This window comes from Cupressus sempervirens, chromosome 5 (assembly GCF_028749045.1).
Source record: "Cupressus sempervirens isolate cs-2001-9-10 chromosome 5, ASM2874904v1, whole genome shotgun sequence".
In the NCBI taxonomy this organism is placed as follows: domain Eukaryota; kingdom Viridiplantae; phylum Streptophyta; class Pinopsida; order Cupressales; family Cupressaceae; genus Cupressus; species Cupressus sempervirens.
The window spans coordinates 400,091,118-400,214,325 of NC_143122.1; the positions used below are offsets into that span (position 1 = coordinate 400,091,118).

A 123,208-nucleotide genomic window follows, 5' to 3' on the forward strand; every position below is an offset into this window, starting at 1 on the left:
TTATTTGAATATTTATCTCAATCTAATTTAATATTTTTGAATAGGAAATATCTGGTATATTATGTAAAAAATAATAATATAATAAGTATATAATTCATAAGATGGTGACTAGGTATCTTTAAAAAATAAAAATGTCTACTATTGTTTGTGACATCTTATTGTATATGTCATAGGCAATATACTATTGCAATCACTTGTTCTTAATTGGTAATTAATATTTTCTATTTCAATCAGTATTTTTATTTTTGTCATTACTTTTAAATTTTTTTATTGTTTATATGCCAAATTTTTAAGTTTAAAATTATTTTATTGGCAGATATTGTGTCTTATAGGAGTGGATTTCTAGGAACCACTATTGTGTCTTATTGTGTCTTATATTAAACATATTAAATCATTTCTAATAATTAATACACTCAAATAAAACTACATTATAACTTGAAATAGTAACTTTATAAATTAGAAATTATTTTGAAGTATAAATATTTTTATATTAAACACACATATATGTGTGTGTACTTATAAAATATTGACAATTTTAAAATCTTTAAAAAAATCATGTAGAAGATTTATTGTAAAAATATGAATGAAATATTAATTAAATAACATTAAATTTTATTATTACAATTAATTAATTTTTTCTCTTATAACTATTAATTTTTTTGGTTTATAATAATTAAAGTTTTATTTTAATTGTACTTTACTTAATTAAACTATATGAGCACTTGTTAAAATTTGTAGCCATTTTTAATCCTCTAGAGAAAATGCACATTGAAATATAATCATGGGAATGTGTTAACATACAATTAGTTTATGGTGTATCCCAAGTGAGCGAAATGATGGCAAGCAGAAGCGAAGGAGGAAGTGCGGCATTTCAAAATTTGAAACTTGTTTTGGGTGGGATTCCTATAGTTGGATGGGATTGGAATCATGGTCCGAGTCACAGATCACAGGGAGGGGATGGAGAATGTTAGGGAAATTTAGAGGTCAAAGAATCGAGAGAGAATGGAGACGGGGACCCACATGCCCTTAGAAAGGCTCTAGACAAGTCACCTCTAGTCCCCAAGGTAGGCCTTCCTGGGCCATAGATCGCAAAATGGTCTTCACTATTTGGAGTTAAACTAACTGGTAAGTCTTCTTTTCCAATTGTTAAAGTGCTCCCTAGGGTAGAAAAAGGCATTTGTGCAATTACTATTCCAAATGAGCTTGTTGACCACATCATTACTTCTATGGCTTCTACCTTGGTGGGTAAGTTCATTGGGCAAAGGCCAAATAGAGACATTGTTAGATATTTCACATAGAAGAAATGGAATCTTAAAGCTCAAGTCACAATCACTGCAATGGCCAAAGGTTTTTTGTCCTTCAAATTTTCTTGCAATGAGGACCTTTCAAACATATTGTGTGAAGGGCCTTGGGTAATAGGATGCTTGGCTTTCGTCTTCTAGAAGTGGACATCGAAGTTGGACTTGAATGATTCTTTTTTTGTGCAAGCTCTGGTTTGGGTTAGACTTCCAAAGCTTCCGTTGGAGTTCGAGGATGAGGATGTGTTCATGGGAGTGGCTAGTTCTTTTGGTGAGCTTCTTTCCATAGATCCAATAATAGCTTCTAGAAGAAGATTAACCTATGCTCGTATCTATAGTGGAGTTGGGGAGAGGGTGGATATGTCAGAGGTAGTGAGCTTCCATTCGAAACTAGGAATACATGTTCAGAAGATGAACTATGAGAGTGTGCCTTTTGCCTGCTTTCATTATTTGAATACAAGCCATAAGGCCAATCAATGCCCTAAGGATAAAGAGGAAAAAAACAGGAAAAAATCTTCTTTCAAATCCAAAAAGGAAAGGAAAAAGGTTTGGAAGTAGAAGAACATCAAGGGTCCTAAGATTAGTTGCCTTGAGAATCAAGGGGTGATTGTGGAAATCCCTGTAAAAGAAGTGAAGGTCTCTAATCAGGATGGTTCCTAGATCAAAGAGGTGGATAAAGATGCAAAGGCTTCAGATCTGACTAAGTCTTAGACAAAAGTGGTGGAGATTCCTATAAAAGATGCAAAGGTCTTAGATCCAGATGATCCCTAGATCAAAGCGATGGAGGGAGGACCAACTAGTGGAAAAAAGGGCTTAATAAGGAGAAAATCAAACCAACCTCTGAAGGGGAGAGGGATCATTGTGATTCTTCCCTTCAAGTAATTTGTCAAACTTCTTCCCCAGGGGGGATGGGGGAGGAGCAATTATTGAGAGATGAAGATGAGATAGTGCCGTAAACTCAAGTGCCTCAGGGTACCAAGGGGGTTCCCTCATCACCTCTGGGGGATCATTCAACATCCATTAATTTGGGAACTAGGATTTTGGATTTGGTCAAAAAAATTTCCCCTAGATAGATTTCAAGAATGGAGGAATGGCTTGAGATGTGCTCAGATGAAAACAAGGGGATTTGGACCAAGGTTAAGAAGAAGAAAAGTAAAGACTCTTCCTTGGTATCACTAGCAATGACTAGAAGCTAAGTTAAAGCTGATGTGGGGGTTAAACCAAAGACACTAGGCATAAATAATTTAAGCCAAACCATTCAAGAGGATGTAGAAGGAATTTGGCTGATGGGAGCCAAAGAACCATCAAGGAGTGCTCTATTAAAAGGAAATGAAGATAATATCCTCAAATATAAGGGGGCTAAATGGAGCCCATAAATAGGAGGTAGTAAGGAACATGATTAGAGATCATAGACCCGATTTTATGTTGATCTAAGAAACTAAAATGAAGAAAGATCTAGTGGATAAGATTTCCTTTAGTAACAACATGGATGGAGAAGCCACGAATTCTGAGGGAGCATCTGGAGGACTGATCACACTCTACAATAATAAGCATTTCCTAGTCATATTAATAGCAAAGATTCTTGGTTTCTTTTAAATGTGTATGCCCCTAATTCAAAGTGGGAGAGGAAGGATTATTGGACCAAGCTTTTCTCTATAATTTAGAATTACAACCTTAACAAAGGAATAATAATGGGAGATTTCAATACTCCCCTTTCTGATGAGGAAAAATCTAGGGGTTTGGCCTTGGACTTAGATAACAAGTTGGATCTCTCAAATTTCATGAATAGTTGATCTTTCTGGTGGGGTTTTCACTTGGTCTAACAAGTGAATGGGGAGTGATTGTATCCAAGTCCACCTTGATAGAGCTCTCATATCACCTGATTGGTTGAACTCTTTCTCTTGCAAGCTCTCCCTTCTTCCTAGAGTTGGGTCTTATCATTCCCCTATTTTCCTTTCGATAGCCCCTCTTATAGTCAAGTAGAATTTTACTTTTCATTTTGAAAATATGTGGATATCCCACCTAAACTTGTTATCTAGGATATCCTCTTGGTGGAACATTGAGGTGGAAGGGACTGCAATGTTTAGGGTTGCCAAGAAACTAAGAAACGTAAAACATAATATCAAAGTTTGGAACAAGAAGGACTTTGGTCATATTTTCCAAGCCAAGGAGGAGAAATCTAATTAGCTTCATACTATTTAGGATATAATATGCTAGGAAGGATATAATGATCATAATGGGAACATATAAATTTATATTCTCTCTGATCTTCATAACATTATTAGTAGAGAAGAGAACTTTTAGAAACAAAGATCTAGAGTTAATTGGCTTAAAGAGGGTGATCAAAATACCAGGTTTTTCCACCTTTCCCCTCTTAAGCATAGAGAAAACAATAGGATTATGGGTACCAAGAAGGGCTAGTCTCTTTTAACTAATGATAGTGAAATTTTTGTTGAGGTTGTTAATTTTTTCTCTTTGCTTCTTTCCTAGGATCCAATGTTATCTATGGAGGACCAGAAGGAAATTGTTTCATCTCTTCCACTTTTCATACAACCTCACCATAATTCTATACTGAAGGTGATACCATATTATCAAGAAGTAAAAAAAGCTCTATTTTCTCTCCCAGTTGATAAAGCCCTAGGGCCAGATGATTTTCCTACTTTCTTCTTCTAGTTTTATTGGGAGGTGTTTAAGGTGGATGTTGTTAAGGTAGTGCAAGATTTTTTTAGAGCCAGGAATCTTTTGAAAGAGCTCAACTCCACCTTTCTGGTTCTTATTCCTAAAATCCTTGGGTTGGATACTATGGACCAATTCAGGCCCATTAGTCTTTGCAATTCATTCTACAAGATCATCTTGAAAGTTTTGATGACCAAAATCCTCAAAGTTCTTCCTATGAACATTTCCCCATAGTAGATGGGTTTTGTCCCTAGTAGACAGATCCTAGATTCTATTATGATGGTTCATGAAGTCATTCATTTGCTGTAGGCTAAGAAAAGGAAGGGCCTTCTTCTCAAATTGGATCTCTCCAAAGCTTACAAATGGGTAGATTGGACATTCCTTGGTTCAGTTCTCCAAGATTTTGGCTTTGATCATCAGGTATGTAAACTCATCTCCCAACTTGTTTCTACCTCTTCGCTAGCTATCATGATTAAGGGGGCTCCATCTTATTTCTTCAAACCATCAAGAGGCTTAAGGCAGGGAGATCCCCTATCTCCCATCCTTTTCATTATAATGGCTAAGAGTATAGGGAGATTGATTCAGAGAAAAAGATAGGAAGGGATCTTGAGAGGAATAAAGCCCTCTTCAGGGCATGTTTCTTTCACTCACCAATAGTTTGTGGATGATATTATTATGGGAGGAGAAGCTTCAATTTAGGAGGCTAAATTGATGAAGAGATTACTAGATTTGTATACCAGGGGAACATCCTAGCTAATTAATTGGGCAAAAAGCTTTGTTTTCTTTATCAACACTCCTGTTGATAGACAAATGAAGATTACTAGTGTTCTTGGGTGTGGGGCGGGAAACTTGCCTTTGAGCTATCTTGGAATTTCATTGGGGACTAAGCCACTAGAATCTTTCTGGAATGAGATTATTGATAGATTTAGTAAGAAGTTGGTAGGTTTAGTAAGAAGTTGGTAGGTTGGAAAGGTGCCACCCTCAACCAAGCTAGAAAATGTCTTCTAGTGAACTCCACTCTTCAGAATCTTCCAACATATGCCTTGTGTCTCTTTGGGATTCTTGTAAAACATGCTAACAAAATGGAAAAGATCCAGAGATATTTTCTATGGTTCAGCCTAGAGGAACATAAAAGATACCCTTTAGTGGCCTAGGATAATGTATGTCTCTTCAAGTGCTATGGAGGGCTAGGAATTAGAAAACTTAGGCATCTCAATAATGCACTTCTAGCTAAGAAAGTATGGCATATATTTAACAGTACTGGGGAATGGAGGGACATTTTGGTGGATAAGTATATTAGGAGGCCATCTCTAAGGTATTTTCTCAATGACTCTGACATCCCGAATGGTTTAGTTATTTGGAATGGGATCTTAAAGGCAAGAACCCTAGCTAACTCTAAGGCCAAATAGAAAGTGGGAAATAGAGAGAGCATCCTCTTTTGGCATGATAATTGGCTAATTCAAGGTCCTCTCATTAAAAACCCTACATATGATAATTGGGCCAATACTTGTATAAGGTTGTTCAAAATGAAAGTAAGAGACTATAGAATGGACCAAGGATGGAGAGGCCTATCTTTGATTTTGAATGATCTTAAGCCGATAATGATGATGTTGAATTCTTTAATTTTGAGTAATAATAGTAAGGATGAACTGATATGGGAGGGTAATCCTAGTGGATCATGCTCAATGGCCTCGGGGTACAACTCCCTTTGGAGCTTGAAGGAGAAACCTCTTTGGGCTATGGTTCGGTTGCTTGACCTTGCCCCTAAAATCAACATTTTCTTCTAGCTGATGCTTCAAGATAAAATTCTCATTCTAGATAATTTGGCAAAAAAAGGTCAATATATCCCCAATAGATGTATTCTTTGCAAGCATCACTTGGAGACAGTTAATCATATTTTCATCCATTGCCCTTATTTAATGAAGGTTTGGGAATAACTATGGGGTAATTTGGTGCAAGCTAGGAAATGTTTTGGACTTCTTTTGTCAATGGGATAGCATGTACAAAGGCATGGAATCACATAGTATTAGCTTATGCACTTTGCCCCACTTTTGCTGGGGAGTTTGGAAGGAGAGAAATAATCAAATTTTTAGAGATAGGGAGGCTCCTGCTTATGTGCTTGCAAATAAAATCAACAACACTATGAGAGAAAATTTTGCTATAAGGAAGGGGGGAGATATTGATGAAGGGGGTAAAATTAAGGAAAGAGAAAAGGACAAGAGATTAAAAAGATAGGAGGTGAAGTGGAAACTCCCTCCTAAAGGATGACATAAAGCCAATTTTGATGAAGTGGTTGAAGGTAACCCTGGTCCTTTAGGATGCGGGGGCATCATTAGAAATAGCCATGGTGTGGGTGTTATTGCTCTTTCCTATCCCTTGGGAAATTAGACAAACCACTATGCAGAAGCCAGTGCTTCTCTCCACACTACTAAACTGGCTCTGGAGGTGGGAGTCAAAAACCTATGGCTTGAGGGGGACTCATACAATATCATCAGATGCATAAAAGGAATTCTCCAACCCACCAAGACCATTGTAAGCATAGTGGAAGAAATTTGTATAACACTTGGAAAATTTGAGAGTGCTCATGTTAGCCATGAGTATAAGGAGTCTAACTTGGTGGTTGATTGATTTTCTAATGAGACAATCAAGAAAGAAATGACGATGATATGGAACACTAGAGGGAATATTTTGTTAGTCAAAAAAGGCCTAATTGATCAGGAGAGGATCTAGCAAGGTACGGGTGCAATCCCTAGTTAATTATGGTAACTAATGCAAATATGTGCAAAAGCCAACGCATTTATGGAAAATATAGGAGGAGTTGGTAGATTACGCATTTAGTGTCTAATCACCATGCTTTATGGGTTTCTAATTTTCTTTACCATCTCACTAGAATTGAAAGAAAAGGTGGTTTTTGATTGAACAAATAGAAGACAGAGGAAGGAGAGGAGAAGACTATGTTTATGCAAAAAGGTATCACTTAATTTACTAGGATGGTGGGAGAATGGAGCAGAAGAGAACTGATGGGAGAGGTAGACAAATGGAACAAAGAACTAAGGTCTGGGAGAAACTTGAAAAGGGTGGCATTGCAAACTACGTCGCCAAGCTTCATGGGTATGATTCAATGATTACCAATGTCATGGTAGAGTCTTGGAAGGATGGTAGGGTTAAGATTGATGGGGTGTCACACCATGTAAATGTGGACATCATTGCCCATGTCACAAAAATACTTGATGAGGGTTTAAACTTCTATAGAGAGAAAAAAAATTCTATAAGTGCAATAAAGGATTTTACCAAGAACACAGATGAGAAGAAGGAGCTGGTGAAGAGTGAGACTTACTATGAGATGGATTTGGTCAAGAAGCTTTGGAGGTATGTGTTGAGGGCCATCATCAAGTTTATTTCTTTGGACATGAGGTTTGATAGGGTTAGAACCCATCATTTTGTTTTGCTCAATCATTTTTGTTATGGGGCTAAGATTTCTTTTCCTTTTTACTTGTATTCTTCCATGAACAAGAATATTTTGGGGTATAAGAAAAGACCTAGTGCTAACCCTAACTTTCATGAGGGTTTACTTCGTTTTCTCTATGAATATTTTAAAGCTCAATCTAGGAGAAAATCTCTGGGTTATGTTGTGGTTGCTTCGGAGGAGACAAGGAGCTCTAATTTCTCCTCAGACATGGAGGAAATCTAGAGCTTAAGATCAGAAGAGGAGGAAGAATATCATTCGTTAGAGAAGAAAACTGGGGGAAGAGATAAGGATACTCATACCCCAAGTAAAGTTCCCTACAGGGAAAGCCCTAGGGGACATGTGCCCAAAATAGCTAGTTAGGGAGAAGAAGAGTATAATGAGGAAGGTGAAGATATGGACATGGAGGATGAGAAAAAGGGGGAAGATGTATAGATTAGAGAGGAGCTGACTACTAAGCCCAAAAAGAAGCATAAGAGGAATAAAGAGGAGGACATGCCTTTGGAAGGGGAAAATGATATAGGTCTAGAGATCTCTGTGCCCCCTCCCCTTCCCATTCCCCCATAGGAGTAGGAAAAGGAGAAAATGCAGGAGGGAAGCAGTGAGGTTGTTATAAAAGATATGCTTATGGCTTGGAAAAATTTCAATGCTAGAATCTCAAAAATGGGGATTGTGAGAGAAGTTATGAATCCTCAAATCCTTGAAGAAAAAGAGGGCAAGATCCAATTGGAGGAACTAATAGAACTAGTGTTGGTGGCCATCATAGACAATGTGAGGGAGGTGGGTATGAATTTACTCAATAATGCAAAAAATAGCATGATTGATAACTTTCGATTTATTAAATGGATTTTTCATGAGTTGGAGGAGGTAAAAGATAGAATGGGACATATGGAAAGCTAGGGAAGACGAATGAGCAAGGGATCTTGACAGACTAGGGGGATCAAATAAGGTTGGTTGAAAAAAGGATGTAAAATCTAGAGAATTACAACCATAACATGGCTAATCAGATGCTCACTATTCTAAATTCTCTCAATGAAAACATTGTCAGTCTTGGTGGTAGGCTAAAAGCCAAGGGTTTTGTTGAGGAGAAGGATGAGAAGGACAATGTTGAAGACAAGATGGAAGAGGACACCATAACGGACATAACCCAAAGCCACTTGGATCAGACCTATGAAAAAGCCAGGAGCTCATGGCAGAGGAATATCAGGGAGCCTATGTAGTGGCAGAGACTATTTAGGACCTCAAAAGGAAGGTGGGGGAGTAAGTGAAGAATTTTCAAGTTCCGTCCTTGGTTTATGTAGTCTCTATAGGTCTTTGTCTTTTTGGATTTTTGCCTATTTATTTGTTCTAGCCTTTCTATTGGCCATTGTTCTGTTGTTGCACTTGTTTTGTTAAGTTGCAGCCCTTTGTTATGTAAGAACTTTTGGGTTTTAGGATCCCTGTAAAACCTATTTTTCTTAATAAAAAACATACAATTAGTTTATAGTTGAGTATATTTAAAGAGGAATGAAAATTATAAATTTGAATTAGTGCAAACAAAGGTAGCAAATGCTACTTGCGATTTAAAAAAAGTCATAAATAATAGATGTGATAGAAAGTTTTTATGTATAATAGTTGTTAATAGGACATGATGTAAATGTCTTAATTTTAGGATATTTGATGAGATCCATTTATGACCTATTTTATGCCATATTTTAATCTATTTCATGTACCTTCACACTCACTTGCATATTTTATTTCCATTCCATTTTAATCCATTTTACCATTCTATGTTGCACATGTTATTTTATATATATATATATATATATATATATATATATATATATATATATATATATATATATATATATATATATATATATATATATATATATATATATATATATAAAGTAATATCTAATATAGTTTTGGGATTAAATTATGGAATTATTTATTGATTATTTTTAATAATAATAATTTCTTTATGTCATGGTGTGTGTGTGTCTCTACACACACACACAACTTGCAACATTCTAATTTGTGGGTGCAAATCTTCCTGTCCTCTATTCTATAGACTTCTTGTTGCAGTCCAGAATGTCACAAAACTTCTTGCCACATTCTAGATAGGAACTACAATAAGTGACTAGTTTTTAGGAATATCATTTCTATCAAATATTTTTTCATGTCCATGTCAGAATATACAAAAACTGGGTATCATAAATTTCTTATTCAACTGCATATTCGGTATGTGTAGGATCATGGTGTGCTAAAAAATGATAATCTAAAAATTATGTAGTTATAAAATGCCTCAAAGCATTTCAAAATCTATTTTGACTTTTTTTTCGCTCATCCTTAATACCTTTATAAGGCATAATATTGCTCTGGATACCAACCCTACATGGTCAACTTAAAAAATGTCTCGAAAACATATTTTTCACCTGTTCTTGTGTATTTTTTACTTCGAACATGTGTTTGGTGACTTTTTTTCACCCTATTAAATGATGAAATGAAAATGGGTTCTTAAAAATATTCTTATCTTTCCTAAATGTAATCTCTGTCAAATTATGAGTTTAGTTGTTAATTATTATTCATTTTCTAATGGAGTTATACATAAACTATTGATTGACACACTAATTGAAAAATAAATATAACTTTCAAATGGTATAACATTTTTGAAATCCAAAAGATACGTCACATTATATACCTCTTCTACTATAAGGAAAATAAAATAAAAATTACATATTGTAAAGTTTTGAATTAGTTGAGGTGGTCACACATGGGAGTTTTTATTATTATGAAAATACTATAGTAGAAAATTTATAATTAATTAATTATTTGGAATAAAAATACCCAAAAATATGTGTCAAATCCAGACATAAGTCTACTTCTTATACATAGAATATTATTAAAAAATATTATCATTTGATTTTGATTAAGGTGGTTAGACATACACCTACTTTTTATTTTTGTCCTAAAATTTTTGTACTATTGCATTAAAATTTCAAAATCTTTACCAATAATTTTTTTTTATTTCTTCAGATTAGGCCTAGTAGTTCAGAAACCAAATTAAATTTCCTATAGATTATTTTCTCACAACTTTTTGATTGAAAGTTCATAACAAGTTTAAAATTACATGTCAAGTTGACATAACCCTGATTTGATGATTTTTCCTTTCCACTTAAGGGCATAGTTTGGTTGACCATGGTCTTGAACATACCCTATTATCCAACGATATGATTATTAGATCTCATGACTCTTCATTTCCATCAAGAATATTGAAATGAAAGGAATCTTCTGTTGGGGCTGAAATCAATATATTTTTAGTCAATTTTATAACAAACCTGCTACTAGCTATTGGATGATATATTTATTGTTGCAGATTTATTCACTCCTAATTTGGTCTTTCTTCTATAATCATCAAAAATATTGTTTTGCATTTGTGGCTATTATTCATGTTAATGTAATCATATTAACATATGCTCAAAATCAATTTGTCTTGGCATAAAAATGAATAACTAGACTCATATGCAATGTTTTCCATATATTATTTATGGAAAGGACAATTATATTTTTGTTATGGTCCAAATATAGTAGTCAATTTGAACTAAACAATATTATAAAATGCATTATCATAGAGAAGATTTGGAGGAGAGACAACAACACAAATTTCTGTAAGAAATTTTTGCCTATAGTAGCAATTTGTGTAAACTCTATATTATTGGATGAATAAAGAAATATCATTCTAATTGAACACGTGTTGAAGAGAAATATTAATTTTCGTCACTAGGTGTATTGGGGAGGCAAGACTAGTGATTTAGTTTACATTATTTTTGTGTTTTTATTTTCATTTGGTTTTATACATAGAATTACTGTATAGTTTATATAATTTAATTTATGTAATCACATTGGTGATTTTTTTAGATGTGTATTTTTATTTTTCATGTGTTGTTATTTTAATTTCATACATAAAATTATTATATTAGTTTATAAATTTTAATTGATTAATTTTTTCTTTAGATTTAGTTGCAAAATTAAAATTTGTGTAGTTTATTTTTGTGATATTAAATTGTACATTAAATTTCCATGCTTTGCAATGCTTTCAGATTCTTGGAATGGTTTTAGTTTCAGCTTAGCTCTTATCACTAGGAAGTGACAATTTCTATTGCTAGTTTTGTTTTGGTTTGTTGTAGGATTTGCTCCCACACATTCTAGATACATCTATCCTCACTTGGCATATTATCTTCATCCCTTGAGAAAACTATCAACATACCTTTCATGAGCTTAAGAATCTAGATTGACATTTAAATGCAAGACAAACTAGTTCATAATCTTATTAATTATCCTTAATATCTGAATGAAAATTTTTCACTACAATATTCTACACTAATCTTATTGATGAATTAATTAATTATGAGTACATTGTATTTATATGTATTATATGGATGGTAATTAAGGGTCAACTTTTTACATTGGTTTAACAAGTAAGCTCCATGGAGTAATATTTCTATGTATGTTTTAGATTTTTCAAATTTAGTTTCTAAAAATTTATATTATTTAATGATATTTATAAAATTTTATACAATTATTTTAAAGCAATATATTTGTAATTCACAATTAATAATTTATACAATCAAATATGCATTACCTCATCTAAGGAAGAGGGAGAGCATAGATGAATTTTTTTTCAAGAGTTTAAACAAGTACCACTTAGTGGCTAGTACTTGTGCGAATAGTAATAAAATTGTTTAAATTAATAGATTGTTAATTTATTAATATTATCAATATATATATATATATATATATCAATATGATATTTGTAGTGAATTGATATTAGATTAATAGAATAGATACATGATAAGTAGGAGATTAATTATAACACTGAAATTATCAAATCCATAGATTATGGCATACAACAACTCTATTAAGTCGATTTTGTTAAAATGATAGCATGTATTTTTATTTTAAGCAATAATGTTTTTTTATCAATAAATGGATGAGGCGTAATGATATATATTAATGAATTAAGATTTACAAGAATCTTCATTGAAACATGCTCTGGTAGGAAAGAATGGAGAAGAAAACCTCCAATCTAGAACCAAAATCCTTTTCAAAATACAATAGTAAAAGGGGCATACCCCAATTTCTAAGACTTTGACCAAGGTTAAGTATTGTCATTCATATACATTGAATGTTTATACATCTAAATACAATTGAGGAATAGTTATGCAATATTCTCTTTCTGAAACAAATAGAATGAATATCCATGTTGTCAAGTGATGGAGCACTCCTAGTTTCTTAGGATAAGATTTGGAAGAAAATTCTTGTAATGGCAATATCCCATTTGGCTAATTTCATATGAAATTATCATATTCTACAATTACTGCACTTTACACTCCATGTTAATTGTTAGTACATCTAACATTATTGTTGGTAAACACATTTTTCTTCATAGAAAACTTCAAAAATAACCCTTATTTACCCAACAATGAAGACACAAAAAGCTACAAACAGTTGGGTCACTTTAACATTGGATTGTATAAGTGTCCTATGAATTTTTCAGGGTACAACAACTCAATTAGATATGCAAAGAATGACAGTAAGAAATACTTTTAACCTAAAAGTAGAGGCTACCCTCAACATTCTTGGATAGGGGGAAAATCACTATTACCCACTTCCTATAAACACTTCACAATCAAAGTAAAGACACCCAATCCTTTACTCTATTATGAACTAAAAACATAGAATAAATAATGAATACAGATTAAAGATATACTTGCAACTCCTGGACAAAACTGATGTACAAGGAAATAAAGACCGTAAAATACTCCATGAATCACACCATAACCATGGAATGAAGAATTGACACATAGTCTCAATACCCTTCAGGATATCATTTCAATTCAAAAATAAACATATCTCAGAATATCATGTACAAATTAATCATTTAGAAAACCACAAGCGACAAATCTATTGTTTTATCTTTCCATTTCTTTCCCTTCCTAACATACAACCCAATAAAGTAAGAAAATGGAAAATGAATCATTTTTTCATGCAGCACCACCATCTATAGAAAAGTAGAACCCCTACTCTCAAAATCTTTGGGCAATAAATAACTTTGCAAGCCTAGGATTCAGTTTTGTAACAGAATCTTGAGAGCAATTGACTTTTGTCCTTCATATTTGTAATATATCACATTTGTAATTGCCATTTCTTTAAAATTTATCCCAAGCCTCTTTAGATATTTTAATGTTTTCTTAAAAATTAGTGTCTGGCAGAAAATGTAACTGACAAGTCTCTTCATATGACAATAGTTATGACACTAGAGGTCCTATGAAGAATCAGGCTCTTCTATCATCATTAGTTTCATTCTTTTGCATAGACCTGACCTTCCAACTTGTTGATGCTCTATAATTCAACTTCAAGACAAAAAAAATATTATTACTGTCTCTCCCTTTCCATCGTGCCCATATTCGATGCCTTACCATTTATGACTATGGTTCATTTATTTTTTAGTAAGGGTTGAGCTATTTCATCTAGACTTGTGGAGAGCAAAAGCTTATTCTCGATTGCTAAATTAGCATCATGCCTGTCATGTTTTATACTTGGTGAATAATATTAGCACACTTTTTCCTTTCCACCTAATTAAAAAAAATGTCGACCTTCATATAGCATAACATTCATTATGATCTTGATTGGTTGACAATGGTATCACTACAGGCTCATATACTGGCGACTTTCAACTTTCATAACAATTTAGAAAGATAAATTCAATCTTTACATACTTCTCCATGTTACTCCTGTAGTATGGAAATCACATCCAATTAGATTATATTTTTTCAAGCCTTCCATAATCATTTTGTCAAACTCTTATTGCTAACCTCGATCTTCATCTACCAAGCTTTGATAAAGATCAGAAATTGTGATTGTATCATGAACCAATAATGCAAAATTGTCTATGATTTTCGGCTATCATACGAATTTCAAGTATGGATGACTTAGGATCTTATGCCGAGATGCTCAATTTGACGGTGGAATTGTGAGTTAGAGTATTCTGATTCATGGCATGGAGAAACTCTATACCATGACATATGCACTAGAATTCTATCAAATGAGTTACATGTTATTTATTCTACTTTGAACTTGGCTTACATAGTGTTCTATAAGACATATCTCATTCATTTTCTTCGTAAATCTTAGCAACCCGGTACTCTCCCAAGTTCGTGTATCTTGACTATGAAACGTAACTCATCTATTGCACGATATATGATTGGCATGGGAACTGGGTACAACCTCAATGTCCAACTTGGCTACACTTTTATAATCAATCGCTCCATATGGTAATTATATGCATTATAAAGAATACTTGGTGAATTGCTTCATGTGGTTGAGCCTTGGTATAAGTCATCTTTCGATAGGAATTAAGATATATAGGGAATTTCATCATATGAGTTACCTTCCTTCTTCTCCACTTCACACTTGGTGCTCCACGATAGTTTGTAAAAGTGACAACTCCTATTTTTTACTTAGGACGAGTTCACAAAGTGCAGGGGAACAATATGAATAACTTGATCTTGCTACTTTCACTGTGACACTTGCCACAACGATCAATCATGCATGAAGCTAGTGTTGTGTTAAGCTCATAAAAATCTTCCCAAATGCTTGTTCCATCATAATTAGGAAGGGCTCTGCATCTGACTTGAAGGTTCTTAAAATGCTCAGGTACAACCATCATAATTACGGGATCATATATTTATTTCAGAAATCTCTACCATCTTGTATGTTATATGACCACACCATATCTATTTCGATGGTTTTATTTATCTCATAAGGGAATTGATTGTTGAAATAATTTGAAGGCAGGTGAGTACACTCAAGATCTCTATCATGCACAACACCTTTGAGGAGAGACTTTTAATCCTCTTGACAAAGTGATTTTAACTTCATGTCTTTACAATCACATAGGCCTTCCTAAATGTAAAGAATATAATGAGAGTGAAGTAATTGTAAAATAGCTGATCACCTTTATTTGAGAAGATTCATCCATCTTTCTAATAAGAAGGGGATACCATAATCACAATTCCACATTTAACATGCACATGAACTTTGAGATCTTAATCAATGATGGAGTCAATATAAACCTGAATCCTTGAAGCACTAAAATGCATTTCAAACTTGACAAGGTGAACCTCTGGACTTGGTTTTATGCTTCAAACCTTGAACTTTGAATCATACATCTAAACCTTAGGAATCTGAATCTGCATCTTGAACTTCAAACTTGAACCTTCGAACTTCTGAATTGTTAAAATTAAGCCTCCAGAATGGGTCTTGCATAGTTTTGCAGTCTCTTGCAACTTGGTTTGAAGTAGACCCACTGAACTTTTGAACCAATTATAATTAGTTAGACGAGTATATATAGTGTTTCAAAAATATTTTGTACCATATGAAACTATTTTCTTGATCTTTCACTTTGGCACATGTGTCCTTTGGTTTGCCATAATAACAATTAATTTGAACATTGCCTTCATAAAATAAGACTTCACAAAGCACTTTTCACTATTGATCAGAGGAGAAACAAAGAAAATCAAGAAAAGGCCATTAGGAAAACTAGATTTTCAAGCTCAAAATTGGGGTTCAAAATGCCAACTAACATTGGCTCTAACTAGGGAGTATGTGTATGAAAGGCGCATAAGGAATCCAACATTTCTAGTTAAATTATGAGTGCATAGTCCATTGGGTAGTATAGTGAAAGCACATAAAGAAAGAAGGGTTGCTTGTGGGGAGAGTAGGGAAAAAATCAAAGCAAGCTGAAAGCTAAACAAACAATTATAAACACTTAAACTAATAACAAAGTAGGAACAAACTAAAGAAAGGAAAGCAAAATAACACACCACAAAAACTTAGTAGATCAAGAGAATATTTACAAACATATACATAGGCAGGAAGATCCTACCATGGAAACTAGAAACATGGAGTACTTATGTGAAGCCATTAATAGGATGAGAAAAATAAGAACCTCTAGTACTAGCATTCTAAATGATTGTGTGCAAGAACTTAGCAAACTACTAATGAAAACCACATAACCAAAACTCATCATGGACCATTTATTCTTGATGTTATTTCAGCATGATGTGTCCTCTTTCTATTTCCAATTGAAAAAATCAAACACCAACATGTGTAAAGGAAAGCAGGCATCATTTCCTATATGGTATTCAACCTTTGAAATAACTTTTGTATAAAAATTTTCAGCACTCAAAGATAAAAATATCTCCAAAATATCTTTATCATTTTCCATTTGATCAAATATACATTGCTTATTAAGAACCTCAACAAGTCTAGAAAGATCAATGTGCATACCTTCACCAAATGAATATAACATTTCAGGCAGAATCCTACCTGAGTCATCTCTTTTAGGACCCCCTTGCTAGATGGCTTGCAAGAATTCTTCAATTATGTCTATTCCATACAAAGAATCATTAACAAATAAATTCAATGATGGTTTTAACTATGATATCCCATTAACTTTGACATCTTCAAGTTTTGATTTTATCCTAGGTACACACTCTAAATTGTTAGAATCCTAAAGGTCTTCGATCATACATGAATTTGTCTTTGTTTCATCATAAAATAACTTGTGCAAATGTTTAGTTCTATCATGGGCTGGTTTTGAAGGCCATATCCATTTTCATCTAACATAAAGCAAAAAGTTTCAAATTTAGATTGTCCTTAAGTCTAAAAAATCTCATTCTTAAATTCACTAGAGTAAGAACATTTATTAGCCTTTTCAAACCCATGATAAAATGCCAAACCAAAAAATATGTCTTCATGTACTTCTTCATTTCTTGCTAAGTTTGGATCTCTACAAGGTTGTACAAGTTCATTCTTAGCTAGTGAGATATGCATCTTTGAGGTTTCATCTTCAGAAGGAATACTTCTCAGGCTGATTGATAATCTTTGGGGCTAAGACATTTCAATTGATTCCTCAGAAGGTTCCCTATTGGTTTTTGAAGCCTTCTTTTCAAGCATATTTTCACAACCATAAGGATGCTCCTCAAAGTATGATTCTTGTCCACCTTTAGTACAAACTTCAGCAAGAAAGTCACATATGATATTATCTTCAAAATAAAACAATTCTATGACAAGGTTATTGTTAATTGTCACACTTTAAGAATTAGTTTCATCATCATCTTTTGAAAAAATAAAAGCTTCATATTCAAGGAATTCAAAAATCTAAAAAATTTCCATCATTTATTGTAGAACAAAGAGTAAAACTTTCAAAACTTGGAATCAGAGGTTGTGAAAGGGAGATAAAACAAAATGGATCACTCACATTTAAATTTACCATACTTGCAATATTTTTTAGCATTGTAGCTTGTACTTATTTGTATGTTATGAGATTCGGACAATTTTTGTCGCACCTCTTGTTCATCCATGAAAACATAACTACAAGAGATATAATGAGATGAAATCATTGGGACTTCTTCATCACCAACCTCTAGGTCTTCCTCAAGCTACTATACCTTTCTTTTGTGTGCCTTCAAATCTTTCAACTTATGATATCTAACACAAAGGATTCTTTGCAACAACCAAGATATGGAGTCATCATCCATGCTTATGTTATTCTTGACAACCCGAGAAATGCTTTCTTTATAGCTGTCCATGAACTCACACAACACTTTATCCTCCATTGAATAAAGTTCCATGAGAGAGGGATTTTTCCTTGGCCTTCTCACGAGTTTCATATTCTCCATGGTCTTTATACAAAGTCACTAATCTCTAGCATCTAGAGATAATCATAAAACTAAGCAAACAATTAATAGATACTAATCTTTGTTTCCATTCCCCGATGGAGTCACCAAAAATCTATTGGTAAACAAATTCATCTTGACACAAAACTTCTAAAATAACCCTTATTTCCCCAACAATGTAGACACAAAAAGCTACCAATAGTTGGGTCACTTTTCCATTGGATTGTGCAAGTGCCCTCTAAATTTTATAGGGTACAACTCCCCAATTAGATATGCAAAGAATGAGAATAAGAAATTCTTTTAACTTGAAAGTGAAGGTTATCCTCACTATTCTTGGATAAGGGGGCAAATAACTATTACCTAATTCCTATAAATACTTCACAATCAAAGTAAAGACACCCAATCCTTTACTCTGTTATGAACTAAGAACATATCTAATAAGTAATGAATAGAGATTAAAGACATACTTGTAGCTCTTGAACAAAATCAATGTACAAGGAAATAAAGATCTTAAAATACTCCATGATTTAGACCATAACCATGAAATGAAGAATTGTCACACAATCTCAATACTCTTCAAGATATCATTTCAATTAAAAAATAGACATATCTCAGAATATCATGTACAACTTAATCATTCGGAAAAACCACAAGCAACAAAACTATTGTTTTATCTTTCCATTTCTTTCCCTTCCTAACATACAATCCAATAAAGTAAGAAAATGGAAAATGACTCATCTTGTCATGCGACACCCTTATCTAGAAGAAAGTAGAACTCCGACTCTGAAAAGCTTTGGGCAATAAATAACTTTGCAAGCCTAGGATTCAGTTTTGTAACTGAATCTTGAGAGCAACTAAATTTCTTCCTTCATATTTGTAATATCTCACAGTTGTAATTGTCATTTATTTAAAATTTATCATGAGCCTCTTTGGATATTTTAATGTTTTCTAAAAACATTAATGTTTGGCAAGAAAAGTAGCTGACAAGTGTCTTCATATGACAATAGTTATGAGATTAGTAGGTCATATAAAGAATTAGGCTCTTCTATCATCATTGGTTTCATTCTTTTGCATAGACCTGACCTTCCAACTTGTTGATGCTCTATAATTCAATTTCAAGACAAAAAAAATGTTATTACTGTATCTCCCTTTCCATCGTGCCCACATTCGATGCCTTACCATTTGTGACTGAGGTTCAATTCATTTTTTTACTAAGGGTTCATGTATTTCATCTAGACCTGTGGAGTACACAAGCTTATTCTCGATTGTTAAATTAGAATGATGTCTGTCATGTTTTATACTTGATGAATAATGTTAGCATACTTCTTCTTTGCCACCCGATTGTAACAAATGTCGACCCTCATATAGAAAAATATTCATGGCGATCTTGATGATTGACAATGGTATTTTTGCATGCTCATATATTGGCGGCTTTAAAATTTCATAACAATTTAGAAAGAGAAATTCAATCTTTACATACTTCTCCATGTTACTCCTACGGTATGGAAATCACAACAAATTAGATTGTATTTTTTCAAGCCTTCCACAATAATTTTGTCAAACAATTGTTTCTAATCTCGATATTCATCTACCAAGCTTTGATAAAGATAAGAAATTGTGATTTTATCATGAATCAATAATCCAAAACTATCTGTGACTTTCGACAATCATATGAATTTCAAGCATGGATGACTAAGGATCTTACACAAAGATGCTCAATTCGACAGTGGAATTATGAGTCAGAGTATCATGATTCATGGCATGGAGAAACTCCATACCATGACATATGTGTTGGAATTTTGGTCAAATGAGTTACATCTTGTTTATGCTACTTTGAACTTGGCATACACAGTATTCTATAAGACAAATCTCATTCATTTTCTTCATTAATTTTAGCAACCCAATACACTCACAGTTTCGTGTATCTTGGCTATGAAAAGTAACTCATCTCTTGCACAATATATGATCACCATGGGAACTGGGTACAACCTATTTTTGGACACCTCAATGTCCAACTTGGCTGCACTTTTATAATCAATCAAACCGTATGGGAATTATATGCATTATAAAGAATAGTTGGTGAATCGCTCCATATGGCCAAGCCTTGGTACGAGTCATCTTTTGATAGGAATTCAGACATATAGCAAATTTCATTGTATGACTTACCTACCTTCTTCCCCACTTCACACTTGGTGCTCCATGATAGGTTGTAAAAGTAACAGGATGAGTTCACAAAGTGCAGGGGAACAATATGAATGACTTGATCTTGCTTCTTTCCCTATGACGATTGTCACAATGGTCAATCATGTGTGAGGCTAGTGTTGTGTTAAGCTCACAAAAATCTTCACAAATTCTTCTTCCACCATAATTAGGAAGGGCTCTACAGTCGATTCAAAGGTTCTTAAAATTCTTAGGCACAACCATCACAATTACAGGATCATAGACTTATTTCACAAATCTCTGTAATCCTGTATGCTAGTTGACCACACCATAACTGTTTAGATGGTTTGATTTATCTCATAAGGGAATTGATTGTTGAAATAATTTGAAGGTATGTGAGTAGACTGAAGATCTCTATCATGCACAACACCTTTGAGGAGAGACTTTTAATCCTCTTGACGAAGTGATTTCAACTTCATGTCTTTACAATCATCTAGGCCCTTTTGATTGTAAAGAATATAATGAGAGTGAGCTAATTGCAAGATAAATGATCACCTTTATTTGAGAATATTCATCCATCTTGCTCAGAAGGGGATGCCATAACCACGATTCCACATTTAATATGCGTATGAACATTGAGATCTTAATCAATGATGGAGTCAATATAAACATGAATCCTTGAAGCACTGAAATGCATTTCAAACTTGACAAGGTGAACCTCTAGACTTGGCTTTATACTTCAAACCTTGAACGTTGAATCATACATCTGAACTTCAGGAATCTAAAACTGCATCTTGAACTCCAAACTTGAACTTCAAATTTGAACCTCTGAACTTATAAATCATTAAAATTGAGCCTCCATAATGGGTCCCGTATAGTTCTAATCTTTTGCAACTTGATTTGAAGCAAACTCACTAAACTTTTAAACTACTTATAATTAGTTTGACACGTATAAAGTGTTTCAAAAACACTTTGTACTATCTAAAACTATTCGCTTGATCTTGCACTTTGGCACATGTGTCCTTTGGTTCGTTGTTATGAAAATTAGTGCAAACATCGCCTTCTTAAAACAAGACTTCAAAAAGAACTTTTCAATATTGATCATAAGAGAAACAAAGAAAGCCAAGAAAACGCCATTCGGAAGACTAGATTTTCAAGCTCAAAAGTGGGGTTCAAAATGTCAACTAACAATTATGTAATCACTTTCTTAAGAAAAAATCAATCTATCTAGATCTTGTCATATTTGGACATCTTAATGAGAGTACCTATTGTTGATCAACACTGTTTACAATTTAAAATTGATTAAATTTTAATGTGTTGCACATGAGTTTACTTTTTTCAATTTTACTCATGTATTGTACCTTTTTGATAGTTTGATGATTATTGTCATATGTATAATATTTGTTGTTTGCATCTAAAAAAAATAGCTAAGATGGATAAATCTAAGGTTGATATGCTAAGAAGGTAACGAGTCTAAAAAAGGATAGTCGAAACAAAAATTATAGACAAGTAGAAGGGAAAGAATTGATGCTGGATATTATAGTGCATACTTATTAATAATCAATTGAATTTCACCTTAAAGATTGACCAAATATGATGCCTAGTTGCAAAACTACTGAACACGTGAGTTCATAAATAATTTTTATAAGATTCAACATGCTTATCAAAAATTTGGACTATAGTAGTTACCTACTTTCAAAGGAATGCTTCAAAAAATAGGGGATCTAGTTAAAAATTAGTACTCAAAGATGGATAAAATAAACAATCAAATTAAATAACTGTGGAACTTTGATGCATATTAATAATTTGAAATCCAAATAACACCAATAACACACTATATCATTTGAATCCTTGGACACAAAAAACCATATCCAAGACTTCGTAAGAAAGGGAAGACTACTAAAGTATAAAACCTAAGAATTGAAGCAACCTCTATATCTACATAGAAAACCAAAAATACAACTGCCCAATTTCAAGATGTTAACACTGGGCTATGACGCCTTTTGACAAGTACTAACCTAAACAATATCAAGCCTAAAATAAAACATACTAAATATTAATAAGCGAGACTAAAGAAGTAGAAAGACTAGAGGACCTATATATAAAATCCATTTGTTCATCAAATAAACCCTATTGAAAATGGCCAAAATCTCCAAGGTAATAGCCTTGGAGTACAAAATTGTAAGCCAAGATAAGATACCCCCAAAAATCCATTCTAAGAGAGCTCATGAGTTAAGTTTCCCCTTCCATCTTCTAGGACACCATGATGATTTCAATAGTTTCATTCAAATCTTTGACCTTGGAGCCTGGAGGGAAAATAAATGTAGTCCTTTCCTTGTTGGATTTATATAAATTTGGTAAGAAAAACTCTAAAGCATTGAGGTCTTTGAATTCAACCCTAGGTTGGATGTATGCATTGAAAATTCAAAGGTAATGAAGGATCCATTCCTTGTTAGGGCCCTCCAAGATTCCTCTCCATTGAAGAAGGAAGTGAATACTGGCCTCCATTTTCATCCATTCTTGAAAAAATTGAATGTTTTTCTGAATGACCAAGGAGGGATGCCTAGGCACAATTGCTAACTCTAAAATCTCGGGATGATAAGACATATACATTTCTGATAGGGGGACTCTTAGCTTTTCATCTATGTTGAATACCATATGTTTAAAGCCCTCCAACCATACTAGGTCAAATAAATTGTAGCAGAGTTGGATGATCTCCCATTTCTTAATTTTAGCCCTCAGAAAGCACCCAACAAATACTCCTACAATATTGCTATTGGTTCTCCAAGTGTAATCATAGTTAAAGAACCCTTCTTCTAGTACCTGACTAATGGCCACCCTAGACATATTGTCTACAAGATTGAGTAACATATTTCGTATTTTTGGCTTAATGTTTCCTCTAAATGCCATAGTATGGACCTCTAAAGAATAATATAGATAAATGTTTGAATCCGTCCTAAAACCCAAGCTAGACAATGCCTAATCAACCGAGATCAAAAGAAATTGAAAAAGACTCAGAGCTAAGTAATAAATACTCATTTGGGGGCTCAAGAAAGATCTAGATACTTGTGAGAGAGATAACATCATCTACTTATCATTATAGGACATGATAAACACTAGGTGTATGTTATATGATTACAATATATTTCCTTTTTTATCTATTCTCAATGCTATTAGTACTATTTGTGTTGAGTGTTTGAAGTTTTATAAATTTGATATGAAACCATGATATAGCTATATCCAATGAAAGTTGATGAAAAAAGTGGGGTGGGGTGTGGGGCGGGGCGGGGCATGTAAAAAATTCAATTTGAATTAAGATGTTTCAATATTAGTTGTTTCCATAGAAAATTGTAATATATTTTATCCATTTGTTCCTTTATTAGCCAATTGGGCTACATCTGAGTTACCTTCCCTGTAAATGCGATTAAGTCTTACTTCTTCAAACTTATCCATAAGGTTGAGGATTTTCTCAAGTTTGGAATTTAAGACGCAATTAGGTGTTTTTCATTTTCTAAGTGCATTTAAAATAATTTGAAAATCTCCTTCTATTACGATTCTATTGAGTTTTAACCTAAGAAATTGTTTTAACCCTTCATGGAGAGCTTTAGTTCCACTGTGTTATTAGTGTCTATTCCCAAGGGTTTAATGATCTAATTTCTAGAATCTAGCCTAATAATACAATCGATCCCTACTTTCCCTAGGGTTCCTATTGAGGCTCCATCAAAATTAAGTTTCATCCATCCTTTGGGTGGAGGTTCCCACTTGCATTCGCTTCTAGCTTTACTATTCTTTTTTTTGTATGTAAGAGGTGGGTTGATTAAGTGTTGCCAATTTTGTTTAATTTCTACATCCCATTCTATGAATGAACCTTCTTCTTTTACTATCTTGCATAGCTCAATATTCATTACTTCTATTATACTTGCTTCAATTCTGTTGAGGAGAGAAGAAGCACTAAGTTCTATATAGACATCATCAAAAATTCCTCTATTCCTTTCTTTCCAAATCTCCCAAACTAGAATAGTAGGGGTGATATTCCATAGTTTACCATAAACTTTGTAGTTGGAATCTTTGGTCCAGCTAGATAAGTGGTCTTGCAAGGCCCCCAGAAGGGGAGCAATCTAGTTGAGTTTCTTCCTAAGCCAATCCCAACACTCTTTGGCATAGTGCATTGATAAAAAAAATTATTTACTCATATTATGGATTTTTTTTTACATAAATCACATCTTGAAGGGCCTTCAAATCCCATTTTCCTAAATCTATGTTATATTAGGATTCAATTTTGTATGGTTGCCCATAGGAATATGCCTGCCTTTGATAGTCCTACTGGGTCCTAGCAGAGATTAAGGGACATATTTATGGATTCCCATCTTTTTGAATTGATAATTAGACTGTATCCTTCCTTTACCTTGTATATTCCATCTTTAGAAGCTACCCAAATAAGTTTATCTTCCCTATCATAGTGATTGATTAGGCGGTCTCTTAGAATAGCCTCTAATTTCTCTCATTCATCTAGTTGAAGTCCCAAGATTCCTAGGGATTTCTATCTCCAAGTTACTTCTTCATTGGATGAAGTATTTTGGATATAATCAACTACCTTGACCCCCCATATAGAAGTTAGGATATTGTTAGTGATGATTAATAAATTTGATTTATCTAGGGGGAGGAGGATAGAGGGTGACCATTCCAAGAGTCTTCCCAGAATAAGGCTTTATCGCCTCTTCCTAAATCCCAAGTTATGTAATTAGAGATCAATGGGCAACATTTTTGCATAAAATTCCAAGCTTTTGATTCTTTAGGAGGATGCTTAGTTCTCAAGAGAGATGAGCTATCAGTTGCATTCAGGTATTTTCTATATAGTATTCTAGTCCATTTTCTATCTCTTTCTTGATACATTTGCCAGACTTGTTTGGCTTCTAGTGCTCATTTTTCCAATCAAGGTTTTTGACTCCTAATCCTTCTACTTCTTTTGGGCTACAGATCTTGTCCCATTAGATTAAAGCTTCTTTCTTCTTATCTTATGTTCCTTTCTAGAAGAAGTTCCTAAATTTTGCTTCTATTTTCTTATTGATGTTCTTTGGTAGTTAAAGACATAACAATTGATAAGTGGGTATCACTGAAATAACTACTATGATTTTAGTTGTTCTACCAACTTTGATTAACCATTTTTCTTTCCATGGTGCTTTCATATGATTGTCTATTCTTTCTACTTTTTCCAAATAGATTCCTAAATATTTACATGGGAAAGTTCCTTTCTTATATCCTAATTCATTGTAGATATAGTCTTCCATTTCTAGTGGTGTGTTGAGGAATAAGATTTCTAATTTTTTAGTATTAATAATTTTTCTTGAAGGTTTAGTTTAGTTTTCTATAATATTTTGAAAATTTTGTACCTCTTCTTTAGATGCAAATTGTCGATGGGTGATGTTTGAGATGTTCTCACTGACCATTATGCCTTTAATATATTTGTTAGTTTGAGCTCTTTTGATGGTTCTCCCAAAGGTTTCCTCCATAATAATGAAAAGGAAGGGTGATCGGGTCACATATTCCCCTAGAAATACTAAAGAAACCTTCCAGAGTTCCATTGATCAGAAGTAATATTTTTAGAGAATTTGAGATACATTGAAAAATGATATTGATCCATTGATGCAATAATCCGAATGCTTCTAGAATTTTGCATAAGAATCTCAAATCCACCCTAATCATATGCTTTCTGTATATCTAGTTTCATCAACATACTTGCATCCTTATTCTTTGATGCTAAATGAATAGTTTCTTGGATAATTGATATACCATCTAAAATGGATATACTTGACACAAACCCTATTTTTTATTCTGAGATAAATTTGGGAAGAAAAAATTTAAGATGGTTTGCTAAAGTTTTAGATAAAATTTTATATATAGTATTACAGAGAGCTATCAGTCTAAAGTCTCTTGGTTTCTCAACATCCCTTTTTTTATGTATTAGGGTTAGGAATGTGTGATTAATTTCTATTAATAGTGATCCTTCATTTCTTGTAGCTTCAATTTCTTTCCATAGATCTTTCCCTATAATTTTCCACCATTTTGAAAAAAAGAATGCTAGGAATCCATCTAGTCTTGGTGATTTATCACGATTTATATTAAATAGTGTTGTTTTTAGTTTATGCAAGTGAGAAAGGTTTGTTGAGAGACAAGTTATTATCTTCTTTTGAGATAATTTTTGGGATTTTTTTCAACATCTCATCTTGACCTACTCAGTTTGAGGATTCAAAGTTATTTAGGATATTCTTAAAATAATCTACAAATATCTCTGAGATACATGATAAGTAGAAGATTAATTATAGCACCAAACTTATCAATTCCATGGATTATGGAATTCAACAACTCTATTAAGTCAATTTTGTTAAAATTTTGGCATGTATTTGTATTTTAAGGAAGATTAATTATTATTATATATAGATGAATCATCAAAAAATATATGTCAATGAATCAGCCTTCTTCATATTGTTTTAACAATTTACTTGGAGATCTTAGAAATGATTGTGAAATAAAATTTTGTAGATTAGCATTCACACTAGGTCTATTTTAATAAGATTAGTTTAAATGTAAAACTATAGTATGTAATTTTTATGAAATAATTCAAGTTAAAATATTTATACTAACATTTATGATTCTATTTATAAAATTAATTATTATTGAGTAGGTTTCAAAACAAAATTCATTAACTTATAGTTAAAATGTTTCTATATAATCATTTCATAACTTCTATAAAATAATTAAAAATAGGGGAAATGTTAAATAAAAATATCAAATGGGTCTTATAATCATAATTAAATTTAAAAGGTTATCATTATTACATTTGTATAAAAATACATATATATTTTAAAAAAAGATTGAATATTGAATATATAATTATTTACTATCAACATTATATATATTTTATAAGGCTTCTTGTATGTAGTTGCTAACTTTGACCCTTGGTGAAATAGTGAGGCTTGTTGCCTGTAGTGGTTATAACCAAGGGTTAAAGATTTTTTTAACAAATAACTATGTTATGTGCATAATAATATTAAGAAAATTAAAAAGTATGAGCGGGAGAGCGACGACAAGGGGGCTAGCCTAGTTTCTAGCTCAACAGATGCTTGCGATGGTGAGGGTGAGGAGTCTGAAGCAGATGAGGGTGATGGATGGGGGGCCTTCTTTGTGTTGGTTCCCTCTAGCTTTGTTGGGTGTTGTTATGTTTTGAGGGTTGATATGTTTAAGTTGTGATTGTCCTAGTAGACATGCATGGAAAATTGACAATATCAGATTTCCACAATCCATTTGTAATGCAAGTTCATTTTGGATTTGATTGTGTGTGTTTTTTAGCATCATCATTTTAGATCACTCTCTATAATCCATCATCAGGATGGCAGAGTGCAGGATGAATGCAAAATGTCAAATCATAGGCAAGGCATGTGAACTATTTTATAGAATGCCTTAAAGAAATGTGGTCAAGAAACATAGTATGTGCTAAGCACTAGTATTTCAATATTGCCAAGCTGCTACATTATTTCAAATGAAAAAGATTCACCAAATATGAGCCGAAAAAGTGGTTATCTTGATTTTTTTGAACTAGTTGAAAGATAAGGATGATGAGCTGGTGGCACAAAATTCTATGTAAACTATTTTAAGGAAAATTCAAGAGGATATTCAAGAAGTTTCTAGAGGAAACATAATATGGGTTAGATGCAATGAATCCTACCTAATCCATACAAATTGAAATTAAAGAATGGAAGAATGAAGTGGGAACGAGAACTCCAAGACCTCTATTTAAGGAGTCATAGCCCAAGAAGCAAATGTTGCTACTGAAGAGCCAAACTGCAAAGTGGTTAGAGGGTTGTCAAGGAGAAGACATCTAGGAGAAGGAAGAACACAGAGGCTCTGCTTCTATAAGTGGTCATGAAGAGATGATTTCAATAGTACATTGAGGATGGATACTCAAGGAGACTAAGCTTGAGAGGAGGGTAAGTTGTCAAGAGTTGCAGTGATTGAGGGCCAGGCAATGGTATCAGCTGAGAAGTGATCTGAGATCTACAAGTTAAGTTGTATGTTGTAGTCGGGTCAAAGATTTTCTAATACTCTCTAGCAATTGTATTAGATATAAAAATTCTATGGACTTAGATTGGTTTAATAGCCATTTGTAAATCCTTTAACTGGGTGGCATTCCAAGTGAATGTTCTAAAGTCCTCTAACTAAGCCCACTTCTAACAAGGTGGTTAAATCCTCTAAAAAGGTCACATTTAACAGTGTGTTGTAAGCCTTTAATAGGGCAGGCCTTTTATAGGGCATCACTTCAGAAGAGTGAGAATTGAGTAGCATGTTACTGGTGGTTTTTTCCAAATTGGATTTCCACGTAAATCACTGTGTTATGTGTTGATTTCTTATGTGTTATGCTTGCATATTGATTTATAGTAACTTGCTAGTTAGAAAAGTTAAAGCTCTGATGAATGAATGGTTGAATGGGCTCACTATACTTAGTGAAAATTTTGAATAGGACATTTGGACCTTGAATAACAATTGGTATCAGAGCCATGTGTTGATTTAGTTTCAAGGTACTAGAAGTAGGAAGATCAAGATGTCCAAAAGAGAAGTTCCCAAGCTCAACAAAGATAACTTTGCTGCATGGCAGAGTCTGATGAAATTGCACCTTGGATCATTAGGTGACTATGCACAAACCTCAATTGGAATAGAACATGTAAATCTAGCAGGACCTCTTACTACAGATGATTTGAATAAAAAGGAGCACAATCAAGCAATGTTGGAAATCACCTCTGCACTTAATTATGTAGAATATGATGACATCAAAGATTGTGACACTGCATTCAAGATGTGGAAAGCCTTATCAGATATCTATGGAGGAGATCAAAATGTCCAAAGAGCAAAGAGAGAAAGCCTAAGAGGAAATTTTGATGACATGAAAATGAAGGAAGGTAAAAATGTTGCTCAATATGCTATAAGAATGAAAGAAGTGGTAAGTGCAGTAGGTAGTCTAGGTGGCCAATTGGAAGAAGAAACTATCATCAACAAATACTTAAGAACTCTACTTCCTATCTATGCTATTAGAGTTTTAGCCATCCAAGAGCTAAGGTGTGTACAAGGAAACACACTAACCTTTGAAGGAATAGTAAGAAGACTTACTGCATTTGAATTGTCCAATTTTGATAACTATAGACCTGAGAACCTTGAATTTTCTTTCAAGACCAAGATGACAATAAAAGACACTAAGGAGGAGACATCAAGAAAGAAGAGAAGAAAAAGAAAACATGCATCAAGTGATAGTAGCACAGATGAGGAAGATGTGGAATAGTTAGAAGCACTATTGGCTAGGAGATTCCATAGAGGCAAAGGTAAATTCAAAGGTAAGCTCCCTATCATATGTTTCAATTGTAATAAAGTAGGTCATATTGCTACAAGATGTACACAGAAGAAGACCTAAAATGAAGGAAACAAGTACATGAACAAAAGAGAAGATGATAGCAAATACTACAAAGAGAAAGGCAAAATATGCTACATTGTTGAAGAAGATTCTGATAAGAATGATGATGAAGGAATCTATGTGGCCATGAAGGATGAATCAAATAAAGATGAAGATGAAGCAACAACATTGATTATCTATGTGAACAAGAATGAAAAGTGGATCATAGACAGTGGATGCTCACATCACATGAAAGGAGATAAAAGTAAGTTCATTACCTTTACATAATATGATGAAAATAGTGTTAGATTTGGTAATGATGCTCCTTGTCAAATCAAAGGAAAAGGCTCTATTCAACTCATAGAGAAAATTTCATGTGATAATGCATACTATGTTGAAGGATTGAACTACAACTTGTTGAGTGTATCATAGTTAGGCAATGTAGGTTGCAAAGTAGAGTTTGGAAAAAAAACCGCCAAGATCTATGACACTGATGAAAATCTGATAGGAAAAGGTGAAAAAACTAGGAGTAATTTATTTTACCTAGTTATAGAAGATGCAACATGTCTTATAATTAGACTTGATGACATGTGGTTGTGGCATAAAAGGCTGTGTCATGTTAACTTTGATAATTTGATTAGTATCAGCAAGAAGAAGAAGGTTAAAGGGTTGCCCAAATTGAAGAAAACTGAAAACACAATGTGAAAACAATGTCAACTAGAGAAGATGACTAAGTCTAGCTTCAAAAGAAAAACATACACCTCCAAAGAAGTACTAGAGTTAGTCCATATAGACTTATGTGGTCTAACAGAAGTGCAAAGCTACCTAGGAGATAGATACATAATGCTATTTGTAGATGATTATTCTAGGATGATGACTACTATGTTTTTAAAGGAAAAATATGATGCATTTCAAATGTTTAAGTGGTATTTGGATAGAGTTGAGAAGGAAATAGGAAAGAACCTGAAATGCCTAAGGTAAGACAGAGGAGGTGAGTTCACATCAAAAGAATTTGAGATATTCTGCAATGATAAAGGTATCAAAAGGCAAACATTATCACCAAGAGCTCCACCACAGAATGGTATTGTTGAAAGAAGAAATAGGTCAATTATTAACTGTGCTAGAACCTTGATAATGGAAAAAAAATTTGTACTAAAGTACCGGAGAGAAGTTGTGGGTACTGTAGTCTACACACTGAATAGAGTTCAAGTCAAGAAAGGTACAAATGCAACACCTTTTGAATTGTGGTATGGTCACTCACCCAATGTTAAACATTTCAAAATATTTGGTTGTAAATGCTATATTCTTAAAGATACTAGAAATGGAAAGTTTGATGCAAAGAGTGATTAAGGCATATTCCTTAGATACTCCATTAGAAGTAAGGCATATAAGTGTTTGAATACGAACACTAGCAAGATTGTGGAGAGTGCAAATGTAAATTTTGATGAGCATGTAGAAGTTCAGGTTGATGAAACTAAGCAATATGAGGATTATAGATCCTTTATATACTTCTATGAAGGAATGACTGTTGAAGACAATGCTACAAATCAAGTTGGGAATCAACAACAAATTTTAGTATCAGCCGAGTCACAGCTAGTGAATGCTGAGCTACAGAATGTAGAAAATGCATATTTTGGTTTTGAAAATAGTATACATGAAATGAGTGATGAAGTTCCAAATGAAGAAGAACAAAATGACTCTGAATCTGAGGGATCAAACATGGAAAGAAGGACATAACCAAGATTAGCCAAGTATGTGAGAAGACATCACCTTGCAAAACAAATCATTGGTGACAAGGATGCCAAATCAATGACAAGGAATAGATTGAGGAATGAATCACGTCTATTGAGAAAGGTTGAACCTAAAACAATGAAAGATGCTCAACAAGATGATGACTAGTATAAAGCCATGGAAGAGGAGATAGATCAAATTGAGAAGAACAAAACATGGACTCTAGTTCCTAGACCAGCTGATAAGAATGTGATTGGTACCAAATGGGTGTTTAGAAAAAAATTGATGAGAATGGTGAGATAAAAAGAAACAAAGTCAGATTAGTTTGCAAAGGCTATGCATAAGAAGAAGGACTGGATTGTGGGGAAACATTTGCCCTTATTGGAAGAATTGAAGGAGTAAGAACATTACTTGCATATGCTACATAGAAAGGTATCACAGTGTACCAAATGGATGTGAAGGCTAATTTTTTGAATGGTATATTGGAAGAGGAAGTCTACATAGAACAACTAGAGGGATTTGTAGATGACAAGAAAAAGGACATGGTCTACAAACTACACAAGGCACTTTATGGATTAAAGCAAGCACCTAGAGCATGGTATGCGAGAATGCACAAATATCTTGTGAAAATAGGATTTGAGAGAACAGATGACAACAACAACTTGTATATCAAAGCTGAAAAAGGTAAAGACATTTTGATATCAGAAATCTTTTTTGATGACATAATATTTGGAGGAAAAGATGCTCTATGCAAAGATTTTGCTGATCAAATGAAGCATGAATTTGAGACGTTAATGTTTGGAGAAATCAAATTCTTTGTTGGATTACAAGTACATCAATTAAAACATGGCATATTTGTGACCCAATACAAATACATCAAGGAGATACTAAAGACATTTGCGTTAGAAGACTCAAAACCAGTTAGCACATCAATGGCAACAAGACATACGTTATCCAAGAATGATGAGTTTTCTGAAGTAAATCAAACATTATATAGATCAATGATTGGAAAGCTGCAATATGTTGTACATAGTAGACTAGACATTGCATTAGCTGTTGGAATAGTGGCAAGATTTTATGCAAATCCAAGAGAAAATCACTTAATGGTAGTAAAGAGAATACTAAGGTACCTAAAAAGAACTGATGACTTTGGTTTTTACTACAAGAGGAATGAAAAGTTTGAATTGAGAGCCTACATTGATGTAGATTGGGGAGGTAACATTGATGATAGAAAAAACACCAGTGGAGGAAAATTTTCTTGGGAAAAAGGTTGATTAGATGGACAAGAAAAAAGCAAAGTTGTACCTTACAGTCCACTGTTGAAGCTGAATATGTTGCACCTGCTATAAACTGCACCAATATTGTATGGATCAAACATTTGTTGCAAGGTATGAAGGAAGAAGTAACTGAGCCTATGATACTTTATTGTGATAATACAAGTGCTATCAACATATCAAAGAATTATGTAATGCATGCTAAAAGCAAGCATATTGCAATCAAGTATCACTATGTAAGAGAATTGGTAGAAGACAAACAAGTGAAGATGGAATATGTTAGCTCAAAAGAACAGATTGCTAACATTTTCATAAAAGCACTAGCTAAAGATGCTTTTGAATATCTTAGAGGTAAGTTAGGGGTGATACCCCTAGCCAAGGCTACTTGAAGCAAAAGCAAGACTGCCCTGCATCAAATAAGTTGATTGTTGAAGACTTTACACATTGATGCAGAGGATGTTTACTTTAGGATTTGTGCCTAGAGAAATAGAAGTGTTGAAGTTCCAAATTAGTCACAAGAAAAGTGATAGAGGGAGAAATTGAATGGACCTACAAAAGCTACACTTGCATATTAAGATGCTAATATGTCTTTGGCATTGTTATCAAAGAGGGATAAATTGTGAGAAACTGATCACATGCTAATGATATGGTAATCAAAAGTATGAGGGAGCTACTGATCAAATGAAGATAGAGGGAGAAGTTGATAGAAATAATAAAAATTTGGTCAGCACAGTAGAAGATGAGCAATGCACAGGGAGAAGAACAAAGAACAAGGATACAACAGTTAAGAGAGAGAAGCATAAATGAAGCAATCAGAATAATAGAGGGAGATGTGAAGTTAAAATTACTTTTTGTCATTTGATTTACTATTCTAACCTAGTTAGCCTGTGGTTAAATAGTTTAGTCTGATGGTTGATCAGTTTGGTTTTCCATCAATGCCAAAGAAGGAGATCATTGGAAATCTAATTGAAAAGCTCATTGTTGAAGATCAAAGAGGGAGATTGTTGCAAAGAAAGAAGATTGTTGTTAAAAGAATGTTTTCAATCATTGTTTTGTCATTGATGAAAAAACTTCTATTTGTAGGAATGAGATTTTCATATAAGATCCAAGTACTATAACTTAGTTGATTGATGAAGAGGATTTGATCAATAAAATTTAACAAGAGCACTTAAGGAAAAGGTTGAGTTATAATATTGTAATGAAGTGCAAGGATCAACTGAGACAATGGTTAAATGATGTATGGATAACATACTCAAAGATACAAAGGTTGGTCACACTTAGAAACATTGGAGAAAGAAGTTGTAAGAAGGTTGATTGCATAGCTTAAAGTAAGATCATTAGTGGATGCCAAGAAAGTTAATTGAAGCCGAGAAAATTCTCAATTGGAGCTGAGTATCAAGAAATTCTAGTGTGTGCCAAGTGATCTTCAGGTGTCGAGTGAAGTTCAAGTGTTGAGCATTAGAAAATCTTAGTTGGTGCCAAGTGATCTTCAGGTGCCGAGCACCAGGAAAAACACAGTTGATGCTGAGTAACACAACATGTGTCAAGCACTAGTATTTCAATAGTGTCGAGCTGCTACATTATTTCAAATGAGGAAGATTTTCCAAATCTAAGTTGACAAAGTGGTTATCTTGAATTTTGTGAACTAGTTGGAAGATAAGGATGATGAGCTAGTGCCACAGAATTCTATGTAAACCATTTTTAGGTGAATTCAAGAGGATTATTCAAGAAGTTTCTAGAGGAAACATAATATGATTTAGATGCAATGAATCCTACCTAATCCATACAAATTGAAATTAAAGAATGGAAGAATCAAGCAGAAAAAGGAACTTCAAGACTTTTATTTAAGGAGTCATAGATCAAGAAGCAAATGCTACTGATACTATTGCTGCTGAAGAGCCAAACTACGAAGTGGTTAGAAGGGTGTCAAGGAGAAGACATCTAGGAGAAGGAAGAGCACAAAGGCTCTACCTCTATAAGTGGTCATGAAGAGATGATTACACCGGTACATTGAGGATGGAGACTCAAGGAGACTAAGCTTGAGAGGAGGGAAAGTTTTTAAGAGTAGCAGTGATTGAGGGCCAAGCAATGGTATGAGCTAAGAAGTGATCTGAGATCTGCAAGTTAAGTTGTATGTTGTAGTCAGGTCAAAGATTTTCTAATACTCTCTAGCAATTGTATTAGATATGAAAATCCTATGGACTTAGGTTGGTTTAATAGCCATTTGTAAATTTTTTAACTAGGTGGCATTCCAAGTGAATGTTCTAAAGTCTTCTAACCAAACCCACTTCTAACAGGGTGGTTAAATCCTCTAACAAGGTCACATTTAACAGTGTGTTGTAAGCCTTTAACAGGGCAAGCCTTTCACAAGGCATCACTCCAGAAGAATGAGAATTGAGTAGCATGTTACTGGTGGTTTTTTCCAAATTGGGTTTCCACGTAAATTATTGTGTTATGTGTTGATTTCTTATGTGTTATGCTTGCATGTTGATTTATAGTAACTTGCTAGTTAGAAAAGTTAAAGCCTGGATGAATGAATGGTTGAATGTGCTCACTATACTTAGTGAAAAGTTTGAATAGGACATCTAGAACTTGAATAACTGATTCACACCCCTGTCCCCCCCCAATTATTCTAAAGCATATCTAACAAAACTCACAAGAAACCAATACAACTTTAGGACCTTAACAGTAACATGTTCAAAACATATTGTTATTGATGATGGGACAAACCAGCTCCCCCATCTATAAGCCAACATCAATTTTTTTTAAAACAATTACTCTTTCCATGAGTGGATTCTAGAAGAAAAGACTACATTACAAGTAAATTTATTAGTACTCGATCTAAAACAAAAAATTAGTACCATTCCAACAACCAAGAATATTGCAAAGATTGTCATTTTGAACAAAAAGTGGGTAAATATAAAAAATAAGTTAAAGTTGTCACAATTTTTATTTTCTAGTAAAAAATACAATAGTTTTTACTACACTCCTCTATCTAAGAAAATGAGAGATTTGAAAAATTGAATTGATTCCTCTTTTAGAAGGTTTCTAAAATAAATGCTCATTAGTTCAGTTCTATCAAAAGCATGAACAATTAAATATTTACCATTCCAACTTTATAATTACATTTTTCAAATTAAACTAGCCATGCACAACATGTGCATCTTGAGAGTTTTTAATCAAGATGACATCTAAAGATACTCTATAAAGCATCCTATCTATTCACAACTCTATTTTTCTGTGTATGAAGCACATGCCATCAAAAAGATCTAAATGATTGTTGACTAGGGCATAGATTGATGGAAATCTGATTGAAAAGCTCATTGTTATTGAAGATCTAAAAGGGAGATTGTTGTAAAAGAATGTTTTCAATCATTGTTTTGCCATTGATGTCAAACCTGCTATTTGTAGGGATGATATTTTCTTATAAGATCCAAGCACTATCACTTAGTTGATTGGTGAAGAGGATTTGATCAACAAGATATAACAAGAGCACCTAAGGGAAAGATTGAGTTATGATGTTGTAATGAAGTGCAAGCATCAATTAAGACAATGGCTACATAATGTATTGATGACATAATCAAAGATACAAAGGTTGGTCACACTTAGATATATTGGAGGAAGAATTTGTAACAAGGATGACTGCAAAAGCTTTAACTAAGATCATTAGTAGGTGTCGAGCAAGTTAGTTGAAGCCAAGAAAATTCTTAGTAAATGTTGAGTAACAGATATTTCTAGTGTGTACCAAGTGATCTTCAAGTACCAAGTGAAGATTAGGTGGAGAGCATAAGAAAATTTTCAATTGGTGCCGAGTGATCCTGAGGTGCCGACCATCAAGAAAAACATAGTTGATGCCAAGTAACACAGTATGTACTGAGCACTAGTATTTCAATAGTGCTAAGCTGCTCCATTATTTCAAATGATGTAGATTTGCCAAATCTAAGATTACTTAGTGGTTGCAATGAATTTGGTGAACAAGTTGGATGATAAGGATGATGAGTTGTTGGCACAGAATCTTATGTAAACCATTTTTGGGCAAATTCTAAGGGATTATTCAAGAAGTTTCTAGAGGAAAAAAAATATGGGCTTGATGCAATGTATCCTACCTAATCCATGTGAATTAAAATTGAAAAATGGAAGAATTGAGTGAGAAAAGGAACTCCAAGAATTCTATTTAAGAAGTCATAAACCAAGAAGCCAAGAGCTACTGATACTGTTGTTGCTGAAGTGCCAAATCTATGAAGTGGTTGAAAGTGTATCAAGAAGGAGGCATCTAGGAGAAGGAAGAGCATAGAGGTTATGCTTCTACAAGTGGTCATGAAGAGATGATTGCACTGGTACATTGAGTATGGAGTCTCAAGGAGAGAAAGCTTGAAAGGAGGGCAAGCTGTTAAGAGTTGCAGAGATTGAAGGCCAGGCAAGGGTATGAGCTGAGAACTGATCTGAGATCTACAAGTTAAGTTGTATGTTGTAGTCAAGTCAAGATTTTCTAATACTCTAGCAATTGTATTAGATCTAAAAATCCTATGGACTTAGGTTGGCCTAACAGCCATTTGTAAATCCTTTAACCAGGTGGCATTCCAAGTGAATGTTTTAAAGTCCTCTAACTAGGCCCACTTCTAATAGGGTGGTTAAATCCTCTAACAAGGTCACATTTAATAGTGTGTTGTAAGCCTTTAATAGTGCAGGCCTTTCATAGGCCATCACTTCAGAAGGGTGAAAATTGAGTAGTATATTACTAATGTTTTTTTCCAAATTAGGTTTCCACATAAATCACTATGTTATGTGTTGATTTCTTATGTGTTTCACTTGCATGTTGTTTTATAGTAACTTGCTAATAAGATAAGTTAAAGTTTGGATGAATGAATGGTTAAAAAGGCTCACTATACTTAGTGAAAAGTTTGAATAGGATAGTTGGACCTTGAATAAATGATTCAACCCCCCTCCCCTTAGTTATTCTAAAGAAATTCTAACAATTGGTATCAGATCCATCTACTGATTTGGTTTCAAGGTACTAGAAGCAGGAAGATCAAGATGTCCAAAAGAGAAGTTCCCAAGCTTAATAAAGACAACTTTTTTACATGGCAGAGTTTGATGAAATCACACCTTAGATCAATAGGTGACTATGAAAAAACTTCAATTAGAATAGAGCATGTAACTCCAGTAAGACCCCCTCACTGCAGATGACTTAAACAAAAAGAAGGAGCATAACCTAGCAATGTGTGAAATTGCATCTGCAGTTAGCTATGTTGAATATGATGACATCAAAGACTATAACACTACATTCAAAATGTGGAAAACCTTATTGGACATCTATGGAGGTGATTAGAATGTCTAGATAGAAAAGAGAGAAAGCCTAAGAGGGAAGTTTGATGACATGAAGATGGAAGAAGGTGAAAATGCTGCTCAGTACACTACAAGAATAAAAGAAGTGGTGAGTGCAATAAGAAGTCTAGGTAGACAACTGGAAGAAGAAACATCCATTAGAAAATGCTTAAGAAATCTACTTCCTGTCTATGCTATAAGTGTTTCAACCATTCAAGAGCTTAGGTGTGTACAAGGGAACACACTAACCTTTGAAGGAATATTTGGAAGACTTACTGCATTTGAGCTATCCAATTTTGACAAGTACAGACTTGAGAATCTTGAATCTTCTTTCAAGGCCAAGATGACAATAAAAGAGACTGAGGAGGACACATCAAGCAAGTGAAGAAGAAAAGGAAAAAATGCATCCAGTGATAGTAACACATATGAGGAAGATGTGGAACAATTAGAAGCATTACTAGCCAGGAGATTCCATAGAGGTAAAGGCAAATTCAAAGGTAAGCTCCCTATCATTTGTTTCAACTACAGTGAAGTATGTCATTAACCTACAAGATGTACATAGAAGAAGAACTACAAAGAAAGAAACAAGTACAGAAATAAAAGAGAAGATGACAACAAAGATTAAAAGGAGAAAGGCAAGAGATGCTACATTGTTGAAGAAGATTCTAATGAAAATGATGTTGAAGTAGTCTATGTAGCCATGAAGGATGAATCAGACAAAGATGAAGATTAAGCAACAACATTAGTTACCTATGTGAACAAGAATGACAAGTGGATCATAGATAGTGAATGCTCACATCACATGACAAAAGATAAAAGTAATTTCATTACTTTTACTCAATATGAAGCAAATAGTGTTAGATTTGGTAATGATGTCCCATGTCAGATCAAAGGAAAAGGCTCTATCAAACTTACAAAGAAAATTTCATGTGATAATGCATACTATGTTGAAGGATTGAATTATAACTTCTTGAGTGTATCTCAATTAGGCAATGTAGGTTGCAAAGTGGAATTTAGAAACAAAACTGCCTAGATCTATGATACTGATGGAAATCTGATAGGAAAAGGTGAACAAACTAGGAGTAATCTATTTTATCTTGATATGGAAGATGAAACATGTCTTTTTGTTAGATTTGATGATGTGTGGTTATGGCATAAAAGGTTGTGTCATGTAAATTTTGATAATCTGATCAACATTAGCAAGAAGAACAAAGTTAGAGGCTTGCCCGAGTTATAGAAACCTAAAGACACAATGTGTAAACAATGTCAACTAGGGAAAATGACTAAGTCTAGTTTCAAAAGAAAAACATACACTTCCAATGAAGTACTAGAGTTAGTTCATACAGACTTGTGTGGCCCAATAGAAGTGCAAAGATGCCTAGGAGACAGATACATAATGCTATTTGTAGATGATTATTCTAGGATGATGACTACTATGTTTTTAAAGAAAAAATCTGATGCATTCCAAATGCTCAAGTGGTATTTGGCTAGAGTTGAGAAGGAAACAAGAAAGAACCTGAAATGCCTAAGGTCAGACAGAGGAGGTGAGTTAACATCAAATGAGTTTGAAACATTTTCCAATGACAAAGGTATCAAAAGGAAAACATCAACACCAAGAACTCCACCATAGAATGGTATTGCTGAAAGGACAAATAGGTCAGTGATTGACTATGCTAGAACCTTGATGATGGAAAAATATGTTGCACTAAAATATTGGACAAAAGTTGTAAGTACTGCAGTCTACACATTGATTAGAGTCCAAGTCAAGAAAGGTACAAATGCAACACCCTTTTAATTATGGTATGGTCATTCACCTAATGTTAAACATTTCAAAGTATTTGGTTGTAAATGCTATATTCTAAAAGACACTAGAAATGGCAAGTTTGATGCAAAAAGTTATGAAGGTATATTCCTTGGATACTCCACTAGAAGTAAGGCATATAAGTGTTTGAATGCTAACACTAACAAAGTTGTGTAGAGTGCAAATGTAAACTTTGATGAGCATGCAAAAGTTTAGGTTGATGATTCAAAGAAGACAAAGGATTATAGATCATTTGTATACTTCTACGAAGGAATGGCAGCCAAAGACAATGCTGCAAATCAAGTTGGGAATCAACAACAAACTTTAGTTTCTGCCAAGTCTCAACCTGTAAATGCCGAGTTACATTCAAAAGTTGAGTTGCAGAATGTAGAAAATGGACATACCAACTCTAAAAATAGTATGGAAGAAATAAATGATTAAATTCCAAGTGAAGAAGAATGGAATGACTCTAAAGCTGAAGGATCAAACGTGGAAAGAAGGATTGAACCCATATTAGCCAAGTATGTGAGAAGACATCACCCTACAGATCAAATCATTAGTGACAAGGATGCCAAACCCATGACAAGGAATAGACTCAGTAGTGAAGCATCTCTACTAAGTAAGGTTGAACCTGAAATAGTAAAAGATGCACTACAAGATGATGACTGGTATAAGGCCGTGAAAGAAGAGACAGATCAGATTGAGAAGAACAAAACTTGGTCTATAGTTCCCAGACTAGCTGATAAGAATGTGATTGGTACCAAATGGGTGTTTAGAAGCAAACTTGATAAAAATGGTGAAATAGCAAGAAACAAAGCCAGATTAGTTTGTAAAGGCTATGCGCAAGAAGAAGGACTTGATTATGGAGAGACATTTGCCCCTGTTGCAAGAATGGAAGGAGTAAGAACATTACTTTCATATGCTGCATATAAAAGTTTAAAAGTCTACCAGATGGACATGAAGTCAGCTTTTTTGAATGGCATACTGGAAGATGAATTCTACATAGAACAACTAGAGGGATTTGTTGGTGAGAAGAATAAGGACATGGTCTACAAGCTACCCAAAGCACTTTATGGATTGAAGCAAGCACTTAGAGCATGGTATGAGAGGTTGCACAAATATCTTGTGAAAATAGGATTTGAAAGAATAGATGGTAATAGCAACTTGTACATCAAAGCTAAGGAAGGTAAAGACATTTTGATTTTAGAAATATTTTTTGATGATATAATATTTGGAGGAAAAGATATTCTTTGCAAAGATTTTTCTAATCAAATAAAGCATGAATTTGAGATGACAATGTTTGGAGAAATAAAATTCTTTGTTGGATTGCAAGTACATCAGTTAAAGCATAGCATATTTGTGACTCAATCCAAATACATCAAGGAAGTACTCAAAACATTTGGGCTAGAAGAATCAAAACTAGTTAGCACACCAATGGAAACTGGACATAAGCCATCCAAGAATGATGAATCTGCTAAAGTAAATCAAAAATTGTATAGGTCAATGATTGAAAAGTTGCAATATGTTCTACATAGTAGACCAGACATTGCATTAGCTATTGGAATAGTAGCAAGATTTCCTACCAATCCAAGGGAAAATAACTTGATGGCAGTGAAGAGAATATTGATACTTGAAAGGAACTGATGACTTTGGTTTATACTGTAAGAGGAATGAGAAGTTTGAACTGAAAGCTTACATCGATGCAGATTGGGGAGGCAACATTGATGATAGAAAAAGCACCAGTGGAGGAGCACTTTTCTTAGGAAAGAGGTTGATTACATGGACAAGAAAAAAGAAAAGTTGCACCTCACAGTCTACTGCTAAAGCTGAATATGTGGCAACTACTATAAACTGCACCAATATTGTATGGATCAAACATTTGTTGCAAGGTATGAAGGAAGAAATAATTGAGCCTGTGATACTCTATTGTGATAATACAAGTGCTATTAATATGTCAAAGAACCTTGTAATGCATGCCAAAACTAAGCATATTGCAATCAAGTATCACTATGTAAGAGAATTGGTGGAAGACAAATAGGTGAAGATGGAATATGTTAGCTCAAAGGAATAGATTACTAATATCTTCACAAAAGCACTACCTAAAGATTCATTTGAATATCTTAGAGGTAAGGTAGGGGTGATACCCCTAGCTAAGGCTACTTGAAGTAAAAGAAAGAATGCCCTGTATCAAATGAGTTGAATGTTGAAGTTTTTACATATTGATGCAAAGGATGTTTACTTTGGGATTCATGCCTAAAGTAGTAGAAGAACTAAAACTTCAAATTAGTCGCAAGCAAGGTGATAGAGGGAGATATTAAATGAACCTATAAAAGTTACATTTTCACATTAAAATGCTAATATGTCTTTGGCATTGTTGTTAGAGAGGGAGAAGTGAACAACTGATCAACAACTATTGTAGATAAAAGATTCAGACAAAGGGAGAAGTAGACAATTGATCAAATAAAGATAGAGGGAGATTTTAGAGGTTGATCAAAACAAAAAAAGATGAATAAAATAGAGGGAGAAAGATAAAGATAAAGGATACAACAGCAAAGAGGGAGAAGTGAAATGAATCAATTAGAATAGTAGTACAAGATGTGATGTCACAATTTAATTTTTGGCATTTGACTTACTGTTCTGAACCTAGTTAGTTTGTGGTTGAATAGTTTAGTTTGATGGTTGATCAGTTTGGTTTGCCATCAATGCCAAAGAGGGAGATTGTTGGAAATCTAATTGAAAAGCTCATTGTTGTTGAAATCTCAAAGGGAGATTTTTGTAAAAGAATGTTTTCAATCATTGTTTTTCCATTAATGTCAAACTTGCTATTTGTAGGGATGATATTTTCTTATAAGATCTAAGCACTATCACTTAGTTGATTGATGAAGAAGATTTGATCAACAAGATGTAACAAGAGTACCTAAGGGAAAGGTTGAGTTATGATGTTGTAATGAAGTGCAAGGATCAGTTAAGACAATGGCTAAGTAATGTATTGATGACATACTCAAAGATACAAAGGTTGGTCACACTTAGATATATTGGAGGAAGAAGTTGTAACAAGGATGACTGCAAAAGCTTTAACTGAGATCATCGGTAGGTGCTGAGAAAGTTAGTTGAAGCTAAGAAAATTCTTAGTAGAAGCCAAGTAATAGATATTTCTAGTGTGTGCCGAGTGATCTTCAAGTGTCAAGTATAAAAAAAATTTAGTTGGTGCTGAGTGATCTTCAGGTGTTGAGCATCAAGGAAAACATAGTTGATGTCGAGTAACACAGTATGTGTTGAACACCAGTATTTCAATAGTGCCCAATTGTTACATTATTTGAAATGATGTAGATTTTCCAAATCTAAGCTGACTTAGTGGTTGTATTGAATTTTGTGAACAAGTTGGAAGATAAGGATGATGAGTTGTTGGCACAAAATCTTATGTAAATAGTTTTTGGGTGAATTCTAAAGGATTATTCAAGAAGTTTCTAGAGGAAACAAAATATGGGTTAGATAAAATGTATCCTACCTAATCCATGAAAATTAAAATTGAAAAATGGAAGAATTGAGTGGGAAAAGGAACTCCAAGACTTCTATTTAAGAAGTCATAAACCAAGAAGCAAAGAGCTACTGATACTATTGCTGCTGAAGTGCCAAATCTATGAAGTGGTTGAAAGGGTGTCAAAAAGGAGACATCTAAGAGAAGGAAGACCACAAAGGTTTTACTTCTATGAGTGGTCATGAAGAGATGATTTCACTGGTACATTGAGTATGGAGATTCAAGGAGAGAAAGCTTGAAAGGAGGGCAAGCTGTTAAGAGTTGTAGAAATTGAAGGCCAAGCAAGGGTATGAGCTAAGAAGTGATCTGAGATCTGCAAGATAAGTTGTATTTCGTAGTCATGTCAAGATTTTCTAATACTCACTAGCAATTGTATTAGATTTGAAAATCCTATGGACTTAGGTTGGCCTAACAACCATTTTAAATCCTTTAATAGGGTGGCATTCCAAGTGAATGTTTTAAAGTCCTCTAACCAAGCCCACTTTTAATAGGGTGGTTAAATCCTCTAACAAGGTCACATTTAACAGTGTGTTGTAAGCCTTTAATAGGGCAGGCCTTTTATAGGGTATCACTTCAGAAGGATGAAAATTGAGTAGCATGTTACTGGTGGTTTTTCCCAAATTGGGTTTCCACATGAATCATTGTGTTATGTGTTGATTTCTTATGTGTTTCACTTGCATGTTGCTTTATAGTAACTTGCTAATAAGATAGGTTAAAGTTTGGATGAATGAATGGTTAAAAAGGCTCACTATACTTAGTGAAAAGTTTGAATAGGACAGTTGAGTCTTGAATAATTGATTCAACCCCACCCCCCCGCCCCACCCCCCACTCTTAGTTATTCTAAAGCAATTCTAACATAGACTTATTGATGGTAGTTCTCAAAAAATTTCCCTATATGGGGAAAAGTAGTAAAATATTAACACCTAAGGCTTTCTTACTATGAAATTATATCTAATGAATACAAAATTATTATTTTCCTACTTGCCTATAATAGAGGTATTCCCAACCTTAATACAATAGAGCCGATTCTTCAAATAGATGGGAAAAACTTATTTAGTTTGAAAGGAAGAGCATAAAATTCTTCACTTCTAGGGTTAGTTTTGAATTTATGTGACTTCTTCGACCAATGCCAACCTTGGTCTTTCCTTATTGAAATCTCATGTACATGCAAAGTGCTATCCAATACTATTGCTACAAATCTAGTAACTATTGTTGGTGATGAGAAAATCACATTTAGAATATCGTTGAATTGCAAGATAATCTAGTTAGAAATATAATTTAGTTCCAAAATGTCATAGTTCAACTCAATGTCACCAAAATAAATGTGATATCAACTTTCTCTAGTTCCTCAAAAAGAGGAATAGAAATCCTATCCATCGGGATCTAGTGTGGACTGTACCATGCCTAGAAGCAATTGTGAACTCATTGAAATACCGAGGTATAGATAAGCCCAAAAACAAAGAAAAACCAAGGATAAAAATTGTCCTGAAACTATTTAGATTGCGATATTGGAGAAAGCTAAGCCCACTACTAGCTACTCATCAAAATAAAAAAAACTCATAAAACAACATAGAGTTACCATTTTTCTGACTACAAGTATTAATTTGTGCAAACTAATCATAAGCTTTCTTTTTCTTTTGTTGAATCCTCGATAGCTTTCTGTAATTTTTGTATTGTTTTCTTGCCTATGGTAATCTAAACCTTACGATGATTTATTTTTGTGCTTGACTTGTCAATATCCTACTCAAATTGATGTAGACAATTCAAAATTTGGCAAATCAAACAAATAAATTTAGTAAATTTAGCATAGCTAAAAAACACACAAATAGTACTTACACTCTGCAATTTTGCAACTTTAGATTTTTGCTTTTGTAACTTTTCTCCTCCTGCATTCTCCATCTTGGTTTGAAGCTTAGAAACCTAAAAGAGAACAATAGTATTAATTAGAACGTATGGCTTACATAATTTCATATGAATGGCTCCAAACCTATCTTTCCAACCTTCTCCTTGAGCTTTTTAGAGCCTTTTACAAGATGTGCAAGCTCTTTTTCTTCATTTGCCATGACTTGATCAAGTTCTTTTAGCCTATCTTGTTCACTCTTTGATGCTTGTGCTATAGACTTCAAAGAATCAAGTTGCTTCTTGATGTCAACATGCTGACCATAGAGTCCTTCTATATGTAATCAGAACAATGGTAAGATAAGGTAAACCATTTCCATGGCTAAAAATGTGGCAATGATGTCTACAAATTATAGTTTGGAAATACTGTTGTTCAGTTTCTAGACCTCCAAGCATGTCATGACTAATTCTAGTTCCAAATGTGACATGGCCTTCTCTACTCCTTGATACTACTTAACAACAACACTTATCCTTTGTTGTATATTTTTAAGTTGTTCAACTAAGTTTTCAAGTTCCTTTTTAGCACTCGCAATAGCTTCCCCAGAAACACTAGAAGCTTTTATGGATGTTCCCATTCTACCACCTTGTGGTTTCCCACCGTCACCACTCATTGTACCAAACTTCTCAAAAACTGCACCATCCAATGTGACCACATGTCTGAACTCTTTTTCTAGACCATAGACAATTCAAGTGGTGTAACAAAACACAATAAATATAATTAAAAGATTAAACAGACAAGTTTATGAAAATATACAAAATATTTAAGAAAGAGGTGCTGAAAACAACATTTATTACTGTCATTAATAGATATATGAAATTAGAATATGCATAATTTGGTAGTGGCATCCAAATGCGTGAACCTTGAAAAACTTTTTTTTATAATAAATGTAAAACTAACCTCAATTTTATAACTAGTTGATATTTTCTTACAAATCCAACCAATAAAATGAATGCTACCATAGAATAAGGGGCAAAGACGGAGACAATTAAAAAATAAGTAAAGAATGTAGTCTACTTGGTCTAGATCTTTTGCTACAATAGTGTTTCCTAGTGCAGCGTAAAATGCCAATTTAATGTGCTCATCCTGAATAGTTACTAAGTCAAATAAGTGTGGCACACCTTTTGGTGTTTTAGCTTTCTCCTTTATTCTTTGAAGATGGTTCTCTTGCTTCTCTTGAATAACACATCAAAACAAAATGAGAAGTTATTATACTTTCTTCAATTTTTCTCTAAGTTTGAGGGACAGTAGGGATGGAACAAAAGATCTCAAGGAAAACTAGGAGCATTATTAATAAAATATATACCTATTATTTTCCAAAAATTAAAAATTAAAAAAGAAACAATTTAACTTTTGGTAATTAATATGATTTAAAGAAGTTGAAATTACATTGACAATCAATTGATGCAATGATTGACAACATATATCTATAGTATAATATTTACATTATTCATCAAAAGATACAAAATATGATTTTACAAATGTCCACTACAAATACCTTGACATACCCATTGCTCAAACCCCTAGACCCACCTAGCTCCTACAAGGGAATCTCAACTAACCTTTCATGTGCATCCCACCCCTCAACATCCCATCATTATACTATACTACAGTGGTCTTAAATCATCCTTCAATGCACAATATACACATCTCTATTCTCTTAGAAGTAAGCCTCTATATTATTCATTTATGTAGTCTGGAGGCACATAAACTTGCAACTTTAGGTTCATGGTATTTTAGATCTTTTTACATTCCTTTGAATGCTATTTTTTTGGTTTGTGTAGTTCACAGTCCACAGTTACATCTTGCTCACAGTCTAGGAGAAGAAATTTGTATTATAAGAATATTTTTATTACGAGTAATGAATATTTTATATTACTTTATTTGTAAAGCTGATATAAGAGGAGCAGAATATAATTGTGCTCTCAAAATCAAACATGATAAAATTAGTAAAGATTAAAGAAAAGTATTTATGATATAAGGTAGTTAAAGTTGCCTTAATGGGAGAAAAAGGCAAGGTTACGGTTCAACAGTTGTTCTAACCATTCAAGAGATCATGGCTATTAAAATATAGGCTCCAAATCTATTAAGGAATTCTTGTTTTTCTTTCCATCCATTATAATAAAGAGAATCATTTAAATAGTACAAAAAGAAGCTCTAGCTAGGACAACTTATTACTATTACATTAGATGCTACAATCACATTGAGAAGGACAAGCCAAATGGCAAGGGACACCAACTACAAGTACAACATCTATGTTTACTGAATGTTTGAAATACTTGAGAATCATGGTTAGAAAGATCAATGCAGACTATATCAACATTTAAATGGAGCTGGAGAATCTTTGCTAGTAGTGGAAGATGATACGCAACACCAATATTACAAATCATATAAGCACAATGCTTAGTAAGATTGTACAATAAAAAAATCCTAACCCATTTTATTGGTCAAGACTTGAATATGTAATATAATAGTAGAGCATATAATAAATTCTTAAATATAAATTGGAAAAGTGAGCATCCAAAATATTTCAAAATAAAGCAAAATTTCTATGTTTTCCAAATGCTAAATAAGATATTCACTTCAAAAACATGTCAATTTGGATGAATTTTAGAGGCATATTAGCTTAATAAGTTTGAAGAATCATACTAAAGAGAAAAGAGACTAAGCCCAAAAGGGCTTGATGAAATCATATATCCAATTTCAACTCCATGTACATTATGTTTAAACATTTAGCACACCAGAAAATAGTGTCTCTATAGAACCCATTAACATATTCAATAAAAAACTAAAAGATAAAACATGTTTCAATACCAATGAGATCAAACAAGTAAATATTATGCCACTACATCTACAATGTTGACTTTCTAATTTTTTTCCTTTTTGTTTTGCGAGTAACTTGTTGGTTCGTGAAAACTATATTCAACAATTTTAAATTTTAAAAACATAAGAAGATAGTTCACAGAAAAAAAGATGAGCATCTCCATATAAGACTCACTCAAAGCTCATTTCAGCAAAGAACATACCAGTATCATAAATGTTGCAATACCAAGGCTTTTACTCTACAATAATTCTACACATTCCTGTGTAGCAGATGTTGTTTCCACCATAATAAAGTCAAGTCCTCCACAAGCAGTGGACACAATAACATCATATTTCATTGCAAACCAGACTAGATATTTTTTAATCTAGTATTCATTTAATGCCATACAAACAATAATTATTGAACAAAATTTAGACAACACAGAAATAAAAGATCAACAACATTTTTTTAAACAGACCAAAAATTGTCAACTATTGCAATAGAAACAAAAGCATCATATTTTTCTACAAACAAACATTCAATTTGTCAATCTAGAATTCACGTAGTTGTCAAACAAGAAAGGATTCAAGAGCCAACAATTACATGGAAGGAAATGGGGATCTGACAAAATTGATATCATATAAATACTACAAACAGTTCTGTGGCCTACTGCTAAAGAGGAAACGCACCATCAAACCAAAGAGAGTGGATTCCATGTGGAATCATCCAAGGAGAACTAGGCAGATTTCCTAAAGCATCTAAGTGCATTTAGGAAATGTGCAACAAGGATGCCTCTTTAGGATAGATGGAGAAGGAGTTGTGGCACTTGCATACCTTGACACAACATAAAATGCACCACTAGACTACCAATTCAAAGCACAACAATTAATACACTTTGTAGCATATGGATATTTAATAAAGTAGTTAGCAACTACAAAAATAATTAAATATGAAGACAAGAATTTGGAATTTGACAAGCTAACCTCAATGAGTGAGACAAAAACAACAACCATCATTGTAAATGCTTGTCCTACATCAAATATGGGCACTCCCCATTGGAATGGATAGGGAATCCTTATCCTGTAGAATAACAAGAATGAGTGAAAAATGTTTTCAAAAATGTGATTTAACATGAGAAATTTGTAAGTAGTCTATACCATGGGGCATGTGTAACCAATCTAGAGCTGTCTGTCTTGCAATGAAGTTGGGTTTTTTGAGGGCTATGCTTGTATGCTCCACCTACTGTGAGAAAATAAGAATAAAGCCAAACAATTGTGATAGCAATGATGACAGCAAAGTGCTCAAAAATAGGTTTCTTTCTAGGCTTGATATGTCGAGCATACTAAAATGACAGAAAAGGGATTCAAGTAGTTACTGTGCCTACTATACCTCAAGCAAATACCATACTTTTTTCCAACTGCAAAACATTATATGTAGACCCAAGTACAAGGTTAAAACACCATGTGTACTCTCAATACTAGAAGCATAAAATCAAACCTATAAATCTTTAAATTTGAACCTAAAGACCCAATCTCCTGAAGAGGTAAGAATTTTTTCAGGAACCCAACCAAAATAAATGCTCATTTTGCAAATTTTAAAATCATATATTTAATCTTTTGAATTAGTAGCTCCTGGTTTAGATTGTGTATGAGTTTTTAAACTAGAAGCTACTAGTTCAAATTAAAAAATGGTAAATTGACATATTTAATAGTCTCATTCAAAATCCTAATGGTTTTACTTGTGAAAAAAAGACCAATGCGATAAGCTGTGGAAGTCCTATCTCTATGGGTATGTGTAGGATCATGCTGTACCAAACTATGGCCTTAAGTGGCAGTGAAAAATCAACAAATCAGGTTTATGTCAACTTGACACATAATTTTGAAGTGGTTATGGAATTTATGTCAAAAAGTTGTAAGAAAATAATATGTAGAAAATTAAATGTAGTTTCTAAACTACTAGACCTTATTAGGAGAAATAAATAATTAATTGGTCAAAAGTTTGAATTTTAATGTAGTACTAAGAAAATTTCAGGGCAAAAATAAAAAGTAGGTGTATGTCTGACCACCTTAATCAAAATCAAATCATAATATTTTTTAATATAATTATAGATATGAAAAGTAGACTCATGCCCGGATGTGACACATATTTTTTGGTATTTTTATTCCAAATAAATAATTAAATATGAATTTTCTACCAAAACTTTTTTGAAAAAAAAAAGTCTCGTGTCTGACCACACTAACTAATAATTTTTTTTACCAAATTTAAATTATTATTTTTTCTTATACTAGGCGAAGTATAGAATGTGACGCAACTTTTAGATTTAAAAAATGTTATACCGTTTGAAAGTTATAGCTATTTTTCAATCAGTATGTCAATCAGCACTTTATAATAATCTTCATTGATAATTAACTAATAAATACTTATCAAACTCAGAATTTGACAGAAATTATATTGATGGAATCTAGAGAGCAATATTAAAAAACCCTTTTCTTTTTTTCAATTTTGATCAAAATAACATTGTCAGACAGCTACCCAAAGTTCGAGTATAACTAAAACCCTCTTCAAACATGTCTTTTGGGTTGATCGGGTAGGCTTGGTAAATACCAAGCCTAATCAGATATTCGATTCCAAATCGGATATCCGATTCCAAATCGGATATCTGATATGCTATGATGGAGAAATTTCAAATCCCAATCCATTTTGGAGGGAAAATTGGGTTTAAACGTTATAGCTTATGATTTACAAATTATTTCACTTATATTACTATCTAAAGACATATTTTAATATATTATATATATATATATATAATAATGTAATGTAAATATATAAGATATAATCTAGTAATATATAATAATATATTATGTTAATCTTATTATAATCTATAAATATAATTTATATTATTATTATTTTTACTAAATATAATAACATAATTTATATATATATATATATAAAATACGTATTATATATTATTATATTAATATGTATGTTATTAATATATATATAATAAAGTAATATTTTCATTAAATATAATAACGTAATACATATATATGTTATTAATATATAATAACATAATATTTTTATTAAATATAATAATGTTATATACATATATATATATATATGTATTATTATTATATTAATATGTATGTTATTAATATATATGTATATTATTAATATATATGAGTCAAAGGGGGTCATAGGTCAACCATTGACCTCCTTTGATGCATTAAATGATGACATATGTCCCTAAGGGTCCTAGGACCCCTAGGGACATATTACAATGGTTAATATGAGTCAAAAAGGTTAATAGGGTGACCTATGACTCTTTTTGAACCATTAAATGATGACATATGTCCCTACGAGCCCTAAGACCCCAAGGGACATATTTGAATCGTTCATATGGGTCAAAGGGAGTCATAGGGTGACCTATGACCCCCTTTGACCCATTAAATGATAACATATGTCTCTAGGGGTCCTAGGACCCGTAGGGACATATTTGAATGGGTAATATGGGTCAAAGGGGATCATATGTCCCTTTGACCCTTTAAATGATGACATATGTCCCTAGGGGTCCTAGGACCCTTAGGGACATTCGAATGAGTAATATGGATCAAAGGGGATCACAGGGTGACCTATGACTCTCTTTCACACATTAAACGACAACATATGTCTCTAGGGGTCTTAGAACCCTAAGGGACATATTCGAATGGGTAATATGGGTCAAAAGGGGTCATAGGGTGATTCACCCTATGACCCTCTTTGACCCATAAAATGATGACATATGTCCCTAGGGGTCCTAGCACCCCTAGGGACATATTCGAATGGGTCATATGGGTCAAAGGGGGTAATAGGGTGACCTATGACCCCCTTTGACCCATTAAACGATGACATATGTCTCTAGGGGTCTTAAGACCCCTACAGACATATTCGAATCATTCATATGGGTCGAAGGGGGTCATAGGTGACCTATGACCCCCTTTGACCTATTAAACGATGACATATGTCTCTAAGGGTCCTAGATTCTCTAGGGACATATTCAAATCGTTCATATGGGTCAAAGGGGGTCATAGGGTGACCTATGACTCCTTTTGACCCATTAAATGATGACATATGTCTCTAGGGGTCCTAAAACCCCTAGGGACATATTCGAATCATTCATATCGGTCAAAGGCGGTCATAGGTCACCCTTCAAATCATTCATATGGGTCAGAGGGGGTCATAAGGTGACCTATGACCCCCTTTGACCGAAATGAACGATTCGAATATGTCCCTAGGGGTTTTAGGACCCCTAGGGACATATGTGAATCGTTCATATGGGTCAAATGGGGTCATAGGGTGACCTATGACCCTCTTTGACCCATTAAACGATAACATATGTCTCTAGGGGTTGTCGGACCTCTAGGGACATATTTGAATGGGTAATATGGATCAAAGGGGGTCATAGGGTGACCTATGACATCCTTTGACCCATTAAATTATGACATACCTCCCTAGGGGTCCTAGGACCCCTAGGGACATATTCGAATATGTAATATGGGTCACCCTATGACCCCCTTTGACCCATTAAATAATGACATATATCCCTAGGGGTCCTAAGACCACTAAGGACATATTCAAGTCATTCATATGGGTCCAAGGGAGTCATAGGTCACCCTATGACCCCCTTTGACCCATTAAAAGATGACATATGTCCTTAGGGGTCCTAAGACCCCTACGAACATATTTAAATCATTCATATGGGTCAAAGGGGGTCATAGGTCATCCTATGACACTTTTTGACCCATTAAACAATGACATATGTCCCTTGGGGTCCTAGGACCCCTATGGACATATTCAAATCGTTCATATTGGTCAAAGGGGGTCATAGGGTGATTTATGACCCCATTTGACCCATTAAATGACAACATTTGTCCCTAGGACCCCTAGGGACATATTTGAATCGTTCATCTGATCAAAGGGGGTTCTAATGTGACCTATGACCTCCTTTGACCTATTAAACGATGACATATGTCGCTAGGGGTCCTAGGACCTCTACGAACATATTTGAATGGGTAATATGGGTCAAAGGCAGTCATAGGTCACCCTATGACCTCCTTTGACCCATTAAATGATGAGATATGTTCCTAGGGGTCCTAAGACCCCTAGGGACATATTTGAATTGTTCATATGGGTCAAAGGGGGTCATAGGATGACCTATGACACCCTTTGACCCATTAAATGACGACATATGTCTCTAGGGGTCTTAGAACCCCTAGGGACATATTTGAATGGGTAATATGGGTCAAAAGGGGTCATAGGTCACCCTATGAACCCCTTGATCCATTAAACATATGTGGTCAAAGGAAGTCATAGGTCACCCTATGACCCCCTTTGACCCATTAAACAATGACATATGTACCTAGGGGGTCCTAGGACCCCTAGAAATGTATTTGAATTGTTCATATGGATCAAAGGGGGTCATAGGTCACCCTATGACCCCCTTTGACCCATTAAAAGATGACATATGTCCCTAGGGGTCCTAGGACACCTAAAGACATATTCAAATGGGTAATATGGGTCAAAAGACACTATGACCCTCTTTGACCCATTAAACGATAACATATGTCCCTAGGGGTCCTATGACCCTTAAAGACATATTCGAATCATTTATATGGGTCAAAGGGGGTCATAGGGTGACCTATGACCCTCTTTAGCCAATTAAATGACGACATATATCTCTAGGGGTCCTAGGACCCTTAGGGACATATTTGAATAGGTAATATGGGTCAAAGGGGGTCATAGGGTGACCTATGACCCTTTTTGATCCATTAAACGACAACTTATGTCCCTAGGGGTCATAGGACCCTTAAGGATATATTCGAATCATTCATATGGGTCAAAGGGGGTCATAGGGTGACCTATGACCTCCTTTGACCCATTAAATGATGACATATGTCCCTAGGGGTCCTGGGACCCCTAGGGACAAATTCGAATGGGCCATATGGGTCAAAGGAGGTTATAGGGTGACCTATGACCCCCTTTGACCCATTAAACGATGACATATGTCCCTAGGGACATATTTGAATAATTTATATGGGTCAAAGGGGGTCATAGGGTGATTTATGACCCTTTTTGACCCATTAAATGATGACATATGTCCCTAAGGGTCTTAGGACCCATAGGGACATATTCAAATCGTTCATATGGGTACAAGTGGGTCATAGGGTGACCTATGACCCCCTTTGACCCATTAAACAACGAGATATGTTCTTAGGGGTCCTAAGACCCCTAGGGGCATATTTGAATCATTTATATGAGTCAAAAGGGGTCATAGGGTGACCTCTGACCCACTTTGACCTATTAAATGATGACATATGTCCCTAAGGGTCCTAGGACCCCTAGGGACATATTTGAATAGTTCATATGGGTCAAAAGGGGTCATAGGGTGACCTATGACCCTCTTTGACAGATTAAACGATGACATATGTTGCTAGATGTCCTAGGACCCCTAGGAACATATTTGAATGGATAATATGGGTAAAAGGGGGTCATAGGGAGACTTATGATCCCCTTTGACCCATTAAACGATGACATATGACACTAGGTGTCTTAGGACCCCTAAGGACATATTCGAATCGTTCGTATGGGTCAAAGGGGGTGATAGGGTGACCTATGACCCCCTTTGACCCATTAAACAATGACATATGTCCCTAGGGGTCCTAGGACCCCTAGGGACAGATTCAAATGGGCCATATAGGTTAAAGGGGGTCATAGGGTGACCTATGACCTCTTTTGACCCATTAAATGACGATATATGTCCCTAGCAGTCTTAAGACCCCTAGGGACATATTCGAATGGGCCATATGGATCAAAGGGGTTCATAGGGTGACATATGACCCCCTTTGACCCACTAAACGACAACATATGTCACTAGGGGTTCTAGGACCCCCAAGGACTTATTCGAATGGGTAATATGGGTCAAAGGGGGTCATAGGTCACCCTATGACCCCCTTTGACCCATTAAAGGATGACATATGTCCCTAGGGGTCCTTGGACCCCTAGAGACATATTCGAATCATCTATATGGGTCAAAGGGGGTCATAGGTCTCCCTATGACCCCCTTTGACCCATTAAACTACGACATATGTCTCTTTGGTTCTTAGGACCCCTACGAACATATTTGAATCGTTCATATCAGTCAAAGGGGGTCACAGAGTCACTTATGACTGCTTTGAACCATTAAACGATGACATATGTCCGTAGGGGTCCTAGAAACCCTAGGGATATGTTCGAATCATTTATATGGTCAAAGGGGGTCCTAGGGTGACCTATGACCCCCTTTGACCTATTAAATGATGACATATGTCTCTATGGGTTCTAGGACCCCTAGGAACATATTTGAATAGGTAATATGAGTCAAAGTGGGTCGTAGGGTGACCTATGACACCTTTTGACCCATTAAACGATGACATATGTCTTTAGGGGTTCTAGCACCCCTAAGGACATATTTGAATGGGTAATATGGGTCAAAGGGGGTCATAGGTCACCCTATGACCCCCTTTGACCCATTAAACAATGACATATGTCCCTAGGGGTCCTAGGACCCCTAGGGACATATTCGAGTCATTCATATTGGTCAAAGGGGGTCATAAGGTGACCTATGACTCTCTTTGACCCATTAAATGACGACATATGTACTTAGGGGTCCTAGGACACCTAGGGACATATTCGAATGAGTAATATGGGTCAAAGGGCCCTATGACTCTCTTTGAGCTATTAAACGACAACATATGTCCCTAGGGATCCTAAGACCCCTAGGGACATATTCGAATCGTTCATATGGGTCAAAAAAGGTCATAGGGTGACCTATAACCCTCTTTGACCCATTAAACGATGACATATGTCTTTAGAGGTCCTAGGACCCCTAGGTACATATTTGAATGGGTAATATGGGTCAAAGGGGGCCATAGGGTGACCTATGATCCCCTTTGATCCATTAAATGATGACATATGTCCCTAGGGGTCCTAAAACCCCTAAGGACATATCTGAATCGTTCATATGGGTCAAAGGGGTTCATAGGGTGACCTATGACCCCTTGACCCATTAAACGACGAGATATGTCCCTAGGGGTCCGAAGACCCCTAGGGACAAATTCGAATGGGCCATATGGGTCAAAGGGGGTCATAGGGTGACCTATGACCCTCTTTGACCTATTAAATGACGACATATGTCCCTAGGGATTCTAGGACCCTTAAGGACATATTTGAATCGTTCATATGGGTCAAAGGGGGTCATAGGGTAACTTATGACCCCCTTTGACCCATTAAATGATGACATATGTCCATAGGGGTCCTAGGACCCATAAGGACATATTCAAATCGTTCATATGAGTCAAAGGGGGTCATAGGGTGACCTATGACCCCCTTTGACCCATTAAATGTCGAGATATGTCCCTAGGGGTCCTAGGACCCCTAGGGACATTTTTGAATCGTTCATATGGGTCAAAGGGGGTCATGGGGTGACCGATGACCCCCTTTGACCCATTAAATGATGACATATGTCCCTAGGGTTCCTAGGACCCCTATAGACATATTTGAATCGTTCATATGGGTCAACGGGTGTCCTAGGGTGACCTATGACCCCCTTTGACCCATTAAACAATGACATATGTGCTTAGGGGTCCTAGGACCCCTAGGGACATATTCGAATCATTCATATGGATCAAAGGGGTCATAGGGTAACCTATGACCCCCTTTGACCGATTAAATGATGACATATGTCCCTACGGGTCCTAGGGACATATTCGAATCATTCATATGGGTCAAAGGGCCCTATGACCCTCTTTGACCCATTAAATGATGACATATGTCCCTAGGGGTCCTAGGAACCCTAGGGACATTCGAATCATTCATATGGGTCAAAGAGGGTCATAGGGTGAGCTATGACCCTCTTTGACCCATTAAATGACGACATATGTCTCTAGGGGTCCTAGGACCCCTAGGGACATATTTGAATGGGTAATTTGGGTCAAAGGGGGTCATAGACCCTATGACCCCCTTTGACCCATTAAATGATGACATATGTCCCTAGGGGTCCTAGGACCTCTAAGGACATATTCGAATCATTCAAATGGGTCAAAGGGGGTCATAGGTCACCCATTAAATGACGAGGACATATTCGAATAGGCCATATGGGTCAAAGGGGGTCATAGGGTGGCCTATGACCCCCTTTGACCCATTAAATGATGACATATGTCCTTAGGGGTCATAGGACCCCTAGGGACATATTTGAATGGGCCATATGGGTCAAAGGCACTATGACCCCCTTTGACCCATTAAACGATGACATAGGTCCCCTAGGGACATTCAAATCGTTCATAAGGGTCAAAGGGGGTCATAGGGCACCCTATGACCCCCTTTGACCCATTAATCGACGATATATGTCACTAGGGGTCCTAGGACCTCTAGGGACATATTCGTATCGTTCATATGTATATGGGTTAAAAAATGAAAGGATATATATATATATATACATACATACATACTATTTATACTATTTTAATATAGTAATAATAATAATATAAATAAACACTAAATATTTACATTATTATATCTATAGTAATAATTTTAATACTATTATGGGTATAATAATAATATTAATACTATAGCTATATTAATACTACTATATATTAATACTATTGATTCTTTATATTAATACTATTATACTATTAGCTTTGTAATAAATCAAAGTCGGTTTCCCTCCAATGATTTTTATAATATTAATATAATTATGGAAAAGGAGGGAAATTATAGCAAGTTTTCCCTCCAAAAATTCACTTTACAAAATTGGATATCCAATTTTAAATCGGATAGCCGATTTTACTGGCACCAATTCCCAATATTTCCCTATCCCTGCAAACCCGACAACATCACTTTTTCACTTCTTTTTTCATGGGTTTTACAAAAAGTCGCGTTTTGGGGCCCAACCAATCAAAAAAGTTTCAAAAATATAACTTTAGGTGTTTGAATTTGTCATCTAAATGGGGAGCAACAGTCGTCGAAAGGATAAACGCAAAAGGAAGATATCCAATGAAGAGATTGCGGCATATAGGGAAAGGGACAAAATGGAACACCGAAGAAAAAGACAAGGTATGCTAAATATCAGTCAAGTTGACGATGAATTAATCAAAGGTGAAATCATAGAGTCAGATAATGAATATGTACAGTTGGGAAATGAAAATTTACCTATTTAAAACGATAATGCTGAAATTGAAAATTTGGAGAATGAAAATTTTGAAGAAGAAATGCCACCAAGTCATAATCCAAATTGCATAACTGACCATGTCTAAGATGACAATGCACAGGAACCTAATGCATAAGAACTTTACATATCTCCTAATTATAATCGACATGAAGGTTCTAAAACACCAAAATGGATAATTGAAATTGATGAAATGATTATTCCTAGTTTGGAAGGAAAACATTAGAAAAAACCATTTGGTTATGGGCTTCAAGACTATATTAGATGTTTTTCGGCAACAAGATAGTGGTAGATCAATGTCAACTTTTCATGCACTTATTAAAGATGCAAAAGATGAGACCTATGCTTTCCAAATTGAAGATTCGTGTCAATAAAAAGTTGGAAAGAAATGCCATTATTGTGAAGAATCTTTTTAGTGCTTTCAATAGCATTGGGAAAAATAGTAGAGAGAAGGATAATAGAGCTGCTCGAAGGGTTATTACAACCTCTTTGGTAAGTCATCATTTGAGAAAGAGTAGATATATGAGACAAACTTGTATTGATTTGAATCTAAATCGTACTACTTTGAGAAGAACACTTAGTCAATGAGAGAAAATTGATGATCCTCTTCAAAATGAAACATGAGCATTTGGCGGGAGACTTTCATGTTTTGATAAGAAGCTATCCGACGATGTGAAAGAAGAAATTACACAATTTTGGTACTCTAACTCACGAGTATCACCCAATGCTAAAGACGTTTTAAAGTTGAAAATTGGCATCAGAGACTGCATGCCACATCCTAAACACCATTTGGAGGTAAGTCAAACTATGTTGTTCAAACAATTTAGAGAGAATCATCCAAGTCTTCATATATCACAAAGGGCTTTTGAATCTTTGAATCCAGTTTATTGTGTGCCGCTCAAAATTTGAAATACATGTTGTTGCAAATATCATGTTGAGTTCTCTATGCACCATGAACTATTACACTCCATCTCTTCTACTTTGCATAGTAAAGAAATGTTGGAGGATTGTGGGGCTAGTGGGCTTCCAAAATCATCAAGAGACTTGCTAGATCAACTCTTATGTCGTAGAGTTGATGGTTTTTCCTTTTATAGAAATGCTTTCTTAAATGAGAAGTGTTCAAAATGTTGTGGCTTATCCAAGTTTGATGCATGTTTCCATGAGGGGTGCGAACAAGATCTTGGAAAGACAATACTGAAAAAAAGGGTATATGAAATGGTGAAATACACATTGAAGAGTGGGAGTGAGAGCTCTAGATGTGAATTGGTTGGAAAAGATATCAGTGTGGCTAATTTTATTTTAGATTTCAAGGCAAATCTTTTTTACAAGTATGCAAGACATAGTCACAGGTCTCAGTGGTTGGATTAACAATTTAGAACATGTAAGGAGACTTTTCCCATTGGCACTATTATATCAGTTGTTGATTTTTTTGAGAACTACACATTGCAACCTCAAAATGAGACACAATCTCAGTATTACAACTCCATTCAGATTGCAATTTTTGTTCACATTACATATAGACATGCCCCTGATAGTACGAAAGATAATCGAAAGATTATTAGAGAGTATCATTTTTTTATGAGTGATGATATATCTCACTCTCACGAGTTTGTGCAACATTGTTTCAAGAATTTTTTTGATTTTTTACATGAGCATGCAATTGCTATGGATAGACATATCATTTGGTCAGATAACTATATAGGTCAATTTAAGAATGCTCTCATGTTTTATTGGTGGTGTAGGAAGCACGTAGAGAGAGAGGTGCCTCATATTTAGATTTTTTTTTGAGTTCGGCCATGGAAAAGGGGAACATGATGGAGTAGGGGCATGTGTGAAGAGAGCTCTAGTTAAGGAGCAACTAAAGATTTCAACAACAGAGCTTCTTGATGCTCGTAGCATTGTTGATTGGTGTAGTTTAGCATTATCACGGGGGGGACTCTTGATTTAGTGGTACGCAGGTTCTTTTGGTTGGTTGAGGAAGGGTCAATAGGTGATAGATCAAATTGTGCTACAGTGAGAGACTCATCAAAAATGCATTCATTTCGGAGCTTTGATTCTAGTACATGGACCATTTGGACACGACAACTAGCTTGTTTTTGTCGTACTTGTTTTTAGTGTGATTGGGATCACTGTGAGTTAGGTGAGTGGGTGGAAACATGGGCTCCACATTATCTTACTCCATTTTCTGTCATACCCTCTATAAAAAATGATGACATGGAAAGTTCACTTGAGCATAACCATCTATCAGAATTACTTCAGCCAGGACATGTCTTTGCATTGGTTGCACCACAGGGGAATGATGAGAAATCTAATTATTGGTTAGCACATTGTGTAAGAGGTAAACAAAAACTTGCACAACCAATCACAGATGATGATGGATTCACATATCCTACTGGTTCAGTGGTTGTTGCTGGAACATGGCTACAGACACACATGCTTAGAAGGAATGGAATTCCTGCATTCGAAGACTATCAGAAGCACAAAGTAATTCTCATATATTTGCATCTTATTATAGCAACAAATGTAAAGTTATTGAAGCATCAAGGAAGACCAAAAGTAAAAGAACTTTTTACTATTGCTAATGCTGATCATGAAGCCCTATTGGAGACCCTGAAACAGAGAGAGGACCCTATTGGAATACTCGACTAGGTATATATACTTCTTATGTTATTTTCTTCATAATGATTTAATGAATTGATGATTATCTTGTCTAATACAATAAGTTACTAATTTTTTTATGATATTGGAATGTAGGTACATCATGAAGAGTTGGAGGGGGGTGGTATTGGGGAAAATTTCTAAAATTTATGATGTATTATGATGTAAAATGTGTACTTTTTTTTATATGGTTTTCGTATTTTGGTAGGTTGTTTGTAAGGAATTATAAGAGGAAGATATTGAATAAGTTCTTGCAAATCATATTTGCATGTGATACAAGGCTGTAAAGACAATTTTAAGAGCATTTATAACTATATGAAAGATAATTGCTTGCGGATATCTTATTACAAATTTGGTTTTTTCCTTATTTGACATAAAGCTGACATTATGATTATTGAAACTATTTTTATCAAACTAATCAAATAAGAAAAATCTAGAAAGTACGGATGAACAATTAGAATACTTGATTTCTTCCATTTTGCAACCAATCATGGCATTTGAAAGCATAAAGAGTCATAATATTGTATAATGTTTTGAAAGACTTTCATATTGAAAAGTTGTATGAAGCACATTTGGGATAAGCCATGAAATCCATGAAAGAAGATAGCATGTAGGATAAGAAATTAAAGCCAATAAGCAAGATGGCATATGCATAATTACATGATATGAAGTTGGATATGAAGGCTATGAGTGAATGAGAAAGTAAAATAGGGAATCTCATGGATAAGATAGCCAATACGTAAGGATAGCTCAAAATTGTCAAGATCAAAGAGGAAGAGGGAATCAATGGATGATGGAAGAATTACACATGATGCATGTTTACTAGGTTTTCATCATGGTACTTATCCAAAGAGAAACAAGAAGTGGTTTTCACCATGGAATGAATTTATTTCTCTTTTATTTTTCTACCAAGGTGCCACAAATAATGGTTTTGACTAAGGCACATTCTTTTATCTTCTTTTCTATTTTTTTTTTTTAAAGAAATAGGTCAACTCTTTTCAAGTTAGATAGTGTTCCTATAGGAAAGATAAGTTATGATAAGCCAAGACCATAGATAAGTATTCTCAATGATGTTGATAGGGGGAAGGAAGTGAGATGATAGTAGGATAAGAGTTCATTCCTTGGAAGGATTGTATGAGTATGGATAGTAGGTAAGTGTACCTTTGAAAACATTGCATAAGGGTAGGTACCAAAGTGGGGAAGATCAACATTTACACACACCTTGGAGGATTTCCAAATGATGGAGGAATCATGGAGGAAATAGATCAAGGTTTAGATGTATGAGCTAGTAGGACAATGTTAGAAGAAGATTGAGTGGAATATTTGTAAGCTTTTGAGAAAGATGTTTGGAAGAAAATGGAGTGGAAGCCTTTGGAATATTGAATGTCAACTTAGATTTATATGTTCAATATTAAAGTCTTTCAAGAGAGACTTTGGAATCCATATAGCTTTAGATTTTCCTTTGGATACTTTATAACACATTTCTTCAATAATGGGTTTAGGAACCCATATTTTCTTTGATTTCACTTTTTGAATAGTGAACCGTTGTGGTATCTTCAATATATTTTCATTATGTCCATTCACATGTTTGTTAGATGAGACATAATGATCTCTATTTTTTAATGTATTATTGTATTTCTTGTGTTGAACATCCAAATTGATTCCAAAAGATTTGGGGCTTATGGATGAATAAGGCTGATATGACTGGTTTAGATGGTTGAGTGGACGGTTATTTTCTAGGATGAATGTCTTGTTGATCTTGAGGTACATTAGGAGAGCTAGTAGAAAGTGCAAGAGAAGGTTTGAAGACTTTATATTAGATGGATAAGGACCAAGGATAGAATTAGGAAATGCAAAGGGATAGTGACTAGGGATTTAAACATCTTTAGAGTGAGTAGCATGACCAAAGTTATCAATAGACTCATGAGTACCTTTTATAAGGAAATTTGGAAACAAAGAATATAACCGTTTCCACATAACCCATAATAGATCTGAAATAAAAACAGAATTAAAATCCACATGCAAGAGAATAGACAACATACCCATAAAATTGTGACACAAGATATACCCTGGGAAACCCTCATTGAGGAAAAAACCCAGCCTCCAAAAGAATCCATCATCATGTATTATTCAGCAAAAATACCATTGCCATACAACCATGGAAGCCTTCATGGCCATAGCCACAACTGAGCAAACTATGTGAACAAGCATGAATCCACAAATCCCATGCCATGCTTTCAACCTTCACAAATGCTCCCTTGGCTAACCTGTCAAGCCTTGTCCCGCTCGACTCTTGCCTTTTGTCTTCTCCTTATCACTCTCACTCTACAACAACTACCCTTGTGGCTGCTTATATAGTAGCAAGTCCCACAAAACCACTAAGTGGTATTACATAAACCATGTGCTAAAACCATGTGCTACCTAACCCACTGACCTCACATTTAATATTGGGCATTTAATTCTTTTCCCCAATATTAAATAATTACATGAAATATTTTCACAATGTTACAATACAACTCATCAAGAATATTCTATGGGAATATTTACATGTTGCACGTCCATCTAGGTACAACATTAAATAATAAAAAATAAAATAATAAAATAACAATATTATGCAATGTGTGCAACACCCATTATCTCAACAATCTCCCACTTGTTGTATACATTGCATAGGGTCAATCCATAGCCACATAAATGAACAAGGGAACAATCCCTCCAAGCACATCCACCATCATGGATCAAAATACACCAAGTGCTCCATCCTGGTACCCGCAACAAAAATCAAAGTATCTAGCATCTCGAACATGAATGATCTCACCTCCTATTATGCCACTCCTACTGGACATACATAGAAGCCATCCAAAGAGAAAGCCACCCAACCTGTCGCATTAGAAGATCATAAAATCATGTACCAACTGAAATTCCAAGCACAAAAAACCTGATCCAAAGATAATCTCATGTATCCGTAGTTGTCAAAAATATCCATAGCTGAAATAGCACCCACAGCAAAGTGCCAAACCCATCCAACTATCCATACCTCAAAGGTATAACAAGTGAATCTTATATCACCAACATATCCAATCTATAACCTGCAATCACAAGCCTCAAGAGCAATACCTGCCACATATATACCAAGAAGCTCCCACTGCAAAAGATAATGTCAAATCTATAACCAATCCACTCACAACATCTCAAAGAAGTGAATCCATGTACTATCAAGGACATCCACAATACATAAACTGATATCCTGCAAGAACAACTCTCATAACAAGTATCCAATAGTCTCCCAAGTTCTCCACAACCAATAGAGGAAAAGAAAAAGAAATAACCATGTCATCTCTCACATGACATACATGAGCACAAACTAGTGATCACAATCTCTAACCAATCTCAAATCCAATGTAAGCAAAACTGAACATCCAAGAAGATAACCAAGACCAGAGAAACCATGCAAATCATAACCTGTATCATGTCCTTCTATACACACCTCTAGATGTAAACTGTGCAAGTATGATCTCCTCCATTAAACCCCAACAAGAAGCCTCAACAACACCCAAACCATACCATATAACTCATCATGGATGTAAGCCTCTCACAAGAAGATCAAACTCAATAAACCATTCCTAAACCAAGGAATAACCATTCTTAATCTAAGGAATATGCCCAATATAAAACCATCTCCCAAACTCAACCAGCATAACAACATATGCACATGGATATAACCAATGCTAAACCATCTCTCAAATGAACCCTCCAGAACTAACTCATGTACCATAGCTCAAGATCCATATCCATGAAAGACAAGCATAAATATAATGCAACTGAGAGAAACAATGGGCTATACCTCTCAAGTAGCAAACCGCCGAGTAGACCAAGAGTGGGGAATGAGAATGCTCATCAAGATACCCAAGTCTCCAACCAAGACTCATTTAAGAACAATCTCCTCTCAAGTCCATATCAGGTGACTGCCCCTCGGACTTCCTGTTGAAACCATCAACTGTCCCAACAAATACTTCTCTAATCCAAGACAAATCAGCGTCACCACCATCTCTAAGTATCCATGAGCACTTGTAACCAATCAATCCATGCCAACTCTAAATGCAACATAGCAATATCATGAAGTATCTAGCTTATGATCAGTGTACTCAATACCAAGAAACTAAACCAAGATCAATGTCAAAGTTCCAACCATGGCCTTAGGAACATAAACATGACAACATGATCTTACCATCTCAACTAAAGAGATAACATACTCCACATGAACATACCATAACATGTCACAACTCTAAATGTGTATCAAGAGTATACCATGACATAATAATGAAACCATCCTCATAGCAAGGATAACATGCCAAATAAAAGCATAAACTACACCTTTGCCAAGAACCCTGTGAGTCCTCAAGATGCAACCATCTCCATACACCATGAAGAAAACCATCTCCACATACCAAGAAGAACCATCTCCACACACCATGAAGATAACCAAGAACTCCATGAGTCCTCAAGATCTAACCATATTCAAACATCATGAAGATAACAAGTGCACCATGCAAATGTCAAAGATGCTTCTGCAGCAACAGGATCTAAGACAAACCTCCAACATCTGCAAACACTCAATAAATATATCAATGCCAACAACTCCCACTCAACTGTGGTACCAAGTCACCTATGGCATCATAAAATCCATCTCCTATATGAAGATCCAAATCAAACTAGGAACTAATTCTGCACTGTCACCTCATCACTGTCACAAGCTCCCACTAAACCGTGTATCCAAGCTATCCATGACATCATGATGAAAAACCATCCTCTAACCATGAGAATCAACCAAGGCATCAAACCATCAAAGAACTCAAGGTGCACATCATGAGCTCCTCAAAAGAAACTAAATAACTATGATCCTCAACCAAGAAGATATACCACCATAACTAAATTAGAAATCCAAGCTAATGAACATCAAGGATGTACCTATATAACCAATCATGTCATGCCAAAATTCATGACACCATGATCACATCCATGAACCGAGCATCTGGCTCTCAATATGTCCAACCTGTCAATATAGTCAACCACAATCCTCTACCATGACTATACCTGGTAACAACATCTCATCCCTTCTACATGAAGATAAAATAGTAAATCATGTGACTTAGGGCATAGACAACCCAAATCCAAGCCACCAATCTGAATATGCATCAATAATGAAAGATCAATGGGCAAAGACAACCCATAACCAAGCTATAAATGCAACCTGTAAGTATAGACCGCTTATAACACTGCACAACTTGTAGACCCAACAAGTCATCATGCATATCCAAACCAAACACTGATAACTATATCATCATGAGACCAATCTGAAATATGAACTGATTATATAATGACATCAAATCTTAAATCTCCAATGCCATAAACTCACAATGTTACCATAGTCAAAATATATACCATAAACTATTCAGATCAATATATCAACAAATAAATCATGCCAAACTTGCACCAAATCTGAACCAATATGTAGAGCTCTCCAAGAGCTTTTCGTTGACTACTTGAAGTCCAAAATCTAACTCCGTATGCCCAAGTTATGCCCTAATCCGTGCTCAAAATAAATAACATCTGACTTTAGGGCTCTCAAAACCTGACAAAATATCAAAATCATAGAACCAAACCTACACCATGTTGTACTGCTCTAAATTAGCTTTCCAACGCCTGTAAGACTCTGAAATCTGATATTCTAAGAGAAAGTTATGGCCATTTTACTAATACAGTCTTTTTACCATTTTCAGTATGATTTTTCATTTTTAATTTTTTTTTTCAGTGACAAAAATTCCGACGGGATTAAATTTGATGGCCATCATGGGCTGAAACTAAAAAACTCTTTCATTTCCTCTGAACATGGCCAAACTAGGGCATATTATATATCAAAATTTATGGAAATGTCGACCTGGATCCAATGGCGAAGTCTGTTTTTACCCAGGAGGTCATTTCTACATGCTACCCCCCAAAAACCCTCATTTAAATGAAACATCCAAAAAAATATTTTTGTCCAACAATTTCACATGCCCAAATATTTTAACATCCCATCATAACAGCAAACCCAAAACCCTCAGATCTACAATAAATCATTCATATATCTTGCCCTTTTCTTTTATCCTCTCATGCATTCCCATGGATTCAATCTAGGGTTACAATAATAAAACCATAGCTCTGATACCACTTGTAAGGAAACTTGGCAACAAAGAATATAACCATTTCCACATAACCCATAATAGATCTGAAATAAACACAGAATTAAAATCCACATGCAAGAGAATAGACAACATACCCATAAAATTGTGACACAAGATATACCCTGGGAAACCCTCATTGAGGGAAAAACCCAGCCTCCAAAAGCATCCATCATCATGTATTATTCAGCAAAAATACCATTGTCATACAACCATGGAAGCCTTCATGGCCATAGCCACAACCGAGCAAACTATGTGAACAAGCATGAATCCACACATCCCATGCCATGCTTTCAACCTTCACAAATGCTCCCTTGGCTAACCTGTCAAGCCTTGTCCCGCTCGACTCTTGCCTTTTGTCTTCTCCTTGTCACTCTCACTCTACAACAACTACCCTTGTGGCTGCTTATATAGTAGCAAGTCCCACAAAACCACTAAGTGGTATTACATAAACCATGTGCTAAAACCATGTGCTACCTAACCCACTGACCTCACATTTAATATTGGACATTTAATTCTTTTCCCCAATATTAAATAATTACATGAAATATTTTCACAATGTTACAATACAACTCATCAAGAATATTCCATGGGAATCTTTACATGTTGCATGTCCATCTAGGTACAACATTACATAATAAAAAATAAAATAATAAAATAACAATATTATGCAATGTGTGCAACACCCATTATCTCAACACCTTTTATAGGAGAAAGACCTTTGATAGGAGTGTTTGAATCTTGAGCATAGTTTTGAAGTGGATATGGAGAAGTAGAACATGAGGGGACACTTTGATCTTGACATGTTTCTTTATATAGCATAGAAAGATCACTTTTCCCATAAGTTTTAGTAAGCTCAATGGAGGTAGTGGAAATGGTATCCTCATGATGTGTAGAAGGTGGGTAACACACAAGATATAGAAAGGTGAAATTTTGGATGAGATGAAAAGGTGTTTGATCTTGATCTTTATTTATATACTTTTCTTTTTGAGAGTCATCTTGATATGGAGAACCTTCTAAGGACAAGGGAAAATGTGAGGTGTGCATGATAGAATCTTAAAGAACTAATACACGATTAGCTAAAGTGGGCATAGTAATCATAGTATTGCATGAATTTTGAGGATCTTTAGTCTTAGTAGCATGGAAAAGGTTTGCAGACAAGTGAAGGTTAGCTTGATTTTCTTTGAGTTGTAGCCCTTGAGGGTACGCATGGTCTATATGGAAAGAATTAGGTTCTTTGTTTGGTGGAGGCATTTTGGAAAGCTTTGACACTTTTGGAGGTTCATTAGTGTTATAAGAAGTGAAGGTGTCAAGGAAATAATCAATTGACATAGGTTCATCAGCATGATCTTGTGACACATGAGTCATTAGAGGTATCAACAATCCCATCATAAATGAGATCTTGGATTTTATGTTTCAACACTATGGAATCTTTAGTTTTATGAAATTTTCTTCCATGGAAGTGGCAATAATGATAATTTCTCCACCATGGAGGTTTGATTTTGGGTTCATAAGGTCTAGAGTTGTCTAGTAATGTGATGGATTCATTATCAAGAAGTGTTTGCAAGATTTTATCATGAGAATCTTCCAATGGAGTAAAAGTTCTCTCAAAAATTTCTCCATGATAATTTTGTTGTTTTTTAAGTGAATAGAATGCATCCATGTCTTCATCACTATCTTGGTCAAAGATAGGTCCATAACGAAAGTTTGGCATAGGCTCAAAGGAGGTATCACTTGCTTGTTCTCTAAAGAGGTCTTTAGATCTAGAAGATGAAGATATTTGATGTCTTGGAGTAGAATATGTAGACCTTGAAGAAGATGACCCATGTGTATGTAAAGGTCTTAAGGGAGATTAATTTAAGAATGCAATATTCTCCTCTAACCTTTTCTCAAGTTTAGAATTGATTTCTATCATGTGCTTAGAGAGATGAAGGTAAGAAAGATTATTTGTCTCTTCTAGCTCTTTCTATTGAACATATAGATCTTGAAACTCTTTAGTGTCATGGAGGATATCATGATCATCTAGATTTGGTTGAGGTTTGGTAGCACAAGGTTTGAATACCATAGTGGTAGATAGATAATAAAGCATGAAGGAGACTAGAGGAAGCTAATAAGGTGACACAAGATAACTTGATGTCCAAACTAGAGAGGTAGAATGTTCACATGTCAAAGAGAGGTAGAAATGAATGAGTGACTTGTCAAACAAATTGTCCAAGCAGGTTACAACACTAGTGACTCAAGTCAAGAGCTACAAAAAAATCCCAAATAGTAATGTAGATAAAGAAAGAGAGATGACAAGTGAACAAATTTAAGTGTAGTCAATAGATCAAGGAAACCATTTAGTGAAAGAAATTCTTAGTATGCATATCATAGACCATGAAGTTAGAAAATACCAATAGCTCTAAGACCAAAGAGCCATTTTAAGCATGTTCAAGCACTAGAGACATAGAAAATCAAAGTCAATTTATGAAACTCCCCTTAGCAAAAAATGCAAACAAATATTTGCACTTGGTGTTTTGACTTGGTTGAAAAAGTTTCACAATAATTGATAATATTGCAAGCTTGATGTTCCAAAGAAATTTTATTTCCAAGAAAGATAGTGACACATGGACTAGTCTTCAAACAATCAAGCAAGGCACAAAGCAACCTTTCATGATACAAGTCAAAGGGGTTAACCTTTCTCGACAACTTTTCAAAATCTAACTCCTAATGGCTACAAGTCAGTGCCATTAGCTCCGAGTGGGTGGGTGAACCCTATTGAGACCCTTTTTCCAACCATGGAGACTCTCTATCATCCGTGGCCACCCCATACCGAGGAGTCCCCAAGGTTCTCTAAGTGCATTTTGAGGTCGATCTTCTGAGGGTCATAACTCAGAGCTCATGAGGGCTATTGATAAACTATCAAATGCTACAAGATGCTAATGTTGAGGCCTAAAATAACCTATCTCATTTTTGAGAGATCACATTTTGTTTGGATTCGGCATAGCGATCTTGTTCGATGCCAAAACTCACAGTGTGCCTCAGTTCATAGGTGCACCATAGTGTAACTTTGAAACCGTTGATCTTGGCATCAAATCATCAGTTCCATTAGCTCTAGATGGTTGGGTGAACCCTATTCACACCCTTGTTTTGGCCATAGAGACCATCCATCATTTGTGGCCACCCCATATCAAAGAGTCTCTAAGGTGCTCTAAGTGCATTTTGAGGTCAATCTTTTGAGGGTCATAACTCAGAGCTCATGAGGGCTATTGATGAACTATAAAATGCTACAAGATGGTGATATTGAGGACTAAAATAACCTATCTCATTTTTGAGAGATCACATTTCGTTTGGATTTGGCACAACAATCTCGCTCGATGCCAAAACTTGTAGTGTGCCTCAGTTCATAGGTGCACCACAACGTAACTTTGAAACCGCTGATCTTGGTATCAAATTGCCAATGCCATAACTCCAGATGGGTGGGTGAACCCTAGTCACACCCTTGTTCCAGCCACAGAGACCATCCATCATTTGCGGCCACCCCATACCGAGGAGTCTCCAAGGTACTCTAAGTGCATTTTGAGGTTGATATTTCGAGGGTCATAACTCAGAGCTCGTGAGGGCTATCAATGAACCATTAGAGGAGAAAAGTTTGTAAGAAGTAGTGGCTTAGTGTTTTTGCTAAAATAAGTTAGTGGGAAGGCTTTATTAGAGGGTCTTGGCCAAACTAGTGGGGTGTCTACCCACTCTCTAATTTTAGAGACAGTTAGGTTTTGGAGGGAGATTAGGGGAGCTCTATTACAACTATCCTTACCCTAGCTTGGACCAAGGTTGGTATCTCAAACTTGCTTCTTTTCCATTTCTTTCTTTTAGCATGGTTAAGCAAATATGCAAGTGTGGAGTTTATCAATGGAGTATGCATTGCATTGCATTGTGGAGTAGCATTCATGTGACTGCTTGAATGGTTTTCATTCAATGTAGATTAGTGTGACACCATTGTGCATCTTGTTGTATTGTGTGGAGTATTGTGAGTATGAGGTTTAGATTTCCTCTATTTCCTTGTTGTATTATGGGTGTTGATATTGTGTTGTGAAAATGTGATGTGCTCTTGAAAATTTCTTGTTTTATTTCTACTTGGTTTTGTTTTCTTGTTTTGTGCTTGAGTGTTGTTATGGGCATGGGACTTACACTCACCCTTGTGGGAAGGGAAGAGAAGTCCAAGGTGAAGGGCTTAAGTTGGTTTCGAAAAATGTATTGAGAACCTTGGAATATGGGCTCCATTGTATGCCATAACCATTCATATCTTGTTGGAGGTGATAAGGAATGTATGGTGTAGAAAGGAAGTTTGAGGAGTTACAGTTGATGGTAGTGGGTTTGGAGGAGGAAATGTGGAGGCCCCGAGAGGGCATTAACTTGTTAATTTATGATAGCCCCAAGAGGGCATGAAATTTGCTGAATTATGATAGACCCGAGAGGGCATGAAAATTGTTTATTGCAGATATGGTTTGGTATGGCAAGTCTCCATTTTAGAACACACCTTCACCCTATGTTTATGGTTCCATCTGTAAAGCCATTGTGAAATAGCCTTGGGGGGAAATTGTTCAAGTTTGAAATGTAGTGTTTATGCATAGAAAGATTGTATGTGTATCCCAGTTTGAGCCTTGTTCCCTAGCGCGGGGGTGGTCTCTTTGAGGCCTATGGTTGGGTGGAAAACACCCATGGTCCTTGTTATTTTTTTGTGTTGCATATGCAGATTTGTGTCCAAGGGAGCAATAGAAATGGTTTGGAATGATCATCTTGCAGATTGATGTTGGATGAGAAAACTTGACATTGTGCCCTTATTTGTGAAGGAGGATTCACCAGCTTGTTCATGTTCTCAACGATCATGTTGGACAATTTTCATGCTACTCATTGTCCATATCTTTCAATGTTCATATTCCTTATGATTTTGAAAAGTCCCTTATGTTGCCCCATTATGATGGAAGGAGATTGTATAATTGTTACCTAATGTACGTGTAGAGGAAATAATTGATAAGGTTGTATATGCATGTTTCATTTGGAGTTTATATTGTTATGAAAGCATTGGTATGAGTCATAGATTTTCTTTGACATCATTGTTATCATTTGAAAATGTGAAAGAAAGTTTTCTCCTTGTGGTATTGTAAATGACTAGTTGATAATAACAATCCATAGATGTTATGTGATACCATTGATTGTATAAATTTAAAACTTAGTAGATTGCTTACAATCTTGTTGTGCACTCAATAATTTGGAAGGAAAATTTTATGTTCATATCATATGCATGGATAACATTGATTTTAATTACCAAGCTTAATGCAATTCTAAGCAAGGAAATCGCCAAATTAATTTCATGATATAACAAAATGAAGTTTGTTGTAAGAGAAGACATAATAAAATCTATGAGATACATTGTTGTAGGCATGCATTTTCCTCTCTAGAAAATGTATGGTAAAGACAAATAAATCCCTTCCTCAATACAGAGCAATAAATTATTAAAGAATATTCCTAGATTCTAGACTGCTATCCAATAAAAATAAAAATAATAATAGCATATAGAGGCTAATGAGTGTCGTAGACTAATATATTTCCTAAGTGACAGAATGGTACACATTACAATCTTGTGACCTCTAAGTCACATCCAACACTCAAATAATGAATTAGTAATTAAAATAAATAAAGGCATATTAGTGTGCATGTTAGAGAATATGACAAATTTAAATATTTAACTCAAAAATAAAATAAAAGCCAAGATTGATCTTGACTACCCTTCTAGAGTAGCCCCCAACATTTCCTAAGCCATCATAATGCAAAAAGTTTTCTCCACTCCCCAAGGCGTATTTTTAAATTTGACATTCATTCTGACATGTCATGTCAAAACTTTTATCCTTGAGCTTTCCTCCTTGAAAAGGGGTTTCATCCCCATTAATATACTTGGGTGCATAGGAGAAAGGGTTAATGTCACATCCTTGTCTTATGCACTAGTCGTCCCCTCCTTGCAGCAGTGGTCACATGCTCCCAAGCATCAGTAGTTGACTTGAAATTTCTTGTAGCAGTGGTCATGTGTTCTCAAGCATAGGTAGTTGACTTGAAATTAAGGGGGAGTGGGATAGAAATCACAAGGGATTTGTACTTAGGAGAATGTCAAGTTGACATTTAATATGACTTGTTCACATTAGGATTGTTGATTGGAGGGATGGGAAAAATATGTCCTAAGGCTTGGATTAATCAAAAATTTGCACATGACCCACATGGGACCTTGTGGGGACCACGTGTAGGAAGAAATGTGGCCTTGGTAAGAGTTAGGGAATGATGAGGATTTGAGATAGATAGGAGATTCACCCTTTAGATTTGTTTTTATTTTTATCAGATAATTATTTAATCATTTCAAGTCTTGAATAGAGGATAATGACACTTAGTGTATTTGAGCTTAGTTTAAGGGTAATGTTTATATCAAGAGGCTCATTTAGAAACATGTAACAATTAAACCATATGGTAATGGAAAAGCTCAATATAGGAAAATAAATTAAATGAAATAAATAAGTTTACGAGAATGCATATATAATTTAACATGATGTTAAGTACAGAGGGTTTAATTAAATTAGTGTTAAGATTGTAAATTAGGATAGTTGGATGTAGATATAATAGGATTAATATGAAGTAAGTTGTCAAGATGATGGGATTGGAGAATCAAGGATTCGGATGGACGGTGGATTAAAATAATAACTCAAATCTAGTTTTATCTAGTAAATAAATCACATTGATAGATAAGAGTTACTAGATAGAATTGAATGCATGAAAAACCTGTGTAGATGTTGGATTTAATGTCAAGTAAATTTTATATTTGGCTTGAGGGAATGTTAGTTAGATAATGAATGTTGTGGATTCGATTGAAGATATTAGTAGAATATCAAAGTCGATAGAATATATATACCAATTTGAAAATGTAGTGTAGGAATAAAGCATTAGTTAGCTAGTATGTAATAAGGGTCAATAGGCATGTCATTAGAGGTAGCTCTTCAGCTCATGTACCCTAAGTATAATTAATGATAATATGATTCATGTACACCACATTTTACTATGTTAGTTGCATGAAATGATGAATACATATATGTCACAATGACAAGGTATGTTATATACAAAACTTATTTATATGCTTGCACCTAATCCTTACATAAACAATTCATCTAACAAATTTAAATTGACACACTCAATATGATGGTGTAGTAGGATGTGTTTAAATACTAATCATGAATTATTATTGAGTTAAGTACTTTGAATTGGCCCATAGACTTACTAAGAGTTCCTCATTTTATGTGCTTACTAATTCGTACTATGAAATTACTTTGAATCTTAACATGCTTTGATAGTAATAATATTGATAGTGAGAAAGTGAGCTTATGGTGAATAATTAGATGTAATAATGTAAAAAGTAAATGTAATAGTATAGTAATTATAGTAATTAAAATAGTAAATTTAAAAGCATGGCAATGTAGCTAGATTAGTTAGTAGTTGATGAGCTAGATAGTTAGTAATTGTCTTTTGTTACAGTGAATTTAATTTAAGTATTGAAATAGTAATTTTTGTGTTTAGGAAACTGTAGTGAGTGCTAGTTTGGTGAGGAAGCAATGTTGATAGAATGCATAAGGATGACTAAATACAGTAAAGAGGGAGAAAATGACAATATTGGTCTAATATTCAAGAGGACCTGTAACCAGTAAGATATGGATGCAAGCACATGATACACATTTGGCACATAAAAAAAATTGTTTATTCCATAAGTTGTGTATAGTATGTGTTGAATGATGGATACTATCAATACAAGTGGACCATTCTCCATCATGTAGACTTCGAATCTACCTTTGGGGCATATCTTTTCTAATTTCCAATGGTTAGATCTGATATAGTGTGGTAGATAAGTTCACATTTTCTTATTTGACTAAGGGTGCTCATGTGATTAGTACTAAATCTAAATTCTCTAGATACATGTGTTTAATCGATTAAGATATACTACACTTCCACACCATATAGTAATTGTCACATTAATATATATTGTAATGATTAATGAATGTGTGTACATTGGTAATGAGGATAATAAGTAATTCTGATCCCCTTCCCTTACATGCTAGAATCATGACCTAGTCCATATGATACAACTAACAGACCCTAATAGAATATTAGTATTAGAGGCTTGTTAGGATATGAATTACCTCACTAATTTATGAGTGTTGTATCTTGAACTTGCTCTTTTGACTCGTGACGCTAACTTGAACTAGACTGTCATCCAATCTATTTGAAAACCACCTATGACTAAAATGTTACAATCAGATGACACTATCCACATGAGTCTTGAACTCCTATTCAATGATAACCTTATTTTACAATATGTAATTTCTTATGCGACTTCATAAGCTACAAAAAAAATTTTAAAAATAAAAAATTGTTGTGTTTTTACTATTAAAATTTATGGCATGACACATGATCCATGATAAATTGAACAATACTAGATACTAAATTAATATGTATATCATTGTGCACATAAATGAAAAAAAAAATATCAAAATACATGTATCCATAGACAAACTACTCAAATATATATCAAAATACATAGATCCATATATGAAATGTGGCTGATCATGCCATCAGAATGTGTATAATATCAATGTTTCTATATTCAATGTGGCATATGCCATCTCAAAATGTCTCATGATGCATCCTATTAAAACTATACTATCCTAGGGTGCTGGTGGATGATCAAAATGCAACCTTTTTGCTGCAATAGGTGGATTGGATGCCTCCTACATAAACAAAAAAGGAAAACCCAAAGTTAGACTACTAAATTTATATGATTCTACGTATCTAACATTGAATTACTCAAATGCATAATGATATTTTTTGTAATGGAGATTAATACTATCAAAATTTCATAATAAATACCTCTCTCTTCGACCTCCTGCACCGGTCAGGAGTCCTCTCATATGCCCTCGACAATGCTGGTACCTCTTTGATTGTGGGCTGTATATGTTCAAATACCTTTGTCAAATGAATCTACAATTTAAACTATAACATTATAATTCATAGCATGCTAAATTTATAACATATTTAATCATGAATTCAAACTACAACTTACTATTGTAGGCTCCTCCTCAGGAGTGGGTGGTTGCATCATCAAATCTACATAATTGTCCTGTCGGACCTCATGTGCACTAGGAGTCTCCTATGAGATACAAAATAGTAGTTGTTAATATCATGGAAATCAGTTTTGAATTTATTTATGAAGATAAGGATAATAAAAAATAAATGATACTTATACATACAATGGGGCTCTTAGTGCGAATGGAAATCCCTAATGGTCTATGACACGAAATTTGGTACAGGCTCATCACCAATAGCAACACCCTATATACAATAAATAATGTAATTAAATGGGATTACCACAAACATTTTACAAGAATGCATTGATATTTAATTAAATAGAAAGCACCTAATTAACTTTCCTTTGTTAGTGCGTGCTGGCTCACCCTTCGCACTTTGTCCCTCCGGGACAGGTGCTACCTGCTTGATAAAAGAAAGATTAGCAACCATATATGCTACAATATCAAATAGAAAAAAAAATTTGAACACAACATAATGTACCATAGATGTCTCAAGGCCAAATGAAATGGTCAAGAGCGTGGCATCATCAATCTGTCTGAGCTCCTCCTCGGTCATTTTCTAAACATGAATGAAGATCACATACATATAAAAGTCAATATGGCTTAAAAATTAAAATTACTCTATTATAAAAATTAACTTTAAATCACATATTTCATAACAAAAATATATATACACATACTGACACCGAAGGAGTCCATGCCTCTACATTCCCCTCCTCTCTTGCATTAGGGTCTGTAGCCTCTACGTGTGTGTCTAGTGTATCCTCATCTAATACAAAATGATACTTAGGAAGATCACCTATGGGACCCAGGCAAATATTCTTGCACGTAATGAAAGTTTGAGGCACACAAACATGTGATGAGCTAGCCGATAATGAACTGGCACTAGCATCATCAACACGAGGAGGCAGGATTGACCTAGCCTGAGATATCATTAAGCTACTCAGCCTATGAATGGCTCTGATAGTCTGAGAGCTAGCCTCTATCATAATATCTGGATGCTGCACTCAAGGAGGAAGGGAGATATCAGGTGGGGGGACAAAAGTGCCAGCTTTCTTCCACTGGGAAGAGGGTCTATCCTGAGGAGCTCCTAGTCTTAAGCCCATGTTGGGCTTCATGCTCCAATAGTTCACTTTAAGTTTCAACAAAAATTCAACATATAATTTTCTAAGGAAATAAAATGGTATGTCTAAATTTCCATGTGGAGGGATATCAAAGACCATCCACCAACGATCCCAAAAGTTTGCACGTATGGCATCATTTTTGCACCATTTAATCGATAGTTTGGATTTTTTTGGGTCAACTGGTAAACCCATTTTCGGTTTCGCAAAAAGGATGGCCAAATTATCTTTGCTTATGTTGAGGGCCGCAACCTCATCATAATCCAAGCGATCACCAAACAAATCATGCATTTGATCACGCTAAGGGTTTCAATGTTATCCACTATGGTGTTTAACGTGGATAACATAGGAGCCAATGCGGGTACATTATTATATGTTCTATACAAACCTCTCAACTTGGTGAGATTTTCATTTATCAAATCCTCGATTCAAGGAGGGTTTTGAGGATCGTTTGGTGGATGATTTTATGGGGGTACTAGATCGTTTGGTGGGGGGTTAAGAGGAATATTATTCCCTGCCTCAATGTCATCATTCTGATCAGCCATTCCTATTGAATCGCAAAACGTAATACATATTTAAAAAAACCTTTTTTTTCAAAAAAACCCTAGATTCAACTAAAACAAACAAAATCATGCTAAAATCTATCGAATTTAGATTAAAAATTAGTTTAAAAAACAAAAAAAACTTACCTCAATATCTGATATCTGATTTTGTATCTGATATTCGCTCTCGTGGTAATACTAGCCTCTGAATAGTTAGAAATAAGGGCCCGCGGGTCTGTTCTTTTTTTTAATGTATGCTACAAGTATCGGATATCCGATACTATATCGGATATCCAATGTTGGATCTGATATTCGATAGCACCCATGTCTTATATTTTATATATAAGATATATAACATATTTTATATTTTATATATATTATAATATAAAATATTATATTATATTATTATAATATAATATTATTATATAATAATACTATTATTATATTATAGTATAATAATAATAATTATTACTATATTATATTATATATTTAATAACAATATTATATAATAATATTATAATAATATTATATTTAATAATATTATATTATAATAATATTATATTATAATGTATTATACTATTATAATATAATGTTTTTATATTATTATAATATTATAATAATAATGTAATGCAATTATTGAATATTCGATATATAATTGTATATTCGATAATATTGAATATCCGATATTAAATTGGATATCGGATATTAGATTGGATATCCGATATGGCTCGACCTTTCTTTCCAGGCTTGGTACTTGGATAGGTGAAAAAAAGTTAGAGCGGATTTTGAAGTGCTTTTAGACGTGTTCAAACTCTATTTTTTTCACATTGCCACTTTTTGGCACACCATGATCCTGCACATACCCTTATGCATTTAGCTACCTGCAAATAACATTACAAAATGAATAGAAGACTTAATCTAACTTCAACATATGGAAGTGTTAACATAAATAAAATCATGTAATTCAACATGGTTGTACTGAATTAAAAAAGAAGTTAACCATTCATGCCCTACAATTAAAAATGTATAAAACACTTTGTAAAACCATAACTTCCAAAGAAAGCTATTAATAATAAGGAAATCTGAAAAAAATGATGTGCTATATATAGATCAGGCCAAGTTCCTATTTTGAATGTAGAAATTTAAACAAAGATAGGATTCAAAACCTTGAAAACCATAGATCAAGTTCATCTAGTGAAAAATCCCAATTAGCATGAATAAGGAGATTTACAAGTTCAATAGCCCAATAATTAATTGGATTAAAGTTCTCTAAATATTCTACTAATAAAACATTTCAATGAGATGCTCTCCAAATTCAAGCTTAATTAGTATCACTAAAAGCCAAAGCGAGCATCCATTTCTTACTCCCCCAGTTTCATTACATGAAAATTATTTACCAATTAGCTTTATTGCCTCGAATTTAAATTGTAAACTTGAAAGGTGTGCACAAACACCTACTTAGATTAATATCCAAGTGACAAAGTAATATTACGATGCACCACACAACTCTCTAGGATTTGGGTGTTCACAACCATAACCCATCAATGATCCCAAATTAAGGATTGTATGAATTAAGAGTCACTGAAACAAATTAGCATTCTATTCAAAAAGTACTAATTCAAGAAAAACTATTATAAGCAAGATGTCATTAATCTAGGATAATTAGACATTTGATTAAGCAAGCAAGGTCTAGGGAAATGGGTCTCATATACATACCCCAGGGAAGCCAAGTTCATAGAGGCCAAGCCCCACAAGAGTTATTAGAGGAAATGCAAAAAGCGAACTCAGAAACCTGAGAAGAGAAAGACCATCAACATAATAATGTGAAGCCTTAGAGACTGTAAAGTGATGAAATCTAAAACAATTTTGTAGCCTATGGATTAGATAAGATGTAAAAAATAAATAGACCTAGCAACAATAGCCCAGAGACCACTGAATCCAACAATAATTTGTAAACTAGATGCAATAATGAGTGCAATCTACACTCCTCACATTGAATGCATAAATATCTACAGATAAGGATTCATGAGTTAGCAAAGAGTAATAAACCATATATGTTTCCAAATCAAGTTTGAAGAATACTCAATGTACCAATTTCCTTAAGTACATCATGTGGGTCCGTTATTTTTTAAAATTTGCTAGAACCAACAATGGAAATAGTTGGAAGAATGAAAGCATAAGATACTCCTATAACAACAAGAAACCTAGTCCCAAAGTACAATTGTAAAAGGGTGTTAAGACCTACTATGAATAGTAGCGTCCTAATTGCGAGCAATGGGGGCTTGTTTTCTAAAGTCCTAGGACATGTCTAATACCATGAAATGTTTCCAAAAGCCATCGGAGCAAGCATGAGACAATTGATGTCAAGCTTACTACTTATGTATGTGAGATAAATTGCAAAGGAAAGCCTATTAGATAATCATGTTTACAAATTTGTGACTATATGATAATAGAGAATGCAAATGGCTTTCACTGTCAAATGAATATAAGCCTGCACTACATACATGTGTAAAACTAGGAAAGAGTTGGTAGAATCCCACCACAGGATATTACAAAGAGGCAGTACATTGGATGATAAGTACTTCCATAGATGCATTAGCTATGAAAATTGTAGCATGGTTAAACATGTGTACAATAAGCACACATCCCTAGGGTTTGTGGGTCATTCATCAAAATTTGACTTCCAGGGTGTGGCAACATAGAACAAATTGGTTTAATGGTAAAATTCCATATTAAGATGATGAAAGCATTGATTTTGTCTATGATCCAAAATGTTGTTACACTAGTACAACATATAACTTTAATCTTTTTTTATTCAAAGTGTGGACACAAATAAATGATAGATTGTGGCCCTTTTACTAGTTTTTGTAATGATTTTTATTTAAAAATCAATGATTAATCTTCATATTTTATTCTTACATCCATCTACAAATCTAGAAAACATTCTAATGTCTGAAACCAATCTGCCTATCTCCAAAACTCAGAGAAACATTGTTAAAATTTGTGGTAGACTTGAAAAGACCTGAGCTAATCCAATAGAAAAAGTTTTGCTATCTTAATTCAAAAACCTACAAAGGTAATAGCTAATCCAAGACTTTATTAATCTTGGACTCACCTTGCTTTAGTAGCTCAAAACATTATTAAAAATAAAAGTCCCAAACACAAAAAACTTACAACACTCATCTTAATCATCAGTGGTTATTTATTTAGTAGTAGCTTCTTTAAATTCTCTACAGATTGTTTGAACTATGAATGATGTCAACTATATTGTATCACAAGCAGTTCTCCAATTGAGTATATCCTAGGTGCAACACAACAACTAGTCCATTGAGACTACAAATTTTTGAGAAGAATTGCATTCTTTATTCATATTACTGATATTATTTTGAATTGGAAAATTATAAAAATCCAACTTATCTTGAAATGTAGTTTTTAACTTGTCATGTCAAAGCTTGAAGTGACCAAGTCAGTATCAATCCTTGATCTATGAATGATGTCAAATTCATTGTATCACAAGTAGTTCTTGAATTATCTCCTAAGTGCAAGACAACGATTAGTCCATTGAAAAATAAAAATTTGCAACTTGCTCTAGATTGTTGAGAAGAATTGCATTTTTTGTCCATATTACTGATATAATTTTGAATTGAAAATTATGATTTTTTTTAAATCTTGAAATATAGTTTTTAGCTTGTCATGCCAAAGCCTAAAGTGACCAAGTCAATGTCAATCCCAAAACTAGGCTCCTAATCATTTATTAACTGACTTCAAACTAATCATGTTTTTTGATGTTGTCCCATTGTTGATGAAATTCCTCTTAAATTAGAAAAGCCTCCTACTCTTTGTTTTATTGATTTTGTGTATCACTTATAGAACTCATATGACATCATAACAGTAATTGACCCATGCCACAAGCTGCTCATGTCATCAAATTATTTCCAAAAATAATAATTTTCAGGATGCTCAAGCTTATTTAAAAAATAGCTACACTTGAAATTCAAACTCTCCTTCTTAGGTAAGTATTATCCTAAGAAGAGGTAGGAGATTCTATTAATTCTTATCTTAAGTTTATTCTTCATCTTTCCTTTATCATTGAATTGTGAATCAAAGCAAGAGACTTTGAAGATACATCAAGTTGACATGTTTGCTTATTGTCTAGTCAATCTATCAAAATTTTCAAATGAAGGTATTGCAAATGATGCTCTTGAACTATCCATGATAGAGTAAAAGGAAGTAGAGGAGCATGAAAAAAAAATTACTCGAAAAAAATAGAAATATGTATTTCTTGTTAGTTTTCTATTTCTAATAACTAGCTCAATGAGATCTCAATATTCTAAACATAGCCAAATAATATTTAATGGTAAGAAAAACATGAGTAAAAAGGGATGCAATTTATTCTTATAATAACACAACTCTTACCCTTTTAACTGATAAAAAGAGATTTGTGTACTCGTTTCACACCCTTCATGGATTAATAAACTCCTCAATATTAAAGAATGATATATCTGAAACATGCACTTCAGTCAAGCCTATAGCCTCATCAAGTTTATTTCCATTTGAAAATATTTGATATTATTTGGTGTAAATTAAAGAGAAATATGGAAGGATAGAATATTAGAAGAGGAGGGAGAGGTGACCCACTTTTTTTTAATTGTACAATCAAAAGGATGATGGCCAAATAGGCTCAAATATGACTTGAGCACTAAGTTACTAAATGATCCTTTGATGATAATGAATTGGAATAAGTTGTATTTGAGGAGATACAAAAAATTATTGTAAGATAGAAGCCTAATTATGCTAAATAAAAACTTATAACATAATAAAAAAGATAAAAATCAGACATGAAATTGTAATGAGTGGAAATAGAAGCCACATTTCATCACTAACATAGGATTTAAATTTGAAGTTATTTTGGAGGGTCTAGGAAATCTAGATGTCATATACCTGGGCATAGGATGCCTTCTCACTATATAACTTATACTTTCTCCCAAAAAATTTAGAGATCATTCATTTGATCCCATACTTTCTAAATTTGTAATAGTAGGTTTGCCACCTTTTCTTTTGATTCAACATTTGGACATGCTGCAATTTTGGGTAGAATATTGGGGAGAAAGAGAAAGAAGTTTGTGGGAATTTGAAAGAGGCCATCAAGGAGATGGGTTGCTAAGATTAAAGACACCATTCAAAAGATCAAACTCTAGTTGGGCACCTTTGACACAATAGAGGATGCTACCTAGGCCTATGATGAAGTTGCCTATATTTTGAGAGGGAAAAATACAAGAACAAATTTCTAGCCATCTCCTTTTGCTGAAGCCCATGGGAGCTCAGTGTTGCCTTCAAGGACTACAAGGATGCTACAACTCAGACTCAAGGAAGCAAAAGCTAGAAACAACAATGACAATATGATATCTGATATCAATTCTTCAATGGATCATAGTCTTCGTAATCAATTTATGCACTCAAAACGTAATCTTGAAGCTAAAATGACAAGCTTGGAGGAGGACAATTTATCTAAAATTAAAACATCCCAAATCCATAGCTTAATCCCAGGGATGTCAAGCATGGATGGGATTTTACTTTCTATAGTGCCCAACAAGCCTCATGCTACTGCTAATGATTCAAATGAAGAGAAATATCTTAAAGATCAAGATGGGCTTTTAAATCCTAGTCTACCCATTGAGCCAAATATTAGAGTGGGCCAGAGAGATGCCAATAAGGGAGCTTCCCAATTGGTCCAGACAATCCCTAAATAGGCCTTGTCTCAGTTTACCCATAAAACCATTTTAAACCCTAGAGTGGTTCACACAAACCCTAATAAGGATTTGCTTCAGTTGGTCCAAAAAACCCTTATAATCCCTAGAGTGGTCCCGAGAAAACCTAATGAGGACTTGTCTCAACTGTTAGAAGATAAAGATGGGTCTTTGAATCCAAGATCACCCACTATAAATAGAATAATGGGACAGAGAAACCCTAGTAATGGGGCATTCAAAATGATTGAGACAAACCCTAATAAGGAGCCGCCTCAATTGCTACAAAAAAGCTACTATAGTGTGAAAGGAGCTGGGGAAGAGGGTAATTTGATTTCTTCAATCATGATGGAAATAGATCACATCATGCCAGTGGAATGTATGAATAGGGAAGACACACATATCAATTCTAGTCTACATGGTGTGATTGCAAAAATGGATAATGACTTTGATTTTATTGATATCTCTGATTTGGCAAGTGCGTATTCTCCCTTCGCCATTGCTGAGGAAATGGCAGAGCCTATCAATACTAATAGTTGCATGCCTAATGTTCTCATGGTGGATGAGGCTTTTAATTATAACAGGTCTTTGCAGAGTTTAGAAGAACAAGATTCTTCAATGTTTAGGGAAGTCATTAACAGAAGAATGTATGAAAGAAAGATCTCTTCTTCTCTATATGCCATAATTGGTGTTTCTAAATACTTCCATTATACTGGTGAAAGAAGTTGAGGGAAGCATCAAACACCTGATTTGGTAGAGAAAGAAGATACTCTGGATCTTATTTGAATTAGCTCCTATCCCAATCTAACTTATTTATATTGATCTCTAATGTGCTGATTTGAAATTTGTTAAGCATAAAAAGTTTTCTGCTATATTTTACCCTACATTTTTTTCCTTTTGTTTGTAAAGGTTTTGGGTTTTAGATCTTCTAGATTTAGGAGAGAGCTTTGGGTTTTACACATTACCATTATCATCACACATGAAAAAGACATTTTTTTTGAAAACCATAAGTATTCTGTACATATGCAATTTCATGTAAACAAACATGTAAGAAACCCCAAACTCGAACCAATGGCAGAGAAATGTGATAAGTACAAAAGAAGCCATAAGTCAGGGAAACCATAAACCCTAGAGACATAGAGAGGTAGTTAGATTGAAAACCATAATATTAAAAATACCTAGAGAATGTGTACTGGATGTTGAGGATGCCCTTAATCTTCTGCGTTGATCACTCTATAGTCTCCTTAGCCAACTGTTAATGTCATTTGTGCTGACGAGAACCCAAATGCTCTCTGCAAAATAACTGGTGATTTTGATCATCCCACAGGAATAAAGGGCCCAAGATGTTAGTATGTAGAAAAATTCTAAAATAATCACAATTACATTGCTTTAGTTTGAAGAAAATTAAATTTGGGTTGAGAAATCTACCTAGCCCTTGTCTCAATATGACAAAATCTTGAGAACTTTTGTGTAGCCGTCCTTTGAGAGGCTTTGCGAGGACAAATACTTTTAACTATCATTCATATGTAAGTGGTAATATATGTGCTCCTCATAGTTACAAGATCAAGGCCTCTTCAAAACACAATATCTGCAACCATCCTAAAAAAAGATGTTTCAAAAGAGGATGGAATTAAACCACAGTGAAGTAGGAGAGTCCCGTGTATAAATTCATGCCTACAATTGCATATTTAATTATTTTTCCTTCTTAAAAACCTATTAGTCATCATGAGAAAGTACCCATACACATATATGATCAAGCTTGTGTGTAAAACAAAATTAGGGTTATATAGAAACATCTACCAGTTTAAGCTCTAAAGCCATGGGAGTTGGTGCAAAACCCACAATTCTCGATTCCCACACTTGTGCTTGTGTATTCAACCAACATGCAGCTCTAGTGTGTGGTCAAATTGTAAATAGACAATAAATAAATCATCTTGCATTTCATGTACAACCAAAGATGCCGAGAATAAGTTTTCTCGTAATTGTGGATGAAAAGGAAAAGATATGTCACAAATTTATTCAAAGGTTTTGACATTCTAACAACAGAGGGATTTTTTCCCATTACAACAATATTCATAATTTTCCACAAAACTAATTACAAATGTTAAAGGGAGATTTAGCTGGAGATGAGATTTTAACCAATAATTTGAAAATGGTGAACTAACCAAGCATTCTTAACTGGTTAAAATATGTTGGATTTAACTTAGAAATTTGTTACTTACATGCTTCAGGGTTTTAAAAGCTCATCAATGCCTAGAAAATTTGAAACAATATAAAGATTTATTAATCAACTAATATTGATGCACTTTATCATGTGCTCCCTTTAGATGAAGCTTATAAAAGTGTTAAACCTAGTTTTTTTTTTGGGTCTATCTGGCCCTAGGGAAGCAAACAATGGAACTCATGTTTTGCCATGTTGTAGCAACCTTAAAATATCATTCCACATTGTGCATACTACATTTATTTTGGACAATCTCACAAAAGATCTGGCCCATAAACCTAAGAAAATGTTTTGCTTGGATCATCCACTATATAAAATAATATTTTTTAAGTTCTAGCAATGAACTTGTAGGTATAGCTTCAAGTGTGTTGATTACTGTTATCATTTGCAATTAAGAATGTTCACAAAAAATCCAGCCTCAAAAAACCAAAAACCTAAAAAAATTGAGTTTCATTTATGTGTTCAAAACACAACTAATAACACATTTCTATTCAAGCGATCAAATCTGCTCATTTCTATGCTAATCACCCCCGCCCCAAAATGAAAAATTAAGTGACTAGAATTATTATTGTATAGACTAAAGTTTATTTGTTCTCTTTTCTAACGAACTAATCAAATAAGCATTTGGTTCTTAAAATGGGCTACAAAATGTTCATTTTTTTTTAGCAGAATACAAAAAGAAATCAATTGTGAGGACTTGCAGGAGAAACACCGAGAGAAACTTATAGATTATAATGATGGACCGAATTAGAGAAATGAAAGAAATGTCGACCAAAGAAGAACAAAAACTGTAGGTATTCCAGTCCACCTTCAATCCATGGCATGATTTGAAAACCCTAAGCAAAATAGACGGAACAATAATGTCCAATATAGCCACAAAAATCAGTGCTAAAACAACCAGAAGAGGTCCCAACATTAACAAAGCAAACCATCATCTCTACCCATACCATATTTTGACTCATCCACAATGACCATACAAAGTAGATTCCCAAGTCTTGAGCATCCCTCGGTCGTATTTTTGTACAAGTTTCTCATAACAATGAAATAGGGTAGAATCGACCTTTTTCATTTTAACATGTGAAGCCCATGTTGGTCAAAATTTTGACCAACATAGGCATGGATTTAGAAAAAAGATATTTTTCCTTGCATATTTCGAGGTCAATCTAAAACATTTTAATAAACGGTCAAAAATTTTGGTCTAAAAATGGGGTCAAATGTACTAGTGTCTAATAGGTGGTGATTGGAGATGGAAGGTTCCATGTTAGTGCTTGGGATGTTGTTGGGTTGTAGGGTATGTGAAAGATCATGGTCAACCAAACTATGGCCTTAAGTGGTAGTGAAAAACCAACAAATCAGGGTTATGTCAACTTGAAACATAATTTTAAAGTGGTTCTCGACTTTATATCAAAAAGTTCTAAGAAAATAATTTGTAGGAAATTAAATGTAGTTTCTAAACTACTAGGCTTTATCTAGAGAAAAAAATAGTCAATTAGTCAAAAGTTTGGATTTTAATGCAGTAGTACCAAAATTTCAGGGTGAAAATAAAAAGTAGGTGTATGTCTGACCACCTTAATCAAAATCAAATGATAATATATTTTTAATATAATTATAGATATAAAAAGTAGACTCATGCCTGGATGTGAGGCATATTTTTGGGTATTTTTATTCCAAATAAATAATCAAAATATGAATTTTCTACTAAAACTTTTTTAGAAAGAAAAATTCTCGTGTCTGACCACCTTAACTAATAGAAAACTTTATCAAATTTAATTTTTATTTTTATTTTTCGTATACTAGGTGAAGCATAGAATGTGATAACTTTTAGATTTAAAAATTTTTATACTGTTTAAAAGTTATAGCTATTTTTCAATCAGTATGTCAATCAACACTTTATAATTATCTTCATTGAAAATTAACTAATAAATACTTATCAAACTCAAAATTTGATAGATATTATATTGATGGAACCTCGAGAGTGTTATAAAAAAACCCTTTTCATTTTATTCAATTTTGATGAAAATAACATTGTCAGATGACTACTCGAAGTCTAAGTGTCAGTGAAACTCTTCTCAAACACATTTTTTGGGTTCACCAAATAGGCTGGGTAAATACTGAGCCTAATCAGATACCTGAAATAAATCGAGTATCCGATTAGGCTCATGATTTTTCAATTGAAATTTTGGAGGGAAATTTGAGAGGGAAACTTTAGAATATTTTACAAGGTAATTTATTTGGGGGAAGTGTGGACATTGATATTATTATTATTAAATATATATAGTAATATTATATGATTATTATTATATATAATAATATATATGGTTATTATTATTATTAAATCTATAATCTAGTAACATATATGATTATCATTGTTGTATAATCTAATACTATATTATTATTATATTAAAATATACAATATTATATCATTATTAAATATAATATTGTCATAAAATGCATCAAAAGGGTCATAGGTTAACCTACATGACCCCTTTCAATGCATTCATAATGGGTCCCTAAGGGTCCTAGGGGTCTTAGGGACATAAATTGTCATAAAATGTGTCAAGAGGGATCATAGGTCAACCTATGACCCTTCTTGATGCATTGGAAACAACCAAATGCATCCCTAAGGGTCATAGGACCCCTAGGGACATAGGTTGTGATGAAATACATGGAGAGGGGTCATAGGTCATCCTATGGACCCTTTCAACCCATATAAATGATTATAATATGTTCCTAAGGGTCCTAGGACCCCTAGAGACATATGTCATCATGAAATGTGTCGAAAGGGGTCATAGGTCATCCTATGGCCCCTTTCGACCCATATAAATGATTCTAATATGTTTGTGGGGGTCCTAAGATCCCTAGAGACATATGTCGTTAGCATAGGTGATCTTATGAACCCTTTCGACCCATATAAATGATTATAATATGTCCTTAGGGGTCCTAGGACCCCTAGAGACATATGTCATAATGGATTGTGTCGAAAGGGGTCATAGGTCATCCTATGGCCCCTTTCAACCCATATAAATGATTATAATATGTCCCTAGAGGTCCTAGGACCCCTAGCGACATATGTCATCATAGAATGTGTCGAAAGGGGTCATAAGTCATCCTATGGCCCCTTTCAACCCATATAAATGATTCTAATATGTCCCTAGGGGTCCTCAGACCCCTAGAGACATATGTTATAATAAAATGTGTCATAATGGGTCATAGGTCATCTTATGGCCCCTTTTGACCCATATAAATGATTCTAATATATCCCTAGGGGTTCCTAGGACCCCTAGAGACATATGTCATCATGGAATGTGTCGAAAGGGATCATAGGTCATCCTATGGCCCCATTCAACCCATATAAATGATTCTAATAATAATACAACAATATTATATGTTGTTATAGTAACAAATAAAAATAATCTAGTAAAAATATAATAATATAGTAAAAATAATAATATAATAATACTATAATATAATATATATATAAATATATATTATATTTATAGATAATAATAATAATAATAATAACATAATATATTATTATATATTAATAGTTAACATAGGTCATAATAATAATATAATATAATAATTTCATATATATATATATATATATATTATAATAATAATAACATATATTATTATATTTCATAATAATATAATATAATAATATATTATAAGGTAATACATAACTCATTACCCACTAATAATCAATAGTAATTTGTTTTTCCCTCCAATATTTGGGTGGCAATATAAGGTATGTGATTTGAAATTGGATACCCGATATTTACTAGCATGATTTCCCCAAAATATTCCCTGTCCCTACAAACCCGACAACTTCGCTTTTTGTGGGCCATTTTCACGAGTTTTTGGAAAAATCATGTTTTGGTGCCCAAACCATCGAAAAAAGTTTGATAGTATATCCCTAGGTGTCTGATATTGTCATCTTGATGGGGAGCACCAATCATTGAAAGGCTAAATACAAAAGGAAGCTATCCAATGAAGACATTGCAACATATAGGGAAATGGACAAAGTAAATCATCGAAGGAAAAGACAAGGTATGTTAAATGTGAGTCAAGTTGACGATAAATTAGTTGAAGGTGAAATCATAGAGTCAAATAATGAATACGTGCAGTTGGAGAATGAAAATGTACCAATTGAAAACGATGATGCTAGGATTGAAAATTTAGAGAATGAAAATTTGGAGGATGAAATGCTACCAGGTCATAATGTAAATTGCATGATTGACCATGCTGAAGATGATAATGCACATGAACCTTACATATCTCCTAATTATAATCGACATGAAGCTTCTAGAACACCAAAATGGATAATTGAAATTGATGAAACAATTATTACCAATTTGGAAGGGAAAAAATTAGAAAGAACCATTCAGTTATGGGCTTCAAGACTATATAAGATGTTTTTTGGCAACAAGACAGTGGTGGAGCAATGTTAGCTTTTCATGCACTTATTAAAGATGTAAAAGATGAGACCTATGCTTTCCAAATTGAAGATTTGTGTCAATAAAAAATTGGAAACAAATGCCATTATTGTGAAGAATCTTTTCAGTGCTCTCAATAGCATTGGGAAAAATAGCAGGGAGAAGGATAAGAGAGCTTCTTGAAGGGTTATTACAACCTCTTTGGTAAGTCATCATTTGAGAAAGAGTAGATATATGAGACAAACTTGTATTGACTTGAACCTAAATCATACTACTTTGAAAAGAGCACTTAGTAGACCAGAGAGAATCGATGATCCTCAAAATCAAACATGAGCTCTTGGTGGGAGACTTCCACATTTTGATAAGAAGCTATCTGATGATGTGATGGAAGAAATTACACAATTTTGGCACTCTAGCTCACGAGTATTACCCAATGCTAAAGATGTGTTAGAGTTGAGAATTGGCATCAGAGACCACACACCACATCCTAAACACTATTTGGAGGTAAGTCAAACTATGTTGTTTAAACAATTTAGAGAGAGTCATCCAAGTCTTCATATATCACAAAGGGCTTTTGAATCTTTGAAGCCATTTTATTGTGTGCCACTCAAAATTTGAAATACATGTTCTTGCAAATATCATGTCAAGTTTTCTATGCACCATGAACTATTACACTCCATCCATTCTACTTTGCATAGTAAGGAAATATTGGAGAATTGTGGTGCTAGTGGGCTTCCAAAATCATCAAGAGACTTGCTAGATCAATTTTTATGTCGTAGATTTGATGGTTGTTTCTTTTATAGAAATGCTTGCTTAAATGAGAAGTGTTCATAATGTGGTGGCTTATCCAAGTTTGAAACATGTTTCCATGAGGGGTGTGAACAAGATCTTGGAAACACAGTAGTTAAAAAAAGGTATATGAAATGATGAAATACACATTGAAGAGTGGGGGTGAGGGCTCTAGATGTGAATTGGTTGCAAAAGAAATCAGTGTGGCTAGTTTTATTTTCGGTTTCAAGGAAAATCTTTTCTACAAGTATGCAAGACATAGTCATAGGTCTCAATGGTTGGATCAACAATTTAGAATGTGTAAGGAGACTTTTCCCATTGGCACTATTATATCAGTTGTTGATTTTGCTGAGAACTACACATTGCAACCTCAAAATGAGACACAATCTCAGTATTACAACTCCATTCAGATTGCTATTTTTGTCCAGATAACATATAGACATGCCCCTAATAGTGCGGAAGATAATCATAAGATTATTAGAGAGTATCATTTTTATATGAGTGATGATAGATCTCACTCTCACAAGTTTGTGTAACATTATTTCAAGAATTATTTTGATTTCTTATAGGAGCATGCAATTGCTATGGATAGACATATCATTTGGTTAGATAATTGTACAGGTCAATTCAAGAATGCTTGCATGTTTTATTGGTTGTGTAGGATGCACGCAGAGAGGGGGGTGCCTCATATTTGGAGTTTCTTTGAGTCCGGCCATGGGAAAGGGGAACATGATGGAGTAGGGGCATGTGTGAAGAGAGCTCTAGTTAAGAAGCAATTGAAGATTTCAATAGTAGAGCTTCTTGATGCTCATCGCATTGTTGATTGGTGTAATTTAGCATTATCATAGGGGGGGACTCTTGATTCAGTGGTACACAGGTTCTTTTGGTTGGTTGAGGAAGGGTCCATAGGTGATAGATTAGATTGTGCTACAATGAGAGACTCATCAAAAATGCATTCATTCCAGAGCTCTGATTCTAGTACATGGACCATTTAGACATGACAACTAGCTTGCTTTTGTCCTAGTTGTTTTCAGTGTGATTGGGATCACTATGAGTCGAGTGAGTGGGTGGACACATGGGCTCCACATTATCTTACTCCATTTTCTATCATACCCTCTATCAAAAATGATGACATCAAAAGTTCACTTGAGCATAACCATCTATTAGATCTTCTTCAGCCAGGAAATGTGATTGCATTGGTTGCACCATAGGGGAATGATTAGAAATCTAATTATTGGTTAGCACATTGTGTAAGAGATAAAAAAAAGCTTGCACAACCGATCACAGATGATAATGAATTCACATATCCTACTGGTTCAGTGGTTGTTCTTGGAACATGGCTGCAGACATACGTGCTTAGAAGGAATAGAATTCTTGCATTTGAAGACTATTAGAAGCACAAAATAATTCTCATATATTTGCATCTTATTATTGCAATGCATGTAAAGTTTTTGAAGCATCAAGGAAGACCAAAAGTAAAAGAACTTTTTACTATTACTAATGTTGATCACGAAGCCCTGTTGGAGACCCTAAAACATAGAGAGGACCCTACTGGAACACTCAACTAGGTATATTTACTTCTTATTTTATTTTCTTCATAATGATTCATTGAATCGATGATTATCTTGTTTAATACAATAAGTTACTAATATTTTTTATAATATTCGAATGTAGGTACATCATGAAGAGTAGGGGGGAAAGGTGTTGGGGAGAATTCCTAAGATTTATGATGTATTATGATGTAAAATGTGAAGTTTTTTTATATATGGTTTTTGTAATAATGAAAAAGACAAGTTAAATTAATTACATATCCTAATTTGTATTTTGGTAGTTTCTTTGTAAGGAATTATAAGAGGAAGATACTGAACAAGTTCTTGCAAATCATATTTGCATGTGATACAAGGCTATAAGAACAATTTTAAGAGCATTTATAGCTATATGAGTATTGAAGCAAGGAGACAATGAAAGATAATTGCTTGTGGATATCTTATTACAAGTTTGGATTTTTTCTTATTTGACATATAGCTAACGTTATGATTATTAAAACCATTTTTTTATCAAATTAATCAAATAAGACCAGCTAGTAACAAGACAAATGCTAAATAAATTTGTTCACTAGTTGGCTAAAATAGTTGATTTTATTCTTAAAAGTGCCATGATTAACATGCTTAAAGGAAAATACCAAAAATGGATAAATGAACAATATCGAATCATTTGATGCAACAATTATTGAGGAATGAAAATGGTGTGACTTAATTCACATTGTTGATTGAAAGTATCAACATTTGGGACTAAATCAACATGTTGCATTTGATCCTCTCCATAATCATCTTCATGTTCAAGTGCTAGTTTGAATGGTGACTCCTCCCTTGACATGAGCTGGGAAAAATACCTGATTGCATAGCCTCTTGAAAGCACAAACTTTAAGCTTGATTTTCTGGTTTCTATAATGTTTCTCCTTTTTGTTGGTTCATCATGGTTACCATGCATTATGACAACCATGCCAACTCTTCCTCCATGGTCAAGGAGTCCCCTCCTTTTGTTAATGTAGCTCAAATTTCATAACAAATATCAACCTATTGAATGCTCTTGAGAAATGGATCCATCTTGCATTCATGCTTAGAATCATTAAGAAAAATGCATATACTCTAAATTTTCAGTAGCAAGGTTCTCACAAAAAACTTTTACGATACTATAAAAATAATCTTCTAAGCTTTGGTTAGCTACCATCTCATTCATATTTTTTTATCTTGGCATCGAATCATCAATGCCATTATCTCCAAATGGGTAGGTAAACCCTAGTAACACCCTTGTTCTAGCCACAAAGACCTTCCATCATCTGTGGCCACCCCGTACCGAGTAGTCTCTAAGGTGCTCTAAGTGCATTTCGAGGTCGATCTTCCAAGGGTCATAACTCTAAGCTCGTGAGGGCTATCAATGAAACATTTAATTCTACAGGATGGTGATGTCGAGGCCTAAAATAAACTATCTCATTTTTGAGAGATCACATTCCATTTGGATTTAGCACAACAATCTCACTTGATGCCAAAACTCACAGTGTGCCTCAGTTCATGCGTGCGCCACAGTGTAACTTTGAAACCATTGATCTTGGCATTGAATTGTCAGTGCCATTAGCTCTGGATGGGTGGGTGAACCCTATTGATACCCTTTTTCTAGCTACAGAGACTCTCCATCATCCGCGGGTAGCTTGTAACAAGTAGTCTTGAAGGTGCTCTAAGTGCATTTCAAGGTCGATCTTTTGAGGGTCGTATCTCAGAGCTCATGAGGGATATTAATGAGATGTCAATTTCTATAGGATGGTGATGTTGAGGGCTAAAATAACCTATCTCATTTTTGAGAGATCACTCTTCATTTGGATTTAGCATAGCGATCTCACTTGATGCCAAAATTTGTAGTGTGCCTCAGCTCATAGGTGCACCACAGTGTAACTTTCTAACTACTGATCTTGGCATTGTATCATTAGCGTCATTAGCTTCAGATGGGTGGGTGAATCCTAATGACACCCTTATTCTAGCCATGGAGACCCTCCATCGTCTACGACCACCTTGTACCGAGTAGTCTCCAAGGTGCTCTAAGTGCATTTTGAGGCCAATCTTCGAAGGGTCATAACTCAGAGCTTGTGAGGGCTATCGATGAAAAATCAAATTTTATAGGACAGTGATACTAAGGCCTAAAATAAACTATCTCATTTTTGAGAGATCACATTTTTTTTGGATTTGGCACAGCAATCTTGCTCGATGGCAAAACTCGCAGTGTGCCTCAGTTCATAGGTGCACCACAACATAACTTTGAAACTGTTGATCTTGGCATCGACTCATCAGTGTCATTAGCTCTGGATGGGTAGGTGAACCCTAGTGACACCCTTGTTCTAGTCACAGAGACCCTCCATCATCTGTAGGCAGCCCATACCAAGTAGTCTCCAAGGTGCTCTAAGTGCATTTTGAGGTCAATCTTCTGAGGGTCATAACTCAGAGCTTGTGAGGGCTATCAATGAAACATTAAATTGTACAAAAAGGTGATGTGAATGCCTAAAATAACCTATCTCATTTTTGAGAGATCACATTCTGTTTGGATTGAGCACAACAATCTCACTCGATGCCAAAACTCGCAGTGTGCCTTAGTTCATAGGTGCACCACAGTGTAATTTTGAAACCGCTAATCTTGGCATCAAATTGTTAGTGCCATTAGCTCTAGATGGGTATGTGAACCTTAGTGACACCCTTTTTCTAGCCACAGAGACCCTTCATCATCCACAGGTAGCCCATACCGAGCAGTCTCCAAGGTGCTCTAAGTGAATTTCGAGGTCAATCTTCTGAGGGTCATAACTCAGAGCTCATGAGGGCTATCAATGAAATGAGAAATTCTATAGGATAGTGATTCAAAGGCCTAAAATAACCTATCTCATTTTTGAGAGATCACATTCTATTTGGATTCGGCACAATGATCTCACTCGATCCCAAAACTCGCAGTGTGCCTTAGTTCATAGGTGCACCACAGCGTAACTTTAAAACCGCTGATCTTGGCATTAAATCGTCAGTGCCATTAGCTCTAGATGGGCGGATGCACCCTAGTGACACCCTTTTTTTGGCCATGGAGACCCTCCATTGTCCACAGCCACCCCGTACCGAGTAGTCTCTAAGGTGCTCTAAGTGCATTTTGAGGCCAATCTTCCACGAGTCGTAACCCAGAGCTCGCAAGGGCTATCGATAAAATGTTGAATTTTATAGGACGATGATGCCAAGGCCTAAAATAACCTATCTCATTTTTGAGAGATCACATTCCGTTTGGATTTGGCACAACAATCTCGTTCGATGCCAAAACTCATAGTGTGTCTTAGTTCATAGGTGCACCACAACATAATTTTGAAACTACTGATATTGGCATCGAATCATTAGTGCCATTAGCTTTGAATGGTTGGGTTTTCTATCCATGGAGACCCTCAATCATCCATGGGCAACTTGTATCGAGTAGTCTCCAAGGTGCTCTAAGTGCATTTTGAGGTAGATCTTCCAAGGGTCATAACTTGAAGCTCGTAAGGGCTATCGATGAAATGTCAAATTCTATACAAAGGTGATGTCAAGGCCTAAAATAACCTATCTCATTTTTGAGAGATCACATTTTATTTGGATTCACACAATGATCTCACTTGATTTCAAAACTCGTAGTGTGCCATAGTTCATAGGTGCACCTCAGCGTAACTTTGAAACCGCTGATCTTGGCATTGAATCGTCAGCGCCATTAGCTTCAAATGGGTGGGTGAACTATAGTGAGACCCTTGTTTCATCCATAGAGACCATCCATCATTTGGGTCAACCCGTACCATGTAGTCTCCATGGTGCTCTAAGTGCATTTCAAGGTTGATCTTTTGAGGGTCGTAACTCGGAGCTCGTGAGGGCTATCGATGAAATGTCAAATTATATAAGACAGTGATGGTGAGGCCTAAAATAACCTATCTCATTTTTGAGAGATCACATTCCCTTTAGATTTAGCACAGCAATCTCGCTTGATGCCAAAACTCATAGTGTGCCTCAGTTCATAGGTGCACCACAACATAACTTTGAAACTTCTGATTTTGGCATTGAATCATCAACGCCATTAGCTCTAGATGGGTGGGTGAACCCTAGTGTCACCCTTGTTCTGGCCATGGAGACCCTCCATCATCCATGGCCACCCTGTACCGAGTAGTCCCCAAGGTGCTCTAAGTGTATTTCGAGGTCGATCATTCGAGGGTCGTAACTTAGAGCTCATGAGGGCTATTGATAAAATGTCAAATTTTACAAGACAGTGATGCCAAAGCCTAAAATAACCTATCTCATTGTTGAGACATTATATTCTGTTTGGATTCAACACAATGATCTCACTCAATGCCAAAACTCACAGTGTGCCTCAGTTCATAGGTGCACCACAACGTAACTTTGAAACTAGTGATCTTGGCATTGAGTCATCAGTGCCATTAGCTCCAGATGGGTGGGTGAACCCTAGTGACACCCTTGTTCTGGCCACGAAGACCATCCATCATCTACGACTACCCCATATCGAGGAGTCTCTAAGGTGCTCTAAGTGCGTTTCGAAGTCGATCTTCCAAGGGTCATAACTTGGAGCTCGTGAGGGCTATCAATAACCCCTTACCAAGTTTGGTGAACTTATCTAATCAAGAATTTAAAGTCATATAAAAAAAAATTCAAAATTGCAAAAGTTGCTAAAGCTACAAAATTGCTACTTTTGCAACTTTTTCTTGCAAAGTGAAAATGAGTGCAAAGAGTTAGTCAGGGGTTTGAGCATGAACATACAAGGTTGGAAACATGTATATAAGGTGTGAAACTATAGCATGCATTAATGAAGCCAATTTTGTTAAGTGGATTAGTATGGGTTATGTGAACCTTGTGTATGAGGTTAACAAGTGTGTTTATGTCATGATAGCACTTCAAATTAAACATTGCATCCAAATTTGATAATAAAAGTTGTTAAAATTTTATTCACAAATTATTGCATTTGAATTTAATATAAAAAACATGATTAGAATGAGTGATATTCCATAAAGATGAATGATACACATGATCCATGATAAATTAAACAATACTAGATACTAAATTAATATATATATATATATCATTGTGCACATAAATGAAAAATATATATATATCAAAATACATGTATCCATAGACAAATTACACAAATATATATCAAAGATCATATATCCATAGACAAAGTACATAAATATATATTAAAATATATAGATCCATATACAAAATGTGGCTAATCATGTCATCAGAATGTGTATAATATCAATGTTTCTATAAACAATGTGGCATATGCCATCTCAAAATGTCTCATGACATATCCTATGACAACTATACTATCCTAGGGTGTTGGCGGATGATCAAAATGCAGCCTCTTCACTGCACTAGGTGGATCGAATGCCTCTTACATAAACAAAAAAGGAAAACTCAAAGTTAGACTACTAAATTTATATGATTCTTTGTATCTAACATTGAATTACTCAAATGCATAATGATCTTTTTTTAATGAAGATTTATGCTATTAAACTTTCATAATAAATACGTCTCTCGTCGACCTCTTGTGTCAGTTAGGAGTCTTCTCATATGCCCTCGGCAACGCTCGTACCTTGCTGATTATGGCCTGTGTATGTTCAAATATGTTTGTCAGATGAATCTACAACTTAAAGTATAACATTATAATTTATAGCATGCTAAATTTATAATATATTTAATCATGAATTCAAACTACAACTTACTAGTGTAGGCTCCTCCTTAGGATATAGTGGTCATGTCATCAAATCTACAAAACTCTCCTATCGAAACTCGTGTGCACTAGGAGTTTCTTATGAGATACAAAATAGTAGTTTTTAATATCACATAACTTAGTTTTGGATTTATTTATGAAGATGAGGAAAATGAAAAATAAATGATATTTATACATATAATGGGGCTCTTGATGCGAATAGAAATGCCTGAGCGTCTATGATGCATAATCTGTATGGGCTCATCGCCAGTAGCCACGGCCTATATACAATAAAGAATGTAATTAAATTTCATTAACCATAAAAATTTTACAAGAATGCATTGATATTTAATCAAATAGAAAGCACCTAATTACCCTTCCTTTGTCAATGGGTGCTGGCTCATCTCTCGCAATTTGTCCCCCAGGGACAGGTGATACTTGCAAGATAAAAGAAAGATTAGAAACCATATATGCTACAATATCAAATAGAAAAAACAATGAGAACACAACATAATGTACCATAGATGCCTCAAGGCCAAATGAAATGGACAAGAGTGTGGCATCATCAACCTATCTCAACTCCTCCTCTGTCATCAACTAAACATGAATGAAGATCACATGCATGTATAATTCAGTATGGCTTAAAAATTAAAATTACTCTATTATAAAAATTAACTTTAAATCACATATTTCATAAAAAAAAAAATGTATACACGTATTCACACAGGAGTCCATGCCTCTGCATTCCCCTCCTCTCTTGCATCAGGGTCTGTAGCCTCTACATTTGCATCTGGTGTATCCTCATCTAATACAAAATGATACTCAAGAAGATCACCTATGGGACCCAGGAAAATATTCTTGCATGTAATGTAAGTGTGAGGCACACAAATGTGTGATGAGCTAGCTGATGATGAACTAGCACCAGCATCATCAAAAAGGAGAGGCAGGACTGACCTAGTCTGAGATATCAACAGGCTACTCAATCTATGAATGGTTCTTATGGTCTGAGAGCTAGCCTTTGCGATAATATTAGGATGTTGCACTTGAGGAGGGGGGGAGACATTAGTAGGGGGGACAAAGTGCCAGCTTTCTTCCACTGGGAAGAGGGTCTATCCTGAGGAGCTCCTAGTCCTACACCCATGTTGGGCTTCATGCTCCAATAATTCACTTTGAGTTTCAACACAAATTCGGCATACAATTTTTTAAGGAAATAAAATGACACCTCTAAATTGCTATGTGGAGGGATATCAAAACCATCCACCAATGATCCCAAAAGTTTGCACATATGTTGTCATTTGTGCACCATTTAATCGATAATTTGGGTTTTTTGCGATTGACTGGTAAATCAATTTTTGGGTTCACAAAAAGGCTAACCAAATCATCTTTGGTTATATTGAGGACTGCAACCTCATCATGGTCCAAGCCATCATCAAACATCTCATGCATTTGGTCACGCTAACGAAGAGTGGCATTATGTTCATTGGTAAGGGTTTCAATGTACCCACTATGGTGTTTAACATGGATAACATAGGAGCTAATGTGGGCACATTATTATATGTTCTTTGCAAACCCCTCAATTCAATGAGATTTTCAATTATTTTGAGGGGGTAAAGGATCATTTAGTGGATGATTTTGCGAGGGCATTGGATTGTTTGGTGGGGGGTTACGAGGAATATTATTCCTTGCCTCATGGTCATCATTTTGATCATCCATTCCTATTAATTTGTAAAACATAATTTATATTTTTAAAAACTTAAATTTTAACAATTTTTATCAAAAAAACTCTAAATTCTAACAAATCCAACTAAAACTAACAATTTTATAATAAAATTTATTAAATTTATATTAAAATTCATTAAGAAAAAAAAAAAAAAAAACCTATTATCGCCTATCCGATAGTAAAATGGATATATGCGCTAAAAAAAAAAAAAAACGATTGTGCAACACAACCCGTGGGTTGCTTTTTTTTTCTTTTAAATAACATTGTCACTTTTCGGGTACTCGATATTATATCTGATACCCAAAAATATTGAGTATATGATATAATATCGGATACCCGAAAAGTGATAGTGTTATTTAAAAAAAAAAGATCAACACGTCAACCTGTGGGTTATCTTTTTTGAAACACCTCATGGGTCAAAAATAACATATTACTAATGTATTATATTATACTATACTATTATATTATATTATATTATACTATTATATTATATCATATTATTATATTATATTATATTATATTATATTATATTATACTATTATATTATATTATATTATACTATTATCTTATATCATATTATAATATTATATTATATTGTATTATACTATTATATTATATTATACTATACTATTTTATTATATTATAATTTATACTATTATATTATATTATAGTATGATTTTTGAAATATAAAAATATTAATCTTCATAAATAATATAATATATATTTATTATTTTATAATTATATAATGTAATAACTAATTTATTATTTCATATTACTTTATATATATTTCATACTATATATTTTTAAGTAATTGGGTATCCGAAATTGTATCGAATATCTGATATAATATCGGGTATTCGATATCAAATTGGATATCCAATAAGGGTAAGGCCTTGCTTTCCAGGTTTGGTGTTTGGATAGGTGAAAAAAAGTCAGAGCGGATTTTGAAGCACTTTTAGACGTTTTCAAACTCTATTTTTTTCACATCACCACTTTTTGGCACACCATGATCCTGCACATACCTTGTACACTGGTTAGACCTCTATAAGGGGTTGGCGTTTGTGGGTGGAGGTGCTTTTTCCTAGCACCCTTGTTCCCCACCTTGGGTTTTGGATGTATGGGGTCTTTTGTCCCATTTGTTTTGCTGGTCTTTGCCTTTGGTGGGCTCTCTTATATTTGGAGTTTGTCAGAGATGAGGATATAGATGGGTTTGGTTTGGAGGGTTATGTGTAGTGGCTTCATCAATAATGCTTTTTCTTGGGGCTTCTTGTTATGGTTTGTGGGGATCATGTGAACCCTATGGTTTTTAGGGGCTTGAACATTGAGGGATTGGTTTGCAGAGGGAAATGTGGTCCCTTTCCTTGGTGTTAGTTCTATTGACAAGGGTTTTTTCCTAGATGGGTTTTCATTTTTAGGGGTTTTACGATTGATAGCTCCCCTTGGTTGGGCATTTTTGTTCATCATTTGGGGATTCTCTTGCCCCTTAGTGTTTGTTTCTTTAGGGATTCCTTTGGTTGCTCATGCTCTGAGGTGAATGCTTCCTCTATTTGGGACTCGAATCTAGTTAAGACAGTCATTTCAAAGCTTTGGATATATGTGTGGTGGAGGTTTCCTCTATTCTATTATTTCACTTTCCTACTTCATATTAAGGTGGGGGAAAAGCTTATGGAGGTAGCTAGTTGCTGGAGGAAAGTGGTTGTGAATGTGTTCAGCGGGTACTCTTCTATTATTTGCGAGTATCTCTTTCTTATTGTAAGAAATCTAGCTGGAGAGAGCATGTATGGATGATGTACTTGAAGTGGTGAAGAAAGGATGACTCCGCAACTAAACACTTTGGTGTGGAGATGTGTGTTACATCCTACAAAGATGGCCTTGGTCTTACTCTTAGCTTCTAAGTCCATTACTCCTATGGAGGTGGAACAATCTCTTATTGAGGTGGAGATCATATTCGGGCATTGGGAAGAAGAGGTGACTCCTAAATTGAGATATTGAATACTTGTGCTACTTTTAGTAGTTTTGTTAGTGGAGGAAGGAGGAGTTGCTCTTACCTCTGGAGCTTGGTCTTCCTCCTCCCTGCTCCTCTCAGTATGGTGTTTTGGGAATTTGTGGGGGGCTGGAAGACTTTTGACTACATTTGCCAAGGTTGGAGCCTTGCTTGGACCTATGGTTAGATGATATGTATTGTGTTTGCCAAGGCTAGAGGTATAATCTTGGTTGGTCCTATTTCTTTGCTTACTATTCTGACAGACATAGATGGATTGAGTTTGTTCATTCATTCTTATGGTGATTTCATATCTTAGTTTTTCGTTTCCTTGGGATTGAGTGATTGCTAGAAGTTTTAAAGGGCACACTCTGGTCCTTTGTTGTTATTTTTAGTTTAAGTATGTAGCTATTATGAGGGCTTGTCCCAATTCTTTCATTATCGACATTGACCATGGTTGGTGGGTCACTGGACCTTTATCTTTGATAGAGGGAGATCTAGCTTGTCTGGATCTTTCTTTACTAGACGCTGGTAATGTTCTACTCTTGATGTCTAGTGTTATTGTTTGTACTTCAAGTTAGCACCCGTTAATTGTTGCTTTTCTTAATAAAAAACATTATATATATTATTAATCCATTTCCTAAAATCTCGCTGAAGAAAATGAAATATGGAGTTAGTTTCCAAAAAAAGGATTATATAAGAAAAAATCAAAACAACCAATCAAATTGATGAATATTAATTTTTAGAATATATAAATTTACAAATAAATTTAAAAACTTTAAAAGTATTACATTGTGAAATTAATCTAATATACAACAAGTACAATATGATAAGAATGCATAAATAAGAGTTTGGTGTTGTATTGAATTAGTTGATTGGATGATTTATATTCTTCATAATTAATAAATGAATTGGTCGAATGACTTCTACCAAGATCGTGTGTGGCCTTTTAACTTTTTACAAAGGGATCTATGAAATCTGCAATAAAATAATTTGAAATCTTATATTTTATTAAAATTTAATAAAAATTATTAACTTGTGGTAGGAGTTCATGAATTGCTTTAGCCTCCCATGAAATTTGCAGATTGAGAGAATCAAAACAGAGAATATTTGGGAAGCATAGAAATCTGTTTATCAAATTAGAGAATTTAAACAACACACTCCATAATCTTAAAGCTACTATCTAATCTCCACACCTATCCGCCTATGCAAATACCAGCTTATCTACTTAGTAAGAAGCGTAGCGGAGTGTAATTTCATGTGTATTCTCCCATCACAGATCATAACAGGCCAAAGTCCATTTGAAGCACTGTTGTTCTAACAGGGATTATAACAAATACAAGCATATCCTGCCCTGTCACTCCAAACACACCTCCCAAAAGCGGCATGATCAGAAGATCTGCAAGTATCAGGATCGTAGCATTGCCCATGATATCCACCGCTCCAAAATCCGCAATATCCGTCGCCATAGTCATATTTCATCGACTCTGTATGGTTACCAACAACTTCAGAATTAGTATAATATGTATCTTAGAGTTAATTTACAAAAATAAATATGGACACTGCTATCTTCCTACAAATTGTATTATGACTAAATTTTAAAAGGGAAAATACAATGATTTTTTTTGAAATTTTCAATATTTGATCTTCATGATCTTTATATTTTTTATATTTTGTGATCAATAAAAAGTAAAAAAATTGAAAAAATTTCACTGTATTTTAGTAAATCTCAGATTAGCCAGTCCCAATAAATATTATTTAAAGTAAATAATGAAGAATGCATTTCACCTAGAGCAGATGCAGAAAACACCATCACCAATAACAAGAGCGGGTATGCATATCCGTTCCCCATCTGCTCAGTTAGTTAACTAATCTGTACTGAAAAAAAAGTTTAATTTTAGCACTCTTTATAATTAAAAGTCAACTAATCTTTAATGAAAAAAATGTTTAATTTTAGCACTCTTTATAATTAAAAGAAGTTAACTATTTATTTGTTTATGGCATCTTGGGACTAATGAGTACATTTGAGAAATTACAATTATTTATGTGGCTCGTTAGTATCGATGCAAAACATAGAAAACTTACATATCGGCGAGGATGGCTACAAAGCTTCGATAATGTCGAATTTGGAGTTTGCAATTGCATGCATGATCCTTTCTAATCCATTAGAACTATTTTTCTTACACGTGTGACAACGAAATGGTTATATAAAGTAAGGAAAAATATAAAAGATTGGAAGATAATGTGTTTTCAATAAAACAAATTTCTTCTTGTCTGACAGGGTTTACTTGTTCTTGTTCTTGTCTAGGTAGAATATTACTAGAATAATCCAGTTCAGATTTTTTTATTTTAATTTGGTTTAGTCATTTGGTCATCTAAAACAAAGACTTAGGTTCTTTGTAATAGTAGCACAATAATGTTTTATTAATATTTATTTTTAATAATTTAAAAAAAAAAAATTTCTTATATTTGATTGTCTTGAATAAGGTGGAAAATTATTTTTTCTTAACAAAAAAATTTAAAATTATTAACATTATAACAAGTAAAATTGTGATTTTGTTCTTAAGAATTAACTTTCTAGTTTTTTAAGTCCAATTCATTGACTGATGTTTCATGAGTAACATTCACGAATTCATCTCTTATGAAAATAAATGAAATACTTAGCACTCATCAAACTAGGTGTTGCTAACAGAGGTGATGCACTCAACTTTTTGGAAGGTCACCCATTCCAATACTACTCCAATTTGAACAAGCTTAACAATGGAGTTTCCTTTGTGAAGTAGTACTCAGATGGATGACCTTTCCAAAAGTCCATTTGTTAGCATCACCTAGATCCAATGAGAACTAAGTGTTCCATCATTTTCATAAGAGATTGATTCGTGTGAATCACTACTCATAAAAACTTAGTGTTCCATTATAAATCTACTGCTATTATAATGTTTCAAAATTTACCTTTAACAACCAAATATAAAATCTACCTCAATATCTCCAACTCTACTTGGCTTTTGAGTCTCAAGGTTTTTCCTTTGAAATGCCACATTACATCTTGATTTTCACTAAAATTCTCTACAGATTCATAACAGTTAGAGCTTATTGGTATTATTTGAAGTTAAGTTTCAGTGACATTGAATACCCTACGTAAAGGGAATATTGAATGGAAAATTCGTTTTCTCCTTGTGAATGTGTACCAAATTAATGTAGAATCCAAGAAGAGAAAGGGAATTGCAATGTCCAGTTGATGATATAACCCAGGCTTTCATTAGGTAAAGGGAAATGACTCATCATTAAGTTAATCTAATTTCCGAACTAGTCATTGTTGTAAACCACTCTTAAACATCATTCTTAAAAAAAATTAAGTTTTGGAAAATATACTTGTCAACTTTGATTATTTAGCACTTTTAGTCTTGGAATGAAGCTTAGGGTCTATTTGTTTGCTGGAATAGGAATAGGAAAATTGGAATAAAAAATGTTTTCTTTGTTTGGTACCCCAAATTAGAATAGGTGATAGGCAAACATATTCCAATTTTGCCCCTAAAATGAGTATATGCCCATTCCAAAAAATAGTTGTTATTGGAATAGGTCATTCCTACTCCCAATCTGAAAAAAAAATAAAAATTGTTAATTATTTTTAAAATTTTAAAATTATTTTTTATAACAATTTTTTTATATCTATTTATTTAAAAAATAAAATAAATTATATTTGTATTAATTTCAATGAATAAAATAAAAATAAAAATAAATTAACCGTATTACTATTATTGAAAAAATTAACTAAAAAATAACAAATTAAAAAAAAAAAAATTTTAAAAGAAATATTTTTGAAAATACAAAACTTAACCTAATCCTTATTTCATTTTTGTACAACCAAACAATAGATTACTAGATTAACATATTCCTAATCGAATTCCAAGTGAACCAAATATGATTGAAATTTGCTCTTTTCTATTCCCATTCTATTTTTCTATTCTAATTTTCAATTCCTATACTAGCAAACAAACAAGCCCTCCGTGTGTCAAGCACTCATTTCCATGCCAAAAACACATTGTCTCTTACATTACATTTTCTTTAAATTTAAGGTCAATGATTGGCTATTACCACGGTCTTGCTTGAGGACTCGAAATAATAGCAATTAATGATTCAACCTCAACACTAAAATCAATAAATTTTAGTGAAGACAAACAACACCCATTATTAATCATTCAGAATAAACGATATCTATTTATGTTCAGCTGAAAGTTTGACTCACTTATAAAAGAACTATCAAATTTCTTGAGATGATTAATAGGTAATCAACATTCAAGTCATTTAATATTCTGTTGTTAAATAAGGCTACCCTTAAACATCTCACACTAAGGAGAAAATTAAACTTGGAAAAATCAAATCAGCTTTGACTATTTAATACTTTTGGTGTTGAATGAAACTTAATGTGTGATGTTCAATCAAATACTAACAAAACATAATTGATCTAAGATCCCAACTAATCTTGTAGCTGAATAATCCTAGCAAATAAAATGCCAGTGCATGATGAATCGTGAATAGCCCAATCAAGATTTCAGTTTTTAAAATATTTTCCTACTGTTGCGATTGTATAGAGAACTGATCCCAGCTAATGGAAAATAAAGTCATAATGTCTGAAATAAAAACAATAAAAAAGGGTATCTAATAAAAAGAAAAAAATGATAGTTGTATTTTTAGAATAAAAGTAGAATATTTTTTTCTCCAGCGCATACCAATCAGGCCAATACCAAAAGATAGGTCAAGAAAACAAAATGATAATGTTCTAGTCTGAAAGAAAAATATAATTGGCAAGTCCCATAGCAACGAAGCATGATTTGAATCGGTTCGACACTAAAAACAAAATGCTTTTCCAATAATTCACGAGTATTGAATAATTTATCAGTAAAACTATTTTCTCTTCTTCATTTGCATCTAAAATGCTAAAGCCTAATCAGCTCACAAGCAATCACAATGCTAAAATAGAAGGGAATAGAAGTATGCAGTTAGGGCATAAATGTTTAATCATAAAAGTATTTCTATGACTAAGAGATAAATAATGGGACTTTTTCACAAAATTCTAATATATTTTTAATGAATAGGTGCCGAGATGGTACTAAGTTGGAATCTAAGGTATGGTTACTAAAACTACTAATTACATTTTGGTGTGCAATGGGTATCCTAAAGAGATATAGAAAGCAATTAGAAATTTTTTTATCTAATTTTCTACATAATATTTTGAGAAAAAAATTGATATATTTAGTGTCCATTTATTTTATTTTGTAAGAGGTCCATTATTACATCATTTACTAAATGTTCATGTTTGTTTAACAAACACCACAAGTGAAAATTTATAGATTGAAATAAACTATATTTCACTTATAAGATTCAAAACAGTTTTGCAAAAACTTCTCAATTAAAATGATCAATAATCTCTCTCTATTTTTCAAAATATATAATGTCTTCCTCCATATTCCTTACTCTCTCCCTTCTCAATTCCCTCTATTTTACATCTCCATCTATTTTGATTCTCTCAAATACTCTCATTCCTTCCCTTACATATTTTATATATAAGAACAACCATTAGACAACCACATAGACCCCTAATGATTTACATCAAAAATATAAGTAACAACATAACAATAATTAAAAGTACTAAATTTCCTTCCCTTACATGTTATTAACCTTAATAAATAATAAAAAATACTAATCAAAACATACCTTCTCTCATCATCAATCTATTATTATGTATTAATGATCTCTTATATTATGATTTATTACATTTATAACTGGGTGAATGCACAAAGTTGGGTCTCAATTCCGCGGAAGTCAAATCCACGAAATGAGACCTCTAAGAAATGGGTCCCTGATTTTAAAAAATGGGCACCTGTTTTTGGCTCGGGTGCCCAACCCTAAATTTAAAAAACGGGCACCCGTTATATTTAAAAATCGGGTACCCATTATTTATTTTCAAAAAATAGGTACCCGTTTCACAAAAAATTAAAAATTTGAATTTTTAAGAAACGGGCACCTGTTTTTTAAAAATAACCCGTTTTTTAAAAGTAAAAAATGAGCACCCATTTCTTAAAAATTCATTTTTAAAAATTTTTGGCAAATTTTACATGCCGCTTTTAGCTTTTCAAAATGGGTACCCATTTTTTGAAATTCAAATAATGGGTGCCCATTTCTTACAACATGAGGCAGAATTTTTTTTTCTTGCCTTGGATTTTGGTTTGGGACAGGCTTGGTGAGACCAAGCCTATGCCTTGGCCTCTCAACATGTGGCTAAGGCATTGAATTGACAAATTCATGCCTTGCCATAATTTTTAGAGGGTCTTCCCGATCAAAATTTTTTACGAAACAAAAATCCATTAGAGCTCTCACTGTCCTAATTCCAAAAATATAAATTTTATAGAGTTATGATTTTATTTACTATTTTTTAAAAAAAAATTTAATCAAAGGTGGTACCTAAATGTAAAATAGCAATGTTCACTAAAACTTTAATAACTTTTTTATTTTATATTTTTTCTTAAATTAATTTATATGTCATCAATCTACATTCAATTCTTTTGAAGTTAAAAAAAAAAAAAAAAAAAAAAGTTTAAAAAAGTGAAATTTTGATTAAATTATGGTGTCCATACACGAGAGGTTTTAAAATTTTCCTTTACAGCCAGTTAAAAATTAATTAAAAAAAGATTATTTAAAAAATTCAAGAAAAATATTCTCATCAATCTTTGGTGTGTTAGGTAACTCCATTTAAAAGGATTCGCAAAAATTCATTCATTTGTGTCAAATTATGGTGTCCGTACATGAGCGTGGTATGGTCCTGAAACAGGCATTTTGAAAAAGTGGTTTTTAAAGATCCATACCAAAAAAATAACATATGGGTATATAAATAAATTACATATTCAAAAAGAAAATTCTAGGCACTACAATTTTTATTTCTGAAGTTTTTTTATATTTAATCTCTAAATGGCTCAAATTTTTGCATCAATTGACAAAATATTTCAAAAACGGGAAAAACACTTCCACTGTTTGGCCAAAAGTGAGACCCAACTTCTTGCACTGACCCAACTTGTAATGATGAAAACAAATAGTATGGAATGCTTCCTTTTCATCACAACAAACAATAAACAATAAACTAATACAAAGACATTCAATATCATACCATTGTTTATGGATTAAATTGGAAGTGTGCTTTGAGTTAATGGCTATGATTAAAAAAAGGTTAGAACTTATTGTAACACATACCAATGAATCAATAGAATTTTATTGGGACACAAATAAATGAATGTATGTGTATATATTATGCATTTTCTATTTCAAAGCCCTTTGTAGTGCTAAACAACAAGTCAATGAGCTTATGATGCTTTGTGTTTTGTATTTCTTCATCGTTAGTATCGATCAAGGGAGGATTCACATTCTTTACTTTGTTAATCTCATCACGCTTAAGATATAACATTCCTGCAAGACTTTTGACTATGAGATCTACAACATATTCATGTTGGAGAGCCTCCTTAATTGTAATTCTATTAGTAGGCTTAAAACAAAGCATTCTCCCCATGAGATCAATTGCACTTCTATCAAACAAATTCTTGTATAAAAATTCCTTCAAAGGTTTTGTGGGATGAAGGGAAATTCTTTGCAATGCTTGATGGAATAGAGACATTTTCTATCCTTGATTATTTCTGACAGCTCATCTTCATCTGGTATTTGTATTATTTTAGTAAACTCTTTCAGGTTTTGAAAATCAGTTTCATCATCTTTTACATTTGCTAAAAGAATTCCCTTTGAACCCAACTCATTTACCAACAAAAGCTCTACCAAAATGTATCCCACAACCCACACATCTGTTGCAGGGCTATAATTGAAGTAGTGTTTATAGATGTCATACCCAAAAAGGTGTTCAGGGGCTTTGTAAGGTGCTGAAGCCACAAATAGTATCATTTTTGGGGAAAGCTTCTGAGATATTCCAAAGTCACACAGCTTTATTCTTGGAGGGAAGCTGCCAAACTTTTTAGGGTTGTTTGAATTTGTTTCACTGACCAAAATATTATGGGGTTTTAAATCTCTATGAAGTATTCAAGTAGCATGCAAATACTGCAAGCTTCTTAGTATCTGATAAATAAGAATGCCAACAAAAAGTTTAAGTGATGTAGAAGATCAATGAAAGGAAATATATACATTTGAGTCATAAAAGCAATATTGAACAAAGGCGAATGGTTTAAACATCCACACTAAGATTTGATTCCTAGACTAAAAGTATTAAATAGTTAAAGTTGACTTATTTTCTTCAAGATTAATCTATTAGAAGTGAGAGAGAGAGAAAACTTGGGTGAGAATGACTTTAACAACCTTGGGCTTGAACTTGATTCCCTGAAGTATATGAGCCTCTTTCAAATCCCGCAAACTCAATCTCATTCTCTCCATCACAGCATAAAACTCCCTGAATTCGTCCACACATGTTGCCTTGTTTATGATGCCCTTCACTTTGACTATAAAAGGATGATGAAATTTTCCAATGATTCGGAGCTCTCGAATGTATCTTTCCATGGTTTTTCTTACTTTGTCAGAAACCATCATCATCTTGAGGGCAATCATTTCTTCTTTCCCATCGCCATTTCCATATTCACATGCAGAAACAACAACTCCATATCCACCTGCACCCAAAACATTGCTTAGCGCATATTTCATGTCCAACTCAATCACTGTATGAAAATCTTTGGATGCAATGTTGTTTTCCCAAATGCATTTGTTAGGGTTTCTGCATAGCTGTTTCTTAATGGCAATCCCATTTTCCTCATTCCTTCTTGCTAACCACTTTTTTTTTTGGCAAAAGTGGATGAGCCACTAAATATATATACTATTAAAAGCTAGTTTAAGAGCTCAACCGGGAAAGAACAAGAAAGAAAACCTAGCATTATCATAATATGTACAAGTGACAATCATCGATATTTATAATATATTATATCGATGAGCAAAATCTAGCTTACAAAATGTGGGAAAATTGCCACCAAAATTTGAAATTTATCAAATTTTTACATTTTCAAAAACATATCGAACAACAAGCATGAAGGACTTAAAATCAACCAAAAATACCAACATTTTTTTAGAAACATGCCTAATGTTGGAAAAATTAAACTCAAAAAAAGAAGGTAGCCTTAAAACTATCATTCTTCCATATCCTCACAAGAGGGACCCTCAACATAAGTGGAAGCCATACCAAGTTGTAGAGAATAACTCCAACCAAAATCTGAGCATGGTAAAGGAGCAACCTCCCAGCCTGAATCTGAACCTTCAACGACGACATCAAAATTACCAGTGGAAGGAGATAAACCTCAAACTGTGGCTTTGGTGTAGTTTGACTAAGAATGCCAGTTTGTTTCTTATGTGGTAGGATGTTCTAAGCCAAGAGCATTGGAAGCCGGAGTAGACCAAACACCTAGTTCACAAACAAACTAGGTTGGGGGGGCCGAAGGTGTCACCATGTGAGAAGAGATTTCTTATGTATGAGAAATTGGTAAACCCAAAATGTCGAGCAATACAAGTCATGTTTCCTTCACACCCTCAACCAGCTAGTGGCCCAAAACTTGTGTCGTGACTTGCAAAGTCTTTGTCAAGAACTGTGGGTTATGCTTTTTGAAGAACTTTTATAACACCTCAAGTGTTGCCATAGCCGAGCATGTTTCTACATGAGTAGGGATCTTGGAAAAAATCCACCCACCAGGGCATTTTTGGCCCACAAATCGTAGTTCTAAATTGTTTGTTTCAACTTATTTTCAGCCCAAAATTCTGGTTGGACCACCTTGATTGCAATAATTTCCATCCACGATGTTGACTGGAGTAGGTCCATAGCATTGGACATGAATATCGAGACCAAGTTTAAAGGAAACAACACATGTATTGAGGTTACAGAAAAGAAATCATCCCCAATGACGGTGTGAATTGCATGATGATTAGAGTGAGAGTGCACATTGAACATGATATCCAATGTCGCATCATCCAAGGGATGTGAAAGTGCATCTTCTTCCAATGTCGACTGAAGCTTAATTCTAAAATTTTTGGGGAGGATGTTTCGATGAAACTAGTAGTAGGAATCACATTTCACACTAGCATCATACACTCGAAGGATATGAATTACCTGCTTCCATGTGAGTAATAAAGGAAATGCCACCGAAATTAGAACCCAATTGCAACTATAATGGATGAAATACAAAATTGATCAATGTTGGATTTGATCAATGCTTGAAGTTCCTTATTTTTATTAAGAAACGATTTCAACTTTAATGTCATATATGTGATCCCATCACACCCTATGTTTGAGAGTTTTTGTATTGCTCTTGCCATGTGCAAAAAGCCACGCGACCAAAGTGAAGAAAAATCATACTCAGGTGATGACAGCTAACATGATGTTGAGTAGTGAGGAGAGAATTTGCAAGACTTACCATAACATCACACATGCTAGAAAAGGGTAATAATTAATGATTGGTACTTAATTCTGACCCATACTTAAGTTTTCAAGTTGATTACAACTCTGTGACAACTAGTCACTCGGCCAACACTACCCCCTTGATCATCATTGTTGCTCACTATCATCACACTTCCAATTGATGTTCGACAAGAACTCGATCACCATCCCACCAATTGGTGCCCAAAAAACACTCGATCATTACTGATCTGAGTCACTTAGCAAGACACTATGATCAAAAAACTTGGTCAACAGTAAGTCAGAGATCACTCAGTACGCACTATGCCTAAGTAACTTGGCAAGAGCATCCCCCTACCTTGCTCGGCAAGCACCCAACATAAACTCGGTCTACACACCTCCACTTGATTCCTAGTAGACACTCGGTTATCACTAATCTGAGTTACTCATTAAGACACTATGATCCAATAGCTTTGTCAACACTAAGCTCGAGTTCACTTGGTAAACACTATGCTCGAGTAGCTCAACAAATGCATCACCCTACCTAGCTCATCATGTACTCAAACTCAACAAGTATTGGATCTCGACAAGTGTTGAAGCTTGGTAGTAGTACTAGGGCTCAACAAAGATTGAGAATTCACCACCAATACAAATATAAGAAATAACCAATTACTATTCATAGTCCACAATCTCATTAGAAATCAGTTTCTACAAATCTTTGTAATGCTCAATGGATGCAAAAGGTTGTAATGTAAAAGTTGTGATCCCATTACAACCTAAATTGGAGAGATAATCTCACTAACCACTTTTCTGTGTCATCCATGCTGATAAAATTAAATGTGTATCTAATATCAACTTCAAGGACTTTCAACAAATGAAAAATGGCTCTATTGTCTACAAAGTCTATCAATATTGCTCTTTTATTTGATGATCCCATTTATCAAATGACACATTCTTTGGGATCAATATGGTTAGACAAAATGCTTTAGTTTGATAGATATTATATTGGAAGTATCTTCCTTTTGTTTGCACTAACTTGCACCTTGAAAACAAAACTCTGCATTAACTACAAATATTTACAATATTTGATTATGATATTGAATTGGAGACAAATGTAATGGAAGAAATTGGGATAACATTATTTTTTGGATGTTTCTAATATTTAAAATTAATATAAATAGTTTTATATTATGATATGTTAAATATATATATATATTTAATTAGAAAGAAGATATGGATGGAATTATAAATTGAAGAAGGGCTTTGAAAGAAAATAAAAATTTGTACATGTGAAAGAAACATAAACGAGGAAACATCAAAATTTCTATGGGAAAAATATTTAAAAACAAACAAATGATAAAATAAAAAATCCATATCAAAGAAATATATTTTTAAAAAACTACTAAAATCAAGAAGGTTTAAAATCATGCGTATGATAGGCTAAAAATTTGTGGGACCGTATTTATTGACATGTTACTTTTTTGTAAAACCGTCAATATGATGCTGAAGTTTATAAATAAACCATCAAATTTTATTATAGAGAATGTTTTTAAAATAAACTATATAAGTTGGGTTTACTAGTTTCAAATATTTGTGTGCAAAATATAAATTTGGAAACTTTCTTAACTTGGCATATATTGTTGATTTATAATGACTTTCTTGAATTTTTTATTACTTTTTTAGAATGTATGAATTTAGAAACTTTGAGATATGAGATTTTCATAAATATTAATAATTTATAGGTTAATTATATTAGTTTTTGACAATCAATGTTTATATCAAAACTTAAATGAAATGCCTTACTATGATCAAACCATCATAAAGAAGCAAGATGACACACATGATTGACCATCAAATTCCAAGATAACTTCAAATTAACAACAACGAAAATCTTAACTCAACTAAAAGATGACTTATAGAATAAACCTGAAAATGGTCACACTCATGTCTTCTTCATTTCCTATAGAATGACCCAAGCCCTCCTTGCTATTATGTTATTTTGTGTGATGTGGATGTATAGCATCAAGCTTTTGTGTGATGTTTGGAATCATTTCAGACGCCCATAATGGTTCTAGTTTTACCTTTGGACATTGAAACCCATTTTAAAACAACATAAAATTAAATACAACTTCTAATAGGGCAATTTGATTTGAAGCATGCCCATGAGAGAATGGGCCCAAGTTATGTGTCTTAGAACTTGCTATACATTACTATTACAAACTATATATTTGGAAAACCAAAATTAAAATAATTTTTTTTTCTAGTTTCAAAACTTTTGTAGAAAACTGGTAAGGAGGGGATATGGTGATGGTAAGAATTATTATATACAACACTCTTCCTTTATCACAACTATTGACTTTGGTTGCATTCTTAGATTTATATATTGATTCTTTAACATCTAAATTCTTCTAGAACTAGAGATCTAACTTGGAAAGCCATAATTCTCTAAGGATGCCCTTTCCATGAGCTTTGTGTAGAAGTTGTGAAAACCAACTTCACAGATTGCCAAGATCAAATGCATGCAAATAACCTGCTGAAGAGAAACCAAAAAAAGAAGGAAAAAACACAGCTTGGAAAAAACAAGATGAGAGAAAAATTGTATTCCAAGATTGATTGATTGAATTCTTGAAAAAAGAATTACAAGAGTTCAACCTTAAAGGTGAACGAAAGCCCTAAAGCCTAAAAAAGCTAGGTTGCACAATATAATTAATATAAAATATTAATTATATGCACCTAAGAGATAACTTAATTAATTAAATCAAAGCGATTTAATTAATAAGTGTGAACAAATAATTACTCTAACACCCCCCCCCCCCCCTTAAGTGAAGCTTACAAGGTAAGCTAACCTAGCACAACTATGAAAGTAGGAAAAAAAATGGGTCCCGGCAACAAGGCCTAATTAGGTACCCAAAACAAGAAAATCTCTGTGAACTATAGACAAAGGAGAAAACCCAGTGGGAAAAACCCCTCTCCAAAAAGAGATAGCAAAGAATGTTCTAGAAGATAGGAACAAAGAGAAGATCATGAAGAAAACCACTGAAGCAGAAGAAGCCACAAACTCTATCAGAAAGAAACTGCTAATCTAAAGATCCTCCATGGAAATAGAAGTCACAAACCGAGAGTATCTATATGGTAGGTGATCCATCTCACCAAAATGCATAGGTAGCCAACCACTACAATTGCCTAATATATAGGATCAAAATACTAAATACATAGCTCACTCCAACAAACCATCGAACCAAGGAAACATTAGAACCAACAATATAACCCCCCCTTAATGTAGATGGGGTGAGGTGACAGGCAACTAAAAAGATGGGCCAAAAATCTCCTACAAACACATCGAGAGTGAGGTACAAACACCTATAAAGGCACGTGTCACCAACACTACATGAGGCAAAAGAGGAAGAGGGCACAAAATCGGCAAACAACTATCCCCCCCCCCCCCCCCCCCCATGGCACTTTATAAAATAGTGCAAGTACAACAAACCACAATGATGAAAAAGATCTCGAAATGCAAGAGTGGCACTTTATCTCAGTATGTTTGCATAAAGATGCTTACAAATGATATCAACAATGATCAAAATGGGAAAAAAGCTGATACAAAATATAGTACAGCCCAAAAGAAGAGATCCCATGCCAACAAAATGATCCCCAGACCTGAAATACCCAAGATATCCATCATAGAGCAAAAACACCAAAAATATGATAGAAAGAGCATGGGGTAGAATCTGGAAGAAATTACATCATTTCTAAAAAGTAGATAGAACCAGCTTTTCAAAAATATCAGGTTTTCAAAAAACAGAGATGGGATGCACAAGAAATGCTCGCCAGAGTCAAAAATAGAACTTTGGACTTTAACTACAAAAATAGGAAACTAAACTACATCAAAACAAAAAAAATCCTACACCACTATCTCCATCTTAGAACCAGCTTTCTAGTGCTTCTTTCGGATCAGAAAAAGACCTTCGTATGCTCAAGATATGGCCAAAAAATTGTGAGTGGGTCAAAAAAGGACCTGGAGTGCTGGCAGGAATGCTGATGCAGGATGATGTCATGCTGATGTTATCAAAACTGTAGCTTAAATTTGACGGCCTAAGGGCCATCGTAGCAAAAAAGAAGGCCATGTGGCAGTGGCACATGACATCCATGTGGCGGTGCTAACTAGACTTGCTAACATGGCAGAGGCCACGTGGCAGATGCCAACATGGCACCTGTGCCACGTGTCAGCTACAAGTTGGTTCAAAAATTCCACGTAGGTTGCTGAGGAGGCGGAACCATAGGAGGGTGACAACTGGATCCGGCGGCACCCCCTAGAGGGTGGGGGGTCGATGGCGCAACTGTGGCCGCAAGGGCAATGGCCAGACCGCGATGTCGCACTGGCGACAGCTGCGCACGAGTCGAGCGCAAGCGATCCTCCGGTGGTGCAGGGGTGGCCGCCGGGTGGAGCGGCCCAAAACAAATTTTTAAATTTTTTTTTTTGAAAAATTGCAATAAATGCATCCGTACGGCTTCCTGGGGGGCCAAAAAAATTTTGCCTGACGCTATGGAAGCCAAAAAAGACAAATTTTATATGGATCTTGACTGTAAATGGCCTTTCAGATCCAATGGCAACATCTGTTTGGGCTCAAAGTGTTCTGAAAAATTGCTCTTCCTCCCTATTGAAGAAAAAACCTCAAAAAAGCTGGGGTTTCTAACTCTGAATCGCGGCTTCAAAAATCCTTCGAACAAGAAGCAAAAGGGTGGCTCTAATACCATGTAGAAGTTGTGAAAATCAACTTCACAGATTGCCAAAATCACCTGCATTCAAATAACCTGCTGAAGAGAAACTGAAAAAAGAAGGAAAAAGCACAGCTTGGAAAAACTCAACAAGATGAGAGAAAAACTGTATTCCAAAATTGATTGATTGAATGCTTGAAAAAAGAATTACAAGAGTTCAACCTTAAAGGTGAACGAAAGCCCTAAAGCCTAAAAAAGCTAGGTTGCACAATATAATTAATATAAAATATTAATTATATGCACCTAAGAGATAGCTTAAGAAAACTAGAGTAATAGGCAACTTAATTAATTAAATCAAAGTGATTTAATTAATAAGTGTGAACAAATAATTACTCTAACACTTTGGATTTTTTTAGTTCAACACCTCCCATTGAGTCACTCTATGGATGTTTAGAGATCCTAGTATTCTTTGCTAACCTCAAGAATTCTTATACAAATTTAGAACATTGTGACATCAACTATATTAAGTTTCCTTATAAATTGGTGGTTTGTTGACACCATTTTCAATTAGCCAAAATTTAAACTTTGATATTAATTACATTATCTGGCTAGCAATTCTTATGTTTACAATAAAGGGACTTTACTATGTGTCATATGATGAGTCATTTAATATGTCTCTCATCTTTGTAAAATATCCAAATTAGCAAGAATAATCATGTCATATTATTTTATACATGTCATAGTTGGGGGAACAAACTTTGTTGGTGCATATCAACCATAGTCATATCAACCATATTTTGGCACATTTCATTCCTTGCAAGAAGAATAGTGACGATGTTCATGTGGTAGAGTTATTTTTTTGAGAAGTGGTAAGACTACATGTTTTTTCAAAGAGAATAGTTTCAAATTGAGATACCAAGTTTGTTGGGTAAATATGCCACACATTATGCAAGAAGTTGAAAATAGATTTGAAGTTTATCTTGAATCACATGATCCATAGACTAATGGATAGACATAGGTGATGAAAGAAGGTTTGGGGAGCTTGTTGAGATGTTTGGTTACAGATAAGCCAAAAGGATATGATTTGAGTTTACCACAGGAAGAATTTGTATAAAATAATTCTATCAAAAAAAGTACTAGTAAATCACCATTCCAGATTGTATATGGAAGAAATCATAGAAATTCTTTTGAATAGATGAAGTTGGATAACAGAGAGATAAGTAGTGTTGAAGCTGTGGATTTTGTAGAACACTTAAGAACATCAATGAGGAGGAAAGAAAGAATATTATCAAGATGAATACACAATAGAACGCTAAGGAATATGATAAAATGATACATAAGGAGTTTCAGGTTGGAGATGAAGTCATGGTTCTTTTGAGGAAGGATAGATTTCTAGTAGGTACATATAACAAGTTAAAAATGAAGAAGTTTGAACCATGCAAGATACTAAAGAAGTATGATTCAAGAAATGCCTATGAATTTGAGTTTCCCATTGAATTGAATATTTCACTAGGATTTAACATTTTAGATGTAATAGAGTATAATGAAAGAGGGGTTGAAGATGAGGCAACAACAATGCAATGGAGTATTCTAGAAACTTATTTTGCTACAAAAGAGATTGAGGAGCTATTGGGCAGTCATTTTAGCAGAAGCACAAGGAATAGGGTATATGAAGAATATCTAGTCAAATGGAGAAGGCATCTAGTAGAAGATTCATCATGGCTAACAAGTGAGGATATTAATTATCTTAATTTTTATATGAGCACCTGCGACATGACAATTTCACTTCTTAAATTACCCTGGGTGTCATATGCACAAGCATTTTTGGGTGAAAGGGTAATCTTGCATCACCCAAAAAATGTTTTCACTTTTGTATTTTCAATAAAGGTTTATTTTAGTACATAGTTACTATTTGTAAAAACTTATTATTCTTAGTAAGAGGGTCATATGGTCTTAGAATGTTCTGATTTCACTAGTGGAATCTTAATTATTTCATCCTTCGAGTGGAGTTCCATTGTCATCCTATATGTATTGCTTGTTATTGAGGTTTTTGGGTGCAAAGCCTTTAAGCTCAATTTTGAAGGCCTAAATGGCTCTATTCAATGAGGTCAAATCTTAGCTGATGGATTCTTGTGCTATTAGCCACTATAGATCAAGAGCTATCAATTCCAAAAAGGACTTATAGTTAAAAATCATACCTCGTATACAAAATTCATGGCCTCTAGAAGTTGGACTACTAAAAAGTATAATTCATAATTTATTTTGGGGTGACCTACTATAACTCATGATTTTTTTGGGCTGACCTTATGCAATGAATATGAAAATAATAATTAATTGGGGCCATCATGGGTTATGGTTAAATGTCTAGAACCTTCTTAGGCTGTGGAAAATTGCCTATGTAAGGACGACTTGCAGGTTGTCTAGGGAAGCTCTAGGTGGTAGCATGTATCTTTTTCTTAAAGAATATTGTAAATAAATCACCCATGTGTCTTTCATATTATGTTTCTAAAAATATATGATTTCACAATTGTGGAGATAATAAGAAGCCTGTTTTCTTTTATTGCAAAAATTATGTTGTTTCTCTATTTTGTTATGTGATTGTGGTATTAGGGGAAGCACCCTTCATTAGGAGTCCTTTACAAGATCACTTCTAGTAGATTAGATACAATATCTAGATCTTCAAAAAATAGTATGATGAACTTGCTTGGTCTTGAAGGAGGTATCAAGAGAGCTAAGAAAATTCAACTTTGATTATTTTTAAATTGAAGGTAGGTATTTTCTAAACTACTATCAAGGTCTTTTCTCTCAACCACTATTAAGGAGCTCTCACAAATAATTTCAAATAGCTTTATCATGCTTATTATCCTGGGACTTTGAGTGAAATTTAAGTTAGCTTTAAATTCACCGAGTGATAATAATAGCCAAGACAAAAGGAAATCACATGAAAATGGGATTCAAACAATGATTTGTTCCCCCAACTATCCTCACTTGGAAAATAAGGTAAGGCACACTTAGATCCTCTATGAAATCTTATTGCAAAATTAGACAAACATTGGTGACTTTCTATGAGCTTGAAAAAGTGGAAGATAAGGATGATAAGTGATATATATATATATATATATATATATATATATATATATATATATATATATATATGTATGTATGTATTCTTTTATTGAAAAAATTACTTTGTTTGTCTTTTTTTAATGTGATTGTGATATTGGGGGGAGCACCCTTCATTAGGAGTTCTTGACAAGATCATTTCTGGTAGATTAGATACAATATCTAGATCTTCAAAAACTAGTACGATGAACTTGCTTGGTCTTGAAGGAGGAATCAAGAGAGCTAAGAAAATTCAAATTTGATTATTTTTAAATTGAAGGTAGGTAATTTCTAAACTACTATCAAAGTCCTTTCTCTCAACCACTATTAAGGACCTCTCACAAATAATTTCATTTAGCTTTATCATGCTTATTATCCTAGGACTTTTAGTGAAATTTGAGTCAACTTTAATTTCATCAAGTGATAATAATAGCCAAGACAAAAGGAAATCACATGAAAATGGGATTCAAACAATGATTTGTTCCCCCAACTATCCTCACTTGGAAAATAAGGTAAGGCATACTTAGATCCTCTATGACATCTTATTGCAAAATTAGACAAACATTGGTGACTTTCTATGAACAGGAAAAAGTGGAAGATAAGGATGCTAAGTGATATGTGTGTGTGTGTGTGTGTGTGTGTGTGCACGCATATGTATATATAATATATAAACATATTTATATATGTATATATGTATATATATTACATATACATACACACACACACACATACATACATACATACATACATACATACATACATACATATGTGTGTGTGTGTGTGTGTGTGTGTGTGTGTGTGTGTGTGTGTGTGTGTGTGTGTGTGTGTGTGTGTGTGTGTGTGTGTGTGTGTGTGTGTGTGTGTGTGTGTGTGTGTGTGTGTGTGTGTGTGTGTGTGTGTGTGTGTGTGTGTGTGTGTGTGTGTGTGTGTGTGTGTGTGTGTGTGTATGCATATATCTAGCAATGTCATGCATCAAATAGTAAGTTGTATTATTTTACATTTTTTCTATTGATTTGGATTTTTCATAATTATTTAATAATCAAGTACATCTAGACCTAGCAAATGCAAAGGAAACTAAAGCCTGCCTCCTATGGAAGAAGCAAACATTAACCCTATAGAAACACCTCAAAATAAACCACAAAACTCTTAAGGGGTAGCCCCAAACACACAAAAACCTCAAATGGTTGCTCCTCAACAACCACCACCACATCCGAGCCCTCCACAAATCCCATTAGATCATGTGAACTCTAGTCAAGAAGACATTGTTAATTTTCTCACAAAACATAGTGCCACGATAACTAATTTGGTTAGTAGGTTGAGGCTTTCTAGTCTTGGCCAGTACTCCACCCTAGTTAACACATTAGAAAAAATGGCTACTAGTGCCAATGAGGTGACCAAGAAGGTGACTAAATGAGGTTCATGGAGGGATAGGCCATCGTATGACGAAGTGAAAGATGAAAACATTAAAAAAAGTGACGTGTGCTATTTTCATCAATCCTAAGACTAACCTCAAACTAGAGGAAACCATTCCTTAATTTCCTATTCATTGGTGCACTCATAGGGGGATCAAATCAGCTTTTTCGATAGGTAGTATATGCTGTTCTACCAACCACCCTATAATAATAATGAGGTACCCTTATTTTTTTGAGAAAATTATATTGTGAGCTTATCCTCAGTGAGAAGCTAAATTACTTTGACTTCTGCCAGTTCCAGGGTAGAGGGAGGTGATTTGCACAAGATAGACCTGGGACCTAGATAGAGTCACTGAACCAGTGCAAAGAAAATTTCTAGTCAAAAATTTGGTTCATGTTGTGCTCCCCACAATTAAGAAGAAGTCCATGGAGTTATAGACACTCCATGTAGAAGCATCACTAATTGATCTCATTATCGAGCATGGCACACAACTAACCCCATGAGGGGGTACAATAGATCCATCATCATTAGACAATCCACCATAGTCATCCCAGTCCATGCCACTGCCTTCATCATCATATATTCCAATTGGCTTAGCCCCCAACCCATTTAGCATTTGTGTGTTAGTTTCCATGATTTGTGTGATGGGATACATACTAATGCAAATGAGGATAGATCAACATCCCATTCATGTATATATTTTTTGAGAAGATACCATATATCTACTACTAAGGATATGGTCCTTACTAATGATTTGATGATGATGATGATGGTATTTTTAGGAGGGGTAACAAAGGCTTATTTATTTGTGTTTTGACATGCTATTAATTAATTTCACCTAAAATTGATAAATTGAGATAGATTTATATTTAAATAAGAATATATATTGATACATGATTTATGCATATTGTTGGATGCATTGGGTTATAGGAGCACACCTCATAGTGTTTGTTCGAGTAGGCATACACAGGTAGCTCGAACACCTAAGGCAAAGAAACACATATTCACTATGTAATAAAATGATTTACTTGTTGGGTTGAAAATTTTAATTCTTAATAAATATGAATATTTAATTAGTTTTTTATTGGGCTTGTCTGTGAATCAAGCATCCCAAATTGATGATGTGATGTTGTCAACAATTGACTTTGGATTATCGAGTTTTGCGGTATCATATATTACACTTCTCTTGTTTACAATCTTAATATAATTCATATAGTATCATATTTATTTCTCTTAAGTTACTTATTATTTCTTTAGGATACCTTGAAGTCATTAGGAAAGAGAAAGAAATCATTGAGGAAACCCAAAGAAAAAAAGGTAAAAATAAGTTCATTTATACTATA

General features: G+C 34.2%; 1 protein-coding gene and 2 pseudogenes across 1 annotated transcript; all 3 read right to left on the minus strand.

Moving 5' to 3' along the window:
- Nucleotides 1-44,459: 44,459 nt before the first annotated feature.
- LOC149556505 (uncharacterized) lies at nt 44,460-45,939 on the minus strand (annotated as a pseudogene).
- A 2,948-nt stretch (nt 45,940-48,887) lies between these two features.
- On the minus strand, nt 48,888-103,683 carry LOC149556506 (nucleobase-ascorbate transporter 5-like; annotated as a pseudogene).
- A 6,136-nt stretch (nt 103,684-109,819) lies between these two features.
- Nucleotides 109,820-116,737, minus strand: LOC149556507 (mitogen-activated protein kinase 17-like). Its single transcript, XM_089829864.1, has 3 exons — nt 116,650-116,737; nt 110,564-110,868; nt 109,820-110,170 (listed from the first exon to the last, which is right to left on the minus strand). The coding sequence occupies exons 1-3, from the start codon at nt 116,735-116,737 to the stop codon at nt 109,820-109,822; spliced, it is 744 nt and encodes a 247-aa protein (XP_089685990.1).
- Nucleotides 116,738-123,208: the final 6,471 nt, after the last annotated feature.

Coding starts and splice junctions, on each gene's coding strand:
- LOC149556507 (XM_089829864.1), bottom strand. CDS start 116,737: ATGGCCCTTAGGCCGTCAAATTTAAGCTACAGTTTTGATAACATCAGC. Junction 110,869..116,649: donor CATTCCTGCCAGCACTCCAG/GTCCTTTTTTGA, acceptor TTTTGGGTGCAG/GTGGATATGGAGTTGTTGTT. Junction 110,171..110,563: donor GAATCAAGTTCAAGCCCAAG/GTTGTTAAAGTC, acceptor GGAATATCTCAG/AAGCTTTCCCCAAAAATGAT.